The sequence below is a fragment of the Nipponia nippon genome, unplaced genomic scaffold (assembly GCF_047370975.1).
Source record: "Nipponia nippon isolate SJK-2023a ecotype South Korea unplaced genomic scaffold, ASM4737097v1 scaffold_4, whole genome shotgun sequence".
Lineage (NCBI taxonomy): Eukaryota > Metazoa > Chordata > Aves > Pelecaniformes > Threskiornithidae > Nipponia > Nipponia nippon.
The window spans coordinates 2,496,835-2,641,013 of record NW_028262358.1 but is presented as its reverse complement, the minus strand read 5'-3'; the positions used below and the strand labels follow the sequence as shown (position 1 = coordinate 2,641,013).

The following is a 144,179-nucleotide window of genomic DNA, read 5'->3' as shown; positions in this document are numbered from 1 at the left end:
GCCTCCAGGAATGACATTTCCCTTCCAGAAACCAGTCTGAAGGATAATTCACACAGAGCCATTAAATGCCAAGGAAAACCATCGGAGAGAGCAGACCCTCTTGCACCCAGTCTGCCCCAGGAGGTGAGCGTCACTCACTTTGATCTGCAAATCCTTTGGCTACTGGTGAGATCCAGTGTAACCTAACATGTTTGCTCCATTTCTGCAAACTTCTCATGCCAGGATCTGACCTTTGCTAGATTAATTGTATGTTCATGTAGACTGTTCAATGAATAGAATTATATACAAATTCTATTCTTCCCTGTGTCTTCAAGGGGTGATTTTCCTGGGCTTGATGGAGTCTGTGCTGATATTTGGGCCATCTGTTGCCAGATGCTTAAAACTGCAGAGTAACTCACAAATCAAACTAGAAGTGGTGGGTTTGCACAGTCTGACCAGAGAAAGAAAGACTGATGCTCTTAAAAATATTTCTGCTCACACTTTCTTTTCTGTCTCAGAGGAATAAAGCATTTTTCAGTGAGGCTGAATTTCCCTTTTCACGATGCCTTCGCTGGAGAGGGAGCACTCTCTGAGGCTCCAGAGACAAAAGATTAAAAAAATCTTTCATGTCTAATTTCAGTTTAACTTCTGTTATGACTCCCTCTCTCTGGCTCTATACCAGGATTTCCTTTGCCTTCTGAGGCAAGAGTAAACTCAAGTATTAAACAAAAACTCTTCTTTAAAAAGAAAACAATTGAACTTTTCATGTGTAAACGTACACATTTGTTCCAGAAACTTAAACTTAATTTATCATCTCTAACATCTCTATCAAAAAATCATGCTGAATAAAACCGGGGGGGGTTCCCCCTTTTGTTGTCCTTACAATGAATAAATTCAAAACAAGAGACCACTATGCACACACAATATAATAGAGTTAAAGCAAGAGTTAATAGTGAAAAGCTGGTTTTCTATTCATTTTCTGGCCCTGAGTTCTCTCATGCTTAAATATCTATATTGCAGTATTATTTCACAGAGACCAGACAAGCATCGCAAACATCAGTCCCTATGTGGCAGGTAGGCAGGTCCTGTACGAGCATGGCATGCTGAGACACCCTCTGGCCCAAACCGTACAAAGACAGTTATAAAGTCAACCTTCAGATCTAACAATGAGAAAATAGGGACCCAAAATAAAAATGAGAAGATTTAGAGTGAAAAGATAAGCTGAGGACACAGCACAGCCTTGATCTAGAGCTGATCTCATGCCCTCAACACTGCTGGAAGCTCTGACTGGAGCACAGCAGACGTACGTATACCAGTCCCAGTTTCATTTACTTTGTCTCCACTGGTAGCAGAGGCTTAATACAGAGCAACAAAATTAGGAGTATATTAAAGCCCGCTGAGGTACCCCAGGGTGATGGAGATGTCCCCTTACATACGCTGAGATGTGGAGACTGAGCTGCTTCCAGCCATGCTGAGAGCACTCCATGCCCATGGCAGGGATTTGGGCGTAAAAATAGCAGATTATAGAGGAACAGATCTGTTGAGTGGCCAGTAAGATATGCAATCACCATCAGTTACTGTAGCTGCATTGCTGCTAGGTTTGTTTAAAGGATATAAAAAATCATGCCCCAATAATTAATTTTTTTTCTGGAAGTTGCAAATATTGCCATGTGTGTTATGTAAAAATCATAATACACTCCTGACATGCATTTAAAAAAAAACAAACAAACAAAATCAATCTTTTCTACTACCTAGGACCAGAAGTATATAGAAAGAAGTTTAAAATGCAGAAGCAGATGACCGGTGAAACCTGTCCTATTGGTTCTTGCCAGAACGATGCTCCAAATTCCCCAATAAATAAATTTCCCTATAAAGCACAAGTGTTATTTTCAAATGAGCTTCAAATCCCACCGGGGCTCAACAGACACACATATGCTCACAGACACAAAGCCACATAACGTCAGGAGAAACTCCAGAAAGATTTGCGGTATATTTTTGCTCACAGCATTGTATGCAAAGCCCACAGCCCGTTTCCAATGGCACTTGTACAAGCGTTGAGCCCCATTCTCACATCCTTATCCACACTGTGGCAAGCCTGACATTAATGGGGTATTTTAAGTTACTGAGGAAGCAAAAGCCCAATACCCCTAACATGTTTCCTTCCAGGGTAGAAATCTGGTGTTATTCCATAAACCACCTTATTCGTTTAGGTAATAAAAGGTCCAGAGCCAGGCCCCCAGCACTGCACAGCCCCAAGAGCAAGGGTGTTTCAGCTACTGAATACAGGGGTATGGCATAAAAAAGTAGTAACTTCTGGCTGTGTAATTGCAAGCTGCATCATTATGCATGTGCACGACAGAAGGAGAGGACAAACTGAGGTCACCCAGGAAACTTTGATGCTGGCGTTTCTTTACCTCCAAGTGTCTGACTTTGCAGCTTTAATAATATTCTTGTCATGAAGGGGTTTTGTTTAATTTATATATAGATTATGGGTTGCTGTCTATTGGCAGACACCCGCAGTATTGGCTGAATGCAGTTTAAAACAGCAAACCTTCCCTCTGTTGAAAACACCTGCTTTAGCTAGAAGACCATTTCATTGCAAATGTTAGTCTCAACGAAATAGGAGCCGAATTTTGATTCTGTAATATGCCTAGGGATGACAGCATCATTTAATGTATCCATCAAAAGTTACTAACTAGATCGTGATTGAATGGGGAACGGTGCATCTGACCTTTTTTTAAATTACCATCACAGACTTTTAATGGGTTTCTCAAAAGTTATTGTTATTAACATGAATATTACAGGAATGAAATCAGGCTGTTAAAGCCAGTAATCACAATGCTTAAACAAAACTGACACCTGCAAATAATCTGCTGAGTTATCAAGAACTGTCTTGTCCCTAAAGAAAGACTAGATTGAGACAAACATATTGACTGGGAGAGATAATGATAACGATATTAACAGAGTTAATCAATTGCTTTACTGAAAGTAATAGAGACAGTGAATTAAATGGGACAGAATTTAAGTGGGGATATGAAGTTACTTTACAGCGTGTCCTGTGGTTAATGGGCATAAGCTGATCTTTTGCATCTTCCACACTTGGTTTGTTCGTGATAGATATTAGCTGTACGGTGCAGGGTATTGACCTGTTACACATGCCGTGAACCTGCAGCTATTATCATGTGAGATCCTGCAGCCACGTATTATTATTAATGTCAGATTTGCAGGCAAGGTTAGTGAGCAACATAAGGGAACAAATCCTAAGCCACTGTTAACCTCAATGGTAACTGAATCTTTTTGAAGATGCTCCCTTTTTATTCTTATTTCTGAATTAGGAGTGAATAAACTGTTCAGTCATTCAGGAGGAAGGAAAAAACCTCAGTCATATCTAACTCTCTGGTATTTTGCTATTAATCTTTCTTTAGTACTCCCAACCACTAGGATCAGTGCTCCACTGGGTCTCAGCATCTGCTGTGTATGTATCACTTTTTTTCTCACCGGAGGAAAAACTACAGTAGTGGGTCTGGAAGATGTTTACTTATTGACGGAAGAGGTGCAATACACGCAGCGGCGATAAATACTTCCCTAACAATCTCCTCTATAAGCATGTCTCTGTCCCAGGCTGAAGGGACCATCTCTAGGTTCAAGACAAGTGTTTGTGCTTTGGCCTTTTCTGCTACGGAAGAGGATAGTTTTTATGGTGTGCAGATTTTTTTATTATAGCCTCTCATTTCTCACGGTCCTCGTAAAAGGTTATCAGATCACTGCCAGTAGTACCTAAGCAAGAACAGAGCCCTGACTGCCCTGTGTGCTCCAACAGCCCTTTGTCCAATATTCCTCTTTACTTGATTTAATATGCTAAACGCCATCTTGTGAGCTAAAGTACCATTTACAGAAATCGAAGTATAACTAAGTTACTAAGCATGTGAAACTGGCTACAAATAGCAAAGGCATTCTTCCAGTGAGGATTCAAATTTTTTCTACCATGCCATAGTTTCCAGCTATTATTGCCATTTCTTAAGTATAATTATATATAGTTGGTGCTCAACTGAGTTTGCAACCTTCTGTAATTCCCTGTTCTCGTTTATTTTTCTGCCCCAACAAGTCTAACTGCCAATAACAGGAAATATCCACCCCATTTACAAAGAGAAAACCATTATACTTAATTCCACAGATATATCAACTTGAATACCATAAATTTTGATACTGGGCATTGGAAAAGACACTTAGCTATGTGCTGCGCTGTCTACACTGACTCAGTATGTGCGATGGCTATGTAATACAAGTCACTAAAGACACCAAGAGCTATTGGAAATCAAGCATATCTGGACCTGTGAAGCACCATGCCAATAGCTATGTATTGCCCGCCTTAGCATCCAGCCTTTTACCTGGCGTTTGGCCAAACCTAATAAAACTAATTACCATGAGATGTTTTTTACAAATGGAAACGCTGCAGTTAGATACAATCTGAGTGCTCCACACTGAGCACCATGCATCAGGCGAACAAATGACTGCCAACTTTTTTTTTTCCTGTGGAGAAAGCAGCTATTTGCTCCCGCTCACTCCAACAGAGAAAGTCATAGCTGTGTTCTCTGGATCTGCTGTTCCTGGGAGACAGCAGCAGAGAGGATTTGCCTTTTAGCATTACGAAAAAGATTCTCGCAGTGGTCTTGATTGAAACACTTAACCTGCAGATCCCCTTTCATTATATGCAATTTCTAGTTGCTTTTTGCAGATCACATTGTCACACATCCTTAATAATGTTACCGCTGCCGAGTTTCATCTAGTAAGGTCCAACACGCAGACACAAAATTTCCTGTTGTAGAGAATCCCACAGACTCCTTCAACCCAGCATTTATAGAAAAGCTTTCTGATAATCGCCTATCCTCTGCAAGAGCTATCGGATTTCACATCATAGCTGATCATCCGGCTTACGGTCTCGCTGCAACTTGCTTTCGGCACATGGCAGGGGCCCACTAGCATGACGCAGCATTCCTGGCAGGGGGAGCAGAGGCACAAGCAAAGCTGCTAAGCAGCTCCGGAGTCTCCAGCCATTGCCCAGGATGGCCTGCAGCCATCACCGCAGCTCATCCCGGTCTCACAGCCAGGATTGTGTTGGCACCAAAAAGCGCTGTTGATATTTGCCCTGACCCTCTGACAAATTAGTGGCAAAGGAAATAAAATACCAACAAGGAATAAGAGTGTCTGTTTACTCAGGATGACAAAACCAGGAAGGTTATTTGATCAGGACAGTGAACCCGTCTCCTTTGCAGCTGGTGATATTTTAGATGACTGAGAAGCCATTTTCACTATACATGCTCTTTTTGGCCTGTGACTACAAACACCACCTTCAGGGCTATCAGATACAGCTATCCCATCTCAAGTTCCTACACAACTCACCTTGACACTACCAAAACTAGGTATGACAGCAAGAGGACTGCATCAACTCTAGTCTGCTGCATCACCCAGTGCCTGAATCTGGCCACGTGCTTCACAGCCTCCTGGGTTTGGACTGGGGTTGCCCACTGCTGTTATTTGAGAATATTTACTGGAAGGTGCCAACACGAGGAATTTCAGTTTTTCGCTTATTTTCCTTAGTCATTGCCCACATCCTAAGGATCTTGCACCAAGCCCTTCTGGGAATCCATCAGAGACGTGTCCTCTCCTGCCAAGACTAACCCAGGAAAAAGTGGCTGGTAAAAGGCAAAAGCCATCACACCAAGTAAATGGCAAATTAATCACAGTGTTTAGCATAAAAAAAAACCACCAAAGGTCCTTCTCCTTGAATGAGAGCATCTGCAACTGAGAACGTGTATCTGGCTGTACGGAGAGAAAAAATATTATGATATAAGGAAGGACACACAGAAAGGCTCTCAGGAATGGTTTTGCTGGAGAAGGAATCTTTTCCTGGGAGTCTACAAAAAGCATTTTTTGCCTCGCCTGCTGCCCCATTTACTGTGCTGCTGTACAGGTCAAGAGAAGTCAGCTCAGAATGTTCAGGTACAATTGAACACATTTTTCAATCACCAGTCTCCAAAGGAGTGCAGGCACCATGCTGCCATGGACACCTTTGGACCCGGGGGCTCGGACCAGGATCTGCCGCTTCTGGAAGGTTTCAAGGGCGTTCCCTTCCTCTCTCTGCATGGTGTGAACAAGGTTGCCTGAGCAGATGACTGCACCATTTTGGAGCACTTTTCCCACTGCTGCGGGCATCTCTGCAGGCTGTGAGTACTTGGTCCAGAGTTTTTACCAAAGTCATATGAATTTTGAAACACAGTGACTCTGCAGCCTTGGCCAAGGATTTCAACTGCATTCCCCAAGCGTTATGCTCACTGTGCTAAAAAGCACCTGCAAAGCATTTCTTTGTGATATTTACTTTATAAAATTAAAGCACAGGGAGAAAAAAAAAATCAGTTTCTTTCTGCTTTTCCTTAGTTTGCGTAAGCAGTCGATTGTAAATGTCAAATGCCAGTGGTGCATTAGAAAAGGATCACACCGAAAAATTCCCTCTTGAAGGCCAGAGCCCAAACTCCTCGCCAGCCCCAGGACTGCTCTAATTTCACATACAACATCCTACATTAGGACCATGTACAGTAATGCCTAATTTAGCCATCACAACTCCAGTAGCGTGGGAGTTAAAGAGACTCCAACAGCATGTGTGCAGAGGGTTCACCTAGGCTAAATTTTAGGCAGTGCCCCTCTGCTTCAGATAGCTCTGTCCAGGTTTGAAGGGGTGAACAGGGAATATTGTGAGATCCGAGCTCATTAGAGGAGCAGGTGGGGATGTCTGCAGCTGAATAAGCAGGTTGCTTTGGGAATAACATGAAACAGATGTCCTGTCTTCGCACTCCCTGAACATTTTCTTCAAATAAATTGCAAGTGCAGGGTTTAAGGCCGAGTCTGTCATTTATCTCTTTAGCAACTCCTCTTCTGTTTTCTTCTGCCTGTTTTTTTTCAGGATAGCAAACCTTTTTCTGTAAAGGGATGACTTTAGAACCTAGAGAGCAAAAAATGCTTTTTGATTGAGCAAGGGAAATGAAGTGCTCCCTGCCAAATGAGTTTACTGAAGTTTCAGGTAGAGAATACTGGGAGGTGCTCTGCACATGTTACAAAATAGGCACGTACTCAAACAACGTCAAAGCTCGTTGGAGAAAACCACATACTAGGCTTTACTAAGGGGATTTCCCTTCAAGATATTTTCCCAGCAACATTTAATGTTCAGGTTGGGGAGGGAGTCGGGTTTTTACATATGCTAAGTATAGCTTGTGGTTTGTTACTTCGGCACAGCAATGCCCTTATTCATATCAAATGTCTGAAATAGACGAAGGGACACTGGTTCCAATTACATGCCCGAGTCCTGGGAAATACACAGGCAGGTCTAGAACCATTCATAGAGAGTTACCAAAAACGTGCTCACCAATGTGCTCACCAAAAATGTGCTTTCTTTAAGTAAAAGATTACTTAAAGCACATACAAAAGCAAAGGAGACTTGATTCTTCTTCGTGCATGAAGATTTTACTTTGGAAGACCAACGCACCCAGCCTTCTACAAAAAGGCAAAGTTTTGGGATGTCTTCTTTTTGGAGACACCACCCCCGCCTCTACCAGAAGGCATCTATTGATCATCAGAAAGTCCCTACCACTCACTATCTAGAAGTGTCTCAGTGAGGTTCCTTTGGGTTAGGCAACCAGCCCCTTTTGTCAAGGTCCAGGATTTATATTTAAAAACACATTGCACAGGTAACGTACAAGGGACTAAAACAGGCAACAAACTTCTAAGATGTATTAGTGGAAAAAATGGGATTTACAGGTCCACTGTCTTTGCTTATGATTGACAGCTTAACCCACAGGGATGTGGGAATGCTATTTACTGTCTACTGCCTGTGCTGCTGGGATAAACTTTCCTATGTGCAATGCTCTTGATAATGTGCATAACTCAGAATCGTGCAAAAGAAACTTCCAAAAATCTGCACAGAGAATTAGTTCAAGTCTCAAGACAAAGAGGCAATAATTCACCAACTCCATGAGCACTGCCAGAAGTTAATGCAAAATAAATTCCATGGGAGTTTGCAAAAATGTCAGATGACAATAATACCTTAGTGAGGCAGAGCATATTTTATGCATCCTGCTCATTAGCTGTAAAGCCTGTCTGCATGACTGTTTTTTCTCATTTGAATTAATCACACTGTATATTATGACGAGACCCGCTGAGCCCTCTAGCACATAAAGCATTTAAAAGATGTTATTAAAAAAGTTATTTTGGACATTTGCAATTACATATCTATTTGTACACTTGCATTTATAGCTTGTCTTACTGTCAGTCTGCATCAAGCTAAAGACATAGGAGTCTGTTTACACAGATGGACCTTTGGAGCCATTATAGCCATGCTTACAAGAAAGTAACAGTATTATTCTTCTGAAAGGCTATAAATTTTAAAACCCAAGTTACAGAGCTGCTGTTTGGCATAAGTAGATTTAGTCAAACTATTTCATATTAAGTTTATACAGCATCTCAACTTTGATACGCATTCCAGTTCCAAAACCAGGAACCCAGAAAATCCATGTTCAATCTTGGCCACGAATGGTGCCAACAACCTCGAAACGACGCTGTGTACTGAAGCTCCTCTACGTGCAGTATCTCGGTTAGTCTGGAGCCTTAAACATTTAAGGCACAGAAAAAGCCCTTTGCAAGTCAACGAACTCGACTGTCTGTCTACCGATGTACATCCCCCCACAGGAACTGTCAATCTTAAAAAGAAATTCAACTTTTTGCTTCAGCCTTTACAGGAAGACACGTTTGCTAGCTTGAAGCCCTCTTCCAATTGATGCAATAAATGCAGCCACTGCTAGTTTGTCCCCATTTGCTCCTGCACCAGACAGCTCTTCTCCCTCTCTGATGTTCACCCTCAACCTATTTCTAGACAACAGCATAAAATGTCCAGCCAGCCCTAAAAGCGAGTCTGGGGCACTGATTTTTGGGCTACAGCTTCAGTTTTGTGTACAAGTCAGATGAGAATAATTTCTGCACGCAGGGGTCTTCACTCTGCTAAGCCTATTAAAAGCAGGAGAAAAACAGAGTATGAATTTCACAGCCCTAACAATCTTATGAAATTCGTGAAATACAGCAGACAAACAGGTTTTGCTCAGGCACCCACGACGGTAAAGGCTGACGCAAGGGCATCGGACCCAAGCACTAAATGGATAAAATGGCATCCCCAGCAGTTTTTTTTCCTATTCATTATCGGTGCATTTTTAGAGTCACCACATAACCCTGCCCACCCTTCCCCACAGGGATATCAGTATCGAGTCGTTCGTCAGCAGAATATTGTCACATTTTACAATATCACCCTTAAATACAGGAGCCCTCAACAGGACAGTGCTAGAGGTTATTGATTTTGAACCACTGACGCAGCAGGCAGCATCCCCCCAGCAGGAGAGATGCCCAAGGTCAAATGCCTTCTTAAAATACACGTTTGGCTACCAGGAGTTTCATTAAGTTCTGTAAACCATCAGGTATTGACTAGCGGCACTATTTATAAATAATCAGCCTGTACAGTGCTGACCCCTTTTTTATTTAATGAAATTTGTTTTCTCTTCTCAGTGTCAGGTATTTTGAGTTAGCGAAACGCTGTGACCTCTCCCACGCTAAAAATGAAACTGCGTATAAAGACTGTCATAAAAGCCGAGCACTAGCAACAGCTCCCGGAAATAGCACGTATCTATTTAGGTAATACAAACAAGATGTCAAGTCTTTAAAAGCCTAAGCTGTTAAACCAAGCGCCAAACCATCCATAAACGTTTGCACACCACAGAGCGAGAGCGTGCGCACTCTCCTTCATTCAGCCTCTGTAAAATAAATAATATATTATGCATGAGCAAAATTTGTGTTATTGCAGCAGTGACAAGTCATCCTGAATTAAGACATTCAAGAATTAAAGCTCTCCCTCTTTGTGCACTTCCTAAAGGGAAAGAATTTCTTAAAGGCAGTATTTCTTGCACTGGAGCTGCGATGTCCCGGAGCACTGCGGGCCAAGCTGGAGGGCGCTCACCGGGGCCGAGCTTCCGCAGAGCCACCCAGCTCTGAGGTCCCAGTACAGGGCCAAAGTCCTGCTGCGCTCAAGCCCCCACGCTTTCTTAGCTCAGCATTGCTTTCTCCTCCTTATCCCAGAATTGGCAGGAGCTTTGTCTACCATAAGCTAGCAAAAACTCATTTTGAATTAATGGTCCTTTATTTCCTTATGGACTTTCCTTATTTCTATTCTTTATGCTGTGGTGGCAGAGGTAGGGATCCCTCTTTCTCCTGAGCCAGTTTTCTCACCTGACCTTTAAATTCTCCTGCACCATCCAGAAGGGGCGGGAGGGGAATCACAACAAAAAAAATCCGGGAAACATAAGCTTATAACTTCAGGCCATACTATATTTAGCAGTTCCCTGGTGTGCTGCTATGTTTTTAATTGCTGTTGTCAGAATATATGCGGGAGAGGTAGCTGCTGTTTTACGAAATAAGAACCCTTCATATCCAGGTGTTAAGTGCGTGACTGTCATCCGACAAGGTAACGGAAGCACAAACTGTCAGGGTCAAACACAGCACCTAGACCCTCTTATTTGCCCAAGGCACCGCTCTGCTATACTTGCCATGCAAGTTGGTTGGTTTTGTTTCTGTGCACGTGCACACCTATTCACACAGAAAGGGGTGCATTTTTGATGTGTGTATACATATTTACACATACTATATTGCATCACAATATTTTGATTTGCAAGCGAGCAGCGTGCAATGATGCGACATTTGTAATGTATGTGGGGGATGGACAGATATAGAGTTATTACAAGACAAGATTAAAACTCTTCGGTTGATTTGTATTGATTTTATTTTTGCAGTGTGCTCTGCCTGATCATACATCTTCCCATTTCCACCCCGCTGCTGGGCGGGAGGGGGTGGACGCTTCGGCCGAGACTGCAGAGCATGGCATATATCTGCGTAGCAGAGAAAAAGCCGCCGGCATCCTTGAGTGGTTACAAATTACAGACCTCTCACTAGGGGACCAGACTGGAGCCAGGATCCAGCTTTTAGTGTGCCAAAGCCAAATACAGCTAAATTACACTCTCAGCTGCTCTACCAAACAGCCGCTGTGGCAGATGCAGTCTCCAGCAGGTCCTCACCCCGTGGCTGGGGCCACCTTGCGCAGCCATCCGCACTGCCACGTGCGCAAAGCATGGAGGGGCCGTGCTGCAGGGGCAGACCCTGTTCACGGTCTGTCATGCTCAGATCAAGTGTAGCCCTTGTACCAGTGCATGCACACGTGTAACAGCCAAAATCATCTCGGGAAGCAAAAGACAAGTGTTGCACAACACAAGTGCCGAGTGAGAGCACCGGCACCTCCGTATTCAGCAGCCGCGGCTGCTGCAGTGGTGCCTTTGCCACTGCACCAGCACAGAAGTCCCTCCCTTTCTTTGCAACCCAATAAAACTGATCCAGCAGCATCTCTTGCATGACCAACCAGTTCCCACCCCTCCTTACTGACTGAAAAGCAGCAGATTATTTGAAAGCAAGAAGCCAACACACCCACACTGCCTTTTCAACCTCGTTAGCATTTGCCAAGCATCATTTCAACCCTAACATTATAGATGTTTAACAGGTCCATACGGAACATCTTTGAACCTTGCAATCAATGCGACTGAGCCACTGCACAAAATTTACCATCGATCCATGTTTCACTTCATTAAATGTTAGTTTTACAAGGTTCAAAACGGGTCTGCTTAAGATTGTTTAACAACCTGCAGTTGCATCATCAGCTGTAAATGGCCACGCAAGACTGACTGCAGGCAAGCCTGCTAGTTATTTATTTCTTGCCCTACAACAATATCAATTTGGCAAACTCACTTTTAAAAGTTTGTAACGTGTTCAGCAATATTCACTTTAAGCTTGTCTGCTGACAATACCACTTCACGATAATCCTTTGGGATTGAGACAAGGCAACATCACATCCAGCTGTCCCCAATGCACACTCATCTGTAGGTACTGCAAAAGCGATGCTGCAAATACGGATTAATTACACCCCTGAGAAACTGCTGTCACACCAACTGTGTTTCAGCTGTCTCCTCTGTATTACGGAATGAAAAGTCAGTACAAAAATGGGAACAGGTTGGTACCAGGGTACGTCCTCAGCTCGTGCACCGCACAGGGGTGGGACTGTCCATCTGATGCAGAAAACAGTCGCATGATTTGTGTGTGTGTGTTGCAACTCACCGCAGGTGATGCAAGCTTCAAGGCAGTGGCACACAGAGACAGCATAAACAATACAACTGAAACGGTGGGCCCACCTTCTTGTTTGAACACCATTGCTGCCTGAGCTCTGCCGCTGCCGAGCTGCCCACCCTGTGGGCCCCAAGAAGGCACTCTCTTTAAAATTCTTCAAACTTTAAATATAGATTTTTTTAAAAACCTATCAGCTCCTCTGAAGCGGGCAGGCACAAGTGCCGTGCACGTGGCATTAGTCCCTTAAAGACCATATGATCCTGAAGTGGGCTCAGCCGTACAGATTTGCAGCAGTATTAACGTGCACACTCGGCAAATTAACAATCAATTGTGCTTTTTGCCAGAGTTTTGTGTGAAACACAAAATCTTAATTTATTCCTGCTACACCAGGACAGCTGAGAGCATCTATCAAGCCCTTAGTCCACAGGCAACACGCTGCACGGGATAAACTATGAGAGCTGATAGCAAACCATCACTCTCCTACCACCACTAACAAACACCGTTATTTATCTTCTGGACAAGTTAAATATTTTAGTGCAAATGGTTTTATGTACTAGTATTTCCTCATTTCTATGGCCTTGGGTCACCAGCCTCTATATTTTCACTTCCTCAGCCAACAGCTAGTAATGGAGAAAAACATTGTACGTTCATTACAGAGGAAAAAAAGAAGTTCCACATCAACATGTTTCCTTTGTGCTCTGGTTAAAGGTTAGACTTCCCTCTTTATTCTTGTCTCCTGCAATTTATTAAACCCTCTGCAACAATAAAATTAATAGCGAGTCTTGGAGTAGGTAAAAATCTATTTATGCAAACAATTGATATATTGCATAAACCGTCAGGTAAGAATCAGCATTCTTTAAAATGAAAATATATGTATTTTTTAAGTATATCAGTTGCTGAGGATCTTTGCTGCCCAGCACTTGCAGATGTGCTGGGGCAGTCAGCCCCAGGCGGGGGCCTCCTTCCAGCCCCCCCAGCTGGGAGCTGCTTTTGCAAGTGGAAGTCTGCTCAAGTGTTTTGGAAATTGCTACTCACTTTTGCTTGTGCTGAGAGCCGAGGTGACAGTCCAGCAAACCGAAGCCGTGACAATGCCTGGGTATATTGCTCCTCTCGGTGCAGCACTGGGGCCTTCAGAGGAAGCATTCCTGTTTAAGAATGGGGTGTCAGAGAATTAGGCCAGGTTTACAACCCAGAAATAGCAGCTCTCCTGTTCGCAAGGCAAGTAATTAGACACTGCAAAAACCATAGTAAAGTGTCATTTTTACATTGGTACTCCGTATTACAGAGCTGTGAACTGCCCAATACCAAAATCTCCCAGATGCCGTTTCTGAGGTGTTACACTTCAGTCGTTATTCATTCCCCCTGTCAACAAATGGGTGATGCTAAACTTTGAGGGAAAACTCTTTTGGTTGCTACAAGCTCCATGGCCAGGAGGGGGACATATGTAGATACGTTCAGAATTAGAGGGTTGCACTGCACACAATGAGCAAAACCACCTTCGGTCAGAAGGACTGATACCAGCTCTCATCTGCGAAGTTTTATTCCTCTGAGCATCAACAAAATGCAGATGGTCTTTCCCCTGAGTGAAGACCATCTGCACCTGGAAAACTCAAGTCAGGAAGACAGACCAGAAGGTGAAGGGGAGAAATCCATTTGTACAAGCGCTTTGCTTTGCAAACTGAGCCATACCCCTCTAACCAGCAGCAAATGTGCCTCTGCACAGCAGTACTATCTGCAAACCAAGTAAGTCTCTCAAACAGATGAAGGCATTTCTTCATGTAAAAAAACATTTTGCATTGACTTAAAAAAACCCCAACAGGTGCTTGTTGGAATTTTTAAAATAGAGGAAAAAGGTGTTAGTAATAACGGTGTTAATAAGGCTGTTTGGGATCTGCCGTCCTTTTCTGAAAATATTTTGAAGGCGCAGGGATGAAGTCAGAGGTGGATTCGAGGGATCTTTCCCCAGGAGCGGACTTCAAAAAGCAGTATTTTTCTGAGCAGTGTTCCCAAGGAAAGGCCATCAGGCACTCGCACAAATCTCCCATTAGTACCATAGAAAATGATGCCACATCACATAGATAAACACTAAACTAAGACCAAATAAACTAAGCGTGCGTTTTAGCATCAGGCTCCGCAAACCCGGAGTAAACCTCATACAGACTTACCTGTCTCTACCAACAGTGTACAAAGCCCCGTCACTGAGCATGTTCACAGGGTTGTCCTTCAAGGCATGAACACATCCCATCTGACAGATTCCCCTCTAACAAGAACCTTTAGCAAAGCATCCAGTGAATCACAGACCAACATGACATGAACCTAAGTTCTCATGAGCAGAGGAACACCTTGTCCAGGCTGGTGCCTTATTCATGTAAAACTATCCCTGTCACATCTCCGCTCCCTCATCAAGTTGTTCTGAGCTGCATAAATTAGTTACACAGGAGCTAATGGGACTGGGAGATATCTGATAGATCCTGCAAATTCCCTGAAGCCCTTTGAAAATCTAAACTTCAAAATGAGGAAAACATCTCTTAGAACTCCTTTAAGCTGATTTTTAATTGCAAAGTATAGATCACTGCACTTCACCCAGTAGGTTTTTTTTTTGTTGTTGTTACAACATGGCTCTATTTTGTTGTAATTCAACTAGAATTGTAGTTTGTCAAGTACCATAGCCATATCCTTTTGATAAATATCTAATTGTTCTACTAGAGCTCTACTATAGTTATTTACCAGAGCAAGAGCGTCTGCAAAGTACAACCATTTTTGATCACAACAATTTGATTTCTACTGTTTATGGACCAAATTTTCCTAGGTGGTACAGAGGGGGAAAATCCACTTACAGCTGAGGTATATCAAACGGCATTAGTTCAGGAGCTTACCTAGTGTATTGATCTTTTATTGGAATAGCTTTGTCACTTCCTTTCAACACGCATTATCATTTTTACCAGTTACAGGTTTACAATCTCTGGTTCCCTTCCTGGGCCTGGTCATTCCCAGCAGCCGCTAACGATGGCGATTTACCAATAGTCACAAATGATGGACATGTCGTTTCCACCAACTGTGGTAACCATTGCTTCAAGATAAAACTGTTCAAGGTGTTTTCACCACAAGAAAGGACTTGCAAGGTTAAATTAAATTTTAAATCTTTTTAATTACTAAATTTGATAATTTCCATGTAATCTAGCTACTTCTCAGGAAACCGCAACAGACACACCAAAACGAGAATAGAAAATGAATCATTTTGAGATAATTTTCCAGTCATTTATAGCCATGAAATCCCAGTTAACAGGAATGTGTCCATAAAACAGCAATAGAAACATGAAGGGAATCAGGTCCTTTAAGTGAATGTCTGTCCAGCTAAACTGGTGCTACCTTTCCTGATGGGTTTAAATATTGTACAGATTGCTCACATAATTGAAAAGAGAATAAAACCTTGGGGTTTTTGCGCAGTTATAGTTGAGCTAAGACTCCAGCATTGCAATCATATTTTTCCTGCCCTTTGGTCATTTTTATTTCTCTGTAAAGAATGAAAACTTACAGGACACATCAACAGAGACCAACTCAGAGTGTTGTTTTGGATTGCTTATACAGCTCTCTTCTAATACCATCCCTTAATTTATATAATTTTAGTTCCTCCTGTTCAGGCCACCAGAATTCAGAGCCTAATAATGTGTGAAATAGGAATTACAAATGTGGTTAATAGGCAGTTTAGTCAGAAACCTTTTAGGGAACATATTTAATTACCCCTAGAAAAAAAAACAGTCTGCCTAATATTTCCTCCCCATCCAAACGAATAGCATGGGATAATTAGACCAAATATCTTTCCCTCTTGCAATCACTCTGATTTATGGACTTTGCTGTTTACATCGTTTCTATGATGACAGAAAACTAAAATGCAGCAAATATGACTTAGAACACATTTTTTTATAACGTGCATTCAAAAAGTTTCCCTCAATCTTTGATACCAATGGCTGCTGAGCATGCATAGTTAACCACGGGCAGTAAGCAGAGGAACAAATTATTTATGTAGATGCCGTTCTGCCCAAGGAAATAGTCTTTTCTTTCTATGACACAAAATGGCTGGAAATCTCCAAATTCAAACCAATTTTTTCCCCTTCAGCCTTCATGCCCTCACATGCACAGAGTTACAGAGGTCTCAGCACTTCCCAAATCTTAACACCACCTTGGAGAAATACTCGCAAAGGGGGACAGTTTGGGGAGGGAGGAGCTGGCTCTGCCCACAACACAGGCCAGGTGCTGCAGGGCCGGGCGCCATGTTGTCCGTGCCCGCCTTTGAGGGGACGGGGATGTAGTTCAGCCCGCCCGGAAAATGCAGAGCTTGTTGTGAGACTCCATCTACCCCTTAGTGTGAAAATTCAGGTGCGATTTTTTTATATATATCACAAGTACCTGCAGCAGGTGTGGGCGCCCGGGCGTCGACTGAGCTGTGAGGAGAGGCGGGAGCTGCCCCCTGGCGGGCACAGCCGGTTCCAGCCGGTTCCGGGCGGTTCTGGCCGCCTCAGCCCAGGGCACAGCCCCGCCCCTCAGCCCCACCACAGGCGCCTCAGGGGAAGCCCAGAACAGACAAAATGGCGCCCAGCAGTAAGGCGCGAGGAAAAAAATGTGAGAAACAGCCCCACGAGAGCTGAGGGGAGAGGACCACCCCGCCAGCCTTGCTGTCCTCCCCAGTTCTGACGTAAAGAGAGAAAACCGAGCGTGGCCAGATCAGAGCTGGCATGGCAGGGTGTGACTTATGGCGACAGGCGATACGACACAGTTACCAGCTGCGTCGACAACCTGACATGATCAAGCTGGTCCCAAAACCACAAAACCTTCCACCCTGGGAAGCGAAAGTCTTCAGGGTCTGCTAACGACTCCCTGGGACGGAGACACAGGCAAGAACAAGCCCCCTGGTCCCTTCGTCAACGGCACAAAAACAAAACAGACGAGGAAATTTTCAACTGACATGCGAGCATCGCTGAAGGATGCTGAGCATCAATTATTTCATCAAGATCAAAGATAAAATCTTATCTGCGCCAGTCTCAGCACCGCTCGCTAGCAGACCTGATCACTGTCTGAATGTTATCAAAAGCCATCTTCTCTCTATTGTTCCTTCTTCCTCCTAAGGCAGGGATATTAGCAGGGAAAAAGTCAAGTATATGGTCACGTGGAGCTTTCATCTAAGAAAAGGAAGAGCTTCAAAGGGCTGAGGGAAGCTATTCAGATAGTCTGAAGTAGTCACCTTTTTCTTTTTTTGTTGAGCCAACTGCTCTATCTTTTTTTAATCTGAAAATTTCTCCAAAATGACTTTAGAGCAGCATGTTTATTGCACACTGCTGGCACATACCTGCCTGTACATCAATCTTAATTTTCCATTCGCGCTTGCAAAAACATTTTGCCGGACACAGTAAAGTTGTTATTTAACATAAGTACATATGGATTATGGGTGCTATATATGAAAATTCCTGTAGTTTCCATTCTGTCAGGGTACCAACACAGCCTTTGTCGCCATGGTATTATAGCGCTTATAAAATAGGGTTGAGGGAGGTGATCCTTCGCCGCCTCTTAGCATCTGGAGCGCTGGGTCCAGTTTTGGACTCCCCAGCTGGACATGGACATACTGGAACGAGTCCATGGAGGCCACCAGGGTGGCTGGGGGCTGGAGCACGAGGCCTGTGCCTCTCCCCAGAGGTGCCCAGCAAAAGGATGAGAGACAAATGGAAACTCAGGAAATTCTGCGTGGATACAAGGAAAACTTTTTCACCATGAGGATGATCCAACAGGATCAAACGCAGAGCAACGCTGCGGGTGGTAAGAGGTGACCAATGCACAGGGATGAACCCTGCACATCTGGTACGGTCTAGCCCAAGAGTCTGGTCCACACAGCTCCGCGCCGGCGCTCAGCCGCTGGCACGTGCCATGGCCAACCGCAACAGCTTCCCCCGCAGATGACTGCAGGCCACTCCTATCCTGTTTACTTGTTACAAATTGTCTCAGCATGTTTTCCAAAGCCTGATTAAATTGTGGTAACAGCTCGTCTGCTCACAAGTGGCTTGTCAAGGTCCTCAGGTGCCTGACCCCTTTCCTCCACCGTCACATGCAGTCAGGCCCTGATGTGTAATCACCGGGCAGACCTGCTCTGGCAGACAGCTTAATTACAGCCACATGCTATTGGGGTCAAGGCAGAATTTAGAGACTGAACTCCAGGTAACGTGCGGCATAATTTATGATTACACAAATATACTGGTGCCTTCCTGCCTTTCTCCCTGTCTGCCCAGTTATGCATGGTGCACCACGGCCCAACAGCCCTTTCCAAGCGGGTGAAGGACGGTGGCAGCTCTGCTTTGCCACATCAAGCTCTCGCTCTGGGGACAAGCTGGCCAGGCTCTCCCCACGGGACACAGCAAGCGTGCATCTGAACTATGGGGACTGCTGGCCCTTCTTGCTGGTCTGTGGCACCGTTGGATACAGAGTGGATATTTTCCTGTATAGGAACAATCAGTAATGTGCTAATTACGCAGCTTTGCTCTTCTCCTGAAGCCATCTCGGAGTATACCACCTTCAACATCTATTTCATTTTTCCCCTAATGTTATTTAATAGGATTTATGGAGACAAGCTTTAATCATTCATCATTATTTTACCTTTTCCCCCCTTTTAAAGTTATTAGCAAAACAATTACATATTTTAACAAAAATTTCTAGCTATAACTAATCTCTGGAAGGCAAAATCTTTTGTTTTGCTTAACATGTACATTAATTTATTTACTGCGATTAAATGAAGACGCTTTGGAGTCCTCTTAGCTACAGGTTACCTCATCTGGATGTGAGGTGCTGTACCTGTCTGCAGGGAGCAGACCATCCCAAAGGAGCACGTTTTACTTTGAAATCACTCATTCAGATGCCACCGAATGCCAAGATACAAATAAGCAGTTTGGCTACAAACCTTTGTGCTTTTGATTTTACTTTGGGTTCTCCTTTTAACTGCTTGGTACCAGTACCCTGATCGGGAAAGCTGAGAAACTGTGCTGGGAGCCATACCAAGAGAAATACGCTGCCTTTTGGGCATTATAGCAGCGAACAGACTTTGTTCGGAAGAGCGCAACATCCCATCTGCCACACCCTCTAACTGCACTACGCACGCGACTGTACGCTAACCTAAGCCCTGTTTGTTTCAGTGACCTTCAGATAAAGCCTGGTCTGCGCATATGTGTCCCTGCACGCACACCCACAGAGCATGTGTGAGCACCTGAGCAAAAAGGGAGGCTGTACCCTGCTACGTATTGATCCTGACAACTAGGAAACTAATACTCTATACTATTCTCTTACTATACTGTGCAGAAGTTCAGTAGCAGCTCTTAATTCACGCATCATTATGAAAGGCTCAATGGCTATGATGTGCCTTTTTTTCTCTTTTTAAAGGCATCTAACATATGCTCTCCTTCCAGCCCTAGAGACCCGTTGGCCATTTAAGGCTGCCAGCAGTCCTGCCAGCGAGGCGCGATGCCCTGGCGCAGAGGGTGACACTGTACGCACCAACGGACTAACGTTTCTGCAGGGAGCTGACGGATGGAGGTTTCCAGAAGGCAGCTAAACAAGGGCGGAGGGGATTGTGGTTCAGTGAGACAGAAACTGAAACACAAAGCCAGAGATCTAGAGGTCCTCACGCTATTTGTGACATCTTGTTCCCTTGGAGAGAAGATTTCTTCCCATGCTGTGGGAGATTTCTCTTTCTAGATGGCACCACCCAGAGCAGAAGGCCTCCAAGGAACAAGAATGCGTTGCTTTAACAGCACTGTAAGGCGAGAACATAAAAGAATGCTTGCAAAGAAGGCTTTAAAATGAGTTTCATAATCTGCTGTGATTGAAGGAAAGGCCTTATTCGAGACATCGTTCATCTTGCACTTAATTGTAAGCACATGTTGGGGTTCCAGCCTGAAGCAAGGGGTTAATTCTCCAATTATTTCACAGGATTAGAACTACTTTTTTTTTTCCCCAGGAAATGTAGTGTTATTGTGAAACCCATCCAGAGGTGCTATTTCATAATTAATACTAAATAAAAAGTGAATTCTCTCCTTTGTCTAAATAGTTTGCTTTGGCTCAGCTAGGAGCAGCAATTAGCAAGACAGCTTCCCTGAACGTATTTGATCTGCTACAGAGTTTCCTGCTGCGCATCAGAAGAACAAATCTGATTTCACGCAATCCATGGGGTTTATATTGGCTGGATGTGCTATAATTAAAATGATCTCTTTTTTTGCCCCAAGTGCTTTGCTTATGTGCTTGTGTTTTTTTGTGGAGAGGCCCGCATGTACCTAATTTAGCAGTTTTGTTGATTTACACTTCTGCTTTTTACTGGTTCCCTTTGTAGCATTCGCTATTTGTAGCTTGGTGCAGAAATTGGGACCTGTTATCATTTGTGTTATAGGTCCGTTTTATTAGCAGGAGTAGAGGAACAGTTCCCATGGAAACGTTTCCGTGTTTCATGGTGTGCTTTTCCTGGGATTTTCAAGGTTGTGTAGGGTGGGCTCTGGGGCTTTCTAAATGGGCGCATGCAGCAGTCTGTGAACGCTTCCCCTTCAGCAGGGGGAGAAAAAGAAGCCATTTTTAGATTGTGTGATTCCTCTCTTACGAAGTGTAACGCTTGCAAAAACAGAGCGGCTCGACAGCCCCCCGCCACAGACTGATGCTCAGGCCAATTCCCACCACTCTGACAACAAACCGGATCCTATTTTGAAAGGCTGCCTCAAAACTCCACCGTTTTCCTTTCACTCTCTGACCTTTACGCTTAAGCCATGAGCGATGCTACGGTTTAGCAGGGCTCAGCGCGCTCCCCCGAGCCAAGATGCCCTTGTGTCACCAGGGACTTTCACAGCTTCTTGAAAAAACATGCCATCAGCTGCCTCCTGCTCGCCAGCTGAGGTGTTCAGGCCTGGGGAACGCTACCGCTCACGGGCCAACCCCGTCCCCTGGCATTTATCAAGACCAATACAATAAAAATAAAAATTCTATAAAAATTATTCCACGTGAAAACGTTAAGCCACCTCGTTTCTCGCACAGCCTTTCTCTCGGTCCTTCATGATTGCCACACGCACAGGTGTGCTGCATAGCAAATGGGCGGTACCACTAGTCAGGCAAACACCCGCAGAATATTCACCTGCAGCCTGGATCCTGGCAGGACGGGTCCCCAACCCCCTTCCCTTTGTCGTCTTTCTTTCCAGAGTCCAGGGATGGGTTTGCAATGTTATTTTTTCCTTTACTTTTTCATCTGAAGACTTACAAGTAATTTTAAAAATTTACTTCAACCTATTCACAGTAGTGGGGAAAACCCACTAAAGAAACTTCAAACTTCAGGGCCATGGCCACTGCACTGAAGAGATAATTATAACAAATTCTTATTCAAGTGGAGAGTAATTATCATGTTCTAACAAGCATATTAAATAATTCATTATTATTATTTTGGCATTTCTTTGTGAAGCAGGTGTTTAGGAAGCTGTTTCAGATGGAAGCACATAACGGCTCCAGCACAGCCAGCAAAGACCTTGTATCAACATCAGAAGATGCTATAGTTTTATTTATTTTTCATCATTCCCCATGAATATTTCTCAGGTTTCTAATTACTCCCATGGAAATGTTTGAGCTTTCTCAGTTAAGAAAGATTCAAGTAAGGTTTATGCCTCTGGTCCAGGTTCTCTCTTAAGCTTTTAAAACATGGTAATATTGTTATTTATGTTAGACTATTAAAAACTTTGTTTTCGTTCACACTACCATTTTGGGGGTTGTCTGACCCCCCACAAAAGTCAGCAGGAGTGCCCAGGAGCATCCCTGGCATCCCAGTCTCATGCTCCTTCAGCAATTACTAAGCCTTCCCCTCCTCTCTGATCTTTTTGTGAAGTGGCCCCAGTATTTGGCTTTTCATAACAACTAAAGTTTCTCTTCCACATATTGAAAATCTCAGCCACACCACACTATCTCTGGGATTAAAAAAAACCCATGAAGAGTCTGGAGTCACCAAGGAAGAGGGGAGAGAGGTTTGTTTGTTTTGTTGTTTTTTTTTTTTTTTAAAAAAGGGGGAAAAAAGTAATTGCTAGTAAGAAGACTATTTGCTCTTTCCTCCTTTTGCAGTTTCTCCTGCCCCCTTGCTCCCAATACTGCATATATCAGATGTGAGTCGCCAGCTCTGGCGATCACTTCTGGGCCTGACTGCATGTGCTAGAAAGCACCACAACCATGTGGCAGCCCGGCAAATGCCGGTTCACTGGTTGATTAAATAATGCAGAACCTCTATTTGTTAAATCCAGGCAGAGCTGCTATCGAGTCAGCTGTTCTTACCTTCAGGTTTTTGGGCGACCAGAGTTGCAGAGCTAGTTGCTGGCTTGAGGACATTTGTGGCTGAGGTCCCTCTGGAAGGGGTTCACCTGAGCCTAGAAAACACAAGCGTGGAGATATAAGGAGGTCTTGGCATTATATACCTGGCAGCTGCATTTTGCTGCCCTGTTCTGCAGGAATTCACAATAAAGGACAGTCTCATCAAGATTTTTCCCCTGCTGAAAGTGGGCTGTATCAAACTGGTGAGATCAGTATAAAGAACTCGCACCACCCTGGGGCTTATTTCAAAAACGTACAAAGAATTAAACGAACCAGTGCCCTGGCAAGAGTGGTATTTGTTGGGGAGGTCCCGGGCAGCAACGCAGAACGCCTGGGGGGCATTTGGTGTTTGAGAGGCTCAGCAGCACAAAGGAGCGCGGGGCCGGGTGCCGTCCCCGTGCTGCAGAGGCGGTTTGGGCTGGCTGTGCTCAAAACGTTAAAAAGGGCACTCTGGCTTTGTGCTGTGTTCATAAACATGTCCATCAGCTGCAACCTTTGGGGAACGGGCTCTACTGAAACCATTCACTTGCTGAAAAACAAACTGCCATTCTTTCCCTTCCCACCCTTCAGCAAAGCGGCTTTTCTCCACTCCAGAATGTAAAATCACTCACTACATCTGCTGTGTGAGTGCTATTTAAAATTCACTCGCATAGTGAATTTTATAGCTCATTCATGCTCAGCTCAGAAGCTGGGAATGGCCCCGTAACAACATGTGCAAATTCTCAACCAAAGCAGAATTATTCTAAAAACAACTGAATGAGGAGTCCATGAGGCTTGGCGCGACTACATTTTACTGAAAAACGCCTAAGCATGTGGGCAGAGAGCAAGACAGATGAGATGAAGGTTCGCAACTAGTACAGCAATTTTTATTCATTAGCACAGAGACATATCAGCAGACTACAGGACCTCTCAAGAGCACTGACCCTCCTCTCCACGCACTGCACACTTTCTCCTCTTAGTAAGCTGTATTTTTAGGAGCCCCCACAGGACTTATTAGCTTCAACATATTGATTGCACTAAGTATTTTTTTTCTCAGAAAATTTAGCGCAAGTTTTCTGCTCGCTGGCACAAGCAGTAACAGGCAGCCCTTTTGCTGCGCTTTCCCCCAAAACGCGCAGCCCACGGCGGGACGAGGGAGCCCGGTCCCAGGGCAGAGCTGCGGGGGGCACAGGAGGCCACCGACACGCAGCGGGACGCAACCAGCCTCCCCCAGTACCACAAACACGCCTGCATCTCTTACCTGAGCGAAACGGCTCCAGGAGCTCCACGTTGCCCTGTCCTCACCTCAAAGCCCGTGCAAGAAGTGTGGGTGCCCTGGAGCTGCCCTCGCAGCAGGGCTGAGGACTTAATGCGTCGCACCTGGGGCACGCAGCTGGTGGCAACCTGGAGCTGCCACCTGGCCCCCTGCTGCCTGTATATAATAGAGTAGCTACCTCCGTTAGCATAAAAGATATAAGCAAGTCCACATATCTGGGATTTTTAAGATACCTGGAGAGAAAGTGAACAAAAAAAAATCCACCACATGCAGCTAATTTCTCAACCAAGCAGGAAACATTTCAAACGGCTCCTTCAAACCAAACTGCATGTGAGCCCAAGCACCTCGTGGCTTTGGTCATTAAAGGAGAGCAAACAATGCTGAGATTCTATAATTTATTACCGTTGCTAAGATGAACACAGATACTTGATACCCAATCGTATGCAGAACTGTAAAAAAATAGTTTTAATACAGTATCAAAATTTACACAAGTGTAGTGTCAAAAGACCAGTGTCCCTCAAATTAGCCCCTGCACATACGTACTGCAGGCACAAGTACATGTTTTACATTTTTTCATACATATATATAGATATATAGGAATACAACAATTGAAGTTTAACTATGCAAACAATATGTATGGGAGAAAACAACATGTAAAGATAACAGACCACTGTTTGGGCTGGGTAATATATAGGAAATTATGGAAGAGTGCAATGTTTCAAAATGGAAGGCCGGATTCCGCATTTCCAACTCAAGGAGACGGAGCGAACAGGAGTTTTGCCCGAGAAAGCAATGCTGGATCAGAGGCCTTACATCAAACGGTACCAAGCAAAAATAACAACAGAAACCAATATAATTACTGCTGCAAATTAACACGCTTTTTCTGAAGACAGTTAGCAGATTTACATCATACTCCTATATAACAAAAGATTGTACAGCAGCCGAGCTACATTCCACTGCAAACAGCCCACGAATACAGCACGTTGCAAGCTCAGAGAAAACAGAGGTTCTGACTTTGGCTCAAATCTTCGTAACCAAGAACAAACCAGAAACCCAGGAATTGTTGCATTCCTATTTTTTTTTTTAAACTTTTATTAGTCTTTTTGATGCTCAGCTATGGTAAAAAGTTAAGCAACAGCATTCAGTCACAAGCCTGTTGCACATTCATACATGAAACTATCATTGCTTTTAGATATACACAAAATACCTATCATTGCAATTCAGTACACACAACTAGTATCATACACATAGATAAAAATAAACTAAGCATATCTAGGGCGTCGTCTGGTCAAATCTCAGGCAATCTGAACAAGAGCTTTCTGCCTCATAATAATGAAAGACATGCTCCGAGTATAATAAAACCTTTTTCTTTGAAAGAAAGCTACAGTGGCAAGAAAAGCTTTTTTATAATGCAGTGCAATCTTTTAGATCCTTACAGACGCTTGTTAAATAAATCAGCATGTCTCTAAATTAAACAGCAGAAATTAGCATCCTGACAATTGGAAATACTTTCCAAAGAAAAATCTGATGGAAATTCTGATTTGAGACCTGTAATCGTGATACCTAAGTATTCTGTTCGTTAAAGGGCTGCGAACATCGTACACGTCTTCAGAAGATGTGCATCAAAGTGAATCGAAAAGAAAGCTATCTTTACTTTCGTTTAGAAAGAAATTGTGTTTCACTACACGTACTGTAGTTATGCTACACTACTGGCTGGTTAGGAGACTTCATGGTCTTTTAGCACCTCCAGAGGCAGGTATTCTACCAAAGCAAAAAAAATCATCTGGAAATTGCCTAAGCACCATTAACCAATAGTTTATGGACTGAAGTGTGAGTTACTAAGTGACTTTCTCAAAACTGTGGAGACCAAAGGCACAGTTTATCAATGTCTCTCCAGTCTGGTGAAAAACCTCTGTTAAATCCAGCGGAAAATTCATTCAGACTTCCTAGAGATTCACTGTAACTAACCAAAATAAAACTTATTTCGTGTAACTCCTGCAGGATCCCAATTATCTTTTAGTTAGGATGGAAATACCTCAGTGCTTCTAAATGTGGTGTGTTGAAGTGACGATGCGGTGGCGGCGTTTCACTAGCAGGACTCGGGGGACACTGACAACACGGCTGCTCTGAAAGACCTCTGTGCAGAACCTCTACTAGCTTCCAACGGAGCCTCTTGCAGTGCCTACAGACACCCTGTCGTCAGCTGGGAAGCCGCTGTGGACACAGTCAGTTCTTTCTCTCTTATCGGCAGTTCAAACTCTTTCTCTTCAGAGAGAGGATTTGCTCAGGGCCTTTTACATAGGTCCTTTATACTGATTTCCTGACAAATGTTGTCTAATTCCAGGGCACGACCCTGCAGCATCTCCAAGTTTCCTCCACACAACCTAAAGGGAGGGATGGAAAGAGATCTCATTACACCCAGTTAAGATGTACCGGCGTTCATATAGCCATGCATCTGGAAACGCCACACGTTCGTTAAGCAGACCATGCAGCACAGGTAAGGGGACAGAGGGGAGGGACACACAAAAGGAGAAGAGAATATTTCTCAAGGGATACAACATTCCTTCTGAACACAGAAAGCACATGCTTCTAGGTAAAAACGATTAAAAACAGGGACACATGAACTAGCACGTGCATCACCGTTTTGTGCTTCAGATACAAGACTGAGGACATTTACAGGCCTCAACTGAAACTTTGCTCAGCTACTTCCCAAACCACGTCTCTTGCAGAACGCAATTCGGAAGCACGAAGCTCAGTCCAGAGGATTCTAAACATTTCTAGTTTAAAAAGCACAGAGCAGTTCTCCCCTTTTTTCAAAGAGTTTACTTGTTCTCTTAAAATCAAACAAGGCAGTAAAAATATGTGGTTTTTTTCATTTGTTCTTCCTGGACATCAGAGGAATTGTGCATGTAGTCACTGTTCTATACGTGCTTGTGTGTTCCATTGAACCAGAGCGAAATCTACAATTTAGTAAAGTTAACAATTTTTTTCTTAGCGTGGACTGTAGGTTATATAGGTTTCCTTGCTTGTACTCACATCTACTCCCATTCATGATTGCATAACATCCATGTTACAATTATGGAATTAAAAATGCAGAGAAGTTATACCAAAAAAAATTTTAGGAAAGCGTTTTGTAATGATTTATAAAAAGATTGACCAATTATAAGCAGGAGAATCAGTAGCTTGTGTCGTATCACCAGGCAGCTCTTGCAGGGGCCACCAGAAACAAGAGTGGTGATTATCACCATACTGTGTGTGTTGCAATTTAAGATTATTTCTGTTTAATAATAATCAACTAGCAATCAACTAGAGTGTAACTGCTACTAAACCACTCATTCATTTCTGGAGCAAGAGCCATATGACTGTTGAGAAAGGCAAAAAACTGTTTTCCATTGTCATTATTTATTATTTGTATTTTAACAGTGCCTAAAGCCCAGGTGTGAACAGAGACTGCATTAGCTGGAACTGAACAAACACAAAGCAGCTGGATCCTGGGAAGTCGACACCCTGAAAAGACACCACCAGCCCCGGTTCCTACAGCTGATGAGCAAAGGCAGAACAACCCCAAGGTCCTACTGTTATTCTGTGCAAGAGACGGGAAAATAATCTAGTTCCTCTGAGCCTCTGCTGAAGAAAACCTGAGTATAAGCATGAAAACCAGAAATACTCCAAGATTGGAGGCAATCAGACTACAGTCTTACTTCACAGGGCCAAACAAATTAATGTCCTTTAAAGGGAACTGTCTTTAATACTAATGGGTGGGCATAACCCAAACCCTGCAAACTTTCCGTATGACCAGAATCTTGCAGCCTGAAATCAGAAGGAAAACGGGTGGAATCTTGGTATCATCATAAAAACATGCATGTGGTTTAGCTATGTTTGCTGTAGCGTGAAACACTGTGCCACGGTAAAAGCATGAAAAATGGGTTTTCAGTGAAACCTCCCAAATCAGCCATCTATGGCTGAGCCATTGCAAAGGGCAGAGGGCTGGACTTGTTGAGACGGATGCTTCTTTCCAACGTTTGGTTGCTGATGTTCCTAACTTCATATTATCAAGAAGTAAGACCTGTTGGGTAGCTTTTCTGAGATGGCACATTGTACCTACAATTTCAACAGTCTTTCTGGTCAATAAACATCAGACAATATTTACTAAGCAGCTAATGCTGACACAATAATAAACTAAAAGGTGACGCTTCCCAAAGTCCTTTATTTCCAGGTGAATAAATGGCCCCTGGTTGCTAGGAAGGGACAAACACATACCAGACAGCCCTGGAAAGCCACCATCCTACGCAGAATTGACCAGGTGGGGTCAAAAGGAATACTCATGCCATTTTTATGGGTGGGAAGTGGAGAAATCTTTATCAGCAACCACTTTTGCTTGTGCATACAGTGCAACAGATCCCTGGGTCTCAAAGGCATCACAGTAATTTTATTTGCCTCCTTTTCAGAAACATGGGATGACACAGGCTACATTTCTGCAGATTTATCACCAAACTCTCCTTTTGTGCTGGCAGTTCTTTGCACAGTCATGATAGCTGTGCATATCGCTGTATTCGTATTTGTTTGGCCCTCCGCATTGTATGCATTGTGGATTTGCATACAGGGTTGTTTTCTTCTCAGTTCATTAGTTCAACACTAACTTGTCAGAAGCAGCACTAATGGAATTACTTTGCGTTTACAAGCACTCAAGAGAAAACGTAATACTTATGCATTCCTGAATGTGTTTTAAATAGTTACGACAGAGTAGAAAGCCCAGTATCGAAAACTTCACTCAAAATCTCAGCAGAAACCTTGACTGAATAAAAGGACAGCTAGGAGGCTCATGGTACAGTCGTGCCGATTCATTTCTAGCTTACTTCCAACACAGTGGAGTGAAAGGACGGAGAATCCTCTACCTGGGAGCCAGGCAGAAACCTGCACCCTAACTGCAGATGACAGCAGCCACGTCCCCTGCTGGCTGCCGTAGCGTTCAAAGCCCGTGGTACTTCATGTGCAGCGTGAAATACTCATGGAGATCTCTGGGCTCCCTGACCCCTCTTGCCCAGCCACCCCACCAATCCCACATGGCAGGTCCCATCTTCCCTTTGGCTCCCAGCCCAAGCGAGCGTGCGGCAGCCCTGTGAGCAAAACTTACCAGTAACCTGAGGAAAATCATGAAGTACAAACCTCCAGACTTAATCCAAACATTCCTGTGCTTCGAAATTACCTCCACGCTCACTAATACATGATAAACTACCTCTAACCCCACTGCTACATATTGCTACGTTCTCCTAAGACAATGCAAGCATACAAATACAAAGCAAAAAACATTCCCAAATATGTTGTTGATGAGGTGGTACCGACACCACATGCACATCCTGAGGAGAGAATTCGCGCATCCGTTATCTTGATAAAATATCAACCTGATCGTACAACACCATAAAGTTCATACAACATGAGCTATACGTCCAAATTGCATTTCAGTACCAATTAAGATTGTGCACCAAAATTATAGTGCCCAAAATGAAGCTTGTCATCATTCCATTGTTTTCAAAGGCAAAACGATGCCGTGGCAAATGTTTCATGTAAAACACCCACAGCGCATAAAGCTGCAGCAAAACAGCGAGCTACAAACTGGAAGGAACTGCAATGAGAATGCAAAAGAAAAGAAATGTTATAATTAGTTCATCACACATCCACTGTACTTTTAACATGGACTAGATGAATATAAGAAAAAGTAAAACCAAAAAGGAAATAACCGACTATTTTCAAAGTATAATAACGTATCAATAGTCAAATCAGACACAGATCACAGAAGTCAGAAGAAAAGGCAGCATTTCAATGCCAGCGGCAGAGCTCTGAATGGCTGGGGAACAAAGAGACAAGGCAGAATACATTTGGGATTTATAAAAATGAATTGATAATGTCAAATTTAGTGTATTAGCATTTTAGAAGTAGCATTACTTACACATCATGAGAACTTTTACGGATTACTATTAAACTTGTATTAGTTAGAAATCACTTTTTTATCCATAAATTGCAAACCAATAGCGTAGGCAAGAAAACACAGGGGTGCCATTGTACCGATGGGGAAACTGAGGCTGCCGGACTTCTTCATACTTGCCAAATTTTATTCTTATGAAGGACAAATTCAGGTCCGCTGAGTCATACAGTACGTTATCCCAGATATATTATGACACATAGATTTTTCTGATCAATACTGACTAACGTGTTAAAATTATAGTGTTCCTAATAAACAGTAATTGCGTTATAGAAACAGAGTAATCGGCTCAATTTCCATATAAAACCTTCAAGGGCATACTGTCAGCATTTAAACAAAAAATACTTTGCATCTTCAGGTGTTTCCAGGCTCAATATGGGCTCAGTAAAATTAAACACTTTAAACTTACACTGCACGTTTCTCCAGCCACAGCTTTTTCTGTCTTACTAAGGTAGTGGTAAGAGTCTTTAACAGTCTGCTGATTTATATTTTCCTGAGCTTCCAAGACAAGGATATGTTTAAAAAAGTGGAAATTTTATTTTACAAATTTGTTTTGCAGCCACAAAGAAGAGCAGTAGTATATTTAAGCTTTCATGGGTCCTTCCTGAGTATGGGCATACCTATATAACTGACCAATTGCATTTAAAGATAATTAGACTGATTACAGCGCTCTGGATTTAAAGGCAGGAGGGATCATTAAATCTTCTTGCTGGACCTCCTGGGTACCACAGAACACTTACTTTTCTGCAGCAACTCCTACACTTAGCCCCAGACCTTGTTTTTGATTAAAGCATACCTCGCTTTAATTTGTAGATGGCATAGTGGAGCTTCCAGTAGGCGACCCTGAACTCAGGACAGGAAAACCTGATGCAAGTTTCGCAGGGAAGCCTGTGCCCTCGGTTATTCAGGCAGTCAGACTAGATAAGGGACATCATTCTGTAATTATAACCCCTGGTCTGCAAAGCAAACCTCTATGGAATACGCACATCTCCATGCACCAGCACGCGGTTTGGTCATATACAACTTGCAAAAAGAAAGAAACACATCCTGCCCTATGAAATAAGGACTTACGTATCCCTAGTGATACCACTTGCACATAGGGAATAATCCCATAACTACCGGTAGGGTGGGGAAGATCACCAGCTCCCAGGCATGGGGACACGCACACGGCAATCTCTTCTTTCAGCCACCCTGCATGATGGATCGGGTCGTGGAAGAGCCTTTATCAGACCCGCTGCATGGCAAAGCTCCTCTCTCTTTCACCACTGTCTCCGCCAGCGGGAGATTCACGGGTAATTTTTTTTTTTTTTTCCCCAAAGTCTCCTCATTACTCAGGAAAAAAACAGCACTATTTTTAGCAATGACCTCCCTCTCTGTTTTCTTAGGGATCTGTCGCTTTAAAATACATTCCTGCTCTTTAGATTTCTTGCTATGCAGAAGGGGATTGCACTAACGATGAGGTTTTGTAACAAAGACTATTACTTTTTTGCAGGAATTCCAAATTGCCGAATTTATAAAGAAAAGCAGGCTCTTCACTTTGGCTTCTTCTTCCTCCTGCATCTGATTCTGCTGAGTGATGCAAGTGGGAGCTCTGCATTCCCCAGAAAGGCAGGATCAAACCCATATGCTTCACTCTGGGAAACAGCAGGGTCTCCTCCCCGGCTGGGGATGGGGAAGGTTGGGCAGTCTGTTTAGCTGACAGCTCACTTTCCATTTCGAATATAACAGTATCACTTATGTCTATTTCTGCCTGCTGCAATACCTGCTAGCAAACTAAAAGCTGAGCTTTCACACCATATTGAACTCAATTCTCTGTATTTCTTACCAACCCATTTCAGCAACCAAGGTATCAGCCATTGTTCAGATATTTCACTTACACCAACCAGCTATTACAGGCTGTCAAAAAGCATGTTGTTAAACGTTCCGTTCAGGGAAGCGTCTTTGCCAATGGGTATTTTAAGAGAGCTACAAGAGGCTTTTTTTGATAATTATGCATGATCTCTTGACAAAATTGCTTGGCATAGCTTTATTTTCTAGGCAACAGCAGGTGACGTATCTGGAAGGTGCACACAGGACCCCGAACGCTGCTGAACCGGGCACTCCTCAGGAGCTGGGAACAGTGGTTCACTGTACCTCTCCTGTACGAGGGCGAGACCAGCGCGCTCACGGGCACAGTGCTGCTGCTGGGGACGCGGTCAGGGGTGGCCATCAGAGAGGGGACCTGCAATTGTGTGCACGTGGAGAGAGGGATCGAGCACTCTGCCACTGCTTCCCCCATTCAGAAGCCAGAAAAACAGGCGAGGTGGCTGTGGTGAAGCCCTGCGCCTGGGTTTTATGTTACAGAAAGGGATCCGATTGCTGTAATTTCTGCACAGTTCACTTGCATAAACCTATTTCCTCAGGCTTCCCAGAGGAGAAGTCAATGTCACCCAGCCATGTGGAAGATAATCACCCTGCACATAAACTCAGTGTCCAGGCAAGTCAACAGCACTACTGAGCTCTTACTGTGCACTGTGCGTCTCCACGAAGCTCAAAAACAGAGCAATGTCTACAAAAGTCCCCTCCAGTTCTCCCCGAAGGAGTGCAAACCTACCCCCTCCAAGTAACCAGTATGTCCCTGCAACATCTGTATAGGTGGGGAATAACACCCACTTAACCGAATTAATATTAAAGCAGTATAGCTAATGAGTGAAGTACAGAAGAGAAGATGTGTACAAAGCACCAGAAAATAATCATGTCAGAGCCAGTGTTAGGAGACAGGAATACAGAGTCCCTGCTCTCTGCTCAGCTCACCATCAGTTTTTAATCCTCTCCAGAGGAGCATGGACACAGCTGATGCCCACACTGCAGTGGGACGGGGAACTCGGCCACTTGGTGGTTCAGATCACCCGTAAACCATTGCATCTTGTAACAGCTTCCTAAGTTTCATTGACTGCAACAGTTTCACTGCTGACATAGGTAAGAACTGGCAAATTCGCCCCTCTGATGGCTTGTGTCAATTGTTGTTTATCAATGCAACGCAGGTCTCGGCAATCCAACCCTGACTTCAGAGTAAATCACATCTGCTCTCAGAGAAGTTTCAACACTGACCTTGGGATCATGATGCAGAGTCTTCAGCCCAAAGTTCTGCTATTTTTATTATGAATATACCATGCGCATTGGCTTTATCTTTGCATTAAAGTATTTCTCTCTGCATAGGTTACAGGAATCCATTATATTCCACTGGAGAACAAATACGCATCCTAGATGAAGTAGAAAGACTTCCTTATTCAGAAAAACACCGCTTTCAGCTTCAAAGAAAAACTGTACAAGTGTAAGTAATGTGGAGAGCAGCTATGGCTGGCATCACCCCCACTGTAAGGGCCGGATCCCTGCCCCGAGAAACACACAGGCCACAGATGCAATGAGTGACAAACAGAAAAACAACCCCGCTCATGACAGCAACATCCCAGTGGCATCCACAGGAATGTTGCCAGGACAATACGACACGTTTTGAGTAACAGACATGACGTTTTGCATGGACGGTACCGGAGGAGCGTTACCTTCAGAGCATTTACCACTGAGTCAGACTGCGGAGAGGCTGAGCCATGTCCACTGACGCTAGCTGGCTCGTTTGCAGAGCAGTAACTCCCCTCCGCCCCTCCTGGCATCCTAATGGCATCCTTCACAAAAAATTAAAAACTATTTAATAAAGAAAAGGGTTGGTAACTAATTAAAACAGATGTCAATTTTTAATTTTTTTTTTAAAAAAGCTGAGAAGCACTGAAGGCATGTTTCACTCCAAAGTCCCCCTCTTTCTGTGCCACAGTAACCAAGATCCACGCGAGGTAGCTCAAGCGCTACTGTTGAGTGTCACCCAAACACTCTGGCCCTCAAGGGTGTCTATCTGGAAAATCAGGACATAGTAATAAAATTTCTTATGTACGTGCATAGCACATAGTCACAGAAGTGCTGTGAGGTCCAGAGAGATGATTTCAACTCCAGAGGAAGGTTTTGAGAACGTCGAATTTTATCCCAGTAATTCTGGAGGTTGTTCCTTCAACAAAACTCACGTTTTTAAAAGTTGCTGCAAGGTTTGCAACAGAAGCTCAGCCGCAGCCGACCAGGGAAGGAGCCGGGAGCTCTGGGCTGGCAGCTCACTCCTTCCCTGCCCCTGGCTGCTCCGGTGCAAGGGCATGCCCCCCTGCTTGCCTGCAAGGGGCCAATTTATACCCAACAGTGACAACCTCAGGGGCTTTTTCCTCCCAGTTGAACACCTGGAAGGGTTCTTCAGGACACTGCCAAACAAATGCAAGCTACCTAAACTCTTACAGCTCAGTCACCTCAAACTTTGCAGGATGTAAAGCATCTCCTGGAGCGACTGCAGTGCCGAGGTAACCTGAGCAAGCAGCCTGCTTCGGAGGAGCGCTAAAAATACCCCTGCTGCATTCGTGGACAGCAATGTGATAGCTGCAGCGAGAGATGGCCCGAGCAGACGCTTCTGAGGTGCCTTCAACCTGACCTGCTCTTCACTGTCATTCTTCACGCAGAATTTTGTTTAAAAAAAAAAGAGAAATATAAAGAAGAAAAATATTTCAAAGATTTAGAGATTAAAACTTCCTTTCTTACAGAGTAAGAAACGCTGCAGGAAACATTAAGAAATAATGTAGCAGTAATTCCTGCTAGATTGTGTGGGAAATGCATTTCTGAAGGAAAAATAATGACAGTGGAAAGAGCCTCTGATCAGAATCAGTGCCCCGATGTGCACTAATTTCCCCCGCTGAGCAAGCACATAGCACGTTGCAGTCTTTTTGGGGGTGTCTATAATCTAAACAATAGGAAAGATGAAGGTGGGTGTGAGAGAAAAAGGGCACAGAGAGATGACATGAGGCTGAACTACACAGAGCCAGTCTGCCTGTAAACGTTTAATTGAACAGTACCCCAGCCCAAAGCAAGTTTATATGCCGTGCGTGACTTTGTCAGGGTACGCCCCGGCCTTTGCAACCAACGCTGCGTGGCTCACAGCGGTGCCAAAGGGGCACACCGCAGAGAGAAGCCTTCCAACTACCGAACATGTTACACTCCCTCCCAGCAATCGTCTGCAGGACTGAACCTCACATATCCAAAAAACCCTTAAAAATTAAAAAAAAAAAAAAAAAAAAAAATCAGAATGCTGCATATGCTAAGCCCACGGAAAAGGTACCTTGAGTCTGAATATGAAACCCCATTTGGTACACGAACTTCGTCTTCCAGTGCCGCCCTCCTGCCAAGCAATGGATGCAGCGTAAACCGCAATACCGGGCACTAATGGGTCTCATAACCAGGCTGACAACGCCGGCACGCACTTAGGGCAGCGTGCAGGGTATCACCCTACAATTCTCCGCAGCAATGACTATTATCAATTTGCTGTCATGTACGGAGGGAGGTTTAGGATTTATTTTTCTTTGGGAAGGATTTATAGATCTCTTAGTGACTGGGCAGACTTAATGCTATACTTTGGGAAAGGAAAGAAAAGAGGAGGGAAAAGGGGTAATAAAGCAGATCGGAGCGATTCTGGTTTAGGATAAATTCCCTCAGTCAGCTTTATTTTTTTCGTAAGTCAGAGTATTCTGTTTCTCTACTGACTCCAGGGCCAACGAAGATTTTTGTCAGTTCTGAGTGGTAAAATACAAATATTGCTATTAAAAGGCTGGGAAAATTAGCACAGATTGTACATCTAAAGCCTCCTGAATATGAAAAAAATCCAAAAGTCCTGTGAATTGTGCTGCTGTCAGAGTTCAGGCCTTCCTCCAGGCAGCTGTCCTCCACAGCCTCTTCTGTGCCATATGCAGCACGTTTTTGTCTCCCTTCAGGAGAATGAGAATCTTGTTGTGAACACACTGCTTTAAGCAGACTGTGTTCTCAACACATGTTGGTAGGAGACTGAAAATTAGTATTTCCCCTGTGGGCATCCTTCTCCCTCCTCCCTCTGTCCTGGATAAGAGACATACACTTTTCTTAGAAAATAAGACAGGTTTTGCAGCCCTAAAGCCCCATCCTGCAGCTCAGGGACTTTCATCTCAGGTGAGGCCACTCCACAAGGGCAGTACGGCTTCTGCCTTCTTTGGAGGAAGCTTATTCCAGCAGATGATGGGGATGGGACCAGCCTGAATGTGGGTCTCCTGCTGCCTGGCAAGTCCTGTGAGCCTGAAGACACTTCAGCACTACCAACTGCCTTAGGAGTTTCTGAGGCAGTCAAGCAAAACAAGAGGAAAAGGCACTTTGCCAAAGTGGCAGTGTCTGAAAACAAGCTGCCTTAGGAGACGTAGAAAAGTGTGCTTTTCAGGCCTATCATCACAGCTGCTGCTTGCCAGTTTGGAGCATGGCAAGGTTTAACCTTTAATCAAAACTTGACCTGAGTTTCCTTGCACCGAGTCCTTTCTCTGCCACTGCCCAACCCAGATTACAACTGGATCCTGAGCAGGACCTTGAGGATGGGAGGAGAAATCCCATTCCCTTCCTCCTCTTCCCTAGCTCCACACACAGCACTTGCATTCAGCCACTCAAAGTAGGCTTCCCATGTGTCCACATGTTTTGGACAGATCTTTTTGTTTATTATCCAGTAACAAAGTTGTGGAAGTGGAACCATATCAGACAGAAAGGATGAAGCTGTGGCTCCATAGTGCTGAAATCTGTATTGACTTTAAATATCTTCAGGCTTGAGAGGTGGGCCCGTGCGAACCTCATGAAGTTCAACAAGGCCAAGTGCAAGGTCCTACACCTGGGTCGAGGCAATCCGAAGCACAAATATAGGCTGGGCGGAAAATGGATTGAGAGCAGCCCTTAGGAGGAGGACTTGAGGGTGTTGGTTGATGAGAAGCTCAACATGACCCGGCAATGTGCGCCTGCAGCCCAGGCAGCCAGGCATATCCTGGGCTGCATCAAAAGTGTGAGGATCAGGTCGAGGGAGCTGATTCTCCCCCTCTATTCCACTCTTGTGAGACCCCACCTGGAGCACTGCGTTCAGCTCTGGGGCCCCCAACATAAGAGGGACATGGACCTGCTGGAGTGAGTCCAGAGGAGGGCCCTGAAGATGATCAGAGGGCTGGAGCACCTCTCCTATGAAGACAGGTTGAGAGAGTTGGGGTTGTTAAGCCTGGTGAAGAAGAGGGCTTCAAGGAGACCTTATTGCAGCCTTCCAGTACCTGAAGAGGGCCTACAAGAAGGGAGAAGGACTTTTTACAAGGGAGCATAGTGATAGGACAAGGGGTAATGATTTTAAATGGAAAGAGGGTGGTGAGGCACCGGAATAGGTTGCCCAGAGGCAACCAGAGTGCATGCCCCATCCCTGGAAGTGTTCAAGGTCAGGTTTGATGGGGCTTTGGGCAACCCGGTCTAGTGGAAGGTGTCCCTGCCCATGGCAGGGAGGTTGGAACTAGATGATCTTTAAGGTCCCTTCCAACCATTCTATGATTCTATGATCTTGAGTCATTTTGAATAAACAGTGCTGCACAACGTCAATGCCTGGGAAAGAATTGGGTTTTTTGCTCCTCCTGCACTGCTAACCTTCCCTACTGCCCCCGTCCAGCCCTTGTGCCCAAGCTAGAGCATGGTTTGCATGTTGCCTCCTCCGAGTCTAATGTGGACTGTGTGCAGATTCTACCGCTACAGAAAGCGCATTACCTGAAGCAGGTAAAAACCACATAATCTCTCTTGTACACTTTGCCACAAAGATAATAAAGGGAACTGCAATCATTAAACGTGCAGATCCATTTTCTGGTGCAAGTAAATCTACAAAATATCTAATGCCAACATGTGACTCCAGTGAATAGAAAGCACAGGAAATCTGACTCAACCCCATAATATCACATAACGAAAAAATTAGATGAATGGAAATTTAGCATCTCCCTCACATTGACTGCAAAATATTAAGGATACTCAGGCCATTCTCGCACAGCGCCAGAGGCAACCCCTGCACTGTACCCTGGTCACAGGCAGAATAAAGACCCCTGTGTAGAACAGGATACTCTTTGATGGAGAGAACTAATCGTGAGCCTCTCTGCTTGAGCCAGTAGAAAACATCATTTTTTGAATCCATACTGTTGATAAGGACAGTCATGAATGAAAACCACTGTAGTGCAAAGCACACTACATAGCTCAAGCCAGCGGCGGTTTATCTGCCAGCCCCTCCGGAGGAAGCATGCCACTTGCTGCCTGACTCGCAACCTCCCCACGGCACGCAGGGATAGCCGAGGAGGGAAAAACACAGTCCATCTCTGCCCCGAGGACACTTGCAGGCACCTCACCAAGCTTCTGAGAGAACACGATTTTCCTGTCCGCTGGGCACTGCTCTGTTCGCTTACCATCGGAGACCTACCTCAGCAAATGCTCAAGACCTCGTTCTCCAGCTGCCTTTTATCCCAGAGGCAAGTGGTTTGCTGGGAAGTATATCCTTCCTGCTGGGTAACTGCCACGCCAGTTCAATCAATACCTGATTTTCAAAGCTTTTTTCCGATTTCCCCAGCCCTCAATTTCCCCGTTAGCTCAAAGAAAACACGGGCTGTGTTTGTCAGCTTGTTTCAAACAGGCAGGAGAAAGGAAAACCAGAAAGCAATAAGCTGCAGTATGTTGCTCTGCTGGATTAATAACGCACTAAATAAAACGGCAACCATTTTTTTAGGGAACGTTTCTGTCAATTAAAACACACAATTTTAAAATGCTGCAGTTATTCACCATAATTCCTGTTCTCAAAGACCTCAGTAGAAACATCTACTTCTGCATATTACTGCTGAAATCCACATATCCTCATATCGTATTTGAAGCATACTCAGATTTCTGAGTGGCCAAAACCATTGCTGGCTACACACCTTCAGAAACAACCATTTTCAGTAGGCCCTTCATAAACCTCTTTTGCTAATGAACCTGTAAGAGAAAAAGGCTCTGGGCTGTAGCACCTTCAAATCTTGGAGGCCACACATATAAAGACCACCACTATTTAAAATCTGGAAGATTCAGCGGACTCTACTAGAAAATTCCGAGTACAAAGTAACTCCAGACTTTCGGAAACTACTCTGGAAAAATAATAATAATCTGTCCTTCTCTCTGAACCGCAACTCTTTTTGTACACCAGGTTTTTCTTGAATTTGTATCTTTGTAACATCAAGCCCATAAGCTCCTGCCATTCAGCCTGCCCATGCCAACCAAGGTGGAAGCGCTATGCTTAGGACACCCCGAGACAAAGGCTCTGGTCAGAACCTCAGCTGTTGTAGACTAAAGTCGCTCCATTAATGACCTGTTAATTTAAATTGAGTATGAGAGCGTATGAAAGAACAGGGTGGGTGGATGCTGTTGATTTACTTTCAGCAAATATTTGATGGCATGATTAGGTAACATGGGTTTGTTCAATCGGTTTTAATTACATTTCAGTTGAAGGATTCCCTATTCCTCTACACGCTACGGAAGGGAGGAGACAAACATTATTGGACTGTGAGTGACACAGATTTTACAAAAAAAAAAAAAATACTAACCAAACACTTCCCATCTTCTAATTAGATTTATAACTAAAACCATGCCATGCAGAGGGAAAATAAAAACCACAGATCTTGGCAAAAAGGTTTCTGAAAGATTTGGAAATGGGTTGAAATAAAATGTGATTATCTAACGGAAGGGGGAAGAAAGAGGGATATGGCAAGTGTTGGAAGTGCTTAAAAATAAACTAGTGTGTGCCTAAGGGTCACGCCTGCCCTTTCACACTTAAACACACCAGGACTGGAAAAGGCTAGCAAGGATGCAAAACCCCAAAAAACGTGCCTGAAGCAACAGCAGAAGTGAAAGACAAACAAGAAGAAGAGATGGAAAAGGACCAAAAGCCTTGTAAAAGCCTTGTAAAGGAAAGAATGTGGAAACGGAGGCAGAAGGGCTCCGGTTCAGCCCTGCACCACACCTCCCTCACGGCTTTGGTGCTGCGCGCTGGGGAAGTCGGGAGCTCAGCTCCCCGCATCCAGCCTCCGGCCCCGCTGACCCATGCGGTTTGTTCGCTCAGAAAGCAGCACCCTGGCAATACTTCCTTTCAACTTCATTAAAAGGCAAAGCTAACTCACAAGGAGAAAGAGTTAGAAGGGGGAAACATCTGACAATTCTCCATCTCTGCCTCTTGCTCCCTCCTCCCATGAAATAAATAAAAACTGAACCAATTTAAATTGGGTGGCTTGCCAAGTGTATCTTTTGCAAATGCATTCACTGTCGTTATATGACAGATGTCCACATTTCCATAACGTTTCAGCTGAGGTTATCAGCCCTGAAATACTACCCCTACGAAAATCCAGGGATATCTTCAGTTAATTGACATATGGATGCCAGACTCTGAGCTTGCTTCCCCCAGCGTAAGGCACGGAGAGCAGTTCCGCACCACATCAAGCCTGGGAGGACACTCCTGCTTTCAGTTAGCTGAAGTTACTCACTGACACAACAGATCTGTCACAGCCCAGGAAGCTGTAACTGGGATCTGAATCCATTGTTTAGTCTCTACATATTTTCTTAATTATTGCTGAGTATCTTCATTACAATATGCACAGACACTATGTTCTGGCTAGAGCACTGGCCATAATATTATGGTTTTGCTTTGTTTTTTTTTATGTTAGCGGCAAAACTCCATCTACAGCGATGCTGTAGTTCCATGTGCGTTTGGAGGCAGCAGAAGGCAGCGGCACTGCCAGAACCCGTGAGCTGCAGGGAGCTTTCCTGTCCCAGCCCCACTGGGGAACTCCTCTGGCCTGAAATCCATCCAGCAAAACAGAAATGTTCTCGCTCAGATCCTTTTGCCTCTGCGCACTGCTGTCACGCACCCTTACCTACATGAGCATTCGAGAAGCACCAGTGCAAGCTGCACGCCCCTCGTCTCGGGCGCAGCCGGCACAGTTTGGCATTCTCCACAGAAGACCCAGCTGCATACCATAAATCTTGGAAAGTATCTGCTTTCTTGCACAACAATCCTATTTGTGGCCAGAAACTGAAAGGGTCTGGATCATATCTTGTTACATGCTATCCGAGAGAAGGAAAATAGAACAACAAAAAAAGAACAGCTAATTACAGCTCTCACCAACACAGCAAACCTACAACCCATCTATGGCTTCTCATAGCTCTTAAACCCACTACTATGCTATAAACCGCCACCAGAACAACTGTGCAGCACAGGAAGAGACATTAACAGGCTTAAGTGAATATATGCATTTTTATACCTTTTCTATTACCTGATCAAACTAAAATATTGACTCGGTGGTACTGCATTTCCCCTGACAAAGGCGGCCTTCAGTACAGCAGAGTGAACTAAAACTCAGATTCCATTCGAACAGTGATGGCAGCACTTAAACCCATTTTCTCTGGAAATGTTCTTGCCACTAAATATTAATAAAACCTTTACATTAGAGATCTGTGGGGTTTTGAAAAGAAAACTAATATGTACGGAGGGAGACAAGCAAAGTAAAAGAAATTGGAAGAGAACCACACCTAAGTGGTAGATGAAAGGAGTGATTTATCTGAAGAGGATGTCAACAAATGTGCCGGTGCATTTTCATGAGTGACACATAAGCAGAAAAGGGGGAGAAGAAAGCATATTTGAAAGCAGAGAGGAAAAAACAGAAAAGCATAGCAGGAGGAGAGAAAAGAGCCTCAGAAAGCAAGGCAAGGACTCTTCAGTAAAGACCTAGCAGAGGCGTCACGCTCACGAGTGCGAGTCGTCACCTCTCTTGTGCTAAGTGCAGTCCTGCAGCTTCCAAACCCTCCCGGTGCTCCGGTATGCCATCAACGAGGTGCTGTGCAAAAAGCAAAAGGCACTCTCTTACTGAAGCACCGCTGAAATTTTAAGGCACGTCACTGTAACTGAGTAAGAGCTGTTGCAAAAACCTTCATCAGTCGTGGAGCTCATCATATATTTTCAGCCAATTTGTCAAAAGCACTCGGTTTGGCTTAACACCCAACAAACTCCCATTCCTCCCATTAAATGGAATTGAACCAGTGCCAGGAGCTTATGCGTTTCCATCCCATGTCCTTGTCCCTGTGACGGGGCCTGAGCACCGCTGATAGCACGTTCAGGGTGTTACTCACAGGAACAACAAACCCCCAAAACAAACTCATGCAAATGTCACGCCGAGGTAATCGAATGCAAAGTCGGAAGAAGCACGGTGTCTACGTTTCCTTCCTCTCCCCAAAGCAATGACTTTCTTCAGGAGGGAAGGTGAGTAAGATACGCCAGGAAACGTGAACCCTTGCCAGTCATTATTTCTTATACTAAAGTATCCCGAGATATTAGGAGATTTTTCAGAACTCTACTACAGATCCTTGTGCCAACAAAATCAAACATAAGGCAAACTCTGACCTGTGTATTTAAAAACAAAAAGCAGTTTGCAGGCTTGCTCACCCAGCTCTTCCCCGTCAAAATCCCACAATCAGCATATTTTGTTGCAATTACTTTTGCAACAGCTACGGGCTTAGGTGCTATTTTCACAAGCACTATTTTCTGGTTTTGGCAGCCCATCCAAGATATTTTTAATGAACTCAAGGCCCACGATGTGGGTGTTCCAGTCTTTGGCAAGATCTGGTAATGCATTTCATGGGTCTCCACCTGAGCACCTCAAACCCGAGATAAATAAAACATATGGCCACTTCTCAAGATTTTGCCCACAAAGAACGTTCTGCACAATTTATCCCCCAGTGCTGTTCCAGACCCAAGACAAACCACAACTGTATTTTTCAGGCAGGTTTGTTAACATTTGCCCTGAACACCATTCTTGACAAGGAAATAATATTCTTTATCGCTGAAGATCAACCTTTGTCTTTCCTATTGAAGACTGTATACACATTAATGGACAGACATTTCCTGCTGTCCTTCTTTTCCAGATCAACAAATTAGGGTACAGAGAAGGTCACCTAGCAAGTCAAGAGCTAAACAAGAGCTATAGAGGCCCTTCCAACTGTCGTATTGTAGGTGAGGAAAAAAACCACCACACTTTACTTAACATCTGCCTTAAGAAAGGAAATTGTTAACCTGGGCCTGAGATCTTCTAGCTAATCTTGGCTTATAGAAACGAATAAATTGGAGCCAGTGGATTTTACTTCTTACTACATTTCACCGCTATCTTGGATTTTACATTCAAATAACAGTACTATGTTCAATAAAAAGCACTTTTCTTCTTCAGACCAATGTCTTCCTTTAAACTAGTATTTGATTTAAACAATATGCGACTTCTTTTTTCTTCCAGTGGGCAACTTCATTTGGAGACTTTATGGATTTTCCTAAGGATTACTTAACAAAATATAATAGAAATATGCACTGGTTTGTATGTGTATACATAAAAAAATACAAGTGTCTTTGACTCATTCTTAATGAATTTTTCATTCTTAAAACCATATTGGGAAAACCTTCAACTTCATATGTGCTTATTCATTCAATTTAATTTCAGTCTTGCATTTACATAGCTAATATATTCCTCAAAATATTAAAAATAATATAACCCAATTATTATTACTTAAAACATTTGCATTTTAAAGCAAAATATTTTGGTTGACTATAAAAAGTACTTGATATTTTAATAGCAAGAAGCTCTTGGAATAAAACCAGAATGTAAAGGGTCAGTTCACTGTGATTTTCAACCCTTAAATTAATTAACTGTAAGTAGCAGCTTCCAGTGAATTTTTCTTAGCAAGGTATCAACACCTGCAAAGGAGAAAAATTAATGAAAGCATTGTCATAATCTTAAATAAATACCCCACTCAATCACGAGCAAGATGAACAAACAGATGAGAGTGCCTTTGATTATCCGAATAAGCAGCCTGAGCATTCAAATGCAGTAACGTCAAATGTCAAGTAATACTGGTTTTATCTCAAGCACGAAGACTGGAGCGTTGCTGTCTAGCTGCTGGCTACTGTTCCCACCAACAGAAGTCACCCACCTGGGGCAGCATGCGATTTTCCTCCTCCAGCTGTCTTACTCTTGCCTCCAGCTGCCTAACATAGGACAAGGTTGATTCTAAAAATCAAAAAGAAAAAAACTCATATTATCCACAGAGATCTGCTTGTGTATACTAGTGTCAGAGCCTGTGCCACATTCCGACTTGTACTCACAGCAGACTGCCTCTCTCAAACGTCCATTAAACATTCAGCTCTGCTACTCTCAAGGGCAGTACAAATAATGCTGATACTAGAATTAATCCAATTCCTTGTTGCTTGTGATTCTAAACTGTGGTGCTTTAAGGTGCTCCCTTCTCAGACACAAGGTATCTTAGAGAAAGGCAACCCAGACTTGAGTTCCTCCAACCCATCCCCCAAGTTCTGTGAGGTTGTACTGTATTTTGGAAATACTCCACGAGCGTAATGCGTTATCCCACCAAGTCACCACTGAAAGCCCAGAAAGAGAAGAGAGTCTTCTGCAGGAAGACGCAGGAGAGGCCCCTCCACCGTGGAGGTCCGGTGGTGCACACACAGCCTCCCCCCGCAAGCCGTGACCTCGACGGCAGGGAATACAGCAGCTTGCTGGCACGGGGGCTCAAGCCTCAGCCTCTGCTAGGAATCGGCTTGAGCCTGTGCTAGGAACCAGATGTGTGTCCCCAAGGCCCTGAGAGGGTTTGGAGCCTGGCTGATAGCACGACAGCCTGGGGCACAGGGCGGCTCATCACAGCGAGCGCTCCTCACCCCGCGCACGCCAGGGCAGTACCACACTAGGACATGCTCTCACAGCCCTGCTTTGCTGTGCGGGCTTGGCTGAAGAGCAAAATCCTGCCTGTTCTATTCACAGGTAACCTCACTGACCTTCATAAGATAATTTGGTTGATTATGGAGACTATGAGTCATTCCCCGTCTGCTCTGTTCCCTAGAACTTTATGTAAGAAAAGTAGATCCATGAGCCATCCCCAAAAGCATCCGAGAGCTTTCTTATCACACATTTCTTGGGTCGCACAGAATTTCTGCTATTAAAGTCCTGCGTCTAAGAGAAATACATGCCTGGGAAAGCAGCACTTGACTGTAAGAGAAAAGATATCTTCTCAGTCCAGAAACGCTGCTGTGACTCTTGTACCTCCTTGTACGTAGATGGAAGTCCTCCATGTACTCACTCCTGACTCAACGATCCACTCGGCTTTCTCCAAGATGTCAATTCCAGTAACATATTTGTACTCATACTACCATCTAATAGTACAATTACCTCTCTGATGATTAATTGTACAGAGTCCATGGGTATCGGGGCAGTACTGTCAGTTGATACAACCCTGCAAAGCTGCATTGACAACAGAGCTGCTCACTGGTTTAAATTGACAGATGAATTTGTGCACCAGTTTCCTCCGATTCCTAATCACCGTGCCAGCCTGCCCATAAAATAAAGGTGATGGGAAATGAGGTGTCACTTACTGCTCTTATGAGACTGCAACAGGCTAAAATATGCACGCACAGATAGTGCATGGGAATTTACACAATGTGAAGTAATTTGTCAAAAATGATTAATACACAGCAAGGCACCGGATTAAAAATAGCATTGTACAATAAAAGGGAAAGGGGTAATCTGAGGTTCTGCATGCTCTGCTGCATAAGGATTTTCATAGCTAGTGATGGGTGCATCTCCGGAGAGCCGCTAAGCCTAGCTCAAATGGGCACTTAGAAGATGAACAGCTTATTCAATTAACTATATACGACAGGGTCCCTCCCCTCAAATCAGCTTCCTTCCCAGCAGCAGCACTTCTGGGAGGAGCCGCAGAAGCTCCCTCACCGTCACGGCCATTACCACAGGCAATAGCTCCCAGCACATCTCATCTCTTCTCTTTGTTGTTTTCTACATAAGACGGTTTATGTGGAGCCACCTTTTTGGAGGGACTGAAGCAGGCGCTTTCTTTGGCACTAGTCATCTCTAAATTGACTGGTTACAAGTCCACTGCCATGTTAGCTCGGGCTCTGACTTCATGCTCAAGTCTGACTTCCCAGCTGTGCCCACCAGCCCACTTCATGCAAGCTCCCTTCTGGCTTCTCTTCAACTCTGGGTCTCTTGTAATCTTCTGGTTTACCATTTGCATTAGCTCCTCAGGCAAAGTTTGCCTCTCAGTTCTATTTCTTCTCTTGCATGTTGGGAGTCCAGAGCTGAGATCTCTGCTGCTTCGAATCACACAACTCTGCTGTCAGTTCACAACTTCCCAATGCCAGTTCATATCAGCTGAGGATTTGGTCTGAAATCTCCGCGCCTGTTAACCCTTCTAAAGCGTGAAACATTTATTTAAATCTCCCTTTGTAATCTGATTAAAATGGAAAATTAGGTCATCTACCAAAGGCTTGATCTAGCAAATCCTTATTTATGCGAGTCTTTTTGACACATAGACTAGATGCATATATATTTCAGTATCTGTTAATATATTTATGCTGTGACGCTATGAGCTTAGAGGAAAAAAATGAGCAGAAAAGCCAGTCAAGGACATAAGAGACGGAGGAATTGAAAATACACAAAGTGAAACACTGTCACCAGCGACACCAATAGCAAACCTTAAAAAAAAAAAAAAAAAAAAAAGTAGCATCTTAAAAGTATTTACGAGAAGGACTATATGAGCCATCTAGTCTTAATCAGCCTGGAGACCAGTAAAGAGCTCCAAATAAAGAGCAAATCTTAAAATTGCCACCCCAAAACCGGGTACCTGATACCACCCCATTGTCATTCCAAGCAAATTTTCACAAGGCAATTAAGCAATTTAAAACTGAAGGAGAATAAACTTATGAAAGTACTGCTTCAGCTTCAGTATCTGAGCTGAAAACAGATGTCTCCCAAAGGGAAAGCCGTACAGAAACTTTGCATCGCTTCCATAACATTACTGTTGTCTTATAATAAAGCATTTAATAAGGTGCTACAGTGTCAGGCAACCACTGCTCTGAAACATAACCTGCGCAAACAAGATGATCCTCAGCTGATGCCATTAGTCATAAACCCCTTTTGTGTTTTATCCTTCCCCAAACAGATTTATCTAACATTGCTCATTTTCACAGAGCTGCAAGTACACAGAAAAGCCCTCCCTTATTTGCAGAATCTTAAACTTGAGTTGTGGACTGCTTACAGATAAACTTCCAAACACAAATCTGCCGAGCTTCCTCTGCTCAGAACACAACCAGGGAAAAACAGCATCTGTATTAACGCCATAAAAGCTCAACTACTATGTTCTGGGTAATAGCTCAGGAACTGTTAACTATTTTGAGATCAAACGCATGCTCAAATAAAAACAAACAATCAATTCAGGCCCGCATCTAAACAAGATCTGACCACAGAGACGTGACACTGCAGTAGCCAAACTACCAGTTTCATCACCTGGGGGCTTCTTGGTTACGGTTATTTCCGCTCCTTCCCGTCTTCCTTCGCTAGGCACTTCTATGGGAGCAACAATTTTGAACAATTCCCATTTTCAGGAATGGATTCCTACCAAATGAGCTTCCCTATTTGAGCTTCCCGTGCTCTTAGCACCATTGAAAATATGATCACCACGTGGTGCTTCATTCCAGGGCTGAAACTAAAATTCTTTTCCAAATTATTAGAGACACATTAATGTCTTGCTTTTAGGGAAACTCAGTGACAATCCACCCTTTCTCCACATCCGTCACTCTAACATGCTATTAGAGAACACCAATATTTACGTAGCTGATCTCTTTTTATTTTGACATCCACACTCTTGAAGCTAGTAGATATTCTGGGGTTATGTCAAACTTTATCAGGCGCTTACGTTGCTGCCAAAGGCATATTTGTGCCTTGGCTTTATCCATATTTGTGTCACTGCGCCTTATCTCAGTCTACCAAGTAATTCATAATGTTCTTTAAGCTAGATTATCCTCTGCTATTTTAGAATGGTTGAGGATGTCACGTTAAATTCTGATACTTCCCTTTTTTTTCTGGGTTTGTTTTTTGGCAGAGACTGGAGGGTTACAACTGACAGGCAACTGTGGGATCACACCAGAGAACTTCTTAAAGACTGAGGTCTTCTACCCACCTATTAGCTCCCTGCAAAGCAAACAGATCAGAACCCCACAGAAAGCAAAAACTCAAGGGTTAAACCTACACTCCTACTTGCTCAAATGAGCTTGAGTAACAAGCACAATATGGCAGGTGGAAGAGATTTTATCTAATGACCAGAGGAGTATTTCAGGTAAAGAAAGAGTAGGAGATGCAACACATCGAGTACTGATATAAACTCAGAAAGTAATGCACAAGAAGTGCTTTAACTCAATGACTAAAATTGCATTTGTCTGCATTTAAAAAACAAAACACTGATTCCAAATTATAATAGTTGTCTGCAAAAACTAAGCACGGGGATTCCACAGACCTCCTTTTGACTACCTTTAAAGGATGAACCCATCAATGCAAAAGATGCTACTTGCTTCACGGAAGTTAAAAAAATTGTACAGAATCTTTTAACCTGGGAGAAAACTGGTAATACAGTGGATGAGCGAAGCAGACATCTCGGAGGAAGCAGAGCAAAATCCTCCAAGCTGAAAATACTTAGAAGGCTGGAGGTATCAGGAGAAGAGAGTAACACTGTTTGCCTTGATCCCTAGCCATTAACTTACGGCCAGCACGAAGAGAAGATGCTACGCTGGACAGAAGGCTGCTCTGAAGCAGCAGCAGCCGGTCCTTACATCCTCACGGCCAGAAAACGGAAAAACACAATTTCATCATAATGCAAACACCACCTCGGTTCTGTTAACATCAACATTTTTTGCTTCCACTGGCTCAGCTCTATTTGGTATTCATGTTCCTAAAGGAGGTCACCAGAATCTGGAGAGCTGTCACATCCCAATACTCGTATTTTAAACACTTATGGTATAAATGAGAGAAACTGCCAACAATTTACATCAGCAAAGAATTTAGCACGTTATGTACAGTGATACTTTGATGTATGGCACTGAAGGTTCGGTTAAGGTATATTCAACTTCAACGGGGAAAGCCATTTGTTACGCTGCTCCTCCTGCACCGTGTTGGCAGGTATATAATGATTGCGTATCAAATCGGATTTGGGTCATTCAAATCCACACCCAGCATCCCACGATGAAAACTAAATAATCTTTCAATAAATGGAAGATGAAAAACAAGGCTGTGCAAGGGCTGCTTTAAAGCCTCCTGTAATTAACTGACAGCTCTATACGTTTATGAAAGGGTTTCTGTGCTAACTGGGGAGCAGATTCAATGACACGCAAAGTATCTCCCTGTCCTATAATTCCCAGTCATCTGATTTAATTACTTCAATACTAATATTCATGACTAAAACATGTTATTACCATCCCCTTTCAGCTACATTGTTTGAACATAAGGAAAAAAAAAAAAAATAAAATCACACTGTTGGATTTACGCTAACACAACTTTACACCACCTGCATCTCTACACTGGCGAAGCTGCTCAGTGTTTACCCTGGCAGCGTCCAGCCTCCCTGCGGCAGGATTAGACGACCTCCGAAGGTCATTTTTAGCCCTGTCTTCTATAATTTTCTGTTATGGTTGCACATCTTACATAACGCTCCTATTGAATAAGTGCTGGAGAACTTCTTATTAGAGTGCAGCCAAATTCCCCTGTAACACGGCGACATTAGGATTAGTGCTATCATGCAGACAGAAAGACGTTTGCCTAAGGCAAAATTGTATTAAGCTCACCAGAATGTTTAGGAGCTGTTTACCACTAAGGCACAACATACTCTCGGGAAGTTTTGGGACAGCGAACACCGTAGCATTAGCATGAAGACAGGGTTTCCGTTTCTCAATATTGCTGTTGTCTGAAATTCTCCCACCCCAAGCTGAGATTTCTTGTGATTACAGATTCAGCACTTCTTGACTTCTCCTTGTAATTAAAAATGTAATTAACTAAGCTTAGCTAGTTCACCAAGTATCTCAAAACTGAATCCTAGCAAAGGGAAAAGCTTACATATGCTAATTTAAACATCCAGAACGCAACGTTACCCTGCCACTTAATTTCTCAGGCAATATGTGCCACATTGCCCCTTTTCAGCACACGTTCCACACAGACATGTGCTAATTACGTTATTTCTGTAATCAGACATTTTTACATAGATTTCATATAAAAATAGTGTTTTCTCAGTTGCAGCAGCTTTTAATCACAAATTATCTATTTATTATAAGAAAAAATACTTCTCATTGTCTTGAGGCAGCCCTCGCCATGCCTGTAATGATTCATCAATGCTGTCTGACTCGGATTGCCGATGTGTTTGCATTTGTCTGGACTTAAGTGCCGCTTTGACGCTGCGGATTATGCAGCTGTAGTGAGCGGGTCTGGGCTGCCCAGGCTGCCGTGCACACGCTTCCCGGTGGCGAGGCGCAGGCATCGCTCTGCCGCGGCAGCACCGGGGGGTTTCACTCCTGCTGAGGTCACCCAAATGCTGCCTGTGACACAACCCACTAAAAATATAGGGTTGGCTTCCGCTTAAGAACTTTATTGATTTAGGTTGGCATTTGTTGGAGGTTTTGTTGCATATTTAGCTTTAGGGTGCAATAAAATTTCCAGTTGAATTAATCTACAAAAAAGCTTAAAAAAAAGTTTGAAAAACTCTCATAGAGAAAGAGAATTCGACTACAGGAGTACCTAAAAATGGTACCAGATGTCAGACGAGGTAAGCTTTTGTTTCCCGCTTCTCTGAAGCTATCCATAGCACTCTTGCTAGCAGCTGGATAACACCGTCACGCTAATGGTCTGCTGTAACGCTAACCTTGGTTTGTTTGGGTTTTTTTGGTGCTAGAGGTGACAACAGCAAAGCTTTTCTTGCTGGCCTGCTTGATATCCTGTTAGCTCCTTTCAGCCTGTGCTAAATGCATTTGCCACGTTATTGATGAAAACTGAGAAAATCAAATCCATTATGCTATTGCTAAAACCTTTCCCACTGGCTGTTAGCTTGTTCTGGTATTGATTTTGTGTGTTTCATGATTGGCAAAATCCTTACTGGCTCCACTTACTGAACTGCTTGGGTTTGTCCCTGTGCCACCACGCTCTCATTTGCTCATTAGGAGTGTCCCCCAGCTGCAGGCACATCCCCCAGACTGAAGCGCAGCAGCAGGAGACGAGAGGTGTTCGGTAGGCTTCTGTGCAAAATCAAATGAAAGACTGGAAAAGACAAGCCTGAGAAGAGCTTTTGACCTTCCGTCCCTAGGCAAAGCAGTATTAAGGCAAAAAGCAGAAGACCAGAGGGTCAAACTGACTGGGGTGCCAAATACATGCACTAAAAGTCCCTTAGCATCCCCGCAACTCCCCACAGATACTCACGGCCACCTTTCATATTACGTAGAATTACATTTTTCAGGCTCAAATCATCAGATGTTGAAGAAACATAATGTAGAAAGGTTAGTTTGGTTGAGAATTTTAGTATTGGTACAGCAGGCTCTGGTTAATAATTACATTGGCTTCCACTTGGAAGTCTGCAATGTAGGCCAAAATTGAGAACTACATCTCCAGGAATTCTGCATCAGATCAAACCTATGAATCATTTTTATGCTCATCTACTGCCTTGTTCAGGGGCAGTTATCCAATCCGTAAACTCCCTTTTCATGGGTCACTATTTGTGTGACTCGAAACCAAATTCAAATGATGCTCCTGAGAGAGCAGGAATAGAAGCTTTCACATTACTTAAGCCACTGAACAGCAGCACACACGCTTTTTCTTGCTACAACTACAACGCAGATGCCAACACTCAGAACAAAGATCGATAGCCACGTGAATATGTGGAGGAACAACGGACCCACACCCTTCCTCCTTGGTAAGGCATCTCCTTGTTCGAGTGAAACCAACAGTTCAAATTCTGGGTTTACGTGGGGCAAGTTTGGATGGAGAGGAAAAGGCTGGAAAGGATCCCGTAGCTGCGTACACCATTAAATAAACTGGTCACCACGGACTGCAAGTACGCAGCAGCAGACTGCATCCTACTGTCTACGGGCCGCAGGCCACAGCACACAGCAAGTTGTGTCAGGGAGTCCTCTCCTGACCCCTTACCCCTCTCCCTGCTCAGAGAGGCCTCCAGTGAGGTAGTCTCACCTGGGAGAACCTGGACAACCATCCAGTCGCAGCTTCAAGAGACATTTGGGCAGCAGGCAGTGCCACAAAAGCACGAGGGGCAGTAAGACCACGCTCTCAGGCTCTGTTTCGAGCTCCTTGGCTCACTTCGATCCTGCCGCCGCTCCGTTTCCTGCAATAGAAGCATCCCGCAGTGAACTGCAGCGTGCAGACAGCAGCACGAAGCCTTGCGTAAGCCCTGCCGGAGAGCCAGCGCAGCGACAGCATCTCCCACGTGCAGAACAATACCGGCACGCCGGGTCTTTAGGGGAAAAGTATCACGTAATAATAACCCAAGAAAATAGTAGGATTTAATACAGCCATCATCTGTGGGACTCCGCTGTCTCAGGGGTACAGGAGAAGCTGCTGAGTGGGTCAGGAGTCTCTTACGTTCACTCTTAAACTTAGATGTGCAAATCGACACCTGTCATGTCAAAGATCAGGAAAAAGGCGACCAACCACTTACAACACTGTTTGGGAAACGTCTTCTTAACTGCATTATACAGCCCTAATACAACCACTTCTTCAAACTTTTTGTGGTTTCCCTTACTTGTAAGTGTTCTAAACCATTCCCACGATACAGAAATTTGGATGGCAGAAAGGCTTTCAGCATGCTGGACAAAAGGAGTAGCATTTACATTTAGCAAACACAGGAAGGATAATAACTGTCTCAACCAAATGAAGAAATCAATTCCTTAACCAATGTCAGAGAGGAGAAGGAAGAAGGAGAAGAAAAAAGCAAGCCGAATGCCAAGATGCTAAATTTAGACCAGCTCTTATTCCTGCTCCGCAAGTATCCGCAGACAAAGAACCTTCACACTGAGTCGCCCCTGCAGCTCACGCAACCTAAAACTCAGAATTAAAGCACACGTCCCAAATACCAAGTAAAGTTACAGTGGCAATCAGTTCTGCACAAACACACCAAAATACGTCGAGCTACAGGAATTAACCAGGTAAATTAAGAGACTAATAACCCAGATGTTCTTACTTCTTACGTCATTTCCCAACTAAACGTGAAAGTAAAAATATAAGACATTTTAAATGGTTCTGCCATTTGATCTCAATCAGCGCTCAAGCACCAGAAGTTCTCCCACATCCAGCCATCTCACTCACACACGTCTTGCAGATATCCACGAGAAACATTATGATCCTCCATTGAGAAAACCAAGTCAGTACACGGCCTGTATCCATGCAGGAGAGAAGAAATTTACCGTATTTATAGTAAGTTGTCACTTTATTTGTAATAGAAGACCTCAGAGTCTTTTCACAGTGTTGTGGTTATGAAATAAACATATCCCAGTATTTTATGAATGATGAGGAGTTGATAAGGGACATCATTATTCAAATGCACATACAAGATAAATGTATTTGATAAATAGTGATAAACTGCAGAGATTTTTCTCTGTGATGCTTTAAATCCTTACTTCAATTCTCAACCATAGAATGGAAAAGAAAAAGGAAAAAAAATTATTTGGGTTTATTGCCAGAGCTGTAAACATTTCCAAGAATGTCTTACTAGCTGTGTTGAAAGCTCTGCCAATATACAATTTCTTATTGGAATAATGAGTCATGCTTTTTAATGAGCACAAGACCTAATTTTGAAGTTCAGACCTGTCCATCAGCCTCCCGCCAGCTACACACCCCTGCCTCGGGCACGAGACATGCCAGGTAGCCCTCGAAGGGAAGGCATCACGGAGCCTGCAGCGACACACAGCTCCCGCCGCCGGGAGGGCTGGACCGCATCGCTGCGTGGAAAGAGAGGGCAGGGCGGACACCCACGCCTCTCCCCTCTAGAAACAAAGGTATCAAAACACCCAGCGTTTCCACATGGCCGCAGGCATCCTCTGGCCCGGGGCAGGCTGCCTGCACGGCCGAGACATCCGCCCGAGCGGCCGGTCCCTGCAGCAATCAGCACTGGGCAGCAGCACGGCATCTGCTCCCAGAGGCAGAGCATCAGCAGGGCACCGCCGGGACACTCCGCCCACCCAAAAAGAAGCGGGAGAATGTGCTCCCCAAAATCCTGAGTGTATTATCACAGGATGGATATTTACGGGGAAACACAATAGGGAAAACTATGAAAACAGCAGGACTCAGAAGGAAAGAGAAGCGAGATTTATACAATTATCCATCTCTACGGATGACCCGTGAGGAGCATTCCCGTCACCAGGCGAGAGCAGAAGCTGGGGAACTGCCAGAGGAAGACAGGCTAATGTGGGCAAACACAGTGCAGATTCAAAATTATCAGGACGAAAGCAGTTTTAGGATTAACTTCTCTACACAGAGCGATTAAGACGTAGGACAGGCTATTAAATATAGTAAAAGATGTTGCAAGATTAAATACGTCCTCTAGACTGAAACCACCCTCTTGCTTCCCACAGCCCATTAAAGAGCCATCATGTAACGCCGCCCTCCTGTCCCTACTGAGCCTGGGCACATTTGAAGCAGGAAAGATGACCATTTTGTAAAATTACTCCACCGGCAATCTCAGCACAGAACCTAATTCTGAGGAAAAATTAAGTATCCATTTCATGCTGGCAGCTACACGACAGCAGAGAAGGCTGTATAGCCTCCGTCTCTCCTCTAAGACTTTTTTTGGGCTGAGTGTGGAATGGAGTAATAAAAAGAAGTTTTCAAATGACATGGCTTTTAAGCCAAAATCTGTCAGTGCGAGTATGTCCCTGCCAGTAGGTACTCCATCTCCAATAGTCTGTCTGTCTGTCAGGCCATGTAACACAACAGCCTGGGCTCCTTCCTCCTCAGCTAAACCATCCATGTCTCCAGACAAAACCCCTGGGAGGGGAAAGCCCCAAGAGGGATCTCGGGGATCAGAAATCAGTCTAAATGTCCAGCTCCAGCTGAAATCAGCACCTTACTAAACTACTTCAGCACTTTGGAAAAGTCTGCAGATGTCTCCTGCATCTTCTCGATACCTCAAACCTGACCTCGGGGACACAGAGATGCCTGTACCAGAGCAGAGCAGACACCCACCTAATGCAGGATCCTGCCCCAGCTTCACCTCTTTATTTCCTAAATTTCTGGAGATCTGACCCACTGTCTCTGGGGTCCTGATATGATGCTGAGATTATGTGATTACTCCAGTGATACTTTCAGCAGCCACTGCTTCTGCACCACAGCCGGGGCAGTGACTGCCAGGCAGAGGGGACTCGGGTGCTGCACGCTGAACCCTGCCACATTGCATTTTTAGGCACCCGAGCTCCTATACTGCTGCTGATGCTGGGCCTTAGAACTAATCAAAGACCGCATTTTATTTTGTGAGAGTATGCAGATGCAAACCCACATCATTAAGTGATTCAGAACAATAACACTTGTAAGAGGCATAAAACACGGGAAGCTATGTTTTATCAGGGCTTCAGAGGAAACCGAGCGCACCACACAAACACAGTTTTCTGGTTTCTCAGTCCCTTTTCACAGTTATTTCCCTGCAATCATAAACTGCTGCTATTATAGTAACAGGATGGTGCTTAAGACAACAATAATTTACAAGTAATCTGAAAGACAGGTAACAAAGCACAGCACATATCATTACTGATAGGCTGCACTATACCCATTTATCTGCTTTCGAGCTATGAACTTGACGACTGTCTAATGATATACCTCCCAGACCCAGCAAATGATGGCCGGGCCCCTTGTGCTCACCTTCCCTTTCTGCTAGCCGTGTATCCGCAATGTCTTTGTAGCAAAACCAGCCGAGATTTCCTAAGTCAGCATGTTCAATAACCAGCTGCCCACTTACTAGTCAGCATAACCGATTCCTCCAGTGATCCCATACAGGTTGCGTAGGTCCCAGGACAGCAGATGTGGCAATTCCCTTCGGATGCTCCTGCCTGTCCTGCGGGCAGCCCCTCCACTGATGTGGCTTTTTACCAGTATTAGTAAAGCTAACCCTTGGGCTTTAATATGATGTGATCATCTCCCAGATCGAAGAGGTTAATGAAGTGCTTTCACTTTACTACACTTCCAAAACATTTAGGAGAAAGATTCAGATATATCTCCAGGCAGTCCTAAACAAAGGACAGTAAGTCTTCCGCAGCACTGCCCGTACACCCTTGTTGCTGACGTTGCCATCAACCACCCAGCAAAGCCATTTCTGAATCTGCACTTCTCACTCTGAGCCGTCTTAAACACGTGAAACGATGCCACGCTGCTGTTGGCTGCCCCTGCACCTTCTCCTTTTTATGTTTCAAACACCATTTAATTCAAGAGGGATGAAACCAGTCAAATATAGGAAGTACTCTAGAACCTGAAAATGGTAAAAAACCATTTGCAATAATTCTGCAAGTTTTTAAATCGTCTGCAGGGATATAGTACTTTGTTCAGTTGCACAAGGGGCTTTGATATCCAGACAAAGCTTAGAATGATTCAAGGAGCAGTCAAACTTGGGAGCTCTCACAGCTGCTTATCTACATCATCGGAACAAAACAAATATTTTAAACAAGGTCTCCTCTGTTTGTTTCCTGGTTACTTCACTAATGGGAAAGCAATTTACGTATTTCCTCTCCCTAAACATATAAATAATTGAGAAAGGCTTTTGGTTACAAAGGCTGTTGGAAACCAGCATGTCCTTTACGCTGAGATTTATACAGAGCGGTTCATTGCTAGTCCTGCCCTGGCAGAAGGAGAGGGGCTGCACGACCTCCCCAGGTCCCCTTCTTGCCCCACGCAGCATCAGGTCCCTCTTTCGCTACGCGGTGCACACAGAATAACGAGAGAGACCTCAAAAATCAACACTGCACGTGTTTGTGTGCATATGTCCGTGTGAGATGAGAGTCTGTTTCTTCACTACCTGCCTTAGAGTTATTAGGATTTCATTCTGGCGACATTCTGAAAGCTTTTTTTTATAGGATTACAAGAACTAAAAAACTTTGCTTCTTCAGCAGGCAAAAGGACAGAAGAGAGATTTTTCCTCCTTAGCTGAGCATTTCCTGAGCAGCTGGTATGGTACAGTCACAGTTACCATGTCTATCTGATTAATACTAATACTAAAACTGAAATATAATAATGTTGTGAAATATAATAAGTTATAGAAAAATAAAAAATACCAACATTTTACTCTCCCAGCAGCTGCAAACTAGGACTGTTATCTCCTGAGACTTTCTAGAATGAAGACAAAAAGACATAATTATTCCCAGAGTTCTGAACAATAAAAGACATACATGACTATAACTACAAACTGAAGGAAAACTACAACTAAAACAGTCGGGGGGGAATTACAAATCAGGTTATATTACATACATATGACCACTGCAATTCATGTTAAAAAGACAACAAAACCAGACTACCTACTATTTTATTACACAGGGATGAGCTCAGATACTATAGTGCTGAGGGCAAGGAAGGTAGAATAAGTGTATAAATGAGTTGTCAGGGTAGCTGCTGTAACAAAATGCAGACAGCATCCTGAAACTTCTGAAGAAAATTGAGAAATATAGGCAGCCTCAGAGGTTTAAGGCTAGAAAAATGCTATTAAAACAATGCAGCCTGGCTTCCTGCCCTGCGGAGACAAAGGAATTTTGAGAATAATTCCAGGAATGCCTGGTTTCCTTTTCGCTGCTAGAAGTGGATATGGTCAAAAGAAGTCTGTGGGCTTTTTTCTCTATAGAAAATTTTGGCAAAAACGGGGAAAACAATTGGACCAAAGTTTTTATGAACATTTTTCCTGTGACTTAGGATATAACCATAAGATCTGTAGTAATAACTTATGGCAGGAGGGTTATATTTTCCATTTCTGTGTTTTTTGTGAAGCCTGAAAACCAGCTCCAATCCATCTGCATTCCTTCCTGCCATTCATAGGGACAACCCTGCTTTCGCGTTCCCCTACGGAAACAGCAGGAGAAAACCAGTATCACTTACCCTCCGTCACTTCATTTACATCACATTGCACATGAGAAGGAAACCTGTCCACCCCAGCTAGCAAACCACCCGCCGGAGGACATCCCGCGGTGCTTCCTCCATCCACCTGCTTCTACAGGGGTACCAGCATAGGTGCCGTAGCACCAAGATCTGGATTTGTCATGCTACAGGTAAGTGTTACCCAAGTCTCTAAATACAGTGAGAAATCTTACCCAGAAGATGACCCCCAGCAACCCGCTGGTATTTCCTAGATGGTAACGACTATCTGGCCTCCACCGGCGTTTACCAGAGAGCTGTCCTTAGCTCCTCTCTGGCAGAAACCGGGGCTCACAGTTCAGGAGCAGGCTTTGTGTAGGGCTTGTGCCACTGGCCGTGGAGAAGGCAAGGTTTTGCAACAGACCGCTGCTCGCAAGCTCAACAGAAACTCCCAGCCTTAACGAAGACTAAAAGAAAAATCTCAAAGGACAGGACTGGAGGAATCTCCTTTCCTCCCATTCTTCGAATAGCAGCAATTACAACCTACTGACTCCAGAAAGAGCTGACACACAAAACAACTTCTTCCTGGAAATGTGCCAGAAGCTCAGGAAAATTATAAGCTTGCCTTTCCTGTAGCATAAACACATTTCAATGAGGCTCCGCAACAACAGCAGCAGCAGCAGAATTATCAGGCAGAGCAGCCGCTAAAGGCTCCACGCCTCTCTGCTGACAGCCGCCAGCACCGCCGGGCCAGCCTGCACTTTCCAAGGAAAACGGCATTTTCTCAGACAGCTGAGATAACCTTTTCTTGAGCACTCAGGATCCAACGCTGGCGGGAACTGAGCTCTTCCAGCGAAGTGGCAAGTTCCATCATTTCCTCATCAGACAAACAGAATTCGGTAGACCAAAGCACTCGGGCTGCAAATGGAGCTAGAAGGGTAGTAATGGGAACTGCCTGCTTTGTTTGCTGGGGTTTGGGTTGTTGTTTTTTTTTTTTTTTTTTTGTCCCACTGTTACAAACAAGCAGAATTAAAAAAAGGCTCTTAACACATCTCTAAACCACCTCATAGGCTGGAAAGTGCTAGTGAGTTGACATTTTTTCCACCTCCATCTCCTCCTGTTCCCACACCTGCTTGTTACACGCAGGTCTGTGGATAAAGCCATTCCACTTCAATGACTCACAATATTCCTAGGTTTCATTTTCACTCTTTGTTAAGGGAATGCTTGCAGGGGCAGCCGACATAGTTGGCTGAGTTTTGCTGAGAGTATTTGTTATATCACGACCAGAGGCCTGGCTCCACAGACAGCACGCAGGAACAATTTACACTGTATAGGACAGCAAAAAAAGTGCTACGGTCGCAGAATACGTGTGGTGACTAGAGGGGGTTATTAAAAGGCCATGGGCCTTTTCTGGTTTGAATGAAGTACTGCCTTTAGTAAATGATACAAGGATGCTATGAAGGGTTAACTTTACTGAACAGAGCGCCAAGCTGGCATTTGATACTGGAGATGGGCAGAACGATTTGCTTTCTGTATTCCCCACAAAGGGAATTGTTACCTGCTCTTAGGACAGGCAGACGGTGCTCTTGATATCACTGTCCTGGTTCGGTTTTCTATAAACTAACTCAAATTGGTCTAAGAGGCAAACTCTGGATTTCTCAGTAATACCCACACTCCCAGGACCCGAGAGTCCAAGGGCTGCTTCCCATGACCAGAGAAAAAGGAAAAGCCCAAGATTCAACAACAGCGTTATACCAGGCTCACCCGGCTGTACAGCTTTAGTAACCACGGTGGAGTCCATAAGTAAAAAAGAATTAGAGCCTGGCCAACGTTTTAATGAAACATTTATCACTGTCACCTAAATATCGAGCGTGTTATCTAGAAGTCATCTAAACATGACTGAGCGCAGTTGCAGTTGAGGGCACCGCTTTCAGCTGAACGGAGAAGAGGCACAACATGCAGCAACACTGATCTGATCAAGACCGATCTGTCCCTGAGCTTTGACTGGTTTCGACCTCACACAAAAATTTCCACTGAGGACACCAAATACAGCGATGATCTTGTGACCAGGGCACTGCTCCAAGGCAATAAATGATCCAACACCACCCTTTTATTTCGGACTGGTCACTGCACAGACACCAGCTTTCCTTATGAGAAATACCAGTAACGAAAAGAGCCTTTTGTCAACTTCCAGATTTGCGTGTTGATTACCACCCTTACTAAGGATGTTTTATATTCTGATGAAAATGCTTATACTTGTGCTAAGCACGAACATGCAAGTCATTGCTCTGTCTTAGAAGACTACAGGATTAAAGGGTCAGGGCTCAGAAGGATTGGATCTTTTGGTTAGAAAAAGATTACAGGATAGACTCACACTTCCACTTGAAGCTTTCAGAATGGAAAAGAGAAAGAGAGGGAGGCAGAGTGGGAGAAAGGAAACTTGACCTCCATTTGAACTAACAAGTGAGACAAATCTCTTATTGTGGAAGTCGGGGGAATGCAGACCTGTTTGGAAAAGTAAAATCAAAGGAAGTAAGTCATAAACCAGTAAACTTATTTTCAAAAAATCACCTTATCTTTACTGCCTTATTCTTCACATGAACACAATGATTCTTATATTCTGGTAAAGAATTCCCTGTAAACTTGAAAAGAAGTGATTTTTTTTCTGGACAGTTTTCTTCAAGCCATCCATTACCCCCAAAGAAAGTCTACAATCCCTTGAGCAGCACCAAAGCATTTGCCAGTGAACATGTTAGATGTTGGCAATAGCCAATTTTGTTTCAGAAACACTTACTGTGCAACATCAATTCCTACTTTTCTCTACTAGCTCTTGGCAAAGCCCAAATAATATCCACTGCCAGTGCCACCTAACCAGTCTCTTTCTTCAGCTGGCAACTAAGTACATTTCAGAACTGTAAAATAAATACGTTTTTAAAAGTTTAAAGTGTTTTTTCTTGAAGGGTCTTATGACTGCGCATTTGTTAAGTACCATACTTACTGCAACAATAGTTGCAGTACTGCCAAAAGTGACATTTTACTCCATTTTATGAAAAATATTTGTGTTAGCACATAAGATATTTAACAACTCTAGTCAAGTGTCAAAAACAGAAGTCGGCAACTCTTCTATCATAACTGAGTTCTCCAGATAACACATAGAAAGCTAAAAAAAAAAAAAAAGTATATGCTCTGCAAGTGCACAATGAATTTATAGTAAGCATTAGCCAGATCTAACCTCTGGCATTTTGATCAATACAGAAATTTCATCTGCCAACCATTTTTCCCCACTTCTGTATAAATATTTACACATATAAGTGAAACTACCAGCAGAACTCACTGTTCTAACAGAAAACAAACTCTGTTTCTCTCCAAAGCACATCAGCAAATGTCTCTGCTCAACTCTATAGCAGTACAGTAACTATGGCAGGGGAACACGCCATAAGGCTACCTGGAGTGACTGTGCCTAGAGCTGGCATTTGGACATAGAGAAAGGTCCATTTCTATGAATTTTGTAACGGTGCCTCAGTCCGTAATCCCCAGGTGTTCAGATCCCACCTATCTCACAGGGATTTCCTAGGAAAGGGACAACCCGTCCCAGACACGTACTGCTTTAAGATCCAAATCAGTTTTCCTAATCTTGAATCAGAGACACATCGCTGTTTGAAAGTTTAACACACTGACCTAGGGCTAATGCAGGACAGTGCGATTCCACTTTCAATTTTAAAGCTACTGGTGAAGTCGTAAGATGCTTTTCCCACAAAGGCAAGACTAAAATTCAGCCCATGCTTAACCTATTTACATAGTCTTTTATCTTTATCTTGTAAGAGCATTCAATCAAATCTGCTGATTCAGATAAACGTCTTTACGGGAAGAAGGATATTCGTCCTTTGGGTTCAGGTTTGGAAAATATCATGGAAAACACAAGTTTTCACAAATCATGTAGTAAGTGCCGATATTCTGGGGAAATGTCTTTGCAAGTTATTTACTGCTTGGGCATCATATTTGAGGAAATTTCACAGGTCACAGAAAAGCTTTCCTATACTGTAAAAAAAAAATTTCCCATACTGTATATTGCAACCTTCTCAAATTAAATTCCCTTCCCTGTTGAAATAACAGATCAAACCCATACAGCCTACAGTTCATTTAGTGCATTGAGTAGATCACATATCAAGCCAAAGTCACTTTGATTCTTAAAAAAAAAAATAAAGACTTGACTCAGCAGTGCCCTACACTAGATTAAATTTGCCGCTAATCCAATCAGATACACCACTTTGTCCTACACGTTAAGCGCGCACACGCCCAATCTATTAAAGACCATGTATTTCATTAAATAGTGCTGGTTCACAATTCACAGTTCATGTCTCAGCACAAATTAAAAGGGAGTTTAAATTCCACTTCCCCTTGCTGATGTGTATCTTTGTGATCGGCTGCGTTGCCACCCCTGGCAGGGTGTATTGCCACTAATCGCTTCCCTTTTCACAGTGCAGTAAAATGGGTCATATAACTGTGGAGATGACTGATATCGGAGCAGACACGAAGTAGGACGCAGCGTAACTGGGCACAAATCACGAGTCTGGCCAGGCCCGCTGCTCAGCGGGGCGCGGATGATGCCAAGGCAGAAAGGAAGGAGCTACCCTGTGTTGCAACACACAACCTGGTGAACGCAGCACAACTGGCAAAGGGGTGCGATCTGCTCAAAGTGTAGTTGTACTCCTGGGCAGAGATACATGGGTAAATAGTGTATTTACATACTTTTGATATTTTTATCATTTGTGTATATTGATACATCTGCTTCAGGCGGGCTGTTGCACCCCCTCTCTGCAACTTGGCAGAAGCTCAGTTGCACGCTTGCTGCTCTCTGTGGCAATGCTGCCCATAACTTGATGGGTCGCACAAGACGCAGGGGAGGCATGACTCTTCATTTGCAGAATTTATATACCCAAAGCGGGGACGAAAACCAAGGACAAATTTGGACTCCCCCCCACCCCCCGCCCAGTTGTAAAAAAAGGTTCACGACCTAAGTCGCAGCCTCAGAGCAGGGCTGGGGTCAGCTCTCCCAGGACAGGCTCTTTTCCCTCGCCAGCAACCTGGAATCAATATTATTGGATTGGTATATGTTTTCATCATGCTGACAGCCATTTCCCAAACACCAGTCTTTACCTGCTAATTGTTAAGTTTACATTTTCACGAGCAGGGTTTCACCTGCTGCTCTTGCTGCTACAGACTTCAAGAGACCTTAAACACTTCTTACCAAGAACTCAGTCTAACAGAGCATGGTGAGTCGCTTCACACTATAATTAAGTCTTCCTGGCCCTGGGAACTACAATATAAAAGTTAATCAAGCGTAGAAGAAATTAGGGATGTTGTTACTCAAAACACACGAATTTTACGAGTCATATTTCTTAACTGTAAGATTATTTCACGTCTGTCATTCATTTGTTCTAACTTGTCTGTGAGAAGACTGCAGAAAAATTATGTTTATTTGAAATGTCACCTTTAGCAATCTTCATACCAAGTGTAAGCTCAATAAGCTCATACCACATTAAATGGAAAATCTGTTGAATGAAAGATGAGTTTGACTGAACCGCAGTTTTCATAATGTAATAGCACATAATCAAAGGTAAGATTGCTATCCCCAGCAGAACTCCCTCTAGTAAAAATTCTGTTTCATGGTAACAGGATAGGTTAATTACTGTTTCCCCCCAATAAAATTACTTTTATATAGTTTTTGCTTATTACATTAGAATAAATGATGTATGCACATTTTAAAATAGGATTTCTCTCTTCATTAAGGCAATCATAATTAGCAAACTCCTGAGTCCTTTCTCAGTTTGTGTTCTCTGTTTACTTGAAGAAACTCTCACTAAGGATTCACAACAAAGTCTTCAGATTTTATCCCATTCTCACTACTGTCATTGTCTGACAATTTCTGAGACTGAGAATTAATAAATAAGTGTTTTCCTTGCACTGCAACTTCCTTGCATCTTCATATCACCCGTCAACATAACTATTAGGTTGAACACTTAGAGAAACGCCAACAAAAATACCTGAAAGCCCATGCAAAGCAGTAAGAGTGGACATATGCCTCCACGTCCTCAAAATTTTGCTTCCTATCTTCTTGTCAAAACACATCTCTTATATTTGACATGTTTATCAGCTGGATAAATATGCACATTGTCAAATTTCGCACTCAGAAGCAGCGTTTTGACCCTGGGGCAGAGATTCACATTGTATATTTTTGCAGCTGGAGAACCCGTAGCAGACAAATATGCTTTGAAAAAGGCAGCAAGATCGAGGCCATATGAACGAAGATTTAAGATTAAGAGTTATTTAAGCAAAACAATTTTTTAAAATAATAAAAAACCCCAAAATAACATTCAAATGAAGTCAGATCCTGTTGCAAAAGGAAAGTCAGAGGACAGGTTTCAAGAGAGTGAAAAAAGTCCATTTTCAAGTGTGCCACTTAGGGCCTTTTTCAAAGTGCTAGCATACACACAGCAACTCTTTGAATGCTTATATAGCTATATTTAACCTCTAAAAACTATGTACCATTTAATATTAGTATGCTGCAGATCTTGCATTTGCCGTGAGAATAGCTCTACTGCCAACTCCCATGAATTAATTCAGCATTTTACAAAAGTATTGGAGGATGAAATATTTGATGCTGAATACAAACAGAGATGCCAGCAGAGTATTCGGAAGATCTGCACAAGATGTTCTTCTACGCCAACCTCGGTCCCCCAATACGCAGCTTACCAAGAGGGGCGGTGGGTACGAGAGCGCTACGGAGAAGAAGTAACACCCACCTGCACACCAGTGTTTCCATCCCAGTGGTGGATGGATACAGCACTTTCATTTTCAACCAACAGTTTTCTCTCACATGTAGAACTTGCCACATAGCTGTAAATTTAGGACATTCAAGGGTGGAGAAATGATTTTAGTAAAACTAACACAATCTGAGCCAAGATCGATTTAAAGATCTCCTTTGCATGCCTTCTCATTCTGAAGGCTTAATTTTGCTGCTACTTTTTTCAGATTAATACTAGCACAAGAAGTGGTTTGTCACTTCTTTTACCCGTCTGACCTGTCTTCTGTACTTTTGCCACTTTGACTGTTTCTCTGCATCCCCCTTTGCAGCCAGCCACGGACCCAGAGTCATTTCTCAGAGACTGAAGTTCTGCCCAACTCACAAGTTGTAGCTCGAAAACTGTGTCACTGAGCATCGGGCACACGCACCATTCAAACATCAAGGTTCGTGAGCTTTGCAGGGGTATTTTCAGTGCTTGCCCTCATACGTATCTACTCCTACCATGCCTGTTTTGTTACAGGAGCAAGGAATAACCCTTCTAAATGGGAGTCACAAGAACTCATTGCACTTCATGTTATATAGTGTGGAAGGAGTAGAAGGAGAATGAAGTCACGAAGGGCCTCCTTTCCTGCAGTTTGAGGAGCTGGTAACACCTGCCCAGCCCCACCACATGTCCCTCTGTCCCACACACGCCATGTAGGCTGGCTGAGCTGCAGGCACACAGACCAGAACAGATCCTCTCCTTCAAATGCTCCTTTCAAAACAGGAATTGCCCATATTTATTCCTGGGGCCTCTTCCCACCTCCAGAGAGAAAGTGTCTAGCTCCTCAGCTCATTTTAAAGATTATTCACTCACTGACTTACCTCTGTGGGAAGAAAGTACTCATGGCATCTTCTTTTAAAGGCTTCTAATTCTGAAAGTATCATAAATGTAATGAACATTATGATACATATGTTCATGACATATATTTCCTGTAATAAAACAGTTCAAGCAAATAATGACTCCATCATAAAGAGGCACAATGGGAAGCTGTATGGGTAAGATTATTAATGGGCTGGGGCAGAGTGAAAATTTGGTCCTGATTTGTTTACTTGAATTACTCAATGCAAGCAGATGTGAACAGAAGCAATTTTCCCTAAAAATACAGGACAAGCTCTGTATTCTTTATTCTCTCTCTGGCTTCTGTGTCAGAAAAATCAAGTTTTCTAGCTTCCCTTTTAGAAAAAAAAAACCATAAAAGCTTCTTTAAATCACAGTAGATGTGAAGTCAGTGACTGAAATGATGGGAGATTGTCCGCGAAGCCGTCCTAGAGGACGTGCTGTCAGTTAAGCACTTGGTTGCAGCTGCGCCAAAGTTGTCACCAGTCTGAAAACACGTCTTGCCCATGGCCACTGGGCCTCCGACAACCGGGAACGGAGCGGATCCGCAGCTCCTCCCGAGGGTCTGGACCTGACACGTTCACCTTTGAAGCGCCAAGCGATGCTTTTTAAGAGACACATGCGTACGCCTACCACAGGATGCCTCTACCACCTACGTGTGCCTATGGTTTCAAGTTAGATTTAAAATAGATTTAGACACCTATAGCAGCATTCAGGTGGAACTCAGACTACTATATCCAAAACTCTACTCTTTTCTTTAAACACGCTGACTCGGACTCCCAACCACTTCAGTAAAAGGGCTCGCCTCGTACGATGTGTTTGCATACTGCCTATCCCAGCAGAGCTGCCATGCTGTCTGGTCTGATACACAGCCACTGAGCAAACCACATGCCATCGAGCCAAATTCCCGACGAAAGAGCCCCCTGTAACGAGCCCAAACTGAAGAGCCGGGCCTCGGCTGGCAGCCAGGCAGTGTCCCAGCTGAAGCTAACAGTAACTCTGCCGCTTCTGTAACGATTCATCTAATGGGGATATTTATAGCGTAAATGCTGTATATACCCCCTGCAAATGCTGACATCCCCTGTAAAGCCACTGTAAATGCTGATTTGTTGTTTAATAAATTATGGGTCCGATTTTCAGAGGCAGCCAAGCGCCAGCTCTGTTCCCCTTCAAGCCACTAGGAAAAAAATCTCTCTCGATTTCAGTAGAGTCAGATGACAACTCAAGACTTTCAACAATTCTTAATTATCTGGAGATGTAAAAGCTCACTTAAACAAAATTAGTATATAAAAATGTAAAATGCTATAAACAATTCTTTAAATTTACATCAGACCAAATTTTGCAGTTTGCAGATATTTCACATCAAAGCTATAACAGATGTGAAAGCCAAGAGGGGAGGGAGAGAGAGAGAGAGAGAGGAGAGAATTAATTGAGATTCATGACTCTTCTGTTTCTTAAATCCAGATATAACACATAATGACTGAGTCTTAACCCTGCCCTGAAGTATGATACATGACAGTACAATGTTTCTTACAGAAAAGGTAACTATATCTTGTGACAGTAACATGTAAAATTTAAATGGCATGAATAATTAAGAAGAGATTAATAGATACCTTAAATAAATAATACGTTTCATGAAAGTAGCATCACATACATGTTTTAAAACCCTTAACTGAAAGTGTAGTAAACAGTAAAGCACTTGGAGGAAAAAATTTTTACTTTCACAAAACAGTCTATCAGTTTATAATGCACTTACAGCAGTAGCTACCCTGTATCCAGAGTTTCAATATAGGGTTTTCTTAAGGGCACCTTAAAGTAGCTGCTTTTTATTAAATGTAAGTAAGGATCAGATCTGCTATCTTCACTCATGCCGAGCTCATTTTACTGAGGACCCAATCCTGGACATATGTTCAAAGCTGGCATTAAGAGTACAAAGGTTTAGCCATGTGTCACAGCTCCCCAGACAAAGCCCATTTCCTCAAGAAATCCCCATTTATTTCTGAAGTATCTCCCATCCAATCGCTAGCACACGTAATCCTCGGTACCTAGATATTTAGGTACATCCAAGAAGCTAGATCCCATAACACCTGGGTTAATGAAAAAGGCATTTCCAAAAGAAGTGCCGGTGAGAAGAGGAGCCTCTGTCAGGCTCCAGAACCCTTTCAGCCCTTAAAAGAGAGCAGAAATCAGCAGCTGCAGTTCACACAGAACTAACAGGACTTCCTTGCCCTTGAGGCAAAGGTAACAGTTATAAGAATCTAGTAATTAATCATTACTAAAATAACTTCTTGCATGAGGTTCTACAAAGGTATTAGGTGAACGAGGGGCACTTAAAATGCAGTGAAACGCTTGCTCATTCAGTTATTCAGGTGCAGTAGTTCTCAGCGACTGCTGTCTACTGTAAATCACGACAAGAGGCTACAGCACAAAATGCAGTGCGGAAGGGATGACATCGGAAACCAGCCACGGCTTTCAAGTGCACAAGGTGGACAGGCATCGCTGCATTTTGGCAGGCATTCTTCAGACCAGAATACCGAGCCCCCAGCAGTCAGGGCATTTCCCACCTGTAACTGCGTTCTCAGCCTAGATCTTCACGGTGAAGAGCCTGAAAAGCAACAGTATTGCTGGTACACCGTTCAGTCGCCCTCCCCTTCTGGTGTCCCACCCAAAGACGAATTCAGGAAAGCCGCTTCTGAGCAGCTCATGCAACCCAAAGGGCAGTTAATGAACAGCAAAGCCATTCCCTGCCAGGGCACCAGAGACCTCACACAGCAGATTTCACCCGAGAGTAACTGTTTCAGTGTTTGAGTTACAAACCTCCAGAAATAGCGCTTCAAGATTATAATTTTCACGTTCCCTTGGCTGAGGTGTTACTCTAAAAAGAAACTGCTAAAGAGAGATCTATTACCTGAGGTAAGATTAAAAATAAGTTTTCAGGGCAAGTAAGTTCAACGCAGAAGGTATATGTATTTAAGAGACCCATTTATTCCATGTAGTTATATTTCTCCCTGATCTTCCTTTTCTTTTCATGCAATTATACTTAGAATTAATAGGATTTAGGATTATATTTAGAAATACATAGTCAAAACTGTAGATCTGTGTCCCTCTTTTTAAGACGCTCTCTAAACCAATTTTCTCAACGATTTCTCAGCTGTCTGAACTAGATATGGATTTTTTTTTTTCCCCATTTTGGAATTTTACAGATATTTGCATTTAAAAAAAATAACGCTTAAACAAAACTAAGCTTAAAAAAAGTACCTGCTAATAACAACCATTTGCTTAATGGTAGTTGTACAGACACTGCAGTAAGAGATTGCTTACATCTGCAAACAGAAACCATTTATAAAAATTAGTCTTATAAACCACCACACATAAATCTATGGGAAATCAATGCCCATGGTTTCTATTAGGAAGTAGTAATGAATTATTACTTATCCAAGAAGTAAAATAAGCTCTCCCCCCCCCCCCCCCCGGTAAAATTCTGAAGGCCAGATCCAAAGCCCTTAACAGTCGGCGAAGCTCCTCACTGACTTCGGCGGGCTTTGGATGACACCCTTCGCCCGTCCTTAATCCTGTCAACAAATTCTATCGTATCCTTCAGAGAAAAATCCTGTAGTTGTTTTAAGTATGTCTAATCCATAAGGACAAAGCTTTAATGAGTTTCTAAATTTATATCTTAAGGAGTAAAATAAAATAAAATAACCCCCCCCCGTGACCTAGAATCTATTCCAAAGCACTGCTCACCTTTTCACGGGCTCCGTGCACTCTCCTGCAGTCAAGTCTCTAGATCAGATTTAGCTCACGTACATGAGCTAATAGGCAGAAAACAGGAAAGAACTCTTGTGCTACACAGAAATATGGGTTTCACCATATCCCTCAAAAGACAGCGCAGGGGCCGTGCTCTGCACACCCACTGTCACCCCAGAGAAGCTACCACCTCATCTTCCTGGAGGCGTACGTCGGTGAAAAGCTACAGGCGTTAATCACGGTTATACGACTTGACATACAACTTGCTAACGGCATGTGCACACGTGTGTGCTTATATAAATGCGTGTGTTAACAGAGAGATACAGAAAACATATATGTATTTAAAGAAGAGAGAATGTAAAATGTATATGCAAAAAAATCTTCACTACGATCACTTTCCAGCACAGGGGCAAAGGCAGATTTCACCTTTCAATGAATAAACAATTTCTTACTCATTTAGGCAAGCGGAGGAACGGTTTAGCATTTGCCAGAGCTTCATAAGGGTAACCGCAAAGCAACAGTATTGACGGCCTGTGGAGACCGTGAAATTCGTCACTGGGGGTTTGAAGAAAAAGTCAGAGAAACATTTGTCAGGGAGGGCTGAGATGGAGCTGGCTCTGCCTTGGGCAAGCAGGTGAGTTAGCTGGCCCCGCAGAGCCCCTTGTGTGTGTCTGACAGCATGACATCATTTCCAGAGGAGAGATACTAGTTTTAGTAAAAATGAGAAGTCAAATAAATGAGGGATGGAGTAGGCCCCTGGGAACAGTAACAGACTTCTCCTCGATTCTCACTGTCCATCCCTTAGGTGGTTTAATAAAGGGCAGGATATTGTGCACCGTAAAATGAAAGAGATAAAATTCATAAGAACTTCTTGTGTTCCACTGAGTTTGTTTATAATTTGGCAGTTCTGTAATTTAAAAGAATTGAACAGTACTCTCCATGCAGACTTTATCAACCTGAGAACAATAACACCCTAGTCCGTTACCTAGGGTTTATTACACTGCTAGCAAAATGACAAATGAAAGCAAACACCAACCTTTCACCGGTTTCTATTCAAGAATTTAAATTCCTTCAGATGGCCCAATTCTGTACCCTACAGGAAACTGCAAGTCAAAATCATTTACTTAGTCCCTTTTTATTTAATTTTTCATTTCAATTTATTAGCTTTAAGGTAAACAAAATAAAGCAAAGCTGGTAAGCAGCTAGGGGAGTAGAAGATGAGTGGGTGAATTCATGGGAAAAGGAAGGGAATTTACTCTGATTAGTCATGCATGCAGAACATACGGAAAATATATGAACATATATAAACAATAAACAATGTATTTATCACCACACCGATCATTGTAGCTGCCTGGTGTAGTGCTCTTCGCATCCCTTTCTTCTTTTATTGTTTTTCTAGTGTATATAGTCTTTGTGGGAAGGACAATATTCCTTTGTGTTTTCACACTGCTAGGCACATTTGGGATGCTGCTGCCACGTAGCCCACATGAACCTACAAGGCTAAGGGAAGATTCACCAGGGAGGGCCAAGAGAGAAAGCACCAGAAGGGCAGCAACCAGTATCTGCTGCAGCAGACGAAAGGACAAACCAACTTACTTAGTCTTCTCTGTTCTCGAACAGATTTGGATATTGCTCTTAAGGCTAATTGCCCGGCATAAGTCACGACTACATCAGAAAAAGAGGGCCAGGATAGCAGAGGGCACAGGTCAAGAAGATGTAACTTAAGTTATCGCTCCTTTTGACTCCTAATGGCGATAAAATAGTCCCTATTGATGTTTTGACCTTCTCCCACCTGGTGCCAGGCAGAATCCTAGAAAAAGACCTGCCTTTTCTAAAAATAGGTGGGGTTGTAGACAAGCTATAGAGGGGAGCTGCCAGGCACACAGCAATGCAGCGTGCCCCCCATCACCTCGCTGGTGTACAGAACTGAGGGGAGGGAGGAGGTAAAACCCCAAGCCAAACACCTCTTGTACTGTGCACCTCTTCCTTTTTGGTCCTGCGGCTTCTTCCCTGCTTGATCCTGCCAAATATGTAATGAGTGATGCCTTTTCTCTCATTTGCAGATACTGTTGGAGGGCTTCTCCCTTTTGTTTCGTGTTTACATCTATTCAACCTCTTTCCTAACTATTCAGCCACATTTTCATACAGAAGTTTGTGTATAGCTTTAGAATTCAATCCGTATGGCGTTATTTCTAACATATAGCCTAAACAAAGTTTCTACTTGCAAATTCCCTTAATTATAACCATCCTCTCGTACTAAAATAAGCTACAGTATTTAATGCTCACAGACTTCAAACTCACAGCATCCTCGGGATGATCTCACTTTGAGTGCAAGCCAAACAACGCATACTAGCTTCATCTATACTGCAAATACAGGCAGACTCTTCACGGAAGGATCCCCACCAAACAAGCACGTCTCTGTGCACTGACGTGATCTATTAAAAAAAAAATAAGTAATGCAAACTTATTGATGAAATAGGACTCAAGTATGAAATGAAGCTGCAGCATAAAAGGGTAAATACAGCCTTTCAGTGGACAAACCAACTTGCTGTTTCAGCCACGCAGGAATTGCCACGCTGATCTGAAGTCAGAGTGGGCTCTCCGTGATTAGGTCAGGATGCTGCAGAGCAGCAGGCAAACACCCCACCAGGGGCTGACGCAGGGAAATTTGTCCCTCAGTCAGGAACACACCCTGCTGTTTAGCAGACAGGAGTAAACGGCATCTTGAAACGTAATTACTGTGGAACGCAGTTTGTTCCAGTCGATTACGATGACCCTGATCATTCCCAATATCCACATTTTGGTCTTTTTTCAATTATAAATGCCTTTTAAGTATCAACCACCTCTTTTGGTTGTAAATTTTATTTATATGTTTAAACAATATGTTCATTTCTTTCATTGATTTTGAATTTCCTGTTATTTTATAGAGTATCTCTTACGTTTTCTAGAAGGGAAATAAAGGTTCAATGTCTTCCGCAGTTATTCGTTATTTATATATTATCAATTTTTTTCTCCTCCTCTTCTCCTCAGAGGGTAAAGTCTTTTCCAAGTGCCCTTCACCAAGTAACTCCTTTTTGTCCTCAAGATACAGATGACCAGAACTTCACTTATTATTTACAATAAAGCTTATACAAAATATACATGCAATACCACGTTCTCTGTGCCATTCACAACACCACGTAACCTCGCATCGTCTTTGCTTTTTCTAACCAACGCTGCACATGCACAGGACCTCCTTTCAGCTGTAATGCCCGGGTTCAATACCAGTATTGATAATGCCATCATTTTAGCACTGGGAAAAGTGCCTTGGTTATTTCACATCCCCATTAAAGTTACCCTGGCTGGAGAGTACAGTAGCCACACTGGGGCCGCAGATGGTGGCCGGTGTGCTCTTTAGCCTCGTGAATCCAAGCAACAAGAAACGACTCACACCACCAAGGAAAGAACGATATAAAAATGGAAGAGGGTTGCTAGCACTAGCAAGACAGATAACAAGACAGAATATCTTTTTTTTTAAACGTTTAGGTTGATACAATACGATGACTTTACATCAAATTCTAGTGGAACTGGGCAAATTTATGACAGTCAAGTAAGCTGATCTTGAATAAGTTTGTTTTGCTATGGAACACACCTTGAGTAAGTTTGTTTTTCCAGGCATGACTCACCTATTAAGCAAACACTATCCACAATGTGTTTTTACTCCCAAAGACATTTGAATCTTTTTCCAAAAAAGTGACAGAAGGACAAATATTTGAGACCTCCTCTGGGGAAAATCTTTGTTCGATTGCTGCGTTAACTGGGATTTTCTTCCTGTGCTCACTCAGACCTTGGTTGTGAATTCTGCAGATGCTCCCTTTGGTCTCTTTCAAATGTCACACTCTTTTCATGTCCCAACCGTTTATTTAAAGGCACTTTTTCTTAGTTGGTAAAAGGGCATTTGAAGGCATAGCAGTAGTCTAACATTTTCAGTTCCAATCCTACACTGTGTCAATTTAATCTCATCACTTGCCTGAAAGTCCTTTTATTCTTCTTGTTTAAGAACCTACAGACATATGGCAGTAGTCATCTAGAGGCAGAAAGAAGGGACATGTGGCATGTGCTTAGAGCAAGCTAAGAAAAATTAACAAGCAAAAGGTAAGGTTTTTCACTAGAGGTAACAGTGTTAAATATAGTACTAAAGTGTCCCAAATACAACAGCAGCACTTTCTGCACGGGTGCATACACTGTAAATACCTGATTTTCAGGTGGCAGACTTTGGTCGAGTCTAGGCGAGGAGTAGGATTTCTCCTCAGTTGAAATGCCAGTGCTTTCTGTAGTTTCACGGTCCAATTCACAAAAGGCAACTGATCACTAGGAGCATGCACCGGCAAGAAATCAAGCAGCTCCCGTTCACCTGCAAGGTCAATACTTTGTCGATAGCAAAAAGCATTTTTGGTGTGAATTTGTAGGTATTTATTTCCCTGGTTGCTCCTGCACTGGTATAGCAAAAGCCAGCGAGCCCGAGGAACATACACAGGTGCCAGCTGGGGGACCCGCTCTTGCAGTGCAGACCGGCCTTATGCTAGTGGATAGCAAAATGTAGAATGAGAAATTACAGGAAAGAAGATTTAGACTATATAGATATGAAGGTATTTGCCTCCTTTTCTTTAACCTAACGTATTCCAAGATAAGAGTAAGGACCATCCCACCAGCAACAGTATATGAAAGTTCATGTAGGCATACTTTCAGGCGCAAAGCAAATGCAGAGTAATACAGATGCTGCTTTAAGCAAGAGATGGGTCCTGCTGTTTAACCCGCTACAGCATCTCCGTCACGCCCTCACCTGTTTTGAAGTTAACAGATAACTGGTCTTCCCATCCAGACCCCTAGGAAGCCCGAGCTGCTTCTGAGAGAGAGGCTCTAATGCAAGCAACACACCTAGCCCACTAGCTGCAAAATGCTGCATATTGTATTTTAAAGAGTACTGATGCTACTTCACTGGATTTTTCCTTTATCGTTCCCAGGCAATATTGAAAAATCTGTCATCTTTTAGGAAGCTTTAGTTTTAAACCTGTAAGGAAGCTTTAGTTTTAAACCTTTAAGGAACAGAACTGAAAATTAATGTTGTTAACATATAAGCTCAATAAAAATAGCAGCTGATAAAAATCCCTGTAAAAATGAAATACAGCTTATTCTTCTTGCAACTTTACATGCAGCTTGCATTTCTTCCTAAAGCTTCAGAAAAGGCCAGGAAACAGATTATTTATCAGAAAACCATCAAGCTAGAATTCCAAGTCAGGCTAAAAAGATCCCAGCTGAGCTGCTCATTTATAAATAAAAGAACCCCTGAAGTATGATATGGAGCTTGATTTCCTTAGCTTTGAACCCCAGAGCAGAGTGGTTAAACCCCGAAAACTCTATCCACAGTTTAATTCATCTTATTTTTAAAGTTCTGCTGCAGCATCAATCACCTTTGGATTTGCTATCAGGCCTTCCTTGTGCATCAGACTAAAATACAGACATGGCCCTGCTGAAGCTGTCAGCTCATTAAAGGCAGCGCATTCAAAGCTACAGCACTACTGAGACACACACAAAACTACTTTTTGCATAGGCTTGTACAGAGCAGGCAGAAAAGCAAGAGTTTGGGGCCAAGTATGCACACCAGGTGCCATGGTAATGGAACGAAGTGGTTAAAAAAAAAGGCATTTGAAATTTAGCAAGATCCATGTTAGGTACATGGGATTCCTGAAAAAAAGTTCAGCACTGGTCTGCTTTCAGATGGAGGGTAAGGCAGTTTTGCTTCTGACTACAGTGACAGAAGAGTTATGGATACATAATGCCTCACCTTGCAACCAGATCTACTGTGTATTACCCAGCTATAGTGAAGTCTGTATCATGAATTACATAAAATATACTGGCTGAGCTTACCAGTTAAAACTGACTTTTTTATTTTATTAAACAGTAAGTCAGGGTATGGAAGGAAGGTGTAAAAGAAAAACTTATGCATCACTGGGATGGCCACTATCCAAATCTTTGCAGCTTTTATAAGAGCTGTCATTATTTGATGTAATGTATGAAATGGCTTGAAGATCTGAAAATCTAAGCCAAATTCTCAATCAATCAGAAGTCTGTCGCACTATGCCACTTTACATTAGCTAAGGATTTGGCATCTCATCCTTTAAAATTTTAAACTTTTATTTGGCGATTTGGATCGCCAACACAACCTGGTAGCCATGCCCTACGGCTGCAGGGGGCTGGTTGGATGGAGTCACGTTCACAAGGTCCTTCTCTTCTAAAGGAAATGAGAGATCTAATTTTCATAGCGCTCTAGTCAGGAATCGTCTTCTTCCCTCCCCGCTACAATGTCTTTCCATTTGTTAAAACTCTTTGGGGAAAAAAAAGAGAAAGAGAGTGAAAACAGCAAGATGTATTAAGATGTATAAATAAGTAAACAAAAAAAATCTGTTTTCCAGCTATTACTAAATTAGATTAAACTAGCTCCTGTAATCAGACCCACCTCTCATCGGAGAAAGGAAAAGCGAAGAAATGGCTGTGAGGTAAGAATTGGCCTCAAAAAAAAGCATCATCATTATTCCTTTTCCACTCCAAAACCTTAAACATATTCAGTCTTACTTGATTTCATCACGATACTGCCTAGGCAAGTGAAAAGATTCCAAAAATAGCATCAGCAGCAAGACTACTTGCACCGCAACACATTCCCGGACACTTTCCGTCTGATCTATCCCTTCCGACATGACATCCAGGACATCACTAAAGCTTAGTATCAGACTGTGGCATTCAGCATCCGACGTTGCAGCAATTACCGAGTTACTGCGATTGAACGTCTCTCCCTGAGTAATCCCCACAGACTGGTACTCCGCATGAGAATTTGACTTCTGAAGAGAACACTGATCTTCCACACTCTGACACAGGACATGTTTCCAGGTCCTGCACATTCAGTATAGCTCAAAGCAGTCCTGATATGAATTTCAACTAGCAGATTAAAGTTCTGGTGATTTATAACCTCTATTTACCATCAAAACAGCTATTTATCCTATTTATGCCTTCTATCTAGACAAAAATCATCCTCAGCACATCCCAGTGCTTCCTAGCGTTCTCCCCTTTTCGTGGCTCTAGCACAGTATCTTCAAAAGTTGACACCAAATCTGCTCATTGTTTTTACCACTCCTTGCATTATGTGTAAGGAATATTGCCTATAAACGACATCTTTCACTTCTTCACTATCCTTCTGCCCTTCGGAGGCTTTTATGATTCCTGCTGACACTGCCTACCTGGGAAACCTCAGCTCTGGGAAAGGGTTTTGTTTTGGTTTCTTGAAGGAAAAGAATATGCAAGGAAAAAAACCCCACTCCATCAAATCAATCGCCTTACTTGTTAGTCGGGCAAACGTTTTGGGGCTGTTCATGTACAAGAGCTCTATTTCTGTTCCCTCCAGATTAAGAACCAAAATTGCCACCGCGGCGCGTGTCAGCCCCTGTGGGTGCAGAGATAGCATGACTTCACGCACACTAATGGAGTTGTTCCAAACTTGGCTTGGATTTCCAATACAAGACAGACATTCATTCCTTCTTTACTACTTTTTTGCCATTCCTTTGTCATTCAACTGCGAAAAGCTAAATTGAAGCATATAGTGCAAAGTGGATACGTGATACAAAGTGGAATACATCCTCAGGTAGGCATCAAATCCAAATTCTGCCCTGGGATGCAAGCATAAAGCTTCTCCAAGTATCTAAGAGAGAGAGAACTTTGTCAAGATTTAATCAAGATCACAAAGCAGAAGTGTAATGCTCAAGTTGTCTGAATTGCCAGAACCAGAAGCTGGAATGATGCCCGTGCCTTTTGGAAACACACCACTTCCATGGGATCCAATGCATGGCTCCAGTCAGCCTCCCTTCCGGCTCTCACAGGCACCGACAGACCGGGCTACTAGTCCTTCACTGTCTTTGGTTCCAAAGTTTTACCCCGTTTTAAGATCGTGTCTCGTTCCCTGCTGTCTGACAACACTTTTAGCTTTTTCGAAGTTTTAATTCTACTAATTATTTATATTCCCCAAAGAACCAGTTTTGATTCATATGCTGTTCTTGGCCAAAGGCTTTTTTACCCCTTTTTCTACCCACGTGGCCTGCGGAACCATTTCTGGTTTGCTAAAACGTCCCAAGAAGGGGCACTTTTACCAGCACTGAAATATACAGCATCTTTCTTGCCTTATATAAAAAGGAAGCCCCAGCTGCCATCTGTTCAATCTGTCACATCTCACACCTCCTGCTCTCACACCAAGAGAGCTAGTTTGATCATCACCCATCTAGACTTTGATAGAGTGATCATAGGATCCTGTCTAAAGGTAGTAACAAATTTTAGTGTCTCTTCTGTTAGCAACCCTAAGGTATTTTAAACCTATGATGAGATTCAGAATTATGCAAAATTTCCCCTATTATTCATAATAATAATAAATAATAAAATATTATTTCTAATATATATTTATTATTATTAGTTATGCTGTAAAGAAAGTGAGGAGTACACCATGGAGACAGCAGAGAAACTGAAGTAGTATTTGCAAAAGAAAACAGTAAAACATATTCTACCATTGAGAGCAGAGCCAAGGCTGAGTGGTTCTGAAGAGTTCATTCCGTGCTTTGAGCACCCTGAACGCCAAGGCAGAACACCTACAGGAGATGTGGGGAGTCTATACCGGGGGAACAGCAAACAGATCGCAGATTTGGCCAGGTTTGTTCTGCTATGTCCAGACGGTACCATACAGTAACAGTACAGCCAAGTTAGGATCATTTCTGAGAGCTAGTAAGAGCCCACAGAGGTTTGGCTGCTGAGGAAGACAAACAAAACTATTTTTGACCGAAGACACATTTCTCTAATATAAAAAGATTTTTCCATAACGGAAGTTTGATGACTTCACATTCCCAAAGTCAATAATTTGAAATCATTGTTTTACGACTACACTGAGCATAAAGCTTAGTCCTTGAAAACAAAGCCATGTCTACTGCAACATCAACATTCATTCACTTTTTACAGTTTTTCCAAGGGTGAAGACTGAGGCGCTAACCGCCCTTTAAGGAAACAGTCTCTTTCGTATCGACAGTCAAGCCAGATGTAAGTACGAAAGTCCAAACACTGATCTTTCTGATAAATCCAAGGTGACAGATAACAAAACAGGGAGATGCAAGAAGAATAACCATGATTGATTTTCACCCAACAGAATATTCACTGTCTGTTGGACTGCAGGGCTTGGTATCTGTAACGTACAGCAATCAGTTGGGAGCAGCTCCGAGTCAGAGGGCACCACAGTCGTTCTCATGTACTCAGAGTATGGGGGACTGCAGAGCCACCCCATCGTTATTTACTGTACCAGCCACGAAAGGCAGAAATCTGGCTTACATATTTTAAAATCGAAACAGCATTTCCAAGAGAGAAAAGAGGTCAGAGAAGGGAGTTTTTGCCCAGAATGGGAATGATCTCTTCTTGACATAGTCCTGGACCATTTCCATTCTCAGCAGGCATTTTTGCTTATAATTAAACCTATTTTATCTTCCAAAAATATAACACCGAAGAGTGGCAGAGAAAAGGGGCAAAGGGACAACATAAGACAAAAGATGGTTGTGATAAAGAGAATAAATAGGTGCTGTGGTATGAGAAGAGAAAGTGAATCTGCTTCAGGACTCGAAGCAGACGGCCGTACAGGGCTGTGTTTGCTCAGAAGCACATCGCAGCGTCATACAGCAGTTTCTGATGAGAAGTGAATGATAATACATTCCACCACCGATGTTTGCAGAAAGCTTTGGAAAAACTTTAAAGCTCTTGGTCTTTGGGACTTCAAATAACAAGTAGAAAGAATCTCAGCTTAATATTTCAACCTTTAGCCTCGCAGTATTTGTAACTGACTCAAAAGATAATGGTTTTTCCATCCCTGCCTAACACACCTGGGTTCTTTCCAGAGGTTAGAAATCCAGGCAACAACCCAGACTGACCCTGCTCAGCTTACAAATGCTGAGAAGAACCTTGCTTGCAAAAGTACAGCTTCTTTTCTTTTAAATGAATAAAGAATTAAATAAAACACTGAGTCTTTGCCTTTGTTAGCCAAGACTGCTGAGCTTTTCTGCCACTCTGGAACTGCCCAAGAGCCTACATATAAAGGAGGATTATGAAACAACCTCTGAAGAAAGCAAAGTCATTGGCTCACCTGATCTCTGCAGGGTAAGGACCGAAACCACTAAGCACCTGCAAAATTTCACCTCAGTCCAATATTTAGGTGTTACTGAGACCGTCAGAGTGGATATCCTATGCTGCCCAACTCCATGGATTTATGAAGTGCAGTCGACACCGATGCTTCCACCAGGAGACAGGTACAACCCTGAGGCCTGATGCTGCCGAGCTGTTCAGCAGCTGAGCTGCTCTTTGCTCCAGCAAGACTCTCAAATATGCACTGCTCACCTGCAGGACCCAATGCACATCATCAGCTCATTTTATATATTCCAGATGACCAAGATGAGAGCTCCAGTCCAGGCTAGCTGTACACATTTATGTAGCTCTGAGTTTAAGGAACCCACTCAGGAAGCAGCACGGGTATTTTCAAGTCCCCACAGTGCCAGAGTCAAACCCAAGTCTCGTTTGCACCAGGAGAAACCCCTAAACTCTGTACCATTGGATGTTTGTCCTCCAGAGAGTTAATATCTGTAGCACAGCTGATCATTTTCTTCCAGAGAGGATGCCTCTAACATGCCTCTCCCCTCTGCATCCTCTGCTGGATGGATTCTCCTCTCAGTTTTCTAGTTTTTGCTAATCCCATGCCTAAACAGGTTATTCTCCCCAGAAGTTAAAGGGTCAACCCAGGTACATAACTTAGAGCTGAAATTCCCCCAGCTGAGTAAGCCCTGACGTGGGCATTTCAGGATGACAGGTCTCCCGCTGCCTGGGGTCTCAAACTGAGGCCTGTCAGCTGAGATCAGCCCAGAAACTGCTGTGGGCAACCAAGGGCCATGCGGAGAGCGATGATCTACACACTTAAGCCTAAGTCCATCCCCTGAGAGCTTTAAAGAGTAAGATCAGTAATTTGATAAGGAACCAGAAGACAGTGAACTATAAACATCTTTTGCAGCATAAACTGCTGCTAGATTAGGTTTGTAAAACATCTCATGGGGAAAAGGGGGGGTATTGTTGTGAAAAGCACAATTTTAAAATCTCTCATATTTCATTTTTGAGTTTGTTGTTTTAAAATGATGTTTATCATAGAAGATTCCAGGGGGTACAAACAAGCGATAACATGAATAATCCACTGAAAATTAATTCTGCATGTTGGTTCTACAGTTTTAAAGGTACTAAATCATCAATCACCAGCACAGGACCACAGCATCTATTTCATGCATGAAGCAGCACTTTATCATGGTAAATTTAGCTCTGTCTTATTAAACTGACTGCAGTCTCTGGCCAGCTAGTAGAACCTGAATAGGTTTTCACATTATATTCCTCAGAGCTCAAAATAAATCAAAAAGTCTAAGCTTCACGTATCTACGTGATCTTTAGAAAATGACTTAACCATTTCAACTGCTGAACTACTCGGGAAGTGTGCGGTTAGTCTGAGGACTAAAAGTTCAAGGAAAATCACTCCTCGGCCCCCATGGCTCTGGCATAACAATCATATGAAAACATTAAAAAGTTAATTTAGTCTCCATGCAGTCAAGTAGGTTTTGTTTATTCATTTTTTGGTTTGGGTCGCAGTATTTTTTGAGTGGCAGTGAATTAGTCTATACCAAGAGAAAAGCATGGAATCACAGGCAAGCAATGTGGCTATACCCTGTTCCTCTAGAAATCAATGGCAATATTTCTACAAGAGGATCAAACCCCGTATGATCAATTTCTCATTCAAATTCATTTCTGCTTTCATTTCATGTTTGGTGGGAAGCAACTGAAGCATTTTCCAACCCCCCCTGTCCCTTCTCCCCATGGTTTACCAGCCATTCTTTTCTGGAGGAACTTTCCTCCTCCGTTTATGTTCTAAAGGATGTATCATGTGTGGCCGACCGTACCAAGGTTTTATTCCAACCCACCTGTTTCCTTCACTATATACATATTGATTTTTCATACTTTAACCACTGCAGGAAGTAAAGATTTAGGGAGAGAGTTGACTATCAAGTATGAAACACATGTTCCCGTGAAAATAAAATCAAAAGAGAATTCTTGCGTGACCAGTTCTTTGCAGCAAGATAAATTTCCTCTCTCCTTCTGACATTGCATTTTTCTTAAAAATCAAAATGGGGTTGAACACGCTGGAAACAGTGCTTTAGAACTACCCATGTCATCTGCTAACCCACAGCACCCCAAGTGTTGCGAGGTCAATTGTTGCTCCCGGCAATCATAATTCTTGTTCCTGCTTCAAGGACTCTGCTGTTTGGCAAGAAAACAAGCCCAACAATCCTGGTTCAGTATTTTCTTGACCCTACTTTGAATCTCTCTCCTGTGTGTGCACAAGAAAAAACATAGGATGTACTTATATACGGCTTTCTCTTCTTTTTTACATTTTTAGCAAAGGGGTGACTGAAAAAGCATATTCTGCTCTTTTCATTCAAGATCCTTAGGAACCGGAACATCCAACATTAAGATACGTTCAATGAATTCACAGAGTTCTGCCGATTTCCCCTCAAGATTCTGGGCGTATCGTTTCAACACGTCTGTTACTGTGATGAACACGGGTCACAGCACTGGGATCTGAAATGCTCATCACATTGACAGTCAGAAGCTACCAAAGCACACGCAAGGCAACTCTCTTGGCTTTTTTTAATCTGAGATATTAAGAAAAAAAAAAAGTTTTCAAAAGAAGAGTCTCCGATAAATTTAGAAACACCTTTTTCATCTATATGGAGTCATAAAGCTTTGCACCTACCACAAATTTCTGTTCGCCTGTCCTTTTACTCCGCACTGCTAGGTAAGTCCCGTGCATATGGCGTTCTTCCTATGCCTATTCACAGGCCAACTGCTCAGAAACAGGAGTCAACACGAGTGTTTCCACTGACTTTAACCTCACCTAAAGCGATGACAGGAATAACTGCAGCACAGCAGAACCTCATCTAAAGGCTGCGCAATCCTGTACTTCTCTCCACAGCTTCAACAGCAACCATCACCATCACGTTTCCCCATCTAGTTCCATTTTCCTGAAAAGCAGTGAAATACTTCATGCAATTCCCTGACTTAAAAGGAAAAAAGCTCTAAACCACGGAGTCAAAATCACATTCACAGTAATTGTGACTTTTAGTATATCAGTGACTAAAATCTGCATTTCCTCAAGGAGAACAGTCATCTCATCGGTCTACCATTATCTATTCAGCAAGCAAACACTGCTGGCCCTTAGCTGTCACCAAAGCAATGTCAAAAGGAAACAGGGAAAAAATTATTCCCATCTCCAGAAATGTAATCACAGTTCACGACATAACAGCTTGAGTGCTACTCAAATATAGTTCTTCTTTTGAAGCATTAGATATAGCCTGGCGCACAGCAAGGATCTCATAGACTTTCACAATATTAATTTATTGCAGAGAGCAGGTCTAATTTCCTGCCGTCAGTACAGTAATAGATTGGCAACACTCCTGTATTAATTCTACTTTCTCTCTTATTGTTGAATCTCAGACAGCCTGTATATTTGAACATTGAACTTATTTGTGCAATACAATATAACCTATACGTTACCACACTGTGTACCTTCTTGTGCTTGACCTATCCTTTTGAAACAAATTTAGGATTTTCCACAAATAGGTTCCTGCCCCACCTGGAATTTTATACAAAAGCATATATACTGCATGGAAGGGTAGTGTGTGTGTGAATATAGCTTACGGCTATCTATTTTCCCGAGAAGCACGTATTACCTTACAATGAAACTGGAAATATAAAAATGCTCTCTGATAAACTTTTTAACTTTTCACCAAATACCCTGGCAGTGGGGTGGCAGTCCCCAGGCACCCACATTGGATTACTCTCTGCTCTTTCTGCCTCAGAGAGATGTTACACTCTTTTGAAACAGAAAGGCAATTTCATGTTAGCTCTGTGCAATTAAAAATAAATAAATAAATAAATAAATAAAATCTATTTCTCGGTGACCTTCCAGGATAGTTTTCAATCCCTCAGTACCTTTGGTTCATGCTAAATTTATCAGAATTACCATTTAGACAAACTGAGAGATTAAAGGTACTTAAAGCTATAAATAGTCATAAGGCTAAAACTAAGCATTACAAATTCTTCAAGGAAGCTTTCAAACCTACTACCTTTGTAAGACTATTTAGCTAAGTTTCTTGATAATCTTGAAAACAAAACAAAACAAAAAAACTCATAATGATTGACCAAAAATTTGTAGTTTAACGTGCTAGTTATACGGTGCCTTATATCTTTGTAACATATAATTAAATGATTATCAAGCAATGCATGGCAGCCTTTGTAACTGAAGTTAATTCACTGCTTTTACTTTAATTAATCTGATATTATATTAGGTATACAGATGGATAGTCCTATTTGTGCAGTTGAGTGAACATTTTCTATTTGATTTAAAATGAGACAAATGGCCCCCTAAATTAATAAATGCTACCATGTATGGACACACGTAAAATGAATCGTCAGATTCTTTCCCCATTCAGTTAATCTGAGATTTTTTTCCAAGTGCTAAAGCACAGGCACCTACACGAACGTCATATTGCCATAAACTTCTTCCTGCTGTATGAAACAGACAGCACTCTGTCATTTAAACATCCGCTAGACAAGGACTAACAAGAGGAACCAGGAGGAATTCCTACATCCCCGTCTCACTCTGAATAATACATCATCCACTCTCAAAAATAAATCAAGGAAAAACAAACATTTTAGAAGAGTCTCATCTTTTTAGCCGCTGGCAGATTGGCAGTGATACATCTCGGCGCTGGTAGGGGTGAAAGTCAGCCTTCCTGGGAACGGCACAGTGCTGTTGAAACTACAAAAGTCACGTCAGGTCCGGCTATGATCCCAAGTTTACCTGACAAGCTGTATTGTACAGAGGTAGAAAACACACACACTAATCTTTTACCAATAAGCAAAAGAAATTAAGCTTATTTCTTACTACCCCGCACCCAATGTATAAAAGTCAACAAAATATAACCCAAACAGAAAACATTAATTAAGTGATGCATTAAAGCAGCACTCGGAGGACGACACTGTGTTGTACAAGGACAGATAGTACTCTCACACCCAACTCAGCTGGGTTTGTGTCGTGTAAGAAAACAAGGGCAGACCATTCTCCTTTTTGAGGACTCTGGTCAACAGTATCTATAACTTTGATCTACGTAACGTTTCTTTCGCAATGCCCAAAGCACAGTTTCCAAACCCAGACTTAATTAAAGTTTACTTCTCAACATGGTCTGAACTTTAAGCGTGCATCGGACTCCCTGAAACACGTGATTTCTTGTACTGCCGAGTTTAATGAAGAATACTTTGCCCTTTAAAAGACCAAGTCCTCAAATCTGCAAATGCTGGTTTTGTACTTAAAATGAGGAACACACAGAAACGCTTACAGAAGACAATAGCATCCCTTTAGCACATTAGCTTAGGGCTGGTTGTCCATGACCACAATTCAGGGCCAAAGATATAAGGCTATACACATTGAAACTGCAACTTCAATGCATTAAGATGACTGCAACCAAACCCATCTACCAAGCTACTGTTTTATTTCAGAGTAACGTGCATTGTCCCTGGCCTGATGGATCATTCCGATTATGCTTACGTGCACATCACGAAGCTTTTAAGTGGCTCTGCAATGCTGAAAGAGCAGTGTAGTGAAAGCCATCGGGATCTTCCACCGCAAATCTTTATTAGATCCTTCTGTACTGCTGGACTCAACCTCTTTTGCCACTTCTGCCACAGTGCTGAATCTGTCCAGTTTCGCCACTGCATCTTCAGTCAAGTCCCACCAGATTAAAGCAGGTGCAATGGATTTTGCACTTCGAAGAGAGATAGCTGACAAATTAATTTTTAAGAATATATATTGTTGCAGCAACAAATGATAAGAAGAGAAGAACTTAGCTATTTAAGAGCAAAACGGAGAATCCAAACAATTGGATTACCTCCATTCTTGTCTGCAAATAGCCTAAACTGTGTTTATAAAAGGCAGCAAGAGACCATCTCTGCCCCATAGAGCTGATAGAGAAACTGGCGCTGTAAAGTTTTTACTCTCACGTTAGACTTTTAGTTGGTCTTCCAATGTAATTGCTTTTTCAACAGCAATAATCATCAAAGGACTCATAGTAATGACTTCCACAAAGTGTTAAGATTAATTTACTAAAAAGTGGATAGAAAACATATTTTGCTTTCTCCTTTTTAAATAGGAAAGCTCAGATTTAGTAGCAGAACTCATCAACTAACACAAACTTTTCACTGATGCCATGGCAGCAGTTGTTTGAAAAATGAAATATTTAATAATGAAAGACTTCTGCCTTCCAATACACAGGGGAAGAGTCCTGCTTTACAGAAAGCTCTGGTAGAAGAGTAGGGAGTATATAAAAAGAACCTTATCTAGTTTCTTTTTCTCAAAAAAAACTCAGAAATACAAATTCTCTTCCGAGCAACTTTATCACCTGTATTCGCTCGGGTGCGACTCAAACCGTCAGCATCAAACACAGCCTGCTCCCCTTACAGCTACAACGCTGCCTTCACGTGAGCGACATTTCCCTAGAGAGGGCAATCAGCGGCTGAACCCAGTTTCAGGAGCGAGGAGAAAGGAGATCCTGTTCAGTTTGTCCTTCTCTTTCCTTTCCGCTTCCAGCAATTGTGCACTTGCTACTCCACCTGCAACCCCCCTGGGGAGCAGAGCTCTGCCTCCATGCTCCAGCTCCCGGAGTGTGACTGCTGGAGCTGCTCGCTTGCTCTCCTCTCCTGGAGACTGAAGATGCTTCATCCCTTGTAGTGTTTTACAGGGTATATGGGTTGTCAAGAGCTTTGTACTTGGGTCAGTGTTTCCAATGAAGCAGAGAGGGAGCCTGACATGCTTCCCCTGCTACTAAAAGCTGCAGAGGCAGCTCCTACCGCGTCTTCAGTGAGGGCAAGAGCCCAGCCCTGGGGTGATCAATGAAGGCAGCACCCCAGGGAGAGAAAGGCCATAGCAATTTTTTGACTGTCTTCAAACCTGGAGTGAGAGCCTCCATGTCAAATATCAATCTCATTGAAAGCAGACAGTGGAAGAATAGAACTTCTTAAAAGAACAGCTGCAGGATTTCCTTCAGATCAGAACATTACGGGCAAAAAGAGATTGCTGCCTGCTTCCCCTGGGATAAATTTCTAAGTCCTAGCTCATACTTCCATGACACCACTTTAAAAAAAACAAAACAAAACAAAAAAAACCCAACAAAACAAAGTACTTCTAAAAGCCTGTGAACTCAGTGGGACCGTGTAAGTGTATAAAGTCAGCCACCTGCATAAACAAAAGCAGTATCAAGCCCTAAATGATTTCATTAGCTAGATCAGTAGCTTCAAAATGACAATATTTTGCTTTCAGAAGCAGCAAGATTACAGCACACATACCCGCATTTCTCTAGCACAGTACACAAGAGTCTAAAACAGGCAAGCGGTCATTTACTCTAAGTAGCAAGAGGTGCTTCGGGTGTTGGTTTAATACAACCTGCCCATATTCCTAGAAGACATGCTAGGATATTTTCTGGCAGCTTGTCTTTCAAAGCCTGCCCGGTTCCATCCTTAGGTGCACTCAAGCTGCTGGCTCCTGGGTAAGACAGCTGCTGGGAGGCAACAGGGCAGCACAAGACCCCGTCATCAGTCTGGCGCCAGGCCGACACCTCAGAGCGGCTCCTAGAGCGGCAGGGAATACGGGTGATGCTTGTCACATACCCATATCTTGGCAACTTACTTCCCTTCAGGAGGACCACATGAATCAGAATCCTTCCTTTCCCACTGCTATGTAAGAAGAGTAGTTGTAGGTCTGCATCATTCCCCGAGAGAAATATTTTTGCTTATGTCCAAAGAAGTTTAACGGGCCAATTAGCCTCCTACTAATCATCTCTCATGCCGGATAACAGTCTAGCAGTGTACAAAAGTATTCTGGTTATTCTACCTCTCTAACTTCTCCAGCTATGCCAAAGTCTTCAGTCTCAGAAACACTTTCATTGTATATCGATGAATGTGTTGCTATTTTACGTTTTTAATGCATGTTCATGGCTCAAGCTTCACATGGCTCAGGCAGAAGGAACGCCATCACTTGGAAAGCGTGTTCGCTAGACTGAACACCAAACGTGAGCTGTAACCAGTTACCACGCGAGTACTCTGGACACTGTATTAGAGGATTCCGTGTCTACTGACTGTCAGCGATATCCCAAGAGTTGAGCTTAAAAATAAAATTACTATTTTGACCCTTTCAAGATATCTGGGAAGTGTTTTGATAAACTATTTTATTTTTTATGCAATTATCACTATTACATTTCTTACTAGTCTCTATGAATTTCTAACTACTTACTGTTCATTTTTCTTATTCGGGGTTCACAGTTTAATTTCTTGACCTAAATCCAGTAAAAGTTTACAATGACAAAAACATGACAATCCCATGCTGTAGTTATAAAACTGGTTAAATAGATTAGGGATGTTTTTACAGAAGAAAACTATATGGCTCTGCAGCCAATTTTACAAGCAAAGATATTTAGACAAGTGCTACATCAGAAGTAGCACCATATGTTCCCATATTTCAGCACAAAAGACAAAATGCCTGCAAAATGAAAAGCAGTAATTTTTTTCCAAAAGCTACTGCCCTGAGAACTTAAAAATATGCACTTATTTCAAGTACCAAATAAGCAGACCAATCTAATTAGGAAAGAGATAATTAAAAGACTAACAGGTTGCTAAGTCACGCTCAGGACACACAACCTGGTGTTTGCTCTAGTTTATAAGTAAGATTAAAATAGTAACAGCACCGATGTCTCTTTAATCCCTGTGCAGGTTTGAAACACGACATTGCACTCAGACCACATTTCATCCTAAGAAGTGCCATTAAAAACTCACTGCTTAGCGTGGCAGGAAGCTGCTGTAATTGCAGTAACTTTCTACTCATAACAAGGATTGTTACTGTAGTCCTGTCATCACATATCACTGCCTGGAAATGTTTAGGCTGTCGGTTTGGAATGTCAAAGCCCGATTCCCTGCTGAGCATACCTTATTATGAAGCTTTAAAATCCTGGATTGAATTCTGATCGAGGCCATTCATAAACATTTTTAGAAATGACTCTGCTACAGTTACTTTGTACAGGAAACCTCCATCTTTTGGCAGACAGTGAGAACCTTTACCCAGTCTTCCCTCAAACGCAGCCGCTGCTTCACACGACTTTCAGCAAACGTTTCAGGCTGCAGTACTTGACAGATAGCAGCAGCAACCACCTACCTGCTAGAAATGAGTCTACCGGCCTTCAGCCAAAAAAACCTTAAAATACACTCGTTCACCAAGTTCCTATCTTCCACATCTGCCAAGTCACACAGATGTTCAGACTGAGACTCCCGGAGCTTTGTATCTGCTAAGTACCACTTCCCCTGTTCCCTGGCAGAGTCACAAGATGCCACACTATTGACTGATGCTAAGGGCCAAATGACCATCTTGCCAAAAAATCATGTTCTCATTTTTTTAGCGTGCAAGAGCTTTCATTTTCAAATTTTATTCTGACGAAAGATGAATACTCCTTTTGATTGTACCGGTTAGCAACGTGAAGTCCCCAGCTGAGAGCTGACCGTGCCTGCGATTCGTATCAGCATCTTGTTTTCCCAAATGAACACAGCTACAGGTACACAATTATACTGCAACATTAGAAACAGGCCACAAGAAACAAGACAGAAAAATATAGCTTCATCTAGTAAAGCTATTACAGCACTTCATTTTTACTCAAAGTTTGGATTCATTGTAAATCACTTTCTCTATGTGCAAAGGCACTTTTAAGCATCCCTGTAAATGCAAAAGGCACATTAACAACTTCTAATACGCCTGCTGCACACACACACACAAAATATAATTAAATATAGTTTTGTTCCCCACCGGCTTGGTTAGCGTAATTCCGGAAACTGAGGAAGGAAGGAAACATTGCCTTAAAAGTTGATTCTGAAAGGAAACACATTGAAAATGTTTGTATCAAGCTAATTGTTCATAAAGGTGTTTTCTAGGCACGTGAGTAACCTCAGCCCCAATTTTACACCACACTCGAAACAGACTCATCTAAGAAAAGTGGTATGATGCAATGGAATAACCAGTAGCTAAGGCTCAGGGAACCTGGATTTAAGGTTTAGTTCGTGGCCGATTAATCCTGTCTTGTCATTTGTTTAGCCCGTTGTTCTTCAAGTACAAGATGACGATCACAATATTTGCTTCCTTGGTAAGCTGGTTTGAGAACTACTGATAAAAAGTTCTAAGTAGTAACCGGGCACTACTAACAGGTGTAAGAGTTTACTCAGGTTAAGGGCACATTCATAGCTCACTATGCACATCAAGGTCTCAACTGCACAATGCCATTTTTTCTGACTTTATGCAACTGATATCTTGGCTGCATTCACACATGTAAATCAATGCACGTCCCGCACATTGATGCCATCCTGGTCAACACACGAGACATCTCCAGGGCTAGGACTGCCATGAGTTAATCCATCTCCAGCTGAAAAGCCAAGGCTTTCGAGTCAGAGCTGCTTTATCTCCTAACAGTCAAGCGAGGCTTCTCCACAAGCCTCCGCAGGCTCAAACTCCGCAGTTAGAAGCTGGAGCAAGGAGAGGACTTTCTGATGGCTTTTCACAGCAACAAGTGAGCAAAGAAAAACCTCAATATCCTCCCCACCTCTAGCTCCCCTGGCTGATACCACAGTCCCCAGCTCTGAGATCACAGACTTGCTTTGGACCTTTCAGAAGCTCACAGGACTCGCTGAAATACAGAAGCAAGCTTACACAGCACGAACCAGAGCGAAAGGTTTTGGCCCAACAGATCGGGCCTGAAAAGAACAGACATGCTGAAATGGCAGTTTCCAGAAGATGCATAAATGTCATTAGTCTGATGACCAACATGCTAGACATTTTCAGTCTTTCCCTCTGCCAGATGTTCATGAATGCAGCAAAATTTAAACATGCCACAGACACACAAAATAGGTATCACTGAATATTTATTTTGGTGGCTTTCAAATCTGGGATATGCTTGGGTTTGGGTTTTTCAGAGGTCAGCTTTGTGTTTTTGAGGGTTCAGTTTTCCATACAATACACAATTAAAAACACGTGTTCACAAAACCAGAGCGAGATAACGGGATACAAGACCTGATGACCCCAGTACAGTGATGCCATACCAGAAGGTGAAGGAAGCCGTCTGAGCGATGAGGAGCGCACCTTGGCTTTGAGGATGCTCAGGTCTCTCTCAGAGTACTCCCCTCCCTACGGGAACAGGCATAAGCAAACTTGCATGCAATGAAATTGATACCAAGCCTTATCTGACTAGCTATCACTAAAATCTCACGCCTCCACGCAGTCAGCCTCTAGCCCAGCTGACTGGTTTGCAGCGACCAGGCCACATCTTGCATGGCGTGGAGGATAAGCACCGATGGAGTTGAAAGCAGACAGGCACACAGACAACAGCTTAGTCAACATCATGCCAAGCCAAGATCTACAAGCTCATCCATCCCTGGACCTCCATAGATTTGCAGCTGGCTTGAGCCCTGAATTAACAACACATTTGGATTGCTAAAGGGACAGTGTTCACATGCAGAAGAGAACTGGGCCTGCAATCCATAGGTCAAAGATCTACTTTCAATTTACACCATTAAAATACAGACATCTCTGTCTGTTGAAATATGTTTCTTTACGTATGTAACAAATGTCTCTGGATGTAGCTAGAATTGAGAATGTTCTCACCTTTATCCTCTCCAGATTCCTGATCTGACTTCTGGAGCAGTGAAGAAACTGTCTCTCAAAAAACCTTTCCCACTGTGTTTCACCAGATATAATGGGACACAAATTTAGTACTCAGTAAGCACCGTACCAACAGTCGTGCTAGCTAGGTAAGTAAACTAACTGGCTCTTTTATTCATCATCTAACTAGCATGACTAGTTGCACTCCTGAGGCACCTGACTACTACACTGATGGGTAAAAACCCAGACACAGTGAGGCTCAGTGTTTGGAATTAAGATGCTCCTGGTTCCCTGGGAAACAGCATTTCCTAATCATCAGAATACAAACATTATCTGAATTTTTCTCACTCTGGGCAGTGAAAAATCTACTAATCACTTTCATCTTCCATTACAGACCCTTTCCCATGAGCTTCAAGAGCCTCTTGCTTCCTACGTATCACGATGTATTTCAGCACAGCACTGCAAGAACAAATCAACTAAAATCTAAAAAAATGTTAGGGGCATTAAAAGCATTTAATTAAAAATACTAAATTTGAGACCAAGTGTCACTTGACTGTGTCTTCGCAGTCAACACGCTGTTTCTCCTGTAACAAGGACAATGAATATCCAAAAATCTCACGTTAGATTTAAGTGACATGTAGGATTGATATCTAACATCAATTAACTGAAAAATACATCTGCTAAGTGCACCTCTACCAAACACGAAGCAGAAAGAGCCACGGTTTGCTACATTTAAAGTACCAGTCTTTTCATATTGACAAATTCAACAGATATTTTGCTCTCAACAGAAACAGAAATTATTTCTCAAACATTGTTCACTAATCCTTCAAACATCCATTTTCCAAACTGGTATCAGAATCAACTCTGTCAATTTTGTTAGTTAAGAAAAATAAATAAATAAAAACACCAGCAAGCAACAGAGGTGGAATAGAATATGTTGCCCAGGAAACTGACTCTTAGCTTTGGTGCCTGAAGTCCACATTTCCAGGTGGCAGCTGATAAGCCTTGACTTGTCATTTAGGTACAATACACTTTGTTTAACTTGGATTGTTGTAGTTATCATGAAAGAGGGTCAAGCAAGTCCTTTTATGCTACCTCTCTTTTTGGACTTCCCTCAGTATCTTTTTAGTATTCCATGGGTCTACAGCTGGATGTAATTGCAGTACCGTGATCAATACAAGGAGTTAGCACCATCCAACTCATTCTTGACAAAACCAGGAGTGACTTCAGAGGATAAAACTCGGAGATCCAAGCTTCCAAGATAGTCTGATCAGTCACTTCCATGCTGTCAGGCAATCCAGCAATTCATTTTTATCAGCCTGAATACAACTTTTCAGTACACTTTAAAAGGGTAAGAAATCTTTCCATTTTATTACTTTTATAGAGAAGGCAAAATATGCAAATACCAATGCCTTAATGCTGAAATTAGGATTTCTTCTAATATGCTCAGGATACTTTTTGTCCTCCTAGTCCTCCAAAATATCTGCACGTGCTATGGTTGCAAGCAGCCAAAACGTAGCATTCAGCTTTATTGATTGAGGTGTAGATCAGGTGTCAAGTTCCAACAGCAAGGAATAAATCAAAAAGGTCTTAGCACCTGTACCTGGAGGAGAGACAGATTCTGGTATCTTCTGCTGCTTAGTTAAGACTGCAGAGCCTTTGGTCTTGGTGGTTGGAAAGCTGGTTAGGAGAAAAAAACATTGTTGGAAGGCTTTGCTTTCATGTTTTCTTTATGGACCTAATGATATTGCAAAAAGTTAAAATTCAAAATTTAACTTCAGGTTTCAAAAAATCCTAAAACGGACACAAGCAAGCAAGATGAATGACAATAACAAACAAGGGACTTCATTCAGAGCACTGCAAGAGCACGGATATTTAAGCATCTTGCTTCTGTCTGGGCATCCAGTTTCAGTGCAAGGCAGGTGCCAATGAGGAGTGAAGTGCTCACCTACTTTGAAGGATCTAAGCCAATTTTCAGATTCTACCTCAGAGCATTCATATGCTTGTGCTTGATGTATTCAGCTGCCTTCAGTGAAATGTTCTTTTTCTCTCTCATAATCAAACAGTATTTTTAGAGACCCATCTTAATGTCATCGGTAGTGTTTTCAGACCACAAAAATCATAAGATGGATTTTTATCATCATTAAGATTTGTTTGTAAAACAAAAATAGACTCAGAAATCAAGAAGGGATGTGGATCATCAATCAATGCTTTTCTCCAGCCTTATATGAACTTCGCATAGATGTGAGCTACCAAGTGATGAATCGGCCCTGTAACCTTTGGAAGAAGCATATGTATTTTTTTCTTTGAATCCCAGATACAAGTATACGTTCACAAAGCCTACAGCAAACATTGATCAAGGCAATTTTCACAACTCACAGGAACTTAAAGAGATGCAGTGAAAGAAATCTAGTGAGTTTTGAGGCCAAACATTTGAAGGAGGTATCTCACTATTGATCAAATTAGAGACGTTCGATATTACAGGCATAAAAGCTCTAGAATAATTTGGGTAACCTTGAGGAAGTACCAAAATGGAGACCTTCAGAAGACATTCAATATTGTTGCTGACCTGTGCTGGTTTTTGCTGGGATAGATTCAATTTTCTTCATAGGCCTGCTTTCCTGGGGATGGCTGAACCCCTGCCTGCCGGTAGGAAGGAGTGAATGAATTCCTTGGTTTGCTTTGCTTGCGTGCCCGGCTTTTGCTTTACCTATTAAACTGTCTTTATCTCAACCCACGAGTTTTCTCACTTTTACTCTTGTGATTCTCTCCCCCATCCCACCGGGGGGGTGTGAGCGAGCGGCTGGGTGGGTCTTGGTTGCCGGCTGGGGTTAAACCACAACGTGACCACATGGCTCACTGTGCTCTTTCAGCTACAACATATCTCTTACTCTTGACAGTGCTTGAACAGTATTGTGTTTGATTAGTCTAAATAACCACTTAAATTATTATATGGACTTTTACAGATCAGTATTACAAAGCTTCTCACTCTCTGTAACCTGACATACTATTTGTAATAATTCAGTACAAAGTTCACACAATGCATGCAAATAAAAAATAAAGGGTTGAAGAAACATGTACTTGCTGAAGTATACAGGTGCAAAACTGCTGGTTCCTTCCTCGCCCCAAGAATGTACAGAAACAATGCAAATCTGCCAGAAGTTTTATAGCAGCACTGACAAGTTGAACTAAGACTATTTGTTATTCACAGCCCTCCCATAACTGTCCATCTTTTAAGACAGCCTAGCTCACGGTAGCAGCTTTCCCATTCACAATCAATAAATTTGCAAACATTTTCATGCTGCGTACCAAATGCTCACAAACAGATCTCAAATCACGATCCTGACTCCTTTTTGTGTATCTTGCAGAATTAAAAGTACTAAAAAAAAATTTAAAAAATTTACAAAAACACTACATGTGCATCATTAGTGTATTTATTTTTTTTAAAGACGACTTTAGTAGATATCCTTCCCCTGCTATGTTATACTTGTATAATTAATTTCCTCCCAAACAGATTATTGCTGTTACTAGTGTATCTCACTGTCTTTCAGTCCCACTGTCCAAGGCCTCTTCCAGGCTAATCCTTCCTTTTTCTCATTTCGTTTGGTATCTTTCTGTTAGGACTGTCTGAAAATCCCATCGGAAGCGATCAGATTTCAAAAGAAGAAATAGCACAAAGAAGGGAAAGAGAGAAGGGTGGATTTTTTCCCTCGTTTATTTAAATACACTTTTCGATTTCTTGATTCTGAATGCCTGAAAGATTATAGAAGATTCTTAATTCACGTATATAAAAGGAACTAAAGAACATTACTGAAAGCCTTCACAGTACTTCAAGTTTGCACTAACGGTGAAGACCATATTATTAAGTCCTTGAGGAATATTACAAGCCACAGCTGGAGAATGAGTGTGGGGACAAATTGTATCCACATGCAAAGGAACAACAACCAAAAGAACCACCTTACAGAAATTAGAAATTGCCACGCTGGATCAGACCAATGCAATCAGTATTTCACTGTCGTCGTCGTCGTCCCCCAAAAGGGACCAGGACTAGCTGTTTTAGATAGAGGCACACCAAAACTTTTGCCATTAACAGCGATGGAACAACACACCAGAGTGAAATTCACCCTCAGTTTCCATTACTTTGAAGCTGACATTCACCGTAGACCAAACGAATCAGATCTCCCAAACACCAAGGATTCCCATATTCTCTTTCATTTTGTATTATCCAAAGGAACGTATGATACTTCTCAGGACTTTAACCGTTGTTGGGTTCTGTGCCATTTCGTGGCAATCAGGGTCTGGCTAAATCTGCTAGTGTGGCTTAAGAGTTTAGTTACAGCTGAACATCCTATTAAAATACTTCTCCAGATGCCACGGTACAGTGCTCTATCCCTTTGTTGTTACTAAGGCTTAATGCCGCAGTTACCTTCAGACAGACAAGAGCGCTGATGGTTACACAGTGGACTCTTCTACAGACTGAAGTATAAGGTTTTGGTAAAACCAATCATACCACAAGCGCTGGATAATTTGGTTTTAATCTTTTCACAAGTATGGATGTGCTATATTAAGATGTACTTCTTTCTGCATTAAGTGAAATTCAAAGCTTGGTGTTTGACTCCTAGCTGATTCTCTTGACAGAGCCCACCTTTTAACTATTCAAGAAGCACATGCAGACAAGATTCATATCAAGACCATGACTTGAAGATAATTCTCAGTGCTCTCTTAGTAACTATATATCCATGTATATGACAATAAGACCTGAGATAAGCTGTGCTTCATTTTACTAATTAAGTCATGACTTACTAGCTCAGGAGCCAATGAATTTTCATTGCTAAAGCCATTTTCTTATGTACACAAAACTTTATTACACCTCATTAAATACCCTGTAATTTGGAATGCCTCACAGTCCTTGTTACCCGTCAACATCTATGCACTTTGTGAGTGGTAGTACAAAATTTTAACCTCACACTACACTGACTGCTATGCTCTTCCCTAATTGTTGACCCATTCATCTCCAATCCCTGCACAGCCTGCAGCAACTCTCCATTATTAAATTCCTAATAAAATTAAAAAAAAAAGCCATTAATAGATAGAAAAGACAGGACACCCTTTGATTAACACACATAATATACGCTACAAGGCTGAAGTTCTTAAGCAAGCAGCACTTACCAAGAATTATTATAATATTCTAACTCTCCATTATAACTGCCAGAGTTCAGAGAATTTGACAATTTAATCACTGTAATATTTCTAAAAACATATTTTACTATTATAAAATCATAATACTGTAACTCAGAAAGCTGTGCCAAGGACTATATTACACAAGGTCCTGCCCTCGGGTTAAAGGTGTTCTCCCCAAGCCAAGGACTCAGACAAGGCTTTAACGTAAGGACTCTCCATTCTGGCACTGAAAAAATAAAATAAAAATCTGCCCACATATTTGAGGCAGACAACACTAACAGCCGTGCAAGCTCCTGATGAGCTCTCGGCAGTAAAGGCAAACGTCTTGCATCTTGACCCAATCGCCGTGAAAAATAAATAAGCTTTTCTATTGTCTTCAGTACATACTGAAACAAACTCCCACTCTCTACTCAGAAAACACATTCTTTTTAAAAACATACAATGAAACAAACAAAACAAAACAAAAAATCAGCGTGTCAGATCCATCCCAGGTGTAACACTAGGAAAGTCAGGGGATGCGCGCAAGCGCTGGCTTGCGGAGCGTTTGTCAAGACACAGTCAATAACGGCACTGTGATTTATTGTTAGCCTTTCACTTCTGGAGGGCTGTGGTCAAATGTCAGTGAAGTTCCCACAGACACTCGAAACAAGAGATACGGCCACACACCTCAAATTAATCAGCCAGCCAGCGTAGCTGCTAACCTCCACTTCGTACTGGTTAAGTGCTTGGAAGCTAAGGGCACTATTCACAGGCCTGGAGGGAGAGTTACTGAATGGGCTACATCAGCGCTCCTGTGTAAGGGTGGTAGGCCACGTGAACCGGCGGAAAGGAGTCACTGACTCATCGCCAGAGGCTGTACAGTCATCACCAATTCCCTCCCACCTTATTAACACGCACACCCCCATCACAGACTAACACAGACCTTGTTCTAAAAGATACGTGCTATGCTGGGGATGGTTTAAAGACAACATAGCTATATTCCCTACTCTGATTCTTGCAGTGAAAGTGCCATCGTTTCCATCAAAGAAAGACTGAATTAGCATCAAGTCCTTACTGCAAAACAAAGTCACCTGTGTAGCAGGACACACAAACGAATGGAAAAAGGAAAAAGTATAAAACTTGAAAGTAGCGACTTCACAGAAAGTGCTGTGTATCGCACGTGGCTGTGGTGTACTCAGTCCTGCGGCAAGAGAGGTCGTTCAGCTGAATCCTTCTTATACTTGCCACTGTAACGCCTAGTGCCGCTGCCCCTCTAGCATCAAACAGTCAGGGACAGAAGCAAACCTCTGCGGTCAGCACCGGTCTGTTTGCCACTTTGATCATCCGCTGAACTTTTCAGCAACCAGAGTGCTGGAACATCCATGTAACTGAAACCAGACAAGTTTCTTTACAAGGAGAGGCATCAGTCTTCCATTAACATATCAGTAGTTTTGCTGGAAGGATGATCCACCTTATACTAAAACATTCAACCCAAAACCTGGTTTTGTCAGTGAAGTTAAGGATATGTAAGCGTAAACTTCTCCCAAAAGCCCTACAACATGAGTTTCTAGGTTCGTTGTTTTGATATTACAAACCACATTTTCAACTTGATAAATTACTCCACAAAACTGAGTCTGGTAATAAATGCAGTACGCTCTAGTCACATACCTATTCACATATCATGCCCCAGTTCTCTTACAGTGTGTAACACCTAAAACTAATTTACAAGTTTGACATAAAACCTATGGAATTCAATTGAAAGACTCGGATCGACATAAAGTTTCAGAGCTCTACACCTAAAATAATAAACTTCTGAAATAAATAGTAGATTACTTCATACTGGCAAGCAAAAAATTCTATCAATCCTGTAGCCTTTGTGTACACAACAGGTTACTCTCAAGAGTAAGTAATGCTGTATCAGGCTCCCAGCAGCAGATGTACAGCGGCGGGTGCCATCAGGAAAGCTCAAGTCGCACACAAAGTATTGTACGCTGCTATTAATGACAGGCAAATTATTTCCATTTCAACTTTAAGAAGCATAACACGTAAGCAAACCTACATCAAAACATGACATCATTTCACTATTTGGCCAGCAGGATGTGAGCTATTTCCACAGAGAGGATATCAGTTAACTCAGTAACGTTATTATACGTTTTTTCTCTCTGAGGTCATACAGCAGTTTCCCCATTTTACTCAGCGCAGTATTTTCTGATTTTATTTTCCTTATAAGAAGCACATTTACAGCAGAAACTGTTCAAAATTTAAGCTGAGTCTCCATTTAGCCTACAAACCCCTCTCCTCGAGGAGAGGTGCTGTTGCATTTGTTCTGCAAGAATCCTCACACCTCCAGTAGTACGTATAGTGCTAGTCAGCAGTTTTACTTCATTAATAACCTCAGCAGGAAGCGAAAAGCACACATGAAAGCCTTCTGATACTTTCCTTTCACACAAAAGTCAAAGCCCAGAGTAAAACAAAGGACTTCTTAAAATAGAAAGTTTACAATAAATTGCTTAGAATAAAAAACACCACTTAGATTGCAAATGCTGAAAGCACATTAATTTATACAGAGGCACTTATAACCCACGTATTTGTGTCGGAGTTAAACTGTCATGGATTATCCTAGGTTGCATAAATGTTCTCTTTAAAATGTTTTTACCGCTGGTATTTTCTCTTTTAATTTCAGCAATCTTTCTAACCCAAATACCTCTGTCCTCATTACCCAGACTGTTTAGGTGTGACCACAGCAAAAGATTGTTACCATGTTTTATTTGGTTAGAGCCTTTAAAAATCAAATACGTATGTTTTCAATTAACAAACATCTAGCCAAATTTAGCTCTCGCATCCATTTTCGGTCACCCCAAAGGCTGAGGATACCCATTTCAGAAAAATATGTAGGCGAACCCGGAACTTTTTTTTTTTTTTTTAAAAGCTTTATAAATCTTATAAATGAAAGCTGTCATGTCATACAAGAAAAAATACCAAGATCAAACCTTTGAGCATAGAAAATGAGAAGAATTATGAAAGGAAACATTATCACCTCATCCTTTATTCCTTCAGCTGTGCCTACGGACCAAAGACAGCTTCAGACTGAAGTAACTTCCCACATACCTCACGACAGCTTAAAATATGCATGAACCCAAATGGTTAATGCATTTGCCATACCCTGTAAGGCAGACTACAGCTACACATCATATGTCCGATAGCATTGCAATATTATATTGCAACTGCTTTAACTTTAGCTTAAGAGTTTGTCAGAAATCTGCAAATACTCTAACTCCATTCCCCGCATCTTTACATACAGTCCAAGTTCTGGTATAGATAACTGTACACTACTAACCACGTTGCTTCCCTGTGGTCACGCAAGCGCTGACGAGACCAGAAATCCGGGTAAATGGGAGCTGTTAGCAGCGTATGGAAGCTCTCATTTCAACAGGAATAGCTGGGCTGTTTGCAAACATGCTTTCCAATTAGGAACAGCAATTTCAGGTAGACAGTATAGTACTTTTTAGAATGAGGTTTGACATACCTCCTCCTCTCAGACCAGATTCAGAGTCAAGACCAAGGAAGATGGGACAGGCCTGTACTGAGCCTGGTAAGTTCTGATTACATAGTTAAAATACACTGTTTTATTCCTTTATTTACACAGGAGTCAAAAGATGTTAGTCTCTGCTATTTGTCATTTAGGATCACAAACACTTCACTCTTGCTGCTCAAATGACTGTCCACGAGTACTGCAATACGATTAGAAGTGCCCTGCAAAATAATCGCACAGACGTGCAATCAAATATCTACTAGCTAGATATACCCCAAATTTTAAAACAAACTAGGTTCCACCAGCATGATATAGTGTATTTACTACATGATTTTGGGATAAGAATTGAAAATAGCATCCTTTTCTATTGCTCAGAGTTGAGGGCCAGGTTTCCACACCACTTTCTAACTCATGTTTGCACAATTTCACCATTCCTTACAACAGATGCAAAAGAGCAGGATTTTCATTACAGCTCAATGCACAGTTCCCCATCTACTCTCGATTGGCAGGTTCGTGTATACACAGAACATGCAAATTAAGATTTACACACTACTTTCACAACAGTAACAAGTGATAACGGTCAGCACTTTTACCACTTCCATAGTAACTGTTCTTCTCCACAACTTTACAGCAGCTGACAAAATCAAAACACAAAAAACCCAAAATGATTCAGCCTTGCTGTGAAGGCCAAGTATTTTCCTGAAATTTAAGGCCTCTTCCTCACAGCAAAGCTGTCAAAGAGTTTTACCGCTGACCAGAATTAAACCTCATGCTTGCATCAAATTATATAAATATGAAAGAAGAGAGGTTTGACAACTTACTGGTGAGAGAAGTCCTCTGCAAAAATGATTACATAAAGTGTAGGGCAGGCAAAGCTCTGATTAAAGTCAATAAACAGACTCCCAAATCACCAGCTGCCCTCTCCAGCATCTTGTGGCCTGAGTCCAAACCGTAGATGGTTGAAATACTCTGCACAAAGGACGCCAGTCGGCTGAGGTTTAAAGTAACAACTGCTTCCATTGCACTGTTAATAACGTGGCCGAGCTCTTAACAAGACTATTTGGACAAAAAAAATATCAGAAAGCCCACCATGTTGGGAGCAGAAAAACCAGGTCTTTGTCTGTGCGTGAGTTTTAGAACTATATATTTAAAACCTTAGATCACCTTTCTATATAATCAGTGACTGGACTGATGAACATCACGAGTGCAAGTAAGAAGCCACTTTCAGGAAGTCTGGTTCCATACTTCACGCTACTTACAGCCAGGTCAATTTTAAACAGAAAGAACTGAATGGAGAAAGAAATACAGTATTTAATGGAAGTTTTGTAAGACCAACTCTTATAACGTATGTCTTACACATCTTCACACAGTTGTCATACGCCCATCTTATTAATCATTTTAAAATCATTAAAAAGAGAAGTCTCTACACTTACCACTTCGGGGTTCGTCAGCCCTGTCAAGCATACACATTTCACTGAAAGTAATCTGGATTTACCCCTACAGAGCAGGTTATCGTAATGGAAGGCATTCTTTAAGTTAATCATGACAGGTAAATGGACTGATGTGAGAGCACGATGTGATAAATGACGAGGACAGCACCCGGCACAGAGCTCCCTGTCTCCTCCATCTCACAAGCAGATCCAACAACAAGTGGTCAGTTCCACCGATGTCAACACCACTTCTCACAGCTGCTTATAAAATGGAAACACATGAACCCCATCCAAGACAATTTATTAAAGCAAAATCCTCACTTTATTCAGGGCTTGACTTCAAATCTAAGTGTAAAGGTCTGAAAAACGGGTTTTCAACTATGACGCTAATCTCCTTCATGAAAACATCTCAAAGCACATAGAAGAAACAAAATGGAGCAGACTATAGAAATTCTGCCAAGTCTATAAAAAGTTATTTCTACAGCATAGTAGGATGTTTGAATTTTGTTTTTCATCATTACACTTGCTGCATTTCATTAATTTCAATATTGTTGCAACCGCTTGTCTTTCAAAATAACAAAATACTTAAATTGTGACTATCTTATAAAAAGTAATTAATTTCAATCAGTGAGGCTACACAGCTCCTAAAAGCTAGGCATGTTTACTGGGTATCCTTCTCAACTGCAGCAATAACAACACAAAAATAACTCCCTTAATTTTTAATTTATTATAATTAAACACATGCAACCTCAAGGCTTTGAAAAGCTTTAGGAGCTATCAGATTCATTTACATTGAGCCTAGCTCTTTGTCTGGCGTCTTTTCCAAAGTTTATGGAAAAGGGTATAAGAAGTCTTCCATCAATAAACAGAAAATTTTAAAATCTTTAAAGCTACAGACAGGGTAGGTTAGGAACGTGGGTATGAAATTGGAGGCATTCACCTCCATTCTGCTGACTCAAATATAGGCAGGACAAGACACATGCAATTCCTCCCCGAGGTAAACGGAAATCTACCTAGGGACAAACAGCTGACATCTACCAACCACAGAGCAGGATCAAGGCCAAGAGCCGCTTCTGATACCTTAAACCAACACTCAAGATGCACTTTTCCTCTACTTTTTTAATCCATCCAACGCCTGCTGGATGGACAAACAGGTATATTCCGGTTAATTCACTTGCTAAAGGAACAACGCTTACACCAGACTTGTTACCTTTCATTTCACATAAAACATTACTCCTTTTCCAGAAATAGTTGAAATAGCACCGAAACTACCTTAGTAATTTTCAAAGTGAGTTTTCACTAAATGTATTGACCCACCATTCATTCCATTGTATATACTTCTGTGGTGAGGTGACAGGTCATCTGTTACTTGTCTCCTGAGGGTACCTTCTCTGCTGCCTCCACTGAGATGTTTGAGATGCTCTGGGCTCCCTCCATAGTGTTGTTTGAGATGCTCAGGGCTCGTACCCCTCACTTTGTGGAGGTGTTCTGTACTTCCACTCGACGTGTGCTTTTGAGGATGATCTGGGCTGCCACTGCTGTGCTTTTGATGCTCAGGGCTACTACCAGGCCTCTGCTTTTGAAAGTGTTCAGGGCTACTACTCAAAACGTGCTTTGGGATAGTTTCTGGACTGCTGCTGCTGTGCTTTTGTTGTTCAGGTGCTTTGACAATGGTTTTGTGATGTTCCGGACTTGGTCCTTTCAGGTGATGATCAGGACTGCCAGAACTCCTGGGCTTCTGGAGGTGCTCTGGGCTGATACTCCTGTGTTTCTGATGCTCAGGGCTTCCTTCACCCCGGGTTTTATGAAGATGCTCTGGACTAGTACTTGGATGATGTTTATGATGGTCTGGACTGTCTGTACTTCCCGTGCTAGAAGTGCTGCTCCCGTCACCGACATCTCTTATGTACGTACTTGTTGCGGTTAACTGGCACAGGCTGATTTGGCTGTCGATAGAGCTCCGGCTGCCTGCTCCACCGCTTTTCTCCTCATCCAGCAACACACACAATTCTTTCAGCTCCAGGTTTTCCTTAACCACTTCTTCTTGTCTCACCTCCAGTTCTTTCAGCTTCTGTAAGTATAAGGCAACCTCTTTGTGCATAACACTAGCACTGTATCTGCCCAGTCTCTGCCACTCACGGGACACCTTCTTGCCTTTCTGCCTGTCATCATCCAGAAAGCAGCAAAGGTCTCTCAGTTCTTGGTTATCTTCTTGCAGCTTCTGGTTGATATCCTTTAAAAGAAAGACAATCATGACAGAGAAGCGTCTAAAAGAATTAACATTACACCATTACCGTTATACCAGCCAGTGAACAGCACTGCTATAAACGCATCATCTAAGGTCTCAGAGGAGGCATAAATAATTGCATGGCGTATTACAACAGCACCATGCTTCAAACGAAGCAAGCTGCTGTCCAGTAAAAAGTGACTGTAACGTGGAGCCAATCTTGACGCGTTCAAAGACTAACTTCTGATACAGCATAAGCTTCAGGTGCTTAATTAATTTCCATGCTAAATATCAGAATAATTTAGCTCCCCAACTGGGCAAAGATCATAAACGCTTTCAGGATGATCTCACTCCCTTGAGAAATATTCACCTGCGAGTTATTGCTGAATAAAACTGCAAGGTACATCAGACATTGTAATCTCACTTAAATAATTAATAATTAACATTTATACTCTCTATTCCCTAAAGAATATTCACATATAAAGATGAACTTTTTAGACATTTAAAATATTTGGGGTTTGTTTGATTTTGTTTCAGATTTGCATGAAAGAACCTTGTCAGTCATCACTTAATCAGAAATGCTTCAACCGCTCTGAAATGAAATAATCTGCTTTAATAGATCTGTCACTCCTAACACAGTGAAGTACATGATTCCCTACCCTTCTTTAAGTAAGGAACAGTCTGAAGCAAAGATGTTCAAGCTATTACTTCAGCAGAATAACATGCCAAAGAACACATTTTCAGTATTTTATCCTGCCAGTTTTACTAAACTGGCTTGCGACCATATTTACCTTTCTCCCATCTAAATATTCATTCCTTCTTGTGCATGATATTAGAAGTAGAGATTAGCCACAATTGTTAAAAATTTAGCTTTATGGAAAGAACCATTTTAGCACTGTTTCTTAAGAAAAGGAAGCTTTTGTAACTCCACTGGGTTTGTGTGCATGCATGCATGCATGCGTTTGCCTGATCTTTGCCTCAAAATAACTTTGACCTTGACCAGTTTCAACCCATATTTGACAAAGGAGAAGTCTCAGTGAGGCTACAAGGTATTCTTAAAAATCTGTGCTGGTGAGAGATATTTAAAATGACCCCATAGTGCAATAAAAAAGTTGGGAGTGGAAGCCCACAATTCAACAGTCCGAAGCAGGAGGCGCCCATCCACCAAAACCAGGCGCGGCTGGTCACTTGTACTCATGGGCCAGTTATTTCACACGGGACAGAGGAGGGAGATGTCCAGACACCAACACAGGGCTCAAAACCTCGTTCTCCCAAATTCCTTTTAAAAGTTCCAGTTGAGGCCTCTGAACAAAAGGCGGAAGTTAAACATCAGTTCAGGAGTTCAGAATCGAGAGAGGAATTTGTCACCCCTTCCTGCACATCTTGGTGTGTTTTGTTACTTATCTGGATGATGCATAAATCTGTACGATGCCACACCACCTTTGCACATAACTGGGAGAAAGATACTGCTGTTGTAATTTAGCTTACATTTAAAATGCAAGCTTTATTTTTACTGAAGTACTATCATTGATGGGTCTTTTTTACCCCCAGACACCACATATTGTCAAAAAGAGGAAGGGGGACACACACAGAGGAAACAAGAACAGGAAAACTTGGGAGACAGGAACAGTCTTCCCCCACATGCTATTTATTTTATGCCACACTATTATCAAAGACACTTGCTCAATAGTTTAGTCGTTTAAAGCCATTCTACAAGTCAAGAACTCTCTTCTAATGTAGTCTCACATAATAATTCAAAAGCCCACACTGCATCTCTGTCTCTCCTCTCCTTCCTTCCAACCTCACCTCACTGAAGGAATTTCCTAAAAACAATGTCCTTTCTCAAAGCAACAAGACATAAAACATTTTGTAGTCGTGCCTACTTTAAGATAACTTTCCAGGTCTGTAATACTCGTGCACATGCTACATCAGGGTAATTAACTGTAAATAGCCACACTATCTTCCCAGCCCTTGGAACTGGGAAGGAAACGTTAGGGACTATGCTTCTCATCCAACAAAAGAGTTAAATTAAGGCGGCATAAGTCATTACAGACTTATGTCTTACAGATCAGAGATGCGTTACCAGAGGTCTTTTTCAGACCATAAACTAGGGATCGGTTCTGATCATCCCGAAACCGAGCCCAAGGGTTTGCCATCACCTGCCCCACGCTGCCCTGCATCCTGGAAATGACCAGCTCTCTCCAGCAGCCTGCCAGACTGCCTGACGGATGAGTAAGTCATCTTAAAATAGCGGCACAAAACAGCATAAGCTACGCAAAACCGTTTGAGTACCTACAGCTCTGCACACTATTCTTTCACGTGCACTTCAGAGAGGATCATTTAACCTTACTAAAAACCAATGAAGCCTAACACAAAAGTGACAAGACTTAAGTGTTTTCATCAACCCAAAGCACACTGGGGCAGAGCATACGGCAGCCGTGCTCCACAGCCTGCCGAACCGCTGGTCATCTCTTAACCGGACACCCGATTTTGAAGCGGGATCAAACGCTATCCGCTCCAGTCCTTGTTCGCTTTTCATGCGGTTCTCGGTAGCGGCTCCTCCCAGACCATCCACCTGATGAGATCGCTGCCGGCGGGACGGGCGGGGGACGCGGAGACACCGCAGAAACTTCAGGGGTCCCACCCTGCCCACCCCGCTACCTTCAAGCCGCGGATCTCGCCGAGGTGGAGCTGGAGGCGGCGGTTCACCTCGCGGATGAGGTTGCTGTGGTCCAGCATCGCGCTCATCTTCTCAGCCTCGGCGCGGCGGAGGCTGCGGATCAGCTCCTCCTTGCTCCACTTCAGCAGCTCCTCGTCCGACACCTTGGACAAGTCCTCGGCCAGCGCCGCCCCGCAACTTTCCGCCGCCACTTTCGACATGGTGGCGGCCCGGGGGCACCCCGCCGCCGAGGGGCCGCAGCCCTGCCGGGGCCGCCCCGCCGCCGGGGAAAGGGCAAGCCCGGAGCCCGCGGGCAGCTCCTGCGGAGGGCGGGGGGGGCCCAGCTCCAGCGCTCCCGGCGGCTGGGCCGGGCTGGGGTCGGGGCTGGCGGTTGCGAGAGAAATCACTTCTGGCCCCAGGCAGCGGATCCTGGAAAAAAGGAGGAAGAGGAGGAGGAAAGGGTGTGGAGGAAGCCGGGCCACAGTCTGGGGAGCAAACTTCCCCCGTCGAGGAAAAAAAAAAAAAAAAAAAAAAAAAAACAAGGCCACGACCAAGACAAAGGAAGCCCCATCAAGCCCGGCTCTTTCAACAGGTCAGCGGTAGCGGCGTGCGCCTCGTCCTCCCTGCTGCGCCGGGGCCGCCCGGCCCTGGAAGCGGCGCCGCTCACGGTAACCGCCGCCCCGGGGCTGCGGGATGCAGGCGCGCCCAGCGGGGAGGATGCGAAGTCCCGAGCCAGCGCACCATGGCGGAGGGAAGGCCGGGGAGGGCCGGGCCGGGCCGGGCGGCGGGCGGCCCGGCTCCACCGCAGCGGTGCGGGCGGAGCGGCGCAGGCGGGCGCTGCCGGCGCCAGTGGCGGGCGCGGGGCGGCTCGCGGCTTTTCACCGGAGCGCGCGCCACGTGCGGGCGGGGAGGAGGGCGGGGGGGGGCGGCGCCGTCCCCGCACGGCTCGCGGGCGCCACCTGCCGCGCGCTGCCCGCGCCGCCGGCCGCCATCCCGGCGGGGCTGCGCTCCGCGGCGGGGACGGGACGGGACGAGGGGAGGGGGGCCCGGGCCGGGCCCGCCGGGCCCTCCCGCCCGCAGCGGGGCCGGCGCTCACGCCCCCTTGGCGGCTCCTGCGGGCGGGCGGGAGGCAGGGCCGGCGCTGCCCCTCAGGCGCAGCCGGGGAGAGCCCCCCGGCCGCCCCCGGCCCCGGGTTGCGGAGGCGCTCCAGGGAGCGGCCTCGCGTTTGGGGAGCAGAGGTCCCAACACAGCCACCCCCGTCTCCATCCGGTCCCTCCGCCGGGGCGGCCCGTGAGAGGGCGCATGACATCACCAAAAGCCAGCACCGCCTCAGCTCTCACCTCATCGCTCCTTGACAGGGAGAATACTTCAGCCTTTCGGAGCCGTTACCCGACGGAACGAGATACCCGTCCCTATTGCGGCTCTTCACTCAAGCCGAGGGTCGCGCGCCATGAAATGAGCTCCCCGCGGGAATCAAGACTGGGATATTCGTATGTCTTCCTTGAGAACATTCAGTCGCGGTGTTGCGAGAGGCTTACGTTTCCCGTTTGCTTAGAGATACAAAGGCTCTACATCAATCTGCCTCGCGGATGATTTGAGAATGAAACTTGATAATCCATTCATGCTGCTTACAAAGAAAGATGATAGGATATACCTCAGTGGCAGAAGGGAATGAACTGAAACTATGAGGTGAATAATGGGTTGAATTCCCCTTTTTAAATCACCCGGCTCCCCCTGAACCATCCCCTGCAGGCAGGGGAGGGTGCCTCCCTTCATAGCCCTCTACTACCTCCAATTTTGCAATTTTATAATTACTTAACATTACAGGACATTTCTGAATCTTGAGGGGAAAATCTGAAGCAGTTACTACCCGCGTTGGCGGACCCCGAGGTTGTAGCCCCAGGAGCAGGGCTGGCTCTGCAGCAGGCAGCTGGAGGACGCGTGCCCTGCCCGCCCCACCGGCGCTGCCCCACCGGCGCTGCCCCACCGGCGCTGCCCCACCGGGCTCCGCTGCCTCCCTCGGCCTTCTGCTGCCCCAGGCGACTCTGGGCTCTGCCTGCTGGAAGATCAGCCAACGCCACAGGGCCAGACCAGCCAAGGGTTGTTTTCTGCTCTGGTCCTATTTAAAAGTTGCCACACGAGTGGTTAAATCGACCGCTGCTCCTTCGTTCTCATTCCTACTCTTCTCCTTGAACTATCAGCTGTCGCCTGATTGCAATAAAACTTCTCCTGCTCCTGTCCATTTTGGGCTACGCTTTGCATTTTCACCATGCCAAGAAGTCGCACATGTTTTCCCTTCCCAAGCGCCATCCGGAGATGTTATTTCACCTGATCCGCTTTTCCCGTACCTCCACTTTCCCAGTGAGATGCCAGACCCTCTGGTTCCACCCAGCTGGGTCCCAGGGAGACCCAGCCAGGGCAGCCCCAGAAGCCCACACCAGCTCCCTCCCGTCACAGTCACTTCCCAAAGTCCCGGCGCGGGAATCGCATTCGAGCTGCTACCATAGGTACAGGCTGCTACACGACGCAGGAAAACCGCCCGCCGCCCCGACTGCGAGCGGGACCTGCGCCGCGGAGCGAAGCACAAAAGGACGGGCACGTTCGCTGGCCTGCAATGCGAACCCTCAAGTCCATCGCTGTCAACAAGAGTTTCAACAAAGCGTGGAGCTTTGCCATCATGAAATCCCATCTCCTGATCAGCACTAAGTGTTGTGTGAAAATTTTATTTTCTCTGAAAACTCTATCACTCTCTTAAATCCGTGGAAATTTTTTCCACTGTAAAGAACAAAGCTTTAGATAAAAGCATCTGACCAGCCACAGCAAAAATACAGTAAAAGGCCGTGAAAAGGAGCTGTCATCTTTTATGCCCAAATATATTCCGTTTTAATGCAACTAAAAAAGAACAGCTTGGGGAGAAGGCAGCAATAAATAAAGGCTTTTCTTATTCTTCTAATTCAGCAGTATATTAGTTGAAAGGTCATATGATATTAAATTTTTAAAAGTTCAAATGTATTTCTTTCCATGAAATAAACAGTTGACTGGAAAACGTCTGAAAATTTTTAATCCAAAAGCTTCAGGAAAGAATGTCCACTTGCCTCAACTCAACGTTAACGGCATTTCTCAGGAGCAGAATTTCATAGCTTTTGATGATGGGGTGCCATGGAAAGCATGGATCCGAGATGAAGAGCTTCAGGGAACACCGCGTTCCCCATCAATATGAAACACCTCCACATTTGTGTCTTCAGGAGGCACAGCTTTATTATATAGACGCAAACGTGAAAGGAGAATTCATAAAGTACGGCCATTAGAAATAGTTTAATAAAGTCAAACTTCAAAAGTTTGGGACAAAATGTAGCTCTCATAATGGAACCAAAAACGTATCAAGTGAAACTAATCTGGAACGTTTCTATAAGGAGAGGATCTAATTTCACATTCACTCACGCTTGTATAACGAGATCAAAACGAGAGTGGGAAGTACGACATAATTATTCCCATCTCCTGGCAATTTTAAAACTTTACTTTCTGATAGTCCACCTTATTGCTCAAATGCCGAGTACTTCCCTGTGCCTGGGCTGTTATCATCAGTGGTGATGACAATTGCCCCGAAACCCTTTCTTTTTCACATTAAAGTTGATTTTTTGTAATCCTGTGTTACTCCCCTGAATAATTCTCATTCACAGGCTGAAGCGGAGAGAGGAGGCAAACGAGCTCGGGGATTGCAGGGCTGGGCTCGCCGCAGCCTTTGTCCAGCGGCCAGGGGGATGGCAGTCCCCCTTCCTTCCAATTCCTTCGCACCGCGCGCCAAACGCTAGCGGCAACGTGGACCCGCATCCGATTCAATCTCCATAGCTGACCATGGTTTGCCAGCTGGGTAACATTTTCACCGCTGTGTCCTGCTCACCCCTGGCTACGCAGACACACAGCCGCTGCTGCTGGCAAATCCTCTTGCAAGCCCTTGAGGGCTAGCGCTGGCTTTTCATTGCCGCTTGCCGACTGTCTAGTGCTTTAAGTCCCCGATTGCTGGGCGGGGTGTCTAAGCATTATTATAACCAATAATAATTATACAATTGTTTTAAAAACACCTTTGGACATTTCCAATGAGGCCCTAAAGCTGTTCAATAGCTGCCTGCCAAAAATGTGTCATAGCAAGTGAATACTTTCATAGCAGTCATTTTACACAAAGATGGCTAAACTGTTTTTGTTCAGCCTTTCCAAAAATACTTTTGAGAAGAGTTCAGGCTTGAAAAATGTCATTCCCAAATTGGAAGGAAGTGGAAAGAGCTTTAAAAATGAAAAGTTCAAGTAATTTTAGTTCTAGTTGCTTCTAGATGTTCTACCCATCATTCATGTGTCTGTGGCTGACACCCAACGCGGCGTCACCCCCACTGGTGCTCTCGAGTCCTAGCCCATTCGTTCTCTGCTGGCTCATCACCCGTCCCCGGGCAATGCTCCACGCCTTCCCATTGCTAACAAAAAAGACGACTCCCTGTCCTCACCTTCCTAAAGAGCCTCTATCCATCCGTGGCAGCACCCCAGTCACGTGAGCAATCCCACCACGTCTCCGTGGTCCCAATGGGATCATAGCGCTGCAACTGCACACAGACCTCTAATTCCTCCTGTTTGTTCCCCACGCTGTCTGCATTGGCAGAGAGGCATTTCAAAGAGGCAGCCAGGTGTGCTGATTTCCCAGGAAAAGCAGTAGAGCTTCCCCTGCAATGCTGTCTGATTTGGTCAGGTGGATCCCATCTCTTCCTAACAGTCCTGGACACTCAAAGAGGGTCCCATGGTCATAAAAGCCAAATCCCTGTTGTCAACACCAGCTGTGCAAGCACTCCTTGACCACGGGATCTACCCACTCCTCCTCAAGCCCTTTCGCCATCGTTGGAGTCTTCATTTTCCAACCTGACAGGCACAGACCCTGGCTGCCCCTCCTTTATTCACTATACCAGTGTAAGTTAGATTAATGCATTCACATACGCCTACTTTACAATACAATACAGAACAACTTTTCCTAACGGAGTCTCGTACAGCGTTCATAGAGTGTTAGTGCATATAAAAATTAATAAACTGATACTAGGCAGTCCATATAATATTTTCTACTTCATTGCATTCCCATTTCCATCACACAAGGGACATTAGGGATAATGCCATCTAGCTAAAGCTGGCCAGAAGCAAAATCCTACATTACAGACACCTTGGTATTCAAAACATTTCCAGACGGAATCCTCGTCTTCTGCTCCTGACTTTACAATAGGTAAAAGTGAACAGCCAACTTTGTACAAACCCAAACTTCATTATGTTCACAACCCAGCGTGAACTATACTCACATTCTCTGCCTTAAACCCATTGCTTAGGCATGGTTTATTTCTACTGTATCTCTTAATAAATCTGTAACAGGTATAGCACTTTGCACCTTTAAATTACATTAAAGACAGTATGTTATGTGAAAGGGAAAGTGACTCAAAATATCAGTTGGCTTTCCAAAGCCCTTGTGCCCACGTGCCCCTGGCATTTCGGAATGCCTCGCACCATTCTCTGCTTTGGCAGGGTTTCACTTGTGAACTGCCTCCCAAGCAACACTGGCCACCAACCACAGCAAAGCCAACGCGCCAGAAACAGCTACAGAAAGTGAAAAATGAGTGGCAACAGCAGAGACTGCAGAGCCCTAGGACACGGCTGGCTGCAGGAGGACCTGCTGTGCGATTCTCAAGCCCTCTTGCTGATGTTTCAGCTTTATTGCAACCTAGATGACAAACAATTCCACAAATATAATTTCCAGTGCAACCATGAGCATTTTTTTTTTAAACTAGGCAACATGCAGTTTTCTCATCCCAGAAATATTTTTTAGAGAGCAAAAGGTTCATGTATTCCCAACTACAAGAAAACACAAGAAATATAGAAAAAAGGCTTTCAAATTAACAATCTGGAGGGGGGGAAAAAGCTCAGCTTGAGTTAGTCATTGGGCTTTTTAAAACCTCAGAAAGTTTCAACTTTAAACCCTTTAATTAATTACCTATGATAAACAGCTTCTATATATTCTGTAAGGAAAAAAAGCAAACACTTTTTTCTTCTTGAAATTGTTGAAAAGTTTATCTCCTTTTTTCAAAATTAAGAATTTCTTATGAAATAAAGTTTGCTATGAACTTCCTCCTACTACCACCTACACATTTGTCATGATCTAGCTATCATGCAACCGTGTGGTGAGCTGGATCAGCTTCATGAGTCAATGAAAAAAAAGAATTTTTTTTTTTTTAAATCAACCACTTAAAAATAATGACTGGTTTTCCAGTGGATGACTGCACTGATCTGGCTCACAGTACCTGTATCAGATGCAAAGGGGGTGGAGGGAACACACAGCCCCAGGGATGGAGGTGGAGCAAGACCATCCCTGTCGATGGCAGCCTGCATTTAGAGCAGATTAAACACACCGTGACAGCGAGCCTTCAGGAGAGCCACCAAAGATGCCCCAGATGAGAGGAGCAGAGAGCAATTAGCACGTCCTGCTCGAGTTTATGTGGTGACTGTGGCTCAGCCAGACTTGCAGATTTGACTTAGAATCTATAACAGAATGAAGAATCCCAAAAGGTCTTATGTGGGCACTTTGCTTTTTATTTCAGTGGGAAAACTGGTTGGAGACTTTCATCGCCCTCCTCCAGGACAAACCTGGGAGCCTCAGGTCACGGATTAGGCACAGGAGGTGCCAGGAAAGGATACTACCACTCAAACTGACTCGGAAATTGTTTTCGCAGGTCTTGGCCAATACTCCTAAACCGTCTGTTAATTTTTGTGAGGTTACATGTAAATGAACATGCTTTGTAACTGCTCAAGGTTAAACAAGTGGTTAGATGACTGATCCTTAGAAACAAAATGAAATATAGAAACAGGCACCTTTCCAACTCTGCAGAAAACATACCTGAAACATTAACTTAAAGGCATCCAAAGATGTTAGAATGAAATTGTTAATTATAACATTTTTATGGGGTTGATCTTATCGTGAAGAGCTTGGCAACTTTTCTGCACAGCTAACAGTTAGTTCTGGCTGGGATCCAACATAGATGCACAACCAGAGCATCTGTGGGTTTGTTTTAATTGTACTCCTGTTCATCGTTTGGGTAACACTAGACTTCATTTTGTGTTCATATTTGATTAGTGAGTTAATAAGGGGCCAGATGCTTCTTTCCGCTATTGCTGATGGAAGTAAGGTAGATGACTATGCGGTGGGAAGCAAGAAAAGGTGCATGCCCTACAGCGTAATCCTTTGCTTTCCCCAGCCTTGTAAAAAGTGGCAAATACTGGCACTGTATTCACAGGGATGAAGCTGGAGATCTGTCCTCTAGCACACCAACATAACTGTAGTAAAGCGTAACTTTAAGCATTTACAACATACTTAGTAAGCACGAGCTTTGGAACGAGATTAAGGTAGGATAAATCCTTGGGGAAAAAAAGAAAAAAAGTTTTGGAAATTAAGCAATACCATGCCAGGAAGACAGGCACCACTGTCTGGAAGGAGGAACATGGAAAAATCCCTTGCCCTGATGGACACTGAATACTTCACATGAGCTTGTTTTCCCCTCCCTTCTTCCTTTCTATGTTTTCTTTTCAAGTTTGAGCTCTGGTATCATGACTGAAAATTGACACAAATTGACTGGAATAGCGGGTTCCTTAATAACTCTACAAAAAACAATACTCATAGACTTCACGTCCATTCACATAAGCCATCACACCAAATAAGCCGCACTTCCTAAGTTCCAAGAACCGTGATCCAAACCAGCTATCTAATGAAGTGAAGAGGAAAGCCTCCGTACTCTATTATCATTTCCCTGAATCTACAACACAAAAGACTGTCTTTTCAAGCTAAAAGCTTCTTTTTTTTAATCTCCCTCTTTAGTGGCATTATTGTTACTTGTTAAGAAACCCTTTTTATGAAAAAGGGATTATTAATCGTATTTTTATAAAGCTATGTATGCTTAAATAAAACTAATCTACAACAAGAGTATATGGAACAGATCTCCAATGGTTTGTAACACAGCACTTTTCATTTAGAATCATCTTCATTTATCCCAAAATATTTAAATCAGCTACCCACCCACCCATCCGGGCTGCTGCATGGCTACACGAAGGCTTTTTATACCCATTACCTACCCTTGGCAGGACAGTGTTTTGTAAACAGGCTCTGTGGTTTCAACAAATCTCCCCCAAATTCAGTTGTTCTCTGCAATAAGGTGGGCTCCTGTGAAATCATCGGTTATTTATCCATCACTTACCTCTTTGCCAGAGGGACGCTAGCAGCCTGTCACTGAAGGTGATTTCTCCCTGTATCTTGCTGCTTCACAGTGACAGCTTACACAGTGGAGCTCAGCAGGAAACAATTCCAGGGATTTCCAACTTATCTCGACTTCCCATTCTGAGGTGCTCACGTCTTTACTAGGATTACCTGTTTACAGAGAAAGCAAAATGAGATTCTTTTGAATATTTCCCTGGACTCACTTTAAATACTAGACAAGCTTAAAAATACAAACGAACCCATTCTTTCCAGCCAAGCATCAGTTCTTGAGTACAAAATTGGAAACCAAGTAATGAAGTAAAGCATAAAACCAAGGATCCCACACTGAAGACATTTGCACATCGGTCCGTATCAGTCCCATGTCCTCACTGCAACTCTGAGTTCATCTACAGCACTTCTCAAAGCCAATGGCCAGGCCGCAGCACCTAGAGTGCTGTTTTTCACAGCGGGCCCTCTCAGAGACCTTGTTTGGGTTCAAGAGCCAAGACAGCAACTCAGGAGCAGTTCATTTCCTAAGCGGTATTTTTCAGAGTTAACCTGCATTGTTGCGTTGCCAGCCCCAAACCCGTGCTTCATCTGAGGGGTGCTTTGTTCTGTATAGCTCTTTCTGCAAGACAGAGTTCCAAGACAAAAACCCTTCAACTTTTATCTAATAAAAAGCAGCAGGAGTAACACTACCTCTCTAGCAGATGTGACTGATAACATACACATACATTCCTTTATACCAACTGCAGCTCTGATAATTCCCATTTCCTTCTCTTTATTTTTTTAGAACTGTGCTTTTTTCATTCCTTTTTAATTAAAAAAAAAACCAAACCAAAAAACAACCAAACACAACACAACACAACCTTCAATGTTTGGGCTCCTATGAAGCAAAGCATTCGGAGCTTATCTAACAGAAAGCGATACTTCCTATTGAATGCACTCCCTGTGTTGCTACAGCAGCTTAAAAACTCTTGCAATATTTTTTAGAGTATATATCACACATCTGATCCAACCCTCAGTCTCCAGTTCACTGGTAATTCCTCCCAATGATCTGGTGCAACATGCTAATAATATGGATGAAGAAGCCAGCATTCAGAGCTCTTTGGGCTTACTCAAAACACTGACTGGTTCTCATTTTGTCCAGTGAAAGCAACGCAGGAGAGCAGACACCTTTGTCAATTTTTTTTTTAAATTGTTATTCACAGGTTACTTTTGATGAGAAAAAACATTGGAGAAGAAAGAAGAGAGTTAATGATATGCCAGTGAAACTATCACAACGCCTGGTGAAGTTGCAAGCTTAAGCTGGAACTAAAGCAGTTTGATACAGTCATTGCCTTCGCATCAGTTAGAAATTACACGAATGTAGAAGGAAGCTGCCTGCTAACAGATACACTTTTCACTTGCTCAAGCCTTATGCAGATACCACTGGCTCTAGCAGTTAATTATCAGTTCTGACAATGCCATTCAGGACGGAATAAAGACTGTAGTCACCTTGAGCATTATTTATTTATTTGTACTGCAATAGCATCGGAGACCTCTAGCCATGGAGTATGATCCCTTTGCGTTGGAGCTATAGAACAACAAAGTGAGAAGACTGTCCTTAATATAGTACATAAAAAGACAGTGCTCCTAGGATTTACAAGCTACGCCTTAGACCTCTGGTTCCTGCAAAGTGCAGGAATCCCATGCTTGCAAGCACCTAATCTGCCTCCGCATCACTGCTAACCTCATGTTTGCTCCATGTTCTGTTCTGACTCTTTGAATGTGTTCAAACAATGTATTGGCTTCAAAATATATTGTCAGTTCAGTAAAGAGTAATCAACTTAACATTTACCATCATGTCACGCAATAATACTTTGAAATTCTTTACTGGTTTGCGGCCGCTGAAATATGTATATACTTATTAACGCATGCAATACCACCCTTGGCAGAAAGGTATACAGTAATTGGAAAGGCAACTCACGAGGTTGTTGAATAAACAGTGATCCCCACAGATCACCTTCCTCTGCAACTTTCATCTCCATGAATACACTCTTTAGTTATTCTGCTGATTCCTCTCAGCAGGACAAATCCATTAAATATTTAATTAAGCTGTGTTCAATATATTAGGTAAGCGAACTATTCTATCTACTGCTAGCTAACATTACATGCTGTATCATGATGTTCTGCACAACACAGTGTTGCAAGGATAGGCACATTATTGGAGATTTTGTTCTATTTGCTTATGAACAGTAAAAGCAAAAAGAAAATGAACACCCAAATCAGGATTTCTAATCTAAGCATACTCCTTTTCGCTATTATTATTTCATCAATTCAAGAGGAGACGCACGAACTCTAGGAACTGCTGGTGCACTAATAGGTGGCACTGAAGTGCGGGGGTTTTTTCACTTGTTTGGGTTTTTAAGCAGAGCAGAAATTCATTGGTAGAGAAAATCCCTGCGTATGGCTTGCATAGCCACGGGCATGCCAGACCATAGCAGAAATTTTAAACTGAATGAAACAGAGGTAAAACCAAGAGGGGGACAATTTGGAGATTCCGAGAAATAACATTTAACCTAAGTACAGCACAAACCATTGCTTCAGAACGGACAGCAAAATCTTGCCAACCTCAGCCAATTCCCAGCAATTAGGAATGACGTACTCCATAATGTTTGGAATATACAGGGAGAGGAAAGGAAAGAGAATCAAATTGCTGTACATTTTGTCACAGCTGGCGTATGACAATCGCCAAGGACAAGTGTTTCTGAAGATAAACTGATAGGCTGCAGTTGAAACAATTGCTGCCGACAGGGAAACATTAGAGGCCAAAAAAAAGAACCCTGATCTTCAGGGGATGAGCATTTGCTCTGTTTGTAACGTTAGATGACGTGCACAACGCAAGATCACTGCATAGGGGGAATTCTTGCAACTGCAGCACCATGTGAAATAAAGAAGATCTAATCCAGAAACTTGATTTCCTAGGCTGACATAGCAAACATTCATCAAAGGTTAAATAAAAGATTTTAAATTCCTAATACCTGAAGATAGGGACAATTGGATTCAGTCCTACGAAGCCTGAAGAACTGGGGATAAGATGCCACTACGTAAGACCCCAGAACTGACTAAACGAGCTATGATTAAAAAAGGGGACATACCTCAATATTTTTTTTATCAGGACCTCAGTGCTATGGAAACAGACAGCTGTTAGACCTTTTAGAATTTGTCCCCAAACTCACTGGCTTCAATAGGGGACTTTCCATTATTTGCAAGGAGTACTGGATTGGTACCCTGTTCAATTACGTACCAATCAGCCTTATTCCTGATCTCTTATTAGAAGCAGGCTAATATTTGCACAAAGAAAATGAAAAAAGAGTAAAAGAGGGAAACGGCCAATAAAAAAATAGTTAAGGAAAAAAATAAAAATCACATCACCTACTTTTTCTCTTGTCAACTGGAATCCCCTTACAGTTCCAGTAATCCAAGTGGTAAGTACTTCCTTAGAGTGCCAAAAATGCAAAGATGTTAAAGAGAATTTTGCAAGTCATCCACGTATCAGAAAATCCCAGCTGATTTAACTTTGATAAATGTCTTTTATAGTAAGAGCAAATGTATTCCTTTTTCTACTGTAACACTTTTTTTTTTTGGTGGGATTTTTAAGCAGGGGGTCCTATAAGCACTAAAACCAAAACATCCTGAAAAATGCAGAACACAGAGCCTTGTGGCAAGCAGACGTGGGAAGATTTGCCAGCTGCCCAATTACAGCTTTGGAAATAAAGCCGGTTCTGGAACTAGACCATCTACAACTTTACACAAACCCAGAAAGTCCCTGATCTTGCAGGGGGGAAGCAGTTTGGACCAGTCTGAAAGGAAAACCTCCCAAAGGTTTTCTTCCAAGAGGATCAGATGTTGATGCTTCCCTCAAAAGCAGTTATTTCTAAATAAATAAATAAATGAGGCTGAATAGAAACAGTTATTTTCCATACATCCTTCTGAACCACAGGCAAGACTGAAGGGCAAGGTCAGCAGGTTTCGTCATTATTACAGACATGGAAAGAAAAAAGAAAAAAAGAAAAACTACAACCAGATATTGTTAAAGATACTATTGGTTTAAAGCTAAGTCCCCTTCTTCAAAGGGTGACAGAAATGTGCTGGCCCCACGGGGAAACGGAGAATCTTCTCATCTTTGTGCTACAATCTTGTTTCTAGTCTTCCAGGGCCATAAATCACTGCTTAGCACTGTGGCACAGCCTTCTGTAGAAATACCATGACTAGGCTGGGCTGAATATGTCCTAGCCTAGTCTTAGACAAGGATAATTTTAGGGGAGACGAAAGCCATCAGATGCACACGTTCATGTTGGACAAATATAAAAAGATTTCTATATCAATCCGCATAAACAAGGTAGTCGTCATCTTTGTATGTATGGGCACTGCAGCTGCTCACTACATCAGGATTCTGAGGATAGCATTTAGTCTGAAATCGTATTCTCTAAGTCTACATCTCAATAATCCAATTAAAATATACGAGACCTAATTAAACCTAATGGATAATGATAGTAACGATAGTACATAGTAATTTATAGCATTTTCTATCTTCAATGCACTTTACAGGCATTAACTAATTAATGGATAACATGAGTTTAAAAATCAATGCATGAGCATAGCATATGATTAGAATTAAGATTTCAATTACTCTCCTTCTCTGACCACTACATTTACAAAATGCCTCTTATTTCCTTGTATGTACATTGAATAATTAAAAAGGATTCTGTACAACTTGTTACAAAGTAATTCTAGAGTTTCTGAACCACCCTATACACTCAATGAGAAATCACACCTCATCTCCTATTCTCCTCGAAGTTCTGCCTTTTTAGTTGATTTCCACAGGCCCCTATTAATATAATCTCTTTTTCTTAAACTTTGCTCATGCACAGGGGATCCTGTGCAGTAACTTCAATCCTACAGCAGTTAGGCCACACCAGGAACAAGGTGAAGCTCCTCAGGAAAAGCCATTGGAGCTGCCGTTACCCTGGGACTGAAGCACTCACCTGCAGACACAAAAGCTGGATTTGGGAAGTTCCAGGACCAAATCCTCATCGCTTCTTCCTATGTAGCCAATACTCTCACCCAGTGATTGCAGCCTTCAGTGATCACCACTTCTGGTGCCACTAGGGCTAAAGCCAGAGCAGTACAGAGCTTGCCATAGGCTGGGACTGCCCTGGACCTGCTTCACAGGCCTTTTCATTTAGCGTGAGCCTTCCGATTGCACCAGAGCAGTTTAAATGTAACACAAGTCTATCTGTGCAGGGGCCAAACGTGGAAGTCTTCCATTAGGAGGAATTGAGGCTTTCAGAAACAGCAAAACAAAGACACATTTTGGCAACTCATCATCCCCTGCTGCCAATTTAAATCTTACAGTTTAAAATTACTTCCTTTCAACATCTGTTGTTTTTGTGGCTAACGGATTGCCTTTTTGAGAAGGGAAAAGTTCCTTCTGGGGTTTTTTGCAGGCCGCTGGTCTGCAGGGATGTCAGGCTGAGTGCCTGGATAACTCACTCTTGTTAAATTTTTCCCATAGTTTTCAAGGGTTTTCAGGTACTAAAACCAAAACCAAAATCCCCAAAGCCATAAGCGCCCATATACACTAGCTGTCATACACAGCCCACAATAAAAAGAAACCTCCCTCAGCTGACGGGGTAAATGCATTTGCCTTTTCTCCATGAGAATTTGCAGCACAGGGTCTCCCTGGTGATGCCTTCCTACCACTGCCCTCTCCATCTGCAGAGAGTTTCAGTTTGTCCTCCTGCTGTTTCACACGCCTTTCTAATGAAAATTAATTCATATTGCAGCATTTTCCCTGCTAGATGTGTAGGCTGAGACTCTCTTCGCTCTGCTGTTCTCCGTCTTTCTTTACAGACCAATGCAAATTGCCCAGCTAGAGTTTCCTGTAAAAACCTCTTTTTTTTCACACGTCCCCACGTAATTGTCAGGCATTACACTTGAACTTGTAAGTGTAGAGAGACGAAAGCATTTATCCAGCCTGATACAGTTACCTCTTCCAAATGACTTTTCCGCTGTGTCTTAACTCTTTAGCAGGCTGTAGAAGCCTCTGAGCAGCTGGTATCCATTCTAACTTGTCTTTTTTGGTGCTAGTTACATGTTTCCAATCAATGAAATCAATAGCACACTTCTCATGTTTTCCCTACTACATAAATAAATATAGATCTAACATCTCCAGCACACAGGTCGAGGTGACAAAGAAAGGGGAGCACAATAGGGAAAACCAACAGAAATCACTCAAGCCCCACTGAATAAAGTTCTTACTAATAATTCAATTATCAGATTTTTTTTCCACATAAATTAATAAAATACCCACAAACTCCTAGCAGTAAAGGCCAGCACTGATTTTAATCTTGCTCATTATATCATTTGCTTCTGACTAATAGGGCTGCAAATATTCATTCTCGTGCTAGTTAATTATTTTTATTATTCTTTAAAATGGAATATTTCTTTAATTTAGAGAGAAGCTAGCTGGTGAGATCTATGTAGCAATATTTCAAGCTCACTGCATTGTACTTTTAGACGTGAAAAAAATATCTGTATAACTATGAAGACAAGTTTCAATCAAAATGCAATGGACCACTTCAGAAAAGCATTTCTGTACACACTGTGGAAGAAAGAACTGTGCTTATTCGGTGTTAAAGTTTTCTGGACTCTGAATGGAAATTCTCATTGGTAAGTGTCACTAGCAGGACGGTCCTAAACCCTTACTAGTATCCATGAGGAAGATGTTATAAGAGCAATACTGAGGCAAAGGGGCTGAAATAGGAAAAAAATCCACGACCATTACTGCCACACTGAGACAGAACTCTGAAAGCTGAAACGTTTGGCTGCTACAAAGCAGGAATCGGATTTAATGACAGACTTTTCCAAGTCAAACATAAGGCGGAAGGATTCCTGGTACGCTGACGTGGAGCCCATCCCAGGAATCCACCTGAATCCATCCATGTGTGCAGCGACTACTGCTGCTACTATCGCTCTGTGACCTCTGAGGAAGATAATGAGGGAAAAACCATCCAATTCCTAAAGCACAGGAAAACATTTTTAGAAGAGCAAGCAGGTTTGTCCCATCTCAGTAGGCTTGGGAGAGTTGCTGGAGAATAAATGAGCACTGGAGAGGAATAACGCTCTGAGCCTGAGAGATGATTTTTAGACAAGATTCAGGCGCTGGCCCAGAGCATGAGGAAGTTTCCATTGCTGTTAGTACTGTACATCATCTGGATAAATAAAGGCTTTCTTACGCCCTCCCCTTCCTATTGCCTTTCAGAAGTACTGCACTTATAAAACGCAGTAAAAACCTGAAGACTGCAGGAAATGCAAAGTGTTTCTCTTTTTTATAAAAATGTTCTAAAGGAAAGAGGTATCATATGGAGAAATATTTCATAAGAAATTACAGCCTCATAGCTATCCCATTTTGCTTTGCCATTTATCTTTTCTACCCACCTGCTCTCCCACCCACACACCCCCAGCATTATTAGTGCTTATGAAAGAGCATAAAGTTTTCATAATAAAGAATGTTTCTGTCCATTATCTAGAGAATAATATAGTTCATTCAATATGTTCCCTTGGAGAAAAAAACATTTTGGTCTGCTGTAACTAGACACTCTTTCTCGGGACAATACATCGCACTGAACTACCTGATTTTCTTTTGGATTTCTAAGGGTACAGAACAGTTCTGCCTGGAGACAGTGATTTGCATGGTGGTGATGCTCACCCACAGATGATGTCAGGTGTGCTGTTCCTTACATATCATCATCCTGTACCATGTGTTATCTGTAGAACAAGGAGATATATTTTTGATCCTAAAATCTGATTCTGTTCTTTTTATCTCACTACTGAGATGACAGACATACTAAGGCTCAGGTTTTTGTAGCCAAAACCTACTCCAAGGATATGCTTTGTTGCCATTTATTGTTTGCTTTGGAAAGTTCTTTATTAGCCAGAAATCTGGTGATGTCACTAAATCATATACTTGCAAAACAATCTAAATAAGCATTTGCTTATGCTAAGGTTAAGGCTAGACTACAAATCTGGGAGTCAGTTGTGGAGCCAGGGATTTCATCTGGCAGTGCTTCTACCCTAGTATCTACCAGCTTAATGTAAAGGTAAAAACAGCAGAAGCATCTCAGGTAGGCAGGAACGTTTTAGCAGAGGAGGGGAGAAGCAGTCCTTGAGGTAGTCAGCATTCAGGCAGTTCAGTGCTCTCTAAATGGAAACCAAAGTTTCAATGTGCCCATGGCAGCGAAATGACAGCCAGTGCTGAACATGGAAGTATTGGTACAGAGTGCTATAAAACTGGTGGCCATCTTCAGCATTACCTAAAGGTACTGAGCAGCCTTCAAGGGTAAACAGTCCCCTGTTATTCCGCTTTATGGTAATCTAGTCTAGAAGGAGCCAGGCAGGGGTTACTATAGCAAGGACTACATCAGAAATAAAAGTTTGCCAAACCCTGGCCCACCGAAGCTGGATGTACCTACACTGAAGTTAAGGCTGCCATCCAGGAATTCAGGGCTGTTAACATAACAAAACAAGACTGTAAAATATTGCAACCTCTTCAACAACAGAAGCTGACATGATTCCCCACAGTGCCTCCAGTGCTTTTCATTCCTATAGGCCTAATCTCCAAACTGAACTCATATCATCATGCTTTCCTAGGGGTCTTACAAACACAGGGAAACTAAGGAATTTCAGCTTGCATGTTGCAAGGAGCACGGCTGAACGCTAGGTGCCTGCTGGATAGGATATGGCACTGTCGTTCCCCAACCCCCCCCCCACACTGAGCCAGGATGGCCGCCTAACGATTTATTGGGAGACAACTCGCTTGTCAGAGTCCTCAGCGAGTATTTAGCAAGGAGGGAACAGTCCCCTAAATATCACTCCCCTAAAATGAAAGAAACAATTGCATGGCAGCCTCATCTGTCCATGAGAGGAACTGCATGAGAAGTAGAGAAATACTCAGCAGTGCAGGGACTTCAGCCAGCTTAGTGAATTTCGCGAACATTTATTAAAACAAACAAACAAAATCAACAACACCCCTCCCCAAAATGGGTTATCCATTGACATTTTCAAAAACAACTCTAATATGAATTAGCACTGAAACTACAGAAATTAAAAACAAGATAACAAATAAAATAAGATTGTACTGATGAGCCAAGAGCTACATTCCTCTCTGGCTTTTATCTACTTAAGCCAAATACAGCCTAAATAAACTTTCTCTATGCCTGCCTTTGATCAGAAATGCTGACCCAGACTTATCTTCTTTAGTTTTTGCCACCTACCTGAACGGGCTCGCATGGAGCCGGTCACCCTGTGTGCTCCATGGGGAGAGAGGTGCTCGGAGAGATGACGGCTCAGCTCTCCAGACGCGTCCCCAGCACACAGATCCCTAGGGACAGCGAGCCGAGGGGCTACCTGGCCCAGGCCAGCTGTGCCCACAGGGCTAGGGCTGCCCACAAGTTAGGTGGGGCGAATCCAGAGCTTTCTTCCAGCTTAGGAAAAGTACAGCCCCATCTGAGAGTTCAAATAGCGTGTGACTTGCAGCACCACAGACCAGAGGCAAACACTGCCAGGACTGAAAGTCCAGCCCTACGTGGGGATAACAGTGAATCTGCTAATGGAAAACAGGTTTCCTTAAATGAAATTACTGCTGGCATTAACTCAATTAGAGACAGTGGAAGGTGACTGGGCATCACACCTGAGAGAGATTCTTCACAGAAAGCAGAGAGGACAGCCTCATACAGCTAAAATTTTCATCTCGGGCTAAAAGCTTGGCTCTCCCTTTGAGAAACTTAAAATATAAGGCGGGACAAACGTGCGTGACACAGGTCAGATCACCCAAATTTCAAAATACCTTCAGGCTGCTCCAGCCGGTGGCAGCTCGCGTGTGCTCCTCTCTCAACCAAATCTCCTCACGACCCGCGCTCGGGTATAGGCCGCAAAGCGCTGTCGGGGGGCGCAGGCGGCTGCGAGCGCCGTGAAGGAGCAGAGGCCTGCCGCGGGCCGGGGCCAGGGAGGGCCAGGGCCGGGGCCAGGGAGGGTCGGCGCCGCCTCTCGCCTCACCCCGAGCCGAGGCCGGGCGGCAAAACCGGGCGGCGGCGGGCGGCGCGGCAGCTCGGCCGGCAGGTGGCGCCCGCACACAGCCGTTAGGCGGCCGGGACGCCCGGTGCCATGAGGCGCGCTGGGGAGGAACAGCCCGCAACGCTCGGCCAGCCGATGTATAACATCTATACATATACACATACATACACGTATCAGCAGCCTCCCCGGCCGCCTGACACCTTCCTCCTCCTCTTCCATCTCCACAGAACAAAGGGGCTTCACCTCAGGCCGCGCTCCTTAGCCGAACGGCGCGAAGCGGCGCGGCGGCCTTCGGGCCTGCCTCCAGTTGCCTCTGCCAGGGCCTGGCGCCGTGTGGTGACGCTGGCGAGGGGAAACTGGACCACAGAGAGCGATTCCCACTGGAGCCCGTAGGCCCTGGTCTTGTGCCCCTCCTGCACTGGAGAAAGGCCTGCCCTTTCTGTGAAACCCGCGACCTGGCACGGAAAAGACGCTCCCATCGGTACCAGGCATGCTTACCAAGAATGAACCGCCATTTTACAGGGTTTCCTCTTCGTAGCCCCTGTTTCACTGTATCTCTACGCTGATCTTGCTAACGGCATTTTACACGTCTGACGAGTTTGAGGTTATACACAGCCTGCAGCGTAAGGATCACTGAAGTGATTCTTAAATGTACAAATTGCAGCTTACGACATCGTTTGACAGAGGGGGGAACCTCAGGCATCGCTTAAAGGCAGAGAACTGAAGCAAACATCTGTAAAGCTGAACAGAATAGGACCCCTGTTCTGACTCCTTGCTTTAGCTACACGATGTCGTTCCCCCCTCAGCACCACCATGGGTCAATGTTATGAGACTTATTTTTCAGAGAGAAATCCCTGTGAACGTGGGCTTGGAAAGGATAATGAATTGCCTCAAGCAACGGCCCTGGCTGAGGCAGGGGAAGGACAGAAATCTCCGTGCCCGACTGCTGCTCGAACCATTGGGACCATCACTGTAAAAACTTCCACCCCATCTTCCTCTCTCTTCCTCTCTCGCACACAAGTCAGGGAAGTCTGTTCAAATACAATCAAATTGAAATAAAAAACAACATCAAACCGAGCAGTTTGCTTTTACTGCCCAGTGAAGTGCCCTATGAACATTACTGGGCAGTAACTCAAAGTTATGGCTCTCAAGCCGTGCTAAGAAAAACTTAGGGACGTTTCCTGAAAGGGCCACAGTGCATCCGTCTACAGCTCATAAGCCTGAGAGCAGCTGACAAAATAAGCACCGAGAAAGCCAGAATTTCTGTGTGCTATAGCTACCTCAGCCTCTCCAAAAGCATTTGTGCCTAGAAATGCGTTTGAGAAACATCCTTCTCCCTCCCTGCATTGCCTTCCTTACAGGAAGGTAGGAAGAAATTATGCCCCTTTAAGTACTGTCTTTTACTAAGTACAGTAGCTAGATTTCTGTAGAATTGGACAATTCACTCTATTGAATGATCCTGCCTCACGCTATCTGCACAGGGATCTCTGCCAAGGACCGCTGGCAAAGGTACCTGACAGGCTGCTTCATGCCTGTGGGGCTGAATAAGTTCATTAGGCTTACAAGGAGGAACAAGCTCAAATAAAACTGCACACATCAATGTGCCGTGCCTTAATTAAAACGTACGATCATCACACAGCTGACACCCAAAACACTGCTGACACAAAGGAACTACACATGTCCCTCAGTTAACAGTGCTTTATTTTCTGTCAAAACTTTTCAGGCAGGGTTTGGTTTTTTCTTTTTTTTGGGGGGGAAGCAGCATCTCTATTCATTGGGCATAAGAAGCTGCACCATGTGGAACCAGGGCTCATAAGTTTCTGGATGTGTTTCAGAAAGCACTTGAAAAGTCAAGATTGTCAAGATAATAGTCAGAAAAGATGTGTATCTTTTAGTGATGTTGTGATTCTTTTGTGATCAAGATTTTGTGAAATATCGTGCAAGTATTGACCTTTTTTTTCTCCGTTTCCCATTTTTGTAGCTGATGGCTACACTCATACAAAAGCAAAAGATTTTGTGGAGTCTGGGGAAAACCAGAAAATCCCAGATCATGCCACTAGAGTTTTCCAGCTGGATTTTCCCCTGCCTATAGAGCCTCTCCATCTACATCAAGATACATAGGGAACAACCATTCCCATAGTACAGAACCCACCGGCTTAAAATGTTCCTCAGCATCACAGGCGCCCTGCCCTCTGCCCAGCAGCTGTAGCACCAACACCGGCAGTGACTCCCCTTAACCTCCTTCCCCAGCCCACCGGGGGACACAGGGGAGTCTGGTCAGCCTTTGAACGGTGGTCATAAAGCCAAGGGAGTGTTGGTATGTGGTTGAGAGAAGATATATGCATATACACATATATATCTCAACATGATCAAGACAGAAGAGCAAAGGCAGAACGTACTAGAGCAACGCCAGCAAGACGGCAGGCATTGCCTCTTTCATCTTCCACCCGTTCTCTGAAAGGTCTCTCCTCACAGCGCTCAGTTCGGGCTCGATCCCGCAGAGTGGCCTCCAAGCGGTTCTGCATTGAGGCATGGAAATTTAGAGCGTGGATGGTTTGTGAGATGAGCCGTTTGGGACAAGCGCTCTGTGTTCGGTGTCAGACACACCTGTGGCACTGAGAACACTTTAGGGAACAGGAACTGAAAAGCCAGTCCAATGGTTGCTGTGCGTAAGAATTACAGGACACAGTTTTAAATTGCAATGCTACATTTATACTTCAGAATGAAATATAAGCATGACTAATTATATAGGTTTCCCTCCAGAAGGGGGGGAGGGGGGAAATGTCAGTCCAGTGCTGCACTTTTAATGTTGCCAGACCTCAAGTAATGAATGTTTGCCATGGGTGTTTCAACACCGCGCTGTCCGCTAAGTGTTTGTGAATATATGATATGCACTTTCTTCTGACAGCTAACTAATTGATTCTCAGAGAGAATCAGTTTTCCAAAGGTGAGCAAAAATGATTTATGCAAAGCAGCGTTTTTGTCACAGCAAGCATAGCTTTAAAGGAAATAAAAATTTTCCTTGGAATAGAATAGGAAAAGCATTTCAGCAAGCAGAATTGCGAAGAAGAAAAATATAGTTGTATTTTTTCCTTTGTTGTATTACTTGTGATATAGAGAATTTAGATTTGAAGTTATTTTTCCTGTGCCCGCTTTTATCAACATGATATCTTTCTCATGATCGTGTTCATTGTGGCTGCAGAAACTGTGGCATATAATGTTGTGCCATTTGCAAGCCATTACAGCATGTTGTTCCAATGATTTGCAATAGAGTGCAATATAAAGCTGTTTATAAGGCAGTTACTTGTGTATATAGTTTAGCGTAACTAAAAGATATTGAAAAGAAAGGCTCCCCGAGCCATCATTTTTTTATTTGCTCATAAAACTATTTTGGAACTTTAATATCCAAGTGTAAATTTAAGCCAAATTAAAGCGCTGAAATGTTTACTGAGAGTCATATTTTAGGAACAAGTAACTTCAAAAGTATTAAGAAAACAAAAAATAGGATCTGAAGGCATACCTCTGCACAGAACAGCAAAATTCAAACAGTATGGTTTAGCCAGAAAACAGTGCGTTCAGTGAAAGTGAGAAAGCAATGAATAACCCTCTTATAAAGGTGCTTCATATTGACAAATCCCACCAAACACAAGAGGCTGAGAGACACGTTCAAGTCCCTTTGAACATCAGGTGAAAAATCTAAATCCAATGTACATAGACCCTTCCTTAAAAGAGGCAGGTCTCTGGAAGGTAAAAATAGTTGAACTTTGCTACTTTCAGTACAGGACTTGAACGTATTTTGCAAACGATCTGGACTTAGCAATGTTCCAGGGAAGCGAGGGTGTTAGTATGCCCATTTTATAGAGAACGTGCATTAAGCAGATTTTTGCAGCAGGTTTTTGCTGTCATATTTTAACACATCATCCATGAGGCAGAAACAATTTTGAAGCACAGCTGTCCTTAGTGGGGTTTTAGGTTGGCTACGCTTACCGTGGCTGCCGGAATGGTGAACTATTCGTCTGATCCAGTACAATAATAGCTGTGTTCCCAAAATTGAGGCAAAAGAGGCTAAAGGCCATGACAAAGAGTACAAAGGCCGAGGAGCAAATTCTTCTATATTGCACTGTGAGTAAACACTGCCTGCTTACTAATAACCCTGATCCGAAGGGAAGACCCTCTCGTAACGGACATGCGTACGAGCAAACCAGAAGCAGATGCTGAGAGGGCCAGCACAGAGCACAGAGCAGCAGCACACGATCCCGAAGTTTTCCCAGGCCATGCTGGCCTGGTGCTAGGAGAATACCTGCCCTGGCTGGGGCAGCCCTTTGGGGCAGCATCAGAGACCAAACTTCCCAGGAGGGGACAGCGATTCCCCCCGAGGCGCTCCATGGTGGCCTCTGGCAATTTTGTTGCTTTCCACATCTTTTGCTGTTTTGCATTACTAAAAAAAGGCAGCATACAGTGGAAAAAGCACATGTTTTCAAAGAGCAGAGAGGCTGTTTCTGACAGTTTATATAGTATGCCATACAAGATGGCCCAACTGTTTTTCTTTTCCAAAGAAAAGATTCCCCTGAGCAAGCCTTAACTCACAGTTCCAAACTGACTGGCAACCAGGAGTAGATGAGCGCTCCAGATCACGCTCCATCACAATACAGTTACAACTACTTAAAACCCAATTAATTCTCTTTCTAACTTTCCCATCAAGCTGTAAAGTTCCAGTTGGCAAGGCTTTTTACCTTGAGTTTGAATTCCTGCTTGGAAGATTAACTGAAAATGGATTTGGCTTGAACAGCTGCACTGAACATATTTTGTTTTATTTTGTTGCCATCTCAAATAACAATACTTAGCACTCTTCATCTTCAAAGCATTATACAAACATTGAGTCACATCCCCTCACAACAATCTCGTGACATCACCTCCTGTAAATAAAATCATTCTCATTGCAAAGAGGTGGAGAACGAGCAGGAGATCGGCAATTTGTGCAGGGTCACAGGAAGCAGGCAGAGCCCTTGGCAGAGGCAGATGCCGAAGCCAGGGGCTCACAGGCCCCTTCTGGTCCTCACTTTATTAATCTCCACTTCTGCAGGCCCATGTGGGTTGTTTTGGGGTGGGGTTTTCTTTCTTTCTTTCTTTTTTTTGTTTTTTAGCCCAGTTCATCCTAAGGTAATATCCTTGTTAGCTAGTATACGCAGGTATTAGCTTGCAGGCACTTTCTGCTGCTACGTGCCCTGCCACCTGACGTCAAGCACGCATGGCTGGGTCTGCGGTAGGGAGTTCCCTTTCCCCTCAGTGACTAAAAGGTGTCTCGGGCACGGTTGTATCCAAGTGTGTCTTTGCCCTCAAGTCATGGAGGCACATATATCTGGCTACGTGCAGCCAGGGAAGATCATCCTTTTCTTCAGACACACGCAGCTCTGACAAAGTAGTGATCTCCCGAGTTCACTGCCTGTGTGGGGAAAGCAGTGCCAAGGCAAGAAGCACTTCTTTGAGCCCTCAGCTGGAAGAAAAAGTGGCCTTGACAGCTCCCTAACGTCTCCTGTGCTGAGGAACCCTACCAGCGCCGCTCTGCAGGTGGGCCAGGAGAGCCAGGAGCGTCTGAAGGTGTCTGCGCCAGGCCACAGCCACTGGACGGGACCGAGGCACCCTGGGTCTGAGCTGGGCAGCCTCTACTCTGTTCTTCAACTCGATATGGGCACGGCCTCCCCTGTGCGCAGCCTCTGCCTTCCCGCCGTCAAGGAGGCGAGGTGAGGAGGTGTACCTCGGCCGCAAGGTCCCCTGTGGAACGGGGCATCTCCAGCTGGGACCTGCATCCCTCTCCCCAGCAACAGCTCTGTCTTCTCCCAGTTCCCCCCAGTGCACTCCCAGCAATTTACTCTCAGTGAGGAGGCTCCACTCCTGTGAGTGCAGGTGAAGGACAGTCTCCTGACCTGTGGGCTGACTAGAAGGTCCCCTGCCCCAAGAGAGCTACAATCTTGCAACGTTTGGCAAAGCCCCCTCCCTCCTTACTCAGTGAATATGGGTTTACAGCAAGGTCTCCGCTAGGAAGCCTCTGCCCTCCTCAATGAATGAGAATTGCCCAGGGCCCAACGCTTAATCCGAGTATTGTTTACACAAGGCTAATACGCTGGGCACGTGACTTACGTGCCTAAATTAGGAGCCTCAGGTAGCTCTGAAGTCAGTGGAGAAAGGTACGTCCTTTCCGGGGGTAATTCAGTGACATTAATTTAGGCTCCGCTGACTACAGAGAGCGCCTGTGCTCCTAAATTAGACATCTAAATCAGTAGTCTGTGTGAAGCAGAAGTTGTGTGTATACATCCCTATAAATATATATTCTCTGCAGTGCCAACTCCCATAAAGTGAATTAACGTCAAACGTGTAGAGCATATAATTGTCATGGCTTCTTTTCCTGCAGAAAACTGACAAAGAAAATATGCTATTTGTGTTCCTTTGCACATCTTCTTTCGTTTCGCCCCTTTTCGGCTTCTTCCTGACTAGCTAAAGAGATCTTTCAGACTAAAAGAATTGGATTATTCCCTATAAAACTATAGCGTTACCTAGAGAGCCCCTTCCCAAGGCATTCCAAGGCACAAGCGAGAGAACGGCTTCTCCTAAGGCATGACAGGTATGTGGCAAGAGAATCTAGAAGGTTTTGTTGAATTTATGTCTCCGTGTGCGGTCTAGCACCCTCGTTTCTAGACCAGAAGGCACGGGGGAAGAAACGGCATCACTAAGAGGCCGAATCATTCAGCAGTTAAGACACTGGCCTAGGGTAATTCCCAGGCCCATTACTCCGGCAGCGCAGCTTTAAACAAGTTATTTCGCATCTGTTCCTGTTAGCCTTGATCTCGGGAGACACCGTCAGGTGCTTCCTGTATTAAGTCCCAGTGCCAGTTTTTGAGTTCAAGTGAAAATCGTCTGTAGAGTTCCCACCAGCGATGCCCAGGCGGTGGAGAGGGGGTGCGCTGGTGAGGCAGCGTGAGCGGGCTTGCACCAACGCTGCTGCGCTGTTCCTTCTCACTGGCACAATGTCAAGGCAGACCTCCCTTAAGCACAAATGGCAACGGCTCTGTCAAAGTCTTGCACAAGCTTCTGGCCCATTTCAAAGCAGTGAAATATTGGTAAGAAGTCTAGCTTACATAAAATGGTGTGGGAGCATTAAAGAAAAGAAAACCACAAACCAACGTGGCCATTTTAATGTGTATTTTATGTTCTGGTTCTGCAAGTAAACTGTACGATTAGAACCTGTCCAATTTAGCCCTCCACCTCTGCAGTGACAGCTCCTCTGTCAAGACGGCAACAATCTGAGGCATGCAGATCTGCATTGTCAACAACAAACTTTGGCCCTCGAAAATAAATCTTACGGCCTCAACTGCAGGAAATTCCAGCCAGGAAAAGGGTCCTTCAACTAGGAAAGCTGGAGCCAGTGAACCTGTATGCAGAAGGACTATCAAAACTGTCCAAAATCTCACCTAGAGGCTAGGTCACCCTTGCCATTCTTCTCACCATAGATAATGTATTTCTGATATCTCAAACTAAAATGAAAAAAATACAAATAAACGTGCCATTGATAGGCAGCATTTCAGTTAGCAAGTCCGACTCCCAAAGGCTAACACAGTTAGCAACACAGACCCAGCCTATGTCTTCAGCAGCACTTTCTGGCATTTTAGGTCTCCCACAGAGAGCCATTTATGGCCTTTCTATCATTGGCATAGTAGGAACCCATAAAGACACCAAGAGCATATAAAAAACCCACAAGAATACGAAGAGGATGTAGCTGAAAGAATTTTTGAGAACCTCTTTCTCTCAATATCAAGTACCAATTGCTGGCTTTTGCTTTATTCTGGATCACCTTCGCTCCTTCTGAGACTGGACTATCAATTTCACATCCAGGGACTGATATAAACCCATCACCCAGACTATACTGTAGCAAGTGTGTAAAATAATTCACATTTCCATATTTGTCATCCATCTCCACACATTCTAGTTGCAGAACGGTAAAATATTGCATGATAAACTCTGTGATGGAAGCAGCAGGGACAAAATCTTGTACTGTTCCTCTCAGACGCACTTATGTGCAGTGAATTAGGAGGTGCAGAAGGATGAGTTTAAAATTACTATTTCTCATTTTGCAATAATGCTACTAACGTTAACAGAGTACCAACACTGAAAGCTGAATCAGATTCAGATTCCCACTGACATTTCGACGTATGACATTTTAGATCTTCCATTAACCGCTATTGAAGTTTCAGGTACTATTTCATACCAGAACAGTGTTTTATATAACCTTCACAGGAGCATCACTGTTTTTCAGGTATAATGAAGTGATGAGCTGTGGAATAAAAAGGAAGAAAATGGTCAAGGTAACCAAAAGACTGTATGTATTTATTACTTCAAAGTGAAAACACAGTGCAGGCAGGAAGGGGAAAAGGTTCAGTAAAAGCAGTTTCAGCAGAGGAATTTAAAATTATTCACATACTCCTTGGAAAGAATCCATAGCACTTTCATCTGGGAATAGTAGTACTGTGTTAGGAAACAGCACTTAGAACTTCTGGATTAAATAGCTATCTTGTGAAAATCAGGTGGAGGCTATTAGTTCTAGTCATCTATAACCAGAATTAAACCCCTGCAATGACAGGCAGCAAAGGGCACATGTTAGGAGGAATAAAAAGTATTACTGATACAAAACAGAAACGTGGCTGTCATCAGTTGTCTTCTCCAAGGGTAAGCTTGGACTGGCTGATGGCAACACCCGATGTCATATGAAAGAACAGCTTCATCACGCCGGCTGCTTCATATGCAGCGGGTGTTTACAGACGACAGCTGATACTAGTAAATGGCCTTAAATGGAAGAGTCCTTCCTTAGATCCACACTTAACCTTTGGAAGTTCAGCAGTTTCGCCGTGCTCCTTCACACTTCTACAGAATCTCTCAACGCCGTGTAAAGGTAACACTGAATTTGCACAGGGAGATGCTGCGTGCATTTTATCCCTAGGCAGCCTGCAGCAGAGAGGTCAAGATCCTCACCGGAGGCCGAGAGGAAAGCAGTGACAACGAGGAACAAAAACACGCGCGCAGACAGATCCTCAGTTTATCTACAATTCATTGAAAAATTGAAATTTCACAGTTTAAGACGGCTGCCTTCCTCCAGCGCAAAGAAGCGATACCGTCCGGAAAAAAAAAAAGCAGTATAAGCACAACTGTATCTGGGTGCAGATTTCAACAGGAACAGTTCAGGAGGCAATGTTAGGTGCCAGCTCACACACAAGCTTTTAACAGGTTAAAAAAAATAAATAAATCTAGCTAACGCTTGATTTTGAATCAGCTGACCTGTCCCAGGGAGCAAACAAAGCAGCATGGGAAGAACAGGAGGGAAAACACCTCCCGCCCAGTCGAGGCTGAGAGGAAGTTCTGTGGACTGTAATAGCACCGATCCCCTCCCCTAAGTAATAGCTGTTATTCCAAATAGCTCCTGAAAAGCACTTTCACGGAAATTCCAGTGCTAAAAAAATAAACAAGCAAGGAAAACGACCACCATAAATACACAAATAAGGAGTAAAAATACACAAGTGAATGTAACACGTATATATAAATATAAACATAGACAGAGAATGAAATGTTCTCAGTTAAATCTGAGACACCACACAAAGAAAATTTGGTGTTCTTGCCAACCCTACGGACAGAAAAAGCCCAGCAATTGTGGCCACCAAAGCTTTATAGAAGATTTCTGTAAAAAGCAAGAGGCAGAACCCCAGAAGTCACCAAAGCCCATTGCATTAGACAGACCAACTTAATTAATTTGTTCAGTTTGCTTCTCTTCTATGCATGGGTGTAAATGCAGGTTCAAAGGCAGGAGGCTAGAGGTGATGGGAATGAAGCTCATTAGGAAGCAATAAAGAAGGAAGAGACGCCAGAAAATGAATGCTAGTTCATTGGGAGAATTTTTAAAAATGCCATTTGTCTTCATGACACAGAGGGAGAAGAGTCAGCGAGCCCATGCATATGGTTAGTTTGCAGGGACCTTTAACTTCTGCTGGCCTTTGACCTCAGTGTTTCCATCAAGACAACGCTAAGCCGTGCACGGTGCCACCTTTTAGCACCTAGTAACTACAGTTCTGAAAGATTACAAGTCAAACCCAGAATAAAAAAAAAAAAAGACACCTAACATAGGATTTCAGCAGAACATAGATTATCAGTGCCAGTGCTGAAAATCTGAGAATCCAAGATCATTTGCACGCTAGCCTCTGACAAGCCTAGCCTCCTATATGCTAACATTTCAGACCGTCTGGTCCCCTTTGAGCCCAAAGTCCTTATCTGCACATTTCCAAACTAACAGGCACAAACTGGCCCGAGCTGCTGACAAAATGACAGTCCTGGTAGTCCCTTTTCTGTAGACCATGGCCGGAGGCGGCACCACTCTATGAACAGCCTGCTGGTTAAGGATTTGCCTAGCACATCACAGACATTGCTACACGCATCTCTCCTTTTTGCCGTCTGTCAAATGGGTATCTGCCAGAAACTAGCGCTATGCCCCTGGGCAGGGAAAAGAACTCAAATGCAGGAGCAAAACCCTAATATCAGGGAGCTACAGCACTTCCCCGGAGACCAGAAGGCTCGGTCCTTCCTTCTCAGGATCATTTAAGCGTTGCTCGTGACCAGGGAGAACCTCACCTACCCAACAGAAAAGCACTGCTGTCTTTCCAGCCCAACAGCAAAGCTCTCCCTGCAGAGAATGCACTGTTCAGCAAAGAATCAAGTCATCCTGCCCTCCGCACGGGTTAGAGAGGGAGAACGAAGGAGCTGCAAACCCTGTGTACTGCCCCGCACAGGGCTTCCTCCTACTCCATGCCCATGGGCCGTGCCTCAGTACTACTGCCTGCAGATGCATCCCACACTTTCATACTAGCTTGTCTTGAACTAGGACCATTTCCCCAGGCACGTAGCCGTATCCCGGGCTCTGGCTGACAGAGGCACCCAGCACGTAAGACCTCTTTTAACCCAGCCTCTGCGGACAAAAGCTGGTCCAGCACGTCCAGGAGCCATGCTGACTGCTGACATACTCTCCTACGATCCTCAGGCTACAACCCCTGCACTTAAATGGAACGGCACATACCTAATTATGCCACAAACATTCGCTGCTGTCCTAGGTGGTTTCTCATTGCTTTCCCCTTGACTGCTCAAAACCTTCCTGAAGAAGGTGTTTGCCCTTTTAGGCTCTTTGAGAAGAGCAGCTGTGGTCATTTCTGCAGCGGGAGAGGGCAGCTGTGCGCTTAACCTGGCCAGGGATTGCTGGCAGCCGTCAGTCACCTCTTCTTCCTCAAGCTGGGCACTGAGCCAGCAGTCTTCTCCAGGAACCTCTACGAGCTGAGACAGGCTTATCCCATAAATAAGTCAGGCTCAATTCTTTTATATCAAAACAATATCTTAGCTTTTAATGAGTGCAACTGCCAATACAGAGAGTCACGCATTATGAATCACTATTTTCTCCTTCCTAGCACTTTCTAATTTCCTGCTAAGGAGACAAGCTGAATGGGGTCATTAATCTGAATTAGAAATACCGTGACCTGCTCTGCACTTTATCTGCTAACGTTTTCTGGCATAGCAATATAGAATGGGATTTTGTATTTCAGACAACAGTAGGATGTGAGAAATGTAGGTCCTCATTTGAAATAAGCTCAGGAAGAACTGTATTTTTACTAGCAAACTCTTAAATTTAAATGCAGTGCAGGGTGCCTCTGTCTTGCAGCATCACAGAAAATACGTTGACCAGACAGCAGATGACATGTTCTTTAAACAAGCTGGCATGGGGACTTTTCTCCTTTACCTTCCACTTAAATATTGGAATATTTTTGAAAATACATAGATGAACGAGATCACAAAACAACTATGAATAGAAACATAAGGTATTAAAATATGAAAAGCATATAAATAATAACAACAACATTCAGCAAATTAATGAAAAATGCTGTACCTAATCTTATTTTCCATTTACAATGCAACTTTCCTCACTTGGGACCCCAAAGGCCCTGATAAAAGATAGGTCATGCTGGGTCTATGCTTTTCAAGCGGAATTGCACTCTGATCTCTACGGAGAGGTGTTCAAAGACACAAACATGATATAGCCCAAGGGGTCCAATATCTGAAAACACTTATGCACTCAAGCTTTGCTTTCTTTTTTTATTATTACTTTTTATTAGAGTAAAATGGAAAGTGCAAGCTTTAGTCATGGAGTACATTCCCACTGTGCGAGGCACAGGACAAATTCGGACCAACAAAAATATATGGCCAGAACTGAGACCTAAGTGTTGCCCAGACTTCTTGCCAGCCGTTTTACAAAGGAATGCACCTCCCTCAAAATAACTTTCCGCAAATGGATAATCCCTGCAAAGTCAGTGGGAGTTTTCCACAGGATTTAAGCTGCTCATGGAAACAAGAATTTCCAGCATCCAGCCCAAGGCCCTGATGAGCTCGTACGCGAGGTTGCCCGAGTTTCCAGAGCTCCTCTAGCAGGACTGGGCCCAATTCAGAGAGCAGCATTTGCGAACGACCGTGCTGGAACAATGAACAGCAGTCACCCGGGACTCAGCATCCTGAACAGCAGCAGCACGAAGGGAAGTTTTGGCTGAAGATACTGAAGCAAATGCCGCACATATATCTAACGCGACAGAACACAGCCAATTCTCACTACAAATTATTCCATAATTATTCTCCGTTCCCTATATATATTTGAGAAGCCAAGAAGATTAAAAGCCAGTAGTAAAACTTTTTTTTTCCCTTATTTCTTTGGTAAAGTCCTAATTTTCTCCTGCCTACAGCAGTTTTACTATGCCAAAATCCCTTCAGCATTTAGTTCTACTTAGAACCAAGTCATTTTTCCTCTGACCCAGACCTCTGCCTCCCAGGGTGTTAAAGTTATTATCAGGTTTTGATATCATGTTAGACAGTTCTGTTTCACAGTGTGAACATTTTTCAGCTCTGCAAACCTTGTTGCTAAACATGTATTAAGACAGACTACAAATTAGAGCCAAGTAAGTTAATTAAGGCAGAAGAGACAGTTTTTCAGTGGTTCAGATTTCTCTGTGTTTCAGTCACTGCTTGGCTGTGGCTCTGTCCTTCTCAAGAAGGTTACAAGTAACTCCTATTTCAGCAGCGGCTCAGGCTGCTGACATGACAGAGGAGAGGGAGAAAAGTTAATGCTGCACTCCTGAAGTTTACGGATACCAAGAAACAGATTTTAAAATTGCAGGTTAAGATCACTCCAATTTTTGTAGAACAGGTTCTTCTACGAATGAGCACTGCTGTCATGTCCTCCTCCCTCGTCCTTGCATACCACACGGCAGGAGAACATGAAATAAAATGTTAGATCTTGAAAGAAGATGAGCATTGATGGGTGAGCTGATTTCTTCCCTTATTTGACATAAAGAAGTTTTCCACGAACGTCAGAGTTTTTTCTTCAACGCATACAGATTGCAAATAATGCAATGTACAGGCTACAGAACCATTTTTTTTTTCCCTATTTCTACTAACATGTGACACTCACAACAGACAGGATGGAGCTGGAGAAAATGAAAAATGCCTTTATAGCTTCCCACCACTTGCTTTCTTCTTAAGTTTACCCTCCCCACATCTCCCTTTCTTGTAACCGCAACATAGAAATTCCCATATACGATTGAACTACTTCCTCTGACTCAAAAAGACATTTTGTGCTGAAAAAAGATTAGAGAGGGCAAAGAGATGGAAACTCCTGTCTTTTTTTTTTTTTTTTTTTTTTTTTTTAATAATAAACATATACACTGGCCTACAAGCTAAAAAGAGCAAGGTAGCCTTTGAAAGCCTGGGTGTACTCAGAAGTAACCTATCTGTTGTTTAATCAGTTCTGACTTCCTTTTATTTAAGGGAAAGAACTGCAAACTGCAGTGCTGGTGACCTGTGGTTTGACAACTGGTTTAGTATCGGGAAACAACTTGGGCCAGCACTGTTTTGTTTTATTTTTTCCTATTTTCAGCCTTTGACTCTAAAGTCCGACTTTTTCGGTCCAGCTTTACAGGTTACCATTGTCACCAGGGCCCATACAAACACTCACTCATGGCTGTGCCCCCCTGGCTAAGCACATCAAATAGTCTTTCCTCAACTTTGAAGATGATCCAAACAGTCATCTCATCAACCGCCTTTATTGCACACTACTAACCTTTGAGGAATTTCATTGTTTCCTCAAGGAAAACCTCATGATTTTCCACTGACACGTTTCCATTGCTGAGCAGCGCTTCTGTCCTCACAGCGGGTCACAGCACGTTAAGAATAATAAAGTCTATCCCCAGGTGAATTCTGTGTCCAGTTTGAGTTGTGACACTAATCGGTACATCCTAAACTCTCTACTATAAATCCCAGTAGAGCTGTAACACATTCTAACACTTTTTTTCTTCTTCTTCTTACGCTGCCATCCAGTTTTTCCAAAGGAAACACAGCAGCTCTTTTCATGAGCTTATTGAGAATTTCGGAGGCTGACACTCAGCCATGCAGTAATTCCTAGAAAAAGTAAAGCAGAACAACTGAACATTTGAACTCCCACAAATAACCTCCACGATGATTTTCCACATGACCCAGATGAATTATTTTTAGAACCAGAAAAGTAGCTTTATTCTCTATTTCCATTTAGTCCTTGTGATGTTGGATAGGACATTCAGTAAGGACGAGTATTATTATTTCTCCGTGATGTGTATTCGTTTGGAAAAACTATAATTCCTAGAAGTACCAGCATGATGAAGACATGCTGTTCTAAGCGCTGTGTAACTTATGGTAAGAGACAGCTTCTGCCTCCTGACAAATTACAATCAAAACAGATGAAACAGAGAAAACAAGAGGATGAGAAGTCTCTTTTGCAGGCAGGGGATCTTCCCTAGTTTCCAGTTTTGCCACACAGTTTTGAGATAGGACAAGCCATCAATCCTTCTAGACCTTAGACTCTACTCCCTGTTCAATCACAAGTGTCTTCTGCCTTGACTACCTTGCTATGAACTGAGAGTTTTTGGCAAAGGCACTCAACTGCAGCTTTTCCGAGGGCCACCTAAGGTCCAACAGGCAACCTCCCTCTACCCCTGATTTTTCTTGTCCTTTTTGCACTCTCCAGCACTTGGGGGTATTAGGTGCCACTGAGTGGTCATGGAAGAGGCTCAGTGGTGCAAATCAGACCGTCACATTCCCAGTTTTGACAGCCCCACGACTTCAGAGCCCACCAAAATTGATGTTATTTCCATAGCATCTCTGTTCTATTCACTTCTCGGCCAATACACGTTGCTCAAAAGCACAGCAAATAAAAACCACTTAGGACCACCTTGCGGGACCCCACCAGTTCTTGTATCAAACCTTCAATTATTGTCATGCTAAGGGGAGATCTACAACGTGCTATCCTGCACGATACAGTAATACTTCCCACACAAATTTACTTGACTTATTTGCTAATCTCTTATTATTTCTACAGCCTGAGGACAATCAACAGCCAATGACAAATGCTGTGTAAGCAGCTTTTTCTGTATGAAACTACACAGAACTTTAATTTGCATGCCGCAGTAAATGAAGCCATAAATTCTATTTACTGTAAAAGCCCATTACTATACATCATATTACAGACTAACACAAATTCTGGCGCATGCAACTGAAATGCATTGCAGCAAATGGTTGTGGAGGAGCTATGGAAGTGTGGACAGTGTGATCTATTAAGTCCCAAGAAAATGCTGCTGCTGTCCACAGATGGGTGATTTTCTTAGCAATTTTTTTTTTTTTTTTTGCAAGACAGAATAAGGTTTGTGCATTGAAAACGTCTGAGATCAAACATAAAAACATAATAAATATAATTCCGAGATCAAATATAAAGGCTCCTGCAAATACCTCACCAACTATTTTAATACCTATGTTAGTAGCTAATAGCGAATGCAATCCAAACCTATTTATAAGCCACTCATTTATTTTGGAAAAAATTTCTAGAACTGGTACACGAGCATTCATTTACCCCCACTGCTTTTCTCCCTGTTATCTACTAGAGCAATCATGCCGACAGCAAGATGCAAGGAACCTATTTCCATTTTTAAACAGTTTCCATTTTTACTGCCTTTTTCCTGAAGTCTTAGCTTTCCAAAGGCCGCTTCCCTAGGACCTATGAGCTCCATTTGAAGTCCATGAAAACCAAGGGGACGCATCAGTTGGTTAAAATAGGTTTGGGATTTGTGCCTAGGTTCCCAGCACAGGTGAACCAGGACCCGGTTCATCTCTGGGCTCTTCCTTAATATTCAAAGTACATCAAAACCTCCCATAGCATTTATATTCCTATTTCACGGAATAAACTAGTCTACACAGACCTTTTTGTGCTGTGAAACATTGCAGATGAAATACCTTGGCTCAGCGAATGGTTCTCTTCAAAGCTTTCACGTCTGCAGTTTCTCTCTCTTGTGATATCCAGTTGACACATCAATAGCAACACTGATACCAGTTCAGTATCCACATTTAATACGCATTTGTTTCATGTCAGATTTATTACAGATCTACAGAACCTAATTATATGCACTCAGTTTGGTACTGACTTTTAAGTCTTGCTTTGTTAATCGTGTTAATTTATTGGCTTTCGTGTTGGGTTTTTTTTTCCTGTTTAAAAAGGTGGCTGAACATTTGAGTGGTTTTTAAGCTAAAGAAAGATTCCACGAGAATAATCACTTTTAAGAAACCACTGAAAAGCTTCTGTGAGAGCAACACAATTTACAGTGAATCAAAAGAAAAAATTCCAATTACAGAATTTTAAATTTAGGAATTTTGTACCGTGGATTTTACTTTGTGGTCTCATCCAAAATAGTGCAGAACACTTCAGAAACTCGTGAAATTTCATATGTCATCTGTCCGTTATATATAAGCGCATGACACACCACGCTACTTAATTTAATCAAGTTGTATTAATTTGCATGTTACAAAAGGTTATCTTGCTTTTATCCTCATTTTATGGGTAGAAACAGTTAAATGATAGACTGTAGGAATGTCACAGGAGAGATCTGCGTCTCCCTCACTAACGTGCAGGCCTACGCAAAAATTCATTTACCGTGAAAACACACGCAGGAATATTCCCAAAACATTTGACAGACAAGACAAAACCACCTTATCAGTCCTTCTTCCTTTGCCCCTTTCCACGAGCCCTTCTCTGCCCTGTTCTGGAGAAAATTAGATTATTTTTAATACAATGTGTCGCGACGTTACTGTTGTGTTATCCCAGCAGGGAGCAGGCTGCTGGTGAGAGCCGGCGCTCAGCAGGGACCAAGCGGTGCTGCAGCTGCACTCTGTGCATTGTCCCACCAGGTGCTGCGCCGCTCTCGGAGGGAAAACTCACTTGGTTTTTTTTCCCCTGATCCCCTTCCACCACTCACGGTTAGAAAGAATTTGGGGAGAAGTTAAGACTCCAAGGGGAGTGGGAAGGCAAAATAAATTTTAGGCGGAACTCTGGCACCTGGTAGGTGGCACAGTGCAAAGAGGCTGAGCGTGTCCCAGCCCGGCAGGAGGGTGCTGCGCCCGCAGCGCAGGGCTCTGCGCGGCCCCAGCGAGCAGCAGCAAGTGGCCAGGGGTTGGTATCTGTACCTCCTAAGCCAGGCACTGGCGTCCAGCCCAACGCCACTAAACTCAGGAGGGCTCTCCCCACTGCATCCACAGCGATTAGACCCCTGCGCGGGGAGAATTCTGTACTAGGCATAAAGTTTTTATTCTTTTTGGGGGGACAGTCTGTGAACCTCCTCCTTCCAATGAGTACCCACATAAGGATGAATTTACATTTTGCTGCTCTTTCAGTTTGCAAATGTAACAAAACAATTCAATCTGCCTTTTATTAATAGCAAAAATCATTATCATCATCAACAAGTCAGGATTTAGAGAGGCTTTTTTTTTTTAGCTTTTGTTCCTTTTTGTACCTCAGTGAATGAAAACTCTGATTCTGGAGAGCCCAAGAGAAATTCAGCCGTAATTCAAGCAATCATATCCACATCTCCAGGAGTGTGCAGGGTCAACGTGCCGGATTCTGTTTGCTTAGGAGGCTCTCATCATTATCTGATTTCTTTCTCTCCACGGTTAATGGCTGTACCCAGAAGCACGTTCCATTTATACAAATAGCATTTTAGTTCTTTAATTAAAATGCAGCATAATCAGGAGCAATTGAACAGACATCACCGAGGCACAAGACAGAGCAGCTTGTAACACATAAGCCACAGTATTAAGGCTGTGGACGATTTTCATTTGTTTCCTTATTAAGGAACATAAATGAAGCCTTATATTACTTGAGGATGCTTAGAGAACATAGGTATGAGCACTTGGTGGCTTAATCACTTCCAGGCCGAAGACTATTGGTAATTTCTTTAATTACAGTACAACTAATCAAACACAGAAAACTCAAAAGAATTGGCCGGTTCCTATGGATTAGACCGCAGGGGTCCCACCTAATTTCAGCGACTTAACCCACGATTTCAAGTAATGTATTTCAACTCGAACTGCAGAACAAAACCCAAAGCTGTACAGCAGATGGTGAGGTTACTATACCATTTTCTGTATTTTTATTTAATACAGCTACAGCTGAGGTTCGGTGGGAAGAGAATATTAACAACAAAGTAAACTTATCGAATGAAGTCTCTTTCTATGGAGCTAGTATAATCAGTTTAAACTTGCTGCAAAAACATAAATTCATAAACTCTTAAAAGCCACCTAGTTTCAACCTTTGTTCAAAAGAGCAAATACAATTGTCAAAGCAAATGCAATTGTATGAACTGCTTCTTTTGTCTGTTTTAAGGCATTAGTGTTTAAGACTGGAATTTCTTTTCTTTATATTGCTACTTAATTACATTTATTTAGGAGTTTTTTAATGTATAAAATAAGGTACTGTCACTAGCTTAATATTTTCCTGAATTGTAATCTAATTAATTTTCTAATTACTTTTTTAATATGCCTTTTTAAATATTTTTTAAAGTCTTTTATAAAAACAAGAGCTTTATACTTGGCTAATTCTGACATAAAAAAAGAATGAGATCGGCGAATCAGGGATCAACTCTTGCTAGAGAAGACCTAAAGAATCTTAAATGTATTCACAGTGACACGTGGAATAATAATTACTTTTACACGGCGCTATAATGGAGGAGGTAATAGAGCATATTACAATGCATGAAAATAATACCACCTTTAATCCGACATATGGTTTTCATGAAAGATGAACTTAAATTACAGAGCAACCAGGGGAAGAAAAAAAGGAAGGCTAGCAAGTGAACATAGGGACAGACAATTTACTACCTTAATATTAATACAGAAGGAAAAATATCTTTCTGGAAAAGCCTATTCACACAAGGATGAAAAGTTAAATTTCAGGGAAATTCCCTTCATCAAATACAGCTATTGGAAAGAATGTAAGCGCAATCCTTTGCGCTCTCATCTTAAAACAGAAAGGAACTGCCCAAAGACTTTCAGATACCTCTAGATTTTCGTGGCTAGTTTGTAATATGGATTGCTGCATCTCGATTCTCCAGGGAACTTGGTATCCTCCTGCTAAATCTCATTTATAGTCCAGCCAATTCTCACCTTGAATTTTCTAGGAGCCTTCTGACCTCAGGTGCACACAGTTAATTCTTCTTAGTAATTTATCTTATCCTTCTTTTCAGCTAATTCAATTACTTCTTGATTAGTGATACAAGAAAAGAAGAAAATAAGACTAGTATATCATTAATGAGCAGAGTCAGGAAATTCGCCCGAAGGTTTCCACGAGAGGTCTCTTCAGCGGACCCCAATGATGTCAAAA

General features: G+C 43.2%; 1 protein-coding gene across 5 annotated transcripts; it reads right to left on the bottom strand.

Annotated features, from left to right (window-relative positions):
- Positions 1–24,286: 24,286 nt before the first annotated feature.
- On the bottom strand, positions 24,287–107,528 carry CCDC85A (coiled-coil domain containing 85A). Of its 5 annotated transcripts, XM_009476146.2 has the most exons (6): positions 107,343–107,528; positions 106,005–106,431; positions 102,434–103,349; positions 43,734–43,810; positions 33,371–33,490; positions 24,287–26,232 (listed from the first exon to the last, which is right to left on the bottom strand). In XM_009476146.2, exons 1-6 carry the CDS (start codon positions 107,345–107,347, stop codon positions 26,143–26,145), a joined length of 1,635 nt encoding a protein of 544 aa, XP_009474421.2. In that variant the 5' UTR covers positions 107,348–107,528; the 3' UTR covers positions 24,287–26,142. The 5 variants fall into 5 exon arrangements, with proteins under 5 accessions (XP_009474421.2, XP_087633274.1, XP_087633276.1 ...); XM_087777148.1 differs by lacking the exon at positions 33,371–33,490 and having other exon boundaries at positions 24,288–26,232; XM_087777149.1 differs by lacking the exons at positions 24,287–26,232; positions 33,371–33,490 and adding an exon at positions 43,445–43,497.
- Positions 107,529–144,179: the final 36,651 nt, after the last annotated feature.

Excerpts from the sequence above, each read along its gene's own strand:
- CCDC85A (XM_009476146.2), bottom strand. Across the intron at positions 103,350-106,004 it reads GCGAGATCCGCGGCTTGAAG|GATATCAACCAGAAGCTGCA; the intron begins GTAGCGGGGTGG and ends TTTCTTTTAAAG. Across the intron at positions 33,491-43,733 it reads AAAATCGCATGCTGCCCCAG|GATGCCATTAGGATGCCAGG; the intron begins GTGGGTGACTTC and ends TTTTTTGTGAAG.